Source organism: Diorhabda sublineata, chromosome 8 (assembly GCF_026230105.1).
Source record: "Diorhabda sublineata isolate icDioSubl1.1 chromosome 8, icDioSubl1.1, whole genome shotgun sequence".
NCBI lineage: Eukaryota > Metazoa > Arthropoda > Insecta > Coleoptera > Chrysomelidae > Diorhabda > Diorhabda sublineata.
This window is the reverse complement of record NC_079481.1, coordinates 29254014-29398192: the sequence shown is the minus strand read 5'-3', so window position 1 is coordinate 29398192 and position 144179 is coordinate 29254014. Positions and strand designations below refer to the sequence as shown.

The 144179-nt window shown below is 30.1% G+C and overlaps 7 protein-coding genes and 1 long non-coding RNA gene across 15 annotated transcripts in view; 5 read left to right on the top strand and 3 right to left on the bottom strand.

Annotated features, from left to right (window-relative positions):
* The first annotated feature begins 54444 nt into the window (after window positions 1-54444).
* Window positions 54445-119501, top strand: LOC130447608 (homeobox protein cut). Of its 6 annotated transcripts, none has more exons than XM_056784516.1 (10): window positions 54445-54998; window positions 86399-86542; window positions 104267-104448; window positions 104640-104761; window positions 107092-107502; window positions 107563-107799; window positions 113299-113647; window positions 113768-114603; window positions 114697-115112; window positions 115169-119501. In XM_056784516.1, the coding sequence occupies exons 1-10, from the start codon at window positions 54873-54875 to the stop codon at window positions 116432-116434; spliced, it is 4089 nt and encodes a 1362-aa protein (XP_056640494.1). In that variant the 5' UTR covers window positions 54445-54872; the 3' UTR covers window positions 116435-119501. The 6 variants fall into 6 exon arrangements, with proteins under 6 accessions (XP_056640494.1, XP_056640492.1, XP_056640490.1 ...); XM_056784514.1 differs by having other exon boundaries at window positions 113744-114603; XM_056784512.1 differs by having other exon boundaries at window positions 106912-107502; window positions 113317-113647; window positions 113744-114603.
* A 2007-nt stretch (window positions 119502-121508) lies between these two features.
* Window positions 121509-129017, bottom strand: LOC130447605 (phosphatidylinositol transfer protein alpha isoform). 2 transcript variants are annotated; one of them, XM_056784507.1, is made up of 7 exons: window positions 128702-129017; window positions 128384-128414; window positions 126416-126679; window positions 126055-126132; window positions 124959-125189; window positions 124683-124741; window positions 121509-124620 (listed from the first exon to the last, which is right to left on the bottom strand). In XM_056784507.1, the coding sequence occupies exons 1-7, from the start codon at window positions 128716-128718 to the stop codon at window positions 124482-124484; spliced, it is 819 nt and encodes a 272-aa protein (XP_056640485.1). In that variant the 5' UTR covers window positions 128719-129017; the 3' UTR covers window positions 121509-124481. The 2 variants fall into 2 exon arrangements, with proteins under 2 accessions (XP_056640485.1, XP_056640486.1); XM_056784508.1 differs by lacking the exon at window positions 126055-126132 and adding an exon at window positions 125825-125902 and having other exon boundaries at window positions 128702-128888.
* A 92-nt stretch (window positions 129018-129109) lies between these two features.
* Window positions 129110-130672, top strand: LOC130447602 (S-adenosylmethionine sensor upstream of mTORC1). Its single transcript, XM_056784503.1, has one exon. The coding sequence runs from the start codon at window positions 129440-129442 to the stop codon at window positions 130409-130411; it is 972 nt and encodes a 323-aa protein (XP_056640481.1). The 5' UTR covers window positions 129110-129439; the 3' UTR covers window positions 130412-130672.
* LOC130447606 (dnaJ homolog subfamily C member 30, mitochondrial-like) lies at window positions 130667-134349 on the bottom strand. The gene is made up of 2 exons (XM_056784509.1): window positions 131898-134349; window positions 130667-131786 (listed from the first exon to the last, which is right to left on the bottom strand). The coding sequence occupies exons 1-2, from the start codon at window positions 132166-132168 to the stop codon at window positions 131455-131457; spliced, it is 603 nt and encodes a 200-aa protein (XP_056640487.1). The 5' UTR covers window positions 132169-134349; the 3' UTR covers window positions 130667-131454.
* On the top strand, window positions 132578-135111 carry LOC130447603 (serine/threonine-protein phosphatase PGAM5, mitochondrial-like). Of its 2 annotated transcripts, none has more exons than XM_056784505.1 (7): window positions 132578-132705; window positions 133336-133493; window positions 133632-133810; window positions 133964-134091; window positions 134274-134360; window positions 134445-134575; window positions 134667-135111. In XM_056784505.1, the coding sequence occupies exons 2-7, from the start codon at window positions 133336-133338 to the stop codon at window positions 134815-134817; spliced, it is 834 nt and encodes a 277-aa protein (XP_056640483.1). In that variant the 5' UTR covers window positions 132578-132705; the 3' UTR covers window positions 134818-135111. The 2 variants fall into 2 exon arrangements, with proteins under 2 accessions (XP_056640483.1, XP_056640482.1); XM_056784504.1 differs by having other exon boundaries at window positions 134442-134575.
* A 777-nt stretch (window positions 135112-135888) lies between these two features.
* On the bottom strand, window positions 135889-136281 carry LOC130448298 (zinc finger protein 319-like). The gene has a single exon (XM_056785584.1). It carries the CDS (start codon window positions 136279-136281, stop codon window positions 135889-135891), a length of 393 nt encoding a protein of 130 aa, XP_056641562.1.
* A 2984-nt stretch (window positions 136282-139265) lies between these two features.
* Window positions 139266-139812, top strand: LOC130447607 (uncharacterized). The gene is made up of 2 exons (XM_056784510.1): window positions 139266-139414; window positions 139569-139812. Exons 1-2 carry the CDS (start codon window positions 139266-139268, stop codon window positions 139810-139812), a joined length of 393 nt encoding a protein of 130 aa, XP_056640488.1.
* Window positions 139813-142564: 2752 nt separating this feature from the next.
* The window catches only part of LOC130447601 (uncharacterized), a 2180-nt gene continuing 565 nt past the window's right edge, over window positions 142565-144179 (top strand). Inside the window, exons 1-3 of the long non-coding RNA XR_008910270.1 lie at window positions 142565-143079; window positions 143134-143312; window positions 143645-144179. The exon at window positions 143645-144179 is cut by the window's right edge and continues 565 nt beyond it. This is a non-coding gene — a long non-coding RNA (uncharacterized LOC130447601). The remainder of the gene's footprint in view (window positions 143080-143133; window positions 143313-143644) is intronic.

Below are 144179 nucleotides of genomic sequence, written 5' to 3'. Positions count from 1 at the left end.
CGGGGAATTAAAAAAAAAATATCTATTATGATTGTTGGAGTAGAACGTTACGAACATTAAAATAATAATAGAGAGTCGATTTCTTTTCTTTTCAAACAAAAAAGCGAAAAATTCGTTCGCCATTTTTCCGTATACAAAAGCAAATTTTTCCGTTTTCAAGTAGCTTCTCCACACAAACGATTTACTCATATGAATAGACGTATTATTAGATCTGACGAGATCTAATGTTATTCAAACTAATTTTCCTCCTGTCTCTGTGGAAATTTTAATTTTTTTGTCTTCCTTTTTTCGAATGTGATTACTGATGTTCTACGCAGTCAATTAATTTTTAATTTTAACTAAATAGACAAAACGTGGAAACGAACAGAAAAGGATAATAATTAGAACTGGAAAAACTCGTGTACTTAGTTGATTTTCCATAGTTTTCGTTAACAAAGTAAAATGTCAAACGACAACAACTCAATATCAACTCAACTCAATTGCGTAAACCAAAATTCGGATCAGTTTTGACTTACTGTCAATCTCTGAAGAGGATGAGAAGCAGCTATCGAAACGCACTATATAAGAAGCAGATTCTGTGTATGTTCGAGAAATTTCTAGAAGGTTCCAGAATGATTTAGAAAGATCTAAATTGAGTGCAATTCATTATAAGCGATTTAAAACATTTTCGAATCGATCTGAAAAGTTCTAAAATGTGTTATTGTTAATATAAAAGAACTAAATCGAATTGATGTGCATCTAGAGTATTCTAGAGTGTACTAATATTAGAAATTTGAGTATCTGATGGTCAATTTGCAGTCGAGTAAACACCATTTGGAATTGAAATTATAAAAAAAAAATTATGTGAAAAATAACAAACTATTTGAATTTTCTGTAGTTTTCCACGCACTTTAGCCCGGGTTTCGCTGTATATAAATTTCTTTTATAATGAGTTTTTTTCTCTAAGCTGCAAATTTAATATCCGAAAACAATTTGTCGTAAATATTTTTAGCGTAAGTTATAAATTATTGGTGGTACTCATAAGATGAGTTGTAATAATGAAAACTATCTTCTAAAACTACTCTAAAACTTTCACGAAACCTCCGAGAAACCGGAGTAGCTCGTTCGATAGAAGACACAAGAACATCTTAACGTCACCCATAACTTACTTCGCACCACCAGAAACCGCTATATATGTTTTGGTTAGTGTTCCTATTTAAAAAAAAAAACACACGAGATATATTGTTACAGCTGGAAATCGCACGCTCTATCTTCGTCGCTCCCCGTACTAGTCGAAATCGCTTTTCTTACTTCCACATCTACCACCTAGTCAATGATTTACAGTGTAGTGAAGTCGGTAGTCGGTACACAGAGACGGACTCATCAAATATCTTATATACGTCGAACATTCCTTTTCGAGTTTTCGTAGATATTTAGAAAATTGATTTGGAATTTTGTAGCAATTTAACGACGGGTTGGTTCCTTAGCTAACGTCACATTTTCATTTTAGGTCTATTTTCTATGAAAATCGGTTCAAATTGGCTACGGTTTTTAGCAAAATACATTGACAATTTGCGTACTTAATTATATTAATTAATAGATATAAAAAAAAGTACTTTCAATTATAAAGATTTAAAATTTCTTAGAGGAAAAATGTTCATTAGAAAATTGACCTAAAATCAATAGAAATCATAATAAAAAACATATGAAAATGGGTTAACTGAAAGTCCGGGACAAAAATATCTAATACGTCTCTGTGTTTGTGAAAGAGCTTCAAAGATGGATTTAACTCGCGAATGTACCGATTGTAACCTTGTGTGGTCTTGGCAAATCCTTAAGAAAAGCGACTTGAAAAAGCTCCGTCTTCTTCTAACACATATAAACGCTTCATGGTGATTTTCATGGGGATGGCGTTTTATTCCTAAAACGAATGAGGAGGTGTGAATTGTAAGTTACCTGCCGTTGATTTAGAAGTTTCGTATTTTACGGAATTGCGGATTAAAGTTAAATGAGAAACACGAGGGGTCGTCGAAAAATAATTAATATCCACGCATACATACAATATAAAAACGATGTATGAGTACGTATTTTTTAAACTACTATAATTATATGAGATTAGATCATATTTTACTTACTCTCTAAACACGTTAAATGACTAAATACTAAAATTATATTTTGGGTGAACGCGCGATCGTATAACACAGTCTAACCTAACCAAAAGCGTTTTTAAACGAGAAAATACACATGATATTGTGACGTGTTAATATTTTAGCTGCGAAAATTTGTGATGTAGGTTAAAAGAGATGATTTAATGCACGAATTACTATTAATCTTCCAATTTCGAATTATTCTAATTGAAACAAGTGTGAGTCACGTACTAGCTACCATTAAACTATTAATCGTCCACAGTATTTTGCAGCTTTTGAATTCGTATAATAAATTAATAGAATTGGGAAAAATTACCAGTTTCCGGTTAATAATAATTATTACTAATAATGTATATTGTATCTACGAAGTATATAAAAATTTTTTATCGTATAAAATTATTTTATTATCGCCAATTTTTAATTGAAAACTCTGTCAAATCTATTTGATTAGAGTTGTACAATTTATTTTTAATTATTATACTTTTCATTTGTTATTATTATGTTATTTTTATAATTAAAACTATCAAAAATAATGAAAATCGTCCAAAGTTAATATGAAAATATAATAATTCACACACGAAATCAAAAGCAAAAATTATTTGTATTGATGTTATTGGCAATCAAAACTTTTCAAAAATAAAATAGCACATCTCTAATCGTGAAAAAACTTTGTGTAGGTATTTGGTAACTTCCCGGATCTACATTTTTTTTTTTTTTTGTTTCCACTGTGTATTTTGTTGTTAAATATTCTATTCTTCAGTTTCTAGTATTTTTTTGTCAACATATAACTTTATAAATAGGTAGTTTCTATGCGTTCAAAGTTCCAGTTTAGATTTTTTTTTTTTTATTTTGGAATAGATCTTATCAAATATTTTTTTTTCTTTGTACCAAACCGTTCGTCATTATAAATCTCAGATATATCATCAACAACAACAAGTTCGCTTCTAATTTTTATTAATGCGGCTATAAAAACCGACTACCAGTAAAACCCACTACAAACCATAAATCTGTATCTTATGCAACTGTGTATTAATTTGACGTTTTTAAACATTGTAAAAATTTAATAACGATAATTGAGATACTAGTTTTTCGTCTTTATTCATCGGGAGAAGTTTAAACAAACAAAAATTTTACCTCGGATGATCTTCCGAACAAATATAGAGACTTTTGGTATCTCGTATATCAAAATATTTTCCAAAATTTAGCTCTAAGTTGATGTGGCTAGTTACTGACTACAATTATTAAGTTGTGGACGTTTTTTTTTTCGTGTAATTTTTTCCTTTATGAGTTTGCGAGATCCAGAATTAAAGCACCATTAGACCATATCACTTTGGGATAAAGATTAGTGATGTATAGTTAGTTCCAGTTTTACTACAAAGAGCTAAGGTATTTATCGAACATTACACTTAGCTCTAGTAGTCCCCGATGCGATTTTCGGGCGTAACTTAGATCGTAAACAGCGCTCAAAGAACAGTATTTCGATAAACACCGACTAGTCTAATTTCGGAAAATATGAAGATAGATCTGATATTTTGGGACAAACTTCGTATACGTTGTGATTACGATTATACTAACAACTTCTCGACTAACGTTTCCAAGAAATTACGATCGGAGATCATGCTAGAACAAAAGTCACAAAATGGTGAATCTCACGACGGGACGTCACATAATTACAAATTAAAATAATAACCAGAAGCTGTATAGTACCTAACTAAAATGATAGAAGTCAACAATTCCGAGAACGAGTTATTTTTTTGTACCTCCTTATCTCAAACGAGCATCTTAATTTGAACTTCGGATTCGAAGAATCGGAATATTATCAAGTTCTGATAAATATTAAAACGAAACAGATGTTTGCGTGTTTTATTTTAAATTGTTGAAATTATTTTGAATTTAATTTAGTTATATATGTTTGTCGAGGTAAAGGTAAACGGTACGACACGTAGAAACTATTAAAAGGTCAAACGAGAATCGTCAGTCTTCACATGGGAAATATCGTGAGAACCTTCTTCTTATCGGTATTTTTTTTTAAAAAAACTTGGATTTTTTTGATTTTAATTTCAATTAGACGAATATACACAGTGTTTTATTTAGTAACGTGCCAAACTAAATGATTAAATTTTGTAATAAATTCCTCGATAATAATAGAAAATTGTATGGTTTTTTTCATACATATAAATCTATTTTTGTTGTAGAGTTGACGTATTTTTACCCTTATCGCAAGTTCGACGAACTTTATATGACGTAGATACATGAAAAAAAACCATACAACACTCGACACACATATTCCGTATATATATATATATATATATATATATATATATATATATATATATATATATATATATATATATATATATATATATATATATACCCCGCCGTCGTTGTCGGCTTTTAGCTATCGAGAGTGGAGCAACAGCAGGTCTGCGACCCACATTTTTCTCCAACACGAACCCCTATTCTAGGTCAAGTGTAAATCTCCCCTTCGCACCCCTCCCCGCACTTGCAGTTTAATTGAAGTGCGGCCGACGCGATTTTCTACCATACACGTTGTATATAAATTAAATAAAAATTCGATGCTACTTTACAGAAAAAAAAAACAAAGTTTTGTTAATATTTTATGTAAAACTTCGACGGTTTAAAAAAATGATCGTAGCTGCGGTCGTAATTGTTCTAAAAACCGCTCATGAACGGAACAATTATCATTTCACGTGTTGGTAATCATAGAACAGAAAATGACGATATTATTCAGACTTTCCAGTTCGGTTTTGTCACAGAAGAAGGAACAAAAACGTGATGATAAAGTTTTAATTGTCCGAACGATAAAACTGTAGTAGAATAGAAAAAATAACATACCTGAACGTTCATTTTCTTTACATTTTTCACGCAACGGCGATTTTAATTTAGATGATGTTTGCCTAGGAATTATATATCATCGGCGCGCGCGCGACATCTCTCGAGACTGTTCTGCAGTCGGACAAAAAAAAATTTTTTTTTCATCGTCATTCGACATGTTATACTTCTTATTACACTATAATCCTTACGACTACATCTCTATTTTTCTTGTTTATATCTATTTTTAAATTAACATGAATGAAATTCGACGTTTCAACGTGGCCACTTATTATTTCATCCATTAACCCGCAAAACATATCCATAAAAAATAAATTTACATATTTACTTCTGCCACTTACCAATCGTGGCGCTAGTGTAATAAAAATATGTCATTACTAACTGACAATGTCAATGTCAATTGTCAAGATAAACAATCATTTGTCATAAACGCTTTCATAATGTGTCTTTCAAATGGGAAGAATTTTTTAAAATACGATGTTCAACGTCAAATTATCGTTTGTGTGAAAAATATTTTTTGATTAGTACAAATTTCAACATCAGCGGCAATTTATCTATAAAAGATTGTTACAGGGGAAATTAGTAGTTTTGATAAACAAAATTCGGGTTGTTTGCTGTAGCTGCAAAAACATTTTAACTACTAGGGAAAATAAATAATTAATTAATTCGCGGTTAAGAAAGATTCATATATTAAGGTACAGCGAAATAATGGACTATACAGGATAAATCTTTTGTTTTTTCTATGTATTTAGGTAGAAAAGAATCAATTGATACAGTTTAATCATTTTACCACTGAAGTTCTGTGATATTTAAATATTATTTTATAAATAAACGTGTCGCAGTCCAAAAACGTATTTTATCGAGAGTAAATTCAGAAAATTGCTAAATCAGAAATGGATGGAGTACGTTGTGTATTGTAAATTTAAATAAACCGCGAAAATAAATTAGTTATGCCACGTATCACCGATGGCACTGGCGTCGAAAATCCGCCATGCAGTTTCCACATTTAATAACAACTAAGTATTTAAAGGTTATGTTCTGTGTCGTAACCTCTTAAGTAAGACAATTTGCAATAAATTTTTAAATTTAAAAGTTAATGTACAAAAAGGTATCTGCGACAACAGTAGATTGACGAGAAGGTGCATTTCGACACAAATTCCGCATCGAAATAGTGTTTTTCCTTTTCTCAATTGATCAATAGAGATTACATGTGTAGTTATCATCTTATTGGCCGTAAAAACGATTTCTTAGGAGTATATTCTTGGTTATAAATCATTCCGAGGGATAATCAAATTCAATTGATTGCAATCCTAGGAGTTAACAACCCAAATGAATGTCATTCAGATGTTTTGTAAGACATACATAATATCAAATCTTTCACGCGATTTTGATTATCGTTTAACAGACGTAGGTATTGGAAAAAAAATGTCGTTTCTATAAGATTTTATCTCAATATTATAGATTCGACGTTTTGTTAAGCACCTAGAAGTGAAAAATGTTAGTGGGAACGTTGATACACATACACCTGATTTAGATCTTGCGAGAAATTAAAATCGTGTAAAACATAGATTATTATTGTTTAATTAGCTAGATAGGTACGCCTATGTTTGATGTTAAATAAGATAAAGGAGAAAGTCATGGTCTAGTGTGGACAGATAACTGTGAAAATAATGATAATTATATTTGAATGGATTTTATACGTTTTTGTTTAATAAATGTTAATGTTCTATATCGTTCCGCGCACGACGACATTTATCTCAAAAACAAAAAAAAACTCTCTGTGTTTTTTTACGTATTATTGTATTTTATAAAAACACCCCAAACCGAAGCGACAAAGAAATAATACTGACAATATATCTGGCTACAACATTACACAGAAATTAATTTTTATCTTAGAACCCTCCCCCGAAGGTTCAAAGTTGAAAAATACCGGGAATTTTTGTTGTGACACATGAAAAATTTTCAAACGATTTCAACAACAAAACAATTATTCAGACAATTTCGTTTGTCTATACGCGTATACACAAAGGTAATGTGTTTGAAAAGTCGTAGGTATATGAGAAATTTTTTGTTCAAAAGATTAACAGAAAAAAATCCGTCGCACTATGTAGAATATTCGTATATTCGAAAAGCTCTAGGGGACGATGGAAAGATATTTTTTAAGTATGTTACTTCACCAATTCGAAACTCCAACTAAACATCAATAAAAATTTGTAAAGAAAAAATTTCGTCCACGTTAAAAATCTTAGTCTAAAACGAATTATACAATTGTTTGTGTAAAGTTGTTTCTTTAGTGAAATAAACTACGAACTCGAAATAATAAAACAATTTTTACGAATTTCTCGGTATTTTATTAGAAAAACAAATTGTTGTGTAATAACAATGTAACAAATATTTCCTGTTATCGACCGTAATAAATAAAATGAGGAAAAAAAAAAACAAGAAAGGAAAGTAGGCCATACACATCCCGAACTTCAATCTCTCAATCCGGGGGTGAATTTCGCGAGATCGGGGACTCCTTATCCGTACGTCCCTCTCTGTCTCTCTCTCTCTCACTCCTTTTTTGGAGAGGACGTCGACCGCTTGTGGTGTGTGTGTTGTTTAGGTTTTCTCCGCTTTTATTGATCCAAGAGAGCTACAACTAGTGTTTGATCAGTCCGGGCCGTTCGTCGTCTGTGCTGTCCATCGTTTGCCGCCGCGATCCGCTGATGGAGGCGGCAGGAGGCGAAACGACAGGAAAGCGAGAGACGCGATGAGGAGGAAGGAGACTATGATGGGTGACAACCTTCGCCGGATCGCCGTGGATGTGGAAAAGTGCACGCGCTTCTTATATTCAAATTCGCAATTATAAATGCATCGACATTTATAACTTTTAAGTGACGATTTTTATAAAATATTCATTCATTCATAATAAATTACGAATAATTGGATATTTAATAAAAGAGTTTTGCGGTCGGGGGCGATGAGATATGTCATTAAAGTAAACTGACCTTCTGGGGCGAATCGAAATTACACCTGTAACGAAGATCGTCTAATCAATAATCGCTTTATGGGGTTATTCCGGGGGCGCAAACGTTTATGTTTACTATCATACCGATTATCTCTTGTGTGAACTTGATTAGAGACACTATAAGGAAGTTAGTAGATACTATTGCCGACCACAAACTTAGTTCGGTTAATGCTTACAATGGAAAATGAAAATCGAGAAAGGAATTTAATAATATGGTGGATTTCCCGAGTGCAGATTCGGATCAGTTTTCTCAAAAGCTTGTCTCTATTCATAATTTTTAATATATTTTAACAGTTTTTTCGTATTTTACTATAAATTAAATCAATTAGAAGGTATTTTCGTGGAAAATTTATTATCGTATAGCTTTTTAGAGGAAACGTATTAAAATTATAAAACGAAAGGTTTTGAAAGCGAAATATTCGCCGATAGATTTTGACTATTAATATTTTCTAAAGAAATATATATTGTAGGTATAATTCTAGAAATAACTAAAAGTTAAGATAAATTATCGAGATACACTGCGTCAAAGTTGAAATATAATAAACATATGATAAGTAGGTAGTTATAGATAAAGTTTTTGCACAAAAATACGTATCACAAAAAATAAAACCACGGAATTTCTACTCGAACCTAGTTCCTTCACAAAAATAAGCAAAATTATGAAAAAAAATTTGATAAACGTATAAAAACAATTATCGTTTAAACTTGACGTTTCCTTGTTAAAAAAATAATTTTAAAGATGTCGCGGAACTTTTATATTTAAGTATATAAACAGAGAGTGAGTGATTGGTCTATGCGAAGATTGTTTTCAAGTACCTATTTAACGTTGCGTGCGTATGGCGAACGTTTCTTTTTGGATTATTTCGATATAACCACCTATCCGAAGCATAAACTATCGAAAGATAACTCGTTATCACTATTGATTGGAGTGGGGATCGACCAATCGGATACCCATTACGTGAAAATCGTCATCGCAGGTATATAAGGCCAGTTATACATGCCCTATATACTACTCGATTGGTTCGATAGGTAGTCATCTATAGCAATAGAATAGCTATGTATCGATTCTGCGCTTAGCGTCGGCCAATAGCCGCTCGGGGAGTGGGAGGTAGTGATCGGAGATATCGGGTTATAGGCCGCAACCGATGCATCTCGGGCGTTTATTGAGAGATGGGATAGAGCGAGAAAGAACGATATGGGTGTGCGAACGATTGATTTCTCTCTTATATAATATGTGCAAGCCGGATCCTTGCAAACTCCACGTCCTAACCCGGGAAAATGTATATTAAATCTCGCTCAAAAGTTTTATTGACAAATTATAATTTATACTTAAGTATCTATCCGTATCATCCGATAATATTATATTCATTTATTTATTTTTTCTATACGAGGGATTGTCGAAAATATTCTTATTTTATAGAAAATCGAATATACTACTATTTGGATAGGTATAAGTGATTTTTTGGTAGAAAATCAACGGAACTTCTTCGCATAAATCTCGAAAAAAAAAAAAACAAAAGGAAAAAACAAGCGTCGAAAGACGCGAACTCGCGGCAATTGCCCGACAACCTTAAAAGAAATCTCATCCACAAATAGCGAATACAAAAAACAAAAGAATATTAAGAAACACGTGAAAATACAACGTATTTCAATTGTTCACACTCTTGCTATACGATTCAAAGCACTTGACTCTATTTTAGCTCTAAGGAAACTACTCGAGCAAGTTTGTTTAGTTTGGCGTTTGTCGTAGGTACGTTGACAGGAACGGACTACACACCTACCCTTAGTAGGTATCTCCGAATAAATAGACGAGGGTAGGTATCTTGTAATTTGTATTTAATTAATTGGACGTTTGTTATACATTTCATCCAATATTTTGACATAAACAATCTGTATAAATGAGCCTAAGCAAAGCTAAAAGCGAGGATTTGAAAATTTAGGTTATTCGCGAGATCGAAACGACGATATTTGAGAAACCACTTCGAGAAGACCTCCCAGTCGACGTTCCAAGAGATAGTACTAAAGCTGGATATCCGGATAAACTTTTTTCCTAATCCTAATCTAATGTAAGGGTTGTGGCGATATTGGGGGTAGAATTTTAATCAATTAAGGGTTCCGCATATTTTTAAAATTCATTTTTTTATTGTATATTGTTCATTAACAACCTAATGTTCAATTTAAACGATTTTCAATTTTAACAAAGTGTAAATTAGGTACTAAATTCCAAGTAATACTCTTGGCGAATCCGAGGCGTATTATATATACTCGGACTACCTTTTCGTTTACCTGAAATATCCCCGTCACGAGTTGTAGTGCCACTAAGACATCTACAAGAAACAATAATAAGAATATTAAAAAAAAAAAACAAACGTAACAAACGTTATTTCGTGCCAGAAAATTTCGAAATATAATCGCACTAGTGTCAAAATCGAAAAATAAAAAGAGAGTGTATTTTGGAACTAATATGAACAAATACTTTTAATTTAAGTTAAGTATCCGTAATTATATTTTACCTATTTTTTTTTTTTTTTTTTCGAATAATCTCGAGTCCAACCGTGTTTGTTTCTTTTCTTGTCCCCGTGTCATCGTAATCCTCTTGTCGTCGCTGTCGCAAAGAGCACCTTCGGAGACTATATGCCATATAACATTGTGCATATTCCGTTTGACATCAGTAAGTACTTAGTTGTTGTGCAATTAAAAAAATCCTCATTAGTTTTTGAAATGCCATTGTGTGCCACGAATGCATGTTACGACGCGTATTTCCAAGTTATAAGTAGGTTCCAATAAAAATTTTCAACGCACCAAAATTGCATCGAATTGAGTTATACGAGAGGCAGTTGGTAGGTATCTTATTTTACAAACTTCCAACAAATAGTACTTCGCAAATTATCTCAATTTTGAAATGTTTAAGATGTGTCCTACCGCATTGGAAACACAAAAACGGCTTTGGAAAGTGCTTGAATCGAGTTTTACAAAAACAAAGCAAAATTCTTGAAGCGTAGGCCTCACTCTTCATTTGGGACACAAAAAAACAATCAATGCAACGAACTGAAAAAGAAACTCTTTGGTTAAAAGAAAAAATCATCATATCGTGAATATTCAGATGTTTTGGCGTGAAATCAAGTAAAATACAGTAGCATTTTGATTAGAACAATTAGATGTTTTACCAAGACGATGTTCCAGATCATAATTGTCGGTATTGAAGTTTTAATCGCACTGTCACTTTTCCAAATTTGATCATATTTCTCATAGATTCCAAGCTATATCTGTAGTTAATGGCTGTCTCTATGTATTACCGAAAGAAAATTGTTGGGCGCGGAAATGCAAGTAAATGCAGTCACATTATTTCAATCTTCGTCTTTTTAGAATTTTCAAAATGTGTTAAAAATCGCGAATGTGGATTGGCTGCACCTTTTATTTCACTTTTGCGAATCGTTAAATCAAATTTATTACGACTTGAATTGTATCTATAATTAATTATTTCATCCAGTATCAATTTATTTTGTATAAGAATACGAATTTTACCAGACTAATACCGCTGGAATAATGACGTGGTATGGAAAGTGTCGAAAAAACGTTGAAGTACAAACTGTTAGATTTTTCATTAGAATTACGAACTTGGTCAATAATAATTGTAGCGGCAAATCATTTTCTCGTCCGAACGCGTATCGCCTCTCACTGGCACAAAATCTAACTCAGTTTGTCTGGATCAGATTCGAGATAATAAAAGGAAAATTGAGAAAACGATACGGAAAATATACAGACGGAGTATATGTAGGTATCTTTATAGAAGAGACGCATCACTCGTCATCGTTCGCAGCCTGGATTTGTCATCTGTAGTTTTGCTTTTTACATACGACCGACGTGACTGGAAAATATCGATTTTATATAGGTATGCGCTTTTCCAAGTTTTATTAATACGCTTTTACAATTGAAATTTCAACCTCATAAACTATCTAATAACTTTCTAGTTTCTATAGAATCGTGACGGTGTTTGAATTATTAAAAATTTAGTTTAGATTTTTCGAATGTTTCAAAATTAATTTGTGACAAAGACGTAGTGGAAACCACCGAGGAAAATTAAGTATCGAAATAGGGGGGATGTTATGATTAAAACAAAAGAAAATCAGCTAACCGAATACGGAAATGGAAGGAATTTGAATGGAAGAATCTATATAATATTTTAGCCAGGGCGAATTTGAATGCAAATGCACTTTTCCGGACTACGTTAATTTATAACAGGAAAAATCTAGCAAAATAATAAAAAAAAAAGCTTTGGAAATAACAATAGACACGTAACGTAGTCAATTTACATAATAATGTCTGTTAAATCGATTTGGTAATTTAAATGGAACCGTTCGATTTAATTATTTCGTATACACATAAACATACCTATAAGTTGGAATTTTTGGAAACGATGGCAATATTCATACTAGATCAGTTTCTGAAGACGGTAATTGGTTATCGAAACGCGCGTCAGATAGCCAGACACACATACCTAGGTGTAGGTACGCGAGATATCTTTCAAACAACGTGACGTCACATTGGAATCAAAATATAAAATATAATGTATACTATATACCTGTTTTATTTTATTTTAATTTCGAAAGTACCTATTATATATATATATATATATATATATATATATATATATATATATATATATATATAGTGAATTTCACGTGTAAGTGTGTTGGTTTTTCATAAAATGTATACCAGGTATATCGGAAAGGATTTAATTAATTGCGCTTGATAAGAAACAAGACTTGGACTTATCAAAAACAAATAGATAAATCGAGATTTCCTGGATCGGGTATCGGTCAGTCAGGGGTGGAAGTTTTAGGGTAATTGTGCACTTGTATTAACTATTTTTAAATGCGATAACACATTTATTTTTATGATGATGAACAGAAAATGAGAAATGAGAAAGAAAAAGCGTGCAATAACTTCGAGAACTGATAAAAATAAACAAAAATTACGAAATCATATAAAAAACAGTTAATTATCTCGACTTTTATATATATTTTTTTTTAATTATTTTACCTAATTCCATCAATATATTATGTTTAATTTCATAATCCAAGCGATGACACAGATTTTTAAATACATCAACGAGTGAATATGATCGTGCAGACAATCTCGACAATTTATTATTAACACCTCCTCTTAAATCTGTTAAATATGAAGATGTGTGTGTTCATTACGGCGCTAACGTTTAGTTATTATGTTACGGCAGTGATGGGATATACCGTCTTATAATGAGGTATCTTATTTCAAGGGGACCGAAGATATTTTCTTGATATAAATCCATACTAACCAGTGGTATAAATACCACCAAATAAGTATAAGAAAAATTGCATTCGTTGATAATATTTTAGGAGAAACGAAAATTTGATACTTTATACTGTTAGAACTTTGTATTGGTTAGAGTCTAGATGAATATCTGACGAAAAACTAGCTGGCGAATAGTTATTTCGACTTTAAAAAATGTTTCATTCACAATATTTTTAAATCGATAAACTGTTTTTGACTTTCTCATAGATATAATTTTATTTCAATATTTTTACATAAAAAAATAGTTGATTCTTGTGGAAAAAATAGATGTTTTGAAGTGATTTTTAATCACTCAACCAGAATTTTCGGACGACTACTACCAAATAATTAAAAAATAATGTTTATCTAATCCAAAATGCGATCCGTGGAGCTAAGGTTGCATCCGTGACTAGAAAAATGTCTGGTATCCTCCTTTTAAATGGCTGTTTCTTGATGGTGTCTTCAGGACTTTTTCGACAAGAACCAGAAGTTGTACTAAGAATGAAAGATATATTATTATGAAGGGGAAAGCGGTTTCTCCTTTAACGGATCTATTTAAAGTCAGTCGAATCACCTTTAAACACTCAATCATAGGTAAATAGTTTCCAAAGTTACGAGTTCAAATTTGGAAAGATATAAACAACACACATACAATTTCTGTTATAATAAGACAGCCATTCTGATTTTATTCAGTTTTTCTCTATTATATCTCTAAAAATGAACAACAATTAAACTAATCCTTGAATCCTTTAACGTTAAGATGAATGAATGAATATAATAAGCATGAATCTAATTAAATATGGATTGAATTAGACCTGTAGGATAGAAAAGAAGCGATTCATCTAAGTATAAAAAGAGTGTTTTCGATAAATATTAGTATAGAGCGAGAAAAAAAAAATGTTGTAGACGAAAAGAGCCACTCCTCTTTTCTCCAAACCGTCCCAATCACCTCCAAACTATCAATCGGATTTCAAAGCCCGCCCCGATACCCTTTTTCCTCGTAATATTGAAAACCGATCGAACCAATACGGACCTTATATACACACACCTTATATACCAAATCATCTATGTATATATATATATATATATATAAACATAGTCCCAAGAGCGCGGGCGAAGCGTCGCAGTAAAGCCAGCAGATTCGATATCGAACACCAGCCTCGGATGTTATATATATATATATATATATAGTTATATAAGAGTATCGTAAAAAAGTCCATCGGATCGGCGGACCGATGCTCCCTTCTCCTCCTACCGACCTCTGACCTCTCGACCTCACTTCTTGCGCATTCTAGTATAGATGTTCGATTTTTGTAGACGCCGACGCCGTGGAACATCCCGACGTGGCCTCATCGAGGCGACGGAGGTACGGGAGACGCCCTGAGAAGGCTCTCCATACTATCCTGTCGATGCTGTCACTAGATCTGATCGCCTCCAATGCGTTTACAATCGCGAACGAAACTAATACAACGCCGTTTGCGAAACGTACAAATTTATTATTAGAATCTAATTTATAATGATTTTTTTTCTTCGCAATACTTCAAACAGATTTCAATTAACAGGAAAATTAATTCCATCGAGGTAAAAAGTCTAGTAGATTGACTACTATTATGTAAAACGTTTATCACATTGTTGACTATCTCCTTAAGATGTTGTCTCTTATTTGGTTCATTCTGTATAGTGTCTTACGCCACGTCCAACATTTGTATCAATATTTGGTGAGAAAACGTTTCTTTCAAATCAAATTCATCATTGAGGGCTAGTGAGATTTTGGAGAGAGCTTGAACGATTTAAGAAATAGATTTGCTCCAGGAACAATTTAGAATCGAATTAAGTGACTACATAGAGCAAGAATTATGTTGTTTGACCAAATCGAGGTAAATGGAATTTATCATTTAAGATGTTACCAGTCAGATTACTAGGTCTTAATCCCATCGAACACGTTTTGAAGTGTCTCTAAACAGCTCTATGAGTTGCTACTCTCTCCCAAACGAAACTTTAAGTGTATATATCACTTTATTTTTGTGAAAAAGGTTATTTTTAAAACTGTTTACGCATTTTATTGAAAGAAATACCATGTCTGGTTATTAAATAACGAGACTGGTTACGAAATAGGATTTTATTACGAAAATTATTCTACATTCGAATGATCCCCTTCAATATACTTCCCTACCCTCGTCACACACCTTTCCATACGTTTTTTCCATCGATTTAAGCAGTGCTGGAAGTCTTCTTTGGTGTGTGCCTTTAGTAGCTTTGTTTTCCCGTTTCCATTAACTCAAATGGGGTCCCTTTCGAAGAAGATTTTTTTCTAACCATTCAAGGAAATCTGAGCAGACCAGTTGGTCATCGGCGTTTATAACCTCGGTTATCATCCGGATGGTCAATCTACGATGTGGACGCACAATTTGGTTGATTTTGGTCACTGTTTCTGGAATTGAAACCATCTCAGGGCGACCTGGGTGCTTCAATAATCTTTCGGCACTAACTAAAGTGTTTACACTACTCAAAAACACGCGCAAAGGATAGAGAATTGTCCCCATAAGCCGCTTGCAACAAGTTATATCGTTCAGTCGGAGTTTTTTCTCAATTTAACGAGAAATTTGAGATTGAAACGTTGGTTTTGATTCAAACCGCTACTGCACAAATACTATAAGAGTGACGGAAACGTGTTTTGGGACAAGATATCTGGATATCCAAAGCACTACTCGTTTTTTATCCCATCCATCTAGGGGTGCTCTCTAGAGGCGCAGTCTCGTTATTTAATAGCCAGACCTCGTATATCGATTCGACTCAATATTTTTTCGGAATTTCTAGTTAAAAATATCAACCGGGGCGTTTTTCAAAGAAGAAAAAGTGAAAAATATGACACCGATTCAGATATTTATAAACACATTTTCGTACTAAAACCAATATATATTCCTGTCTGTAGTTTACGAGAATTTCTACCTTTTTATCTTTCTGTTTTATTTTTTTTTTTTTTTTTTATTGAATTCCTTCGACACTGACGACGATTTTTTCGAATCATCAACAACGACTTAAACTGAAAAGATAAATGGTTAATGATATATTTATAGAATATGCGTGTAAATTTAGTTTTTACAGGGATGTATTTACAACATTCATGAAATTTTTCTTAAAAAAATCGATACTAATAAAATAATAAAATTTTTACGGAACGTTTCTGTCGAGTAGGTAGGTATCAAGTCCGCATCTGTTTCGCTTAGTGTCTCTTTTGAATTCCTATTGGATATATTTAAAGGTATTTTTAGCGGTTCGGTAGTATTTGTTTTGGCTATTTCAATTTCATCGGAATGCGTCAGGTCGTAATTTTTCGTGTGCGCCGTTCAGTACACTTTACGAACTGACAAACTCGGACAAATCTGAATTTTATTTGACATGTACATGTCATTTGCCGGTAATAAACATTTATTTACGTTGTAAACTCGAAAAAAGAAACAATGAGATAAAGATGAAGGAATCATCAACAATTCTATCAAATTTTAATTGTCTACTTTCCTTTTTAGTATATTTACGAAAACTCCTAAAAAAAAATAAAGTACTTATGTGATATATCATATCAATTTGGATTTGATCCAACACTTTCAAGGTTTAATTAATTAAATTAGCTAATTCGTACTACTACAAAAAACTCTTTCTAGTGCACCCGATAACCATACTAGCATAATAAAGACGATTTACTTTATTTTATATTTCAGCATACAAATTTGAGAACGTTGTTATAGAAGTTAAAAGCAGAAGTGATCAACAAACGTTGCAGTTTCCGAATTTTCCTTAATTTAAAATCTGCTCAATAACTTCAAGAAGTTATTTAAGTTTTTTAAACGTCTTCTTCTTGCTAACTGCTTTATAAAAAAACTTTGATACCATGTTAAAAAGGGGTAAATATATTAATGGAACTGAAGCTCAATACATCCGACGTTTCGGCATTTTTTCTTTAAATCCCTAATAAATTTCAAAGTTGCAATTGAATATAAACCTTGTAGGTATACCTGTTACATATTTCGAATATGTTGATGAATAAATTCGACGTGTTCTTCATATTTTATTAAACATCGAATTTTTGTTCTATTTCAGTTTGTGTCGACGATACACGCGGCCATTCATTGTCGATAATGTCGTTAAATTCTTCCTGAATTTTGAATAATATCCAAAGAATTTCTATGACGTAGTTTCGGATCGTTTTGAATACCCAGTAATTTACGCATCTCTTCTGTGTTTTTTTTTTCTTTTCAACTATTTACAACGAGATGTTCGAATTATTTAGTGAAAAAGGAAAGAAAAATAAATGTCAGCATTAGTTTCAAGACACCTAACAGTTAATTTAGATTTATAGGTTAGAAGTCACCTTGTTTTATGTCACAGGAAATGATAAACGTCTGAATATTTATATCATCTTTGACAAATAATAGAAATGTTTTCATAAATAGAATCTTACGTTATAATTTTGTTAAAAAGCGGATACAGATTCAAACCAGAAGTTGCGTACTATTGGATTCGAATTAAGGACACTGTCAATTACTTAAATGGGAATGTAATAAAAAAGTTTTTCAGAAGATAGTACAAAGAAAAATGGATAAACGATAATAGATACAGATAAACCTTTATAAAATATCAAAGCAGTACGAGGCATCGATTATCTGAGTACAATATAATATTGAGTATTAGTTTTGTTCCCATTTTAACCACGTATATTTCGATTAGATTACTTACACTCTAGTTCATATTGGCGACACGTTCAAAAACGATGAAATTTGTTGATTGATACTCCCTATTAAGTTTTAGAGGGGGCTTGATAACGAATGTTGTTTAATTATTATGTACAGGTGGTTGAAACAACTCAACGCTAATTGCTTTATCAAAATTCCTAGACAAACTCACTTTTCCTTCTAAAGTTAGGTACAAGTACAGTTTCGCAAGCTGTTTACGGATTTTACGGCGTCCTTACTTCCAAATTTATTATAAATATAACAATTTAGTCAATTTGTAATTACAACATCCCATAATAAACTGATAATTCCATATATAGGCTTGGAATTTATGACGATAGACTAGAAATTTTATCATTCGTATTTTTTCGAAATAGTTTCATTGAAACCTGTATTTGATTAAGAAATTAGCAGAATTCACAATGTTATATTAGACACCATATTTATGTTTAATAACGTTATCTAAAAATCATGGATTTTCAATCTTCTAATATACTGAAAAGCCTTCCTCAACATTTAGCAATCTGATGATGCGATAAGTCGTGTGTCTAACACACAGATGGAGCTACTATTGTAAAATTCGTATGACGTTTACGAAGTACCAACTGTCAAAAGGCTATGTGTCAAATTTCATGATATATCGATAAGTCAGAAAAAAATTATTTACAGTTATTTGAATGAAGCTACTTTTATTATTTAAAAAAAAAAAATGGTTGCAAAAAAATTTTATATGTTATCAATGTTTCTCTATGGAAAAAATACTGGTTTCAAAAGTGTTATGCGAACTCTGATCCATGCTAAATTTAAATGTGGCCGTACACACACCGATGATGGTGAAAGTTCTGGTAGTCCAATTGAGGTGGTTACTCCAGAAAATATCAAAAAAGTCCACAAATCCGTTATTTGACCTTTAGAAAGCTTTTTTCGAAGTGAGTGCCGCGTTTACTCACACTCGATCAAAAACAACAACGTGTTGATGATTCGGAGCCATTTTTAGCCATATTTACACGTAATAAACCAGTTTTTTGCGTCGAAATGTCACAATGGATTCATCATTGACGTGAACCACGTCCGAAGCGTCCGAAGGTACAACAAACAGCTGGGAAGTTTATAGCTTCAGTAGTTTGAAATATTGTTCATAGATTATCTCCAAAAGGGTGAAACAATCAATATCTAGTACTACATAGAGTTGTTGGATTGTTTGAATGAAAAAATCGAGGAAAAACGTCGAAGAAAAAACCACTGTTTCACCAAGACGATGCACCGATTAACATCGATGGCAATGATAGTTAAATTTAACGGATTACTTCCACATTCAGCTTAAATGAAGAAGAAAGCCTATTTTGACTCAAAAGATAATTCCTTTTACAAGTACGGCATCGAGAAGTTATGAATGATTGTATTGTTCTTGAAGTATATTACTTTGATGTGTTATAAAATGAAGGATATCTTACTCCGTAATAAGGTGATTTGCGAAAAGCAATGTACCTTATGTAGGTGACACGTATTATACTAAGAAGTGGTAATTAAAATTGTTTTGAAAAAAATGTGTTTCTAGAGGAAATTTGAGGTAATTTTGAGAGCTCAACAGCTACTAAATTATCATTAGTTATCCGCGCATTAGAAAGACACGCAATATTTCTCTTTGCGCCTTCACCTCATGTCTCTCTACTTCTGCACGCCGCCACCACCGAGCACTCTCACCCCCAAAAAATGTTCAAACCCTGAAATATGAATTATGCGCCTACTTAAGGTGATGGCTTTTCTTAAAAATCGTCGCCCGCCCGACCCGCTCAAATAAATTATGTGTGTATTTTTATTTTCGTGTATATGTGCAAATTTATCTATCTGTGCACACTCGAAAAATGCCGGCATCCAACACCGAGCTAGGATTTATTATTATGCGGATATTTTATTTTATTTTATTTATTTATTTTTTTTTTTTTTTTCGGTGCTTCCGCCGTGACAACCGATTCAACGCGGAATATGCTTAAGCCGTTGTAAAATATCAAAATCTTCGAATGGTTTTCTTAATACGCCAACTTATTATGCAACATCTGAAAATTTATTCACCAACTTACGAACATATTAGATATGATCGTAACTCCTTACAATGTACCACTCTCAACAGTCTCAACTTGGAAAGCAATTATGCAAAACATATAGCAATAATGTTGCTTATATAACCCATTAATGATAAGCCTAATGAAACAACATTTTAAACCCTAAATTCCACCCACAATTCCTATACCTATATAGTAACTTGAAGGTGATTTTTACGTATCCGTTCTTGTTATTTAAAAAAAAAAAACTGTTATCAGTTATTGAAGAGGAAATATGAGGTAGCTAACTCATATGATGTATCCAAAAAGTGGATACAACCAACTCCCCAACGATACCGAATACAATTAGAGTGCAATTAGATTTACCTACATAGTCTAACGCGGTAATAATAAAATAGATGGTTAGCACATTATATTTTTGGTAATAAAGTTGTTGAATACCATTCCATAATCGACGTACCTACCTGTATTCAGATTTAAATGCATTCCATTAAAATAACCTAAATCGGTATTCGGTAATATTCGTCGTGTGTATTGTTAGGAATTCGGGAAATTATATAAATAAATAGCAAACAGCTACGAAGAGAATGTAAAATGACACTTATAAATTGGCGACCAGATTCAATTGAAAACGCACTAATTAATGCGTCTGCCTGTTTTCCGGTATATTTGCTGACATGTTTCGTTACGAAATTACGTATTTTCATGCAAATACGCTATAAAGTTTGTTGTTGGTATCTACACGGAGAAACCGAATTCCTTAACGATCTTTCTAATAATTTAAAACTACCTTGTTATCGAAACACATTTTACGAATTCCTTTCGTTTGCTCGAAAGCGATATTCTAGATTTGTTGTTACCTATAAAGTTTTGCATAAAATCGTGTCTTATGAACCATCACGTTCCTTTATAGTCTTAAATACGACCGCCAACAATTAAATTTATAAAATTTAAATATCAAGATCTTTCGAACACAATATTATTTTATTTATTTATTATTTAAGATTTTTTTCCGTTTAAATTTTTTATTTTTTGATAAACGGTTACCGTCTAATCTTAAAAAGCAAGCACTTCTTCTTCTTCTTCCAAGTTTTTGGTCACATTTTTATGATATAAACAGTGTACTACGTTTCGAGTTTGAAAGATTCGTAATCAAATTAAATTATAATCATAATAACTGAAAGTTTACTTTAAATGTCCGTTACGTTGATGAAAGAAGCTTGTATCTTTAATGTCTTGGCGTCACTTTCGAATTGTAATGTTTAACCCTAAAAGTATTCAAAGTAACTTTCAAATGAAAAACGTTTTAAATTTAAATTGACAAATGTGAAACGCGTTAATGAATTAAAGTGACGAATCTTTGGTAACTAATTTTTTTATGTGAATATGATTCATATTTTCGCCATTTTGACAGTGGGTTCTTTTTTCTTAAATTATAAATAAATAATACTCGTTTTGATTAACAAAACTTCTCACTGTTGCTCGATACTTAAAAATTCTTAAAAATTATAAATTGTACCACGTTTACCTGTCACAATTTTGGTGTTACTTAAACTGCTGCGGATCAGCTATTAATTTGATCAATTATCAACAATTCTAAACAATTTTTCGCAATTTTATCTTTATAATGTTCTTCCTTATTGGTGCTTTCCATTAGATTTCTAATAATTACGTAAAAATAAGTCTGATAGGGTGAGATCTTGTGATTTAGCGGACCATTCGACTATAAAACGAATATAGGTAATCGTTATGAAACTATTTTCAAATTTTTATGCAACTTACGCTAATTAATTCATCGTATCGTACATTTTTCTCGTGAAACTGGAATTTTTATCAAATGATAAAAAAGACGTTGTAAATGATGACGATTTACCAATAAAAACAGCAAAATGCCTTAATCGCTTTTAAGGGCATCCGGACGTCATTCGAAAACACCTGCGTGTGCCATGTCGAAGAATTCGATTCATCAAAATTTATTTTTGATTAGTACTTATGATGTTCCAATGTTAATGACGGTACCTTATATGAACTTGAAGACTGATTACTTTTTATTTTTTTCCCCATACAACAAATACTGGATATAGTAGTAGTCATTAAGGATACGTCTTGATGTGCATTAATATATTTTTTTTTTCGAATTAATATTATATCAACGAACATGGAAATTGTTTATATATAATTATTGAAATTTCTATAGATAATTAGGTCGTTAAGTGCCGTTTTCAATTTGATGTTAAAATTTTATAGTGTGAAAACAAAAAAAAAACATTTTTCATTACGTCTAATCTGACCGATATAATCAAATAGTTTCACAATTTTGCAATTTCGGCGCCGAAATTAGTTTCCCCTAATTGCAGGGTGTACATATACCTAAACTGTTAATAGTGTTGATCAAAAGCATTAAAAAGGGCCTTATATCGTCATTTATTCAGACAGTGACCAGCGTACAACATTTTTGCAATAAAACTTGCTGGACTGGAAAATTAAATTTCGTAAATGTTCCACGCACATTAGTTTTTGTTCCTGTTTAGTGTTTGGTATTATCGCCATTTACGTTTAGTTTTGATACCGAATTATCTGGGATGCATCCCAGGAACTGTACGTTTCGAAATATAATCAAGAACAATTCTATTATACGGTCCTGTATAATATGTTCTAAATCGAAACTTGTATTGTCCCATAGATTTATAAGGTAATTAGTATGGTAACTTAGGGGCAATCGTAATGAAATGGTAGATATATCGATGTTAAACTTCTCTGCAATATCTTCTTAACCTAACAACATTTAAAGGTGATTGATGAAGATTAAAAGTTAATTAGAAACGCCGTTTGTTTGGGGAAAAGATCATCAATTCCACATTTCGAATTTATTCGATTAAATTTTTCTTTGATTAAGAAAACCTCTTATCAGTAAATGACAATAGCAAATGACGAAATTTATTACGAAACTTTGTTCGTAGTTGTCAACTACTCAAAATATTTCCGCGAGCGGCGACGGCGGCTCCGTCAAGAATCAATTCATCTTTGACAAAGTATGACCCTTATCTTTTTCAGATTGACGTAGTCATCCATCCACGGTTTCCAATTTTCCATTTTCCGTTCAAGTGTTTGTCATTACAAGTGTTTTCCCAGTCGAAAACAAATCAACCGTGGATAGAGAGAAAAGAGGTGTACAGAAAAATCAGTGTCGTAGTCGAGGGAATACCGACTTATTTTATAATAAATGGGTAGTCATAAATTACTTATATAAGTGGTACGAACGAAAATCTGTTGAAAATATAGTCCGTTCGTACCTATATATATATATATTTCATTTCATTTCTTATTTCTTTCGATATGTTTATGTTTCTAAATCGTCTTCGTTTTAGGTCTATTCTGTTTTAAAATTAGTTTTTTTTTTATATAATTTTCGACAATTTTGATCTGTATAAACAGACCTAAAATCGAGACGATTAAAAAACATATTCCATTAGTTGTACGATAATGATAATTTTGAATCGATTTTCAATTGAATTATATCTTACTTTTGTTTTGAAACATTATACAGAATGGCCGTCACCATTCGTTTACAAATCTCGTTACTTGTAGTTTCGAAATAATTTTTGAAACAAATATATTCAATAATGTATAGTCAGTAGAAAGATATTTCTATTTTGGTTACCGAATTTCAACTATTTTAATCATTTCTCATTCATCAGATCATTCAACACATTCCAAGAATCTCTAATGTATATTCAAGTGTCTACAGATTTCCTTTAGTGACTTCGGTTTTAATCAAGTTTAGATAATTCCTCCATTTTCGACTGACAGCTCGTAAGAATTTGCGTTATTAGTCGGGATCATCAGTTTCGTCGTTCGGATTAACACTATTACAAAAGATAAAAATAAACAAAGGACCTAAACTTTTGCATAAAATAAGTTTAAAACAAACCAAAGGAATTCTTTTTATTATTAAAACAAATAAAATAAATGCTCCGTGTGAATGGATTTGCGACAACACTATCAATCTACATATAGTTGGTTGTTAAATGTCAAATATTATGGGTGCGTTCAGATTTTCGATTTGTGACAGAGCTAAAACGTACAGTTGGTTGTCAAATGTCAAATATTATGGGTGCGTTCAGATTTTCGATTTGTGACAGAGCTAAGACGTATAGTTGGTTGTCAAATGTCAAATATTATGGGTGCGTTCAGATTTTCGATTTGTGACAGAGCTAAAACGTACGGTTGGTTGTCAAATGTCAAATATTATGGGTGCGTTCAGATTTTCGATTTGTGACAGAACATCAAGGTAAAACAAAATTGTTGTTTTGATTCAATTCCGAGCATTTTCATATGTAGGTAGGTATTCATCTTTTAAACCACAAATAATTCATGACCAAAATTAGTTTTAGCGAGACCAACGAACGGCAATTCATTTATATAAATATATACTTTGAAGAAAAAAAAAAAAGGGTCCTTTCGTAAAAATTTTAAATCGACATCACTGATAGGGAGAACACTTCTCGATTGTCGTAATGATATTGTTTTTATTGTGATTAGGAGAAGATCGCCCGTACGTACACTGTGTTCATCGGAGTAGAGGCTGGCCTGGAGCGTTGCTCATTAGAACGCACTTCATCCGAGTCGACCGAGAACTCTTCACTTGTCTGAACACTATGAACGACTCGAGTTTGAAGAGTTTTACGTTCTCTTCGCGTCATATCGTATCGTAGCCCTCTTCGACGACGTCTTCTTTTTTTTTTATTTCGTCAGTAATATGTTATATATGTAATTGTCACACATAAAAATTGTTCTCGACGAACATGTGCAACCTCTATTAGCTTTTTTTTTTTAAAAACGATTTCCGTCACCTGCAAAACAACAAATAGGTACCTAATAACAGATAGAGATATTGAGTCGATGTTGTCGCTGGCTAATATGTGCATTACGCGTATTTCTAGAAAATTATAAATATGTTTGTGATTTAAAGTTGTCGTATATTCGTGTTTTATTGCCAAACAGTTAATTTCGGTACACTTGGTGGATTGATATAGAGCGTAGTAAAGTGATTATAAATTTTATATAATTAAGCGTAAATCAGTTGTTATAACAGAACGAACGATCGTAGGTAAAATATCATCTTTTCGGTCTGGATGATTCACATTTTACAGGAAATTACGCAAATAACTTAAGAAAATAAACTATTCGCATATAGAATATAATAAATAGTTACACGTTATCACGTATATTCGATTAAAAAGGACCTGATAAGGACGTAACGCAAATCACTAATAAGTGCGATTTTTGTGATTACCTCGTACGGACGTACTTTACTCAGGATTCAGGATTGTTTCGAAAAAATTTCTGCTTAGGTTTTTTCTTGCTTGATATGGATTAGATTATCCTTATAAGTATGATTTTATTATAAGGATTGACGCATGTGATCTGTCATGGTATGTAAGAGGTAAAAGGTTAAAACAAAGCAAAACATTATTTAAAAAAATAGTTTTAATTATCATAGCAACTCCTCGGGTGATCTTGAGAGATTTCTTGCAAGCATACAATCAGGAAAACCAAAAGAAAAGTTAATCTGAGTGATCCTAGCGTGGACTTCGTCAGGATTATCCTAATAAGGAAAAAATTCTAATCGGAATGATTCCTTTTTAGTTACTGTTTTAGGCATCTTTCATTTTGATTTAAACTCATAGTTTCATTCATCAATAAAATTCCTTTTTGACTTTGTCATTTGTCGGGCTAATCCATAACGGAAATGTATATACGAGTAATTATCCTGAAAAACGATTACATACCGTGAATATAATTTAACGAAAAAATATTAAAAATGTATTTCTAAAGCGGTGTCTGTTAAATTGATCAAGAAAACTAGAATCTATAGGAGCTCCGCGCTGAATTATCTTTGAGGAATAAAGTAAAAAAAAAGCTAAAAAACACGAGTAATAAGTATGGATTATAGTAGAGAAAAGTGAACATAAGGTCTGTAAGGTCTGTAATTCCTATCGCCAACGTTAAAACGTAAGATTCTTTGTCTTTGTCTCTCTTTTCCTCTTTAACAAAGCGTAAAATCGGTAAAAGCCGAAGAGGAAAAACAGATCGTATCGCGGCGTATTTAAAAAACCAAAAGCGAAATGGAACATAAGGCAATTTCCTATAAAATGTATAAGAGATTCCATACACTGAGAAAAATTGTTCGTATCTACAACTATAATATGTAATTTTCGATCTATATTTCATTTTTAAAAAAGGAAAACTGATTCTAAATAATATTTTTAAATGTGATGAAATTTTTTGTTTCGTTTATATGTATATTTTTAATCGATTTAATAAAAAGAAAATTTGATCTCAACGTAATCGAGTGTAGATTTCTAAATTTATTTCCCTGCATTTTTTCGGAGATTTTTATAAACTTTTACCTCGTCAACTATTAATCTCCATGCCTATTTTATATTTTTATTTTGCTCTTTTCATTCTTTTTCTTTTTTTTTTTTTTAGATTATCTATCTACCTTCTAACCATGTTTTAACTTTCTCACGACTACATGCCGAATATATACCCCTACAATTTAATTATTTGTATAATGATGTTTTTGATGGTTCATGAGTAATTTCGATACTTATTTTTTGGAGGCAATCATAGATACAATCTTCATTTCATATCTAAACTCTGTAATTACTTTTTGTATTATCCTGTTTCCAGCCTAGAGATTCCTTTTTGTTTTCGGAAACAATGTATTTGATTTTTCTTCTTTTTTGTTAATCATATCTACAATTTGTGGTTTATAATTCTAATATTAATTATTCCTCGGTATAAATATCTTGAAATAAGGAGAATTGTTTGTTTACGAATCCAAAATACAAGTTATCACAAAGCGCTTGGAGGCTTTTTTGTAAAAAACAACTTTATGTGAAACAGTTAAGAAATAAGAAATGTATGTCGTCGTCGATGTTACGAATTCTTTTTTTTCGGTGTATAATAATTTCCTATAAAATATAAAGGATATATATGGCAGCAACTTTTCTCCTATCTGCTCATTTTTTAAATACATTTCTTAATTACTGGAGGGAAGGTTTTTACTGGCACTGTGGCCGTTACTTAAAGAAAAATAATGTTTTCTTGTGGAATATTTATAGGTTTGTGATTTTATCGTGTGTTTCTGAACGCAGACAAACAAAAACAGCGGTAATGGATTTTTGTTAGGGGGTGGAAACATCGGGATCAAATGGCGAAATGAAAAGGTTTTTAATGGGCTCGTTTTCTAAAGTTAAATCCTGATATTTGCGGTTTCTTCGACAACATTACCGAAAAAAAAAAAAAAAAAAAATACGGAATTACAGAAAATTGAAAAGACGTTAATAATCAGATTTCCTCTAACGATTTTTCATATAAAATATTCTCATAAAACCGTGTTTTGTCAACTTTATCATAATTTACTACACGGTAGAGCTCGAGAACAAATATGAATAGAATCTGATATAAAATTATTACCGTCATCAACAAGAGTTATATTCCGGACATATTTGCAGAAACCACGTCTGTTGTTTCTTGATAAATTCTCAAAGTAGCTATTAGAAAACACAAAACGGAACTCAAATATATAATCATCTCTTCACAAACAAAAAATAAATTCCACATACACAGTAAATGGAATAAAATTATTATATATACATTTATATGAATTTATAGATGCCATTCATTCTAAAACTCGCGATATTTAAGAAAAATAAACGTATAAAAAATGTGTCTAATTACTACAGAAATCGTTAACAATGCGATTGATGAATGTGACAATTTGTTGTCAAAAAGTCGATGCATTTTAAACGCGTTCACCGTGTATTAATACATAATTACATTTATAGACTAATAATAAGTATTCTTTTTTTTTAATAAAAAACTAATTTTTAATCCAAACTCTTTTAAATTATCATATTAACCAAAATGAGGTTTCACTTTATACCGCCGAGGAATAGTTGACGCGAACTTTATATAAATACAAAAAAAGTATTTTCCTTTGTGACTTTTCGACCGAATTTGAAAAAATAAATAAATAATTAAAAAGGAGAAGAAAATAAATTTTAATTGGTAGATATGTGGTAGAAGTGTACGCAACATAAATTGGTATGTAGGTATCTCAAACTTCAGACGATTTTCGTTTCGCTTGAAATGCATCCATAACCGATGAAACTTTAGAAAATAAGATATATTGTCACCTGCTCACATCATACTGGTACATAGACATATGTAGATACACGGATGCGATTAAATATAGAAATCTTTGATTAGAAGCAAGATGATTGGAGGGGACATAGATCGGGTTATATATCGCAACAGATGATACAGTGTTTGGCAGGTGTGCCGCGCTGTGTAATATGTGCCCCGAATAGATTTTCGAGTAAATTGCCTGTAAGTCACAATGAAAACGTTACTGAAAATGCTGACGCCGACGTATTAAAATCTCTATTCATAATTCGGGTTATAAATAGCTGATGGGTTGTCGCGTCTTATTCATTCTCGATGCTAACTAAATCAACATACTGAACACAAGATTGTTAACAGATTAGACAAAATTAGAGATGGAAATTTCAAATTAAAACATCCAAAAATGCAATTAAACGAATTAGAAAAATAATTGTATTTCAATTCTATAATCATCTTTAGAATAATTGGCTCTGTTTCTTTCAATAGAAACGTTGTTAAAAACGACACGAGCCAACCCTGCGATTACCCCCATTCATCCGGCAGATACAGTCCGGTAGGCACTACATATGAGGGTAACCACCTTCCTTTGTAGTCGTGTCAAGTTTTTTTTTTCTAGTGCTCCGTACAAATTGTAGCTATGGACCAAGCCAGAGCTGAGTTTCGTCTCTGGTCGAACCCCTAGGTACTTTACTACTTTAGAGAGCGAACAGTAGACGTTTTACTAAGACGTCGTCATCTGCAAAGTCGACCAGAGTATCTCCTTGTGGCATTTCTATTCTAAAGAGCCCATCATCCCCGTGGTACTTTACTTGGCGTTTTATATCATATACTATGTTAACAAGTTGTACGATATAAGTTACTAAGTAAAAATAAAACCCTTACCATTTTTTGTTCGTCTTACTCATCTATTCTAATGATCAAATCGTTATTTGAATTGGATTATATTTGGATATTTCATTAATTAGAGCTTTTATAGTTCTTGTTAATTGATTTTGTTTATTCCGACTAATTATAGTATTATTATTAAATTATTTATAGAGTTTCTCTGCAATATCGACCCCAATTCCACTAGCGTTTATATTTGATTCAACTAATAGATTATTATTGAAATATACCGCGTATACCTACGAACGGTTGCCAAAAATATTCTCAAACGATTTAGCATAATTAACACCTCTGCTCAACGTCGCGTATACACCAACCATTACCATTGTAGTTTATTTTAAGATTGAACTATCGCATATCCATAATTATATTTTACAGGGTAATACGTTGTTTCGTACAATCTATAATTAATTAACTAGATTCTAAAAGTTTTAATTTAATTGTGAAAACAATTTATGGTACCTCTTATGAAAAAATGCGGCAGTTCATTCCAATCCGAAGATTATTTTCCGGTACATTTGACTTTATATCAATCGCAATAATCTCGTAATTTTTTTTCTTTTATTTACCGTAAATTTTTCAACTCGATGTCAAAAAAAAAAGTTTTCGAGAAAAGATTAGCTAATCACAAATCGGGAAACGCGAACGAGTCAATTTCCGGCTTTAAAAAAAGAGATGGAAATTACAGAGACGTATCAAATCATTAATTGTCTGTGGCGAGCTAGTTTAAATTATATTAAAATGATTAGATGATCAAGATCTGAACACCAATTTGTTTTAGAAATAATAATCAAATTAATGTATAAATATCTACTCTTAATTATTTTTTGGTTCCTAAATTATTATTATTATTTTTTTTTTTAATAATAAAAGAAAGATAAATTTTTACGTTTCGACTAATTTCAAATCTTAATCAAAATATATTATTGACGCTGACAATTCGCTTATTTATATTGATCGATAGATCAACTTCATCATGAATATCAAAATAAGGATAAAATCAAAATAAAACTTTGGTCTTATAAGAAAAATTAATTTTTTACATCTCAAATATGTATCAGTAATCAATTAAATTATTTGTAGTTTTATTAAAATTTACAAAATTTTAATTTTTCTCATCATTTACAGCTTTATCGTTCCTATGAATATTTCTAAAAATTTTCTTTTTCCTATATTAGATTCCGTTTAAAGAATTTTTGAATCTGTATAATTGAATTTTTGCTTTTCCTATTTTTTTAACGTATTGATGACCATTTAATCTATTTTCTAAATACTGAGATGTCTGTCTGATGTAGACAGTAGACAATTAGTACAAAGCACTTGATATATAATATTATTTCTTTTGTTTTTTGGTGTTTTAGATTTCAATTTAGTGAAATGTTTGAATAATGTCTTTTATGACATAAACTAATATCATATTTATTGAAATAATTCGATAATTGTTGAGAAAGTCCTTGTACGTATGGTAAGGAAAATGTTTTGATGTTTCGTTTCGTTTTTTAAACGATTTAAACGATTTCGATTATGGTTATGGAGTAGGTTAAAAATAAAGAAAATAGCATGGAAATATTTGTCCGGAAAAATATGGAAACTCCTCCCACCGTCGATGCACCAATCCGCCCCTGATTGGAAGTTTTAAAGAGACTGAGAGAGCAAATCGGAACACCAAAAACGAACGAACGAACGAACGAAAAAAAAAATCGTTGGCAATTTTTAAACGAATCTAATTTCAGTCGACGGATACCGGAAAAACTCCAATTATATTCCGTTTCAAATTTGTCGCTGGTGGCCTTCTCGATTATTTATGTGTTTAGATTGAGATTTAAGTAATGTATGATAATGGAATATTGCGACTGGAAATGAAACGACTTGGAAATATCTCATCGTGTGCTGGTACAAAATTTTTGATTAAATTGCTTTAAAATTTATGGCCTAGATTCCTCTGATTGCGTCCAACCTAAAAATCTCTTTGGCGAATCGACAAGAGAGAGACACTTCTAGAAGAAAACGGAAATTCCGGGGATTAGTTTATTAAATTAGATTCTCCTACCGAATCTCTACACGGAGCATAATACTTCAATCTACGCTAATTCCTAAGATACTGATACAGTCAACGTATCCAATTCAAAAGGGAAACGAAAATTTCCGTTCTCGATAATATCATCGTCCACAAATTTACTTTAAAATAAGTTAGGTACATATCGATACTTCAAAATATACAATTAATAAAACATATAAATTGAAAAGGAAGAAATCAGCTAACTCCGAATCATGTTTGGATTGATCTTTCTAAAGATTAATTTTCTTAAGAAAACTATCAGGCGCTTTAATGCTGTTTTTCTTTCTTCCCGTTGTAAAATTAATCATCTCACAACAATTCCTCGAAATAAACTTGGTCTGTTATCAATAATTTGAGATACAAAACATTTTGAACTAGAACGAATCATATTTTGTATTATTTGATATAAAATTGTCCATAAAATCGTAAAATTTTTTTAATCGAAGATTTTATTTCTTTCTCAAGAATATTTTTTATCTAAATTTTCACGATGTCTTATCCCCCTTAGTTTCGAGCTTGATACGCTACTGATGGTGATTGTTTTTAACCGTTTATTTCATTGTAGATGTGTCCCAACTAATAAATTAATTATTTAACTAAATTTTTCCACTATTAATTTAGCGATTAAATAAATTTTCGCGGCTAAATAAAATTGAATGTTAATATAAATCAACTCAATAACGTATTTAATAGAGTACCTAAATTATAATTACCCTTGAAAAAATTATTGTCGCTTGTGTGAACGCAATGAATTATAGTCGTATCGAAAAAAATGTCATGGGACTATGCATATTCAATGTTAGTAATTAATTTTCACAATAACCCCTACGAGCTACTAAAAGTATTATATTGGTTGGGTAGATGACCGTTAGATTATCTTCGGTTCGATCTAAAAATGGTAAAAATTATTTGAAAAAGCCTCGGTAAGAACAACTGTCGGACATTAGCACTTCGATATCTGTCGAAGATAAGGGGGCACTAGTTACTTTATATTCGAATTGGTTTTTGACCTCGTTTTTCGTCTTGTTAGGTACTCCTATATAATAATAATAATAAATAATTGGTTGATTTCTTGCTTTTTGCGTCTCTTCCAAACTGTTCAAAGTTCAGTTTGGTTTAATATTGCTATTCGGTAATTTTAAAAGCCGCATCTGTCAGGTAATAAATCAAAATTATTAAATTATCCATTATAAGTATGCCTCAAACGACATCTTGTATGCAAATCTTGAAAAAGTGATCTCGAACTTTCAGAATTGAAATTAGCATAATGTATATACATCTCACAGGTATATGTTTGAGAGTTTGACAGTAAAAGACACCTGGTTATTCTTACACACTTTTTCCCCTTATTGCAACCGATATTCGTAGATGGTAGGAAAAATTTACGAACAAAATCGATAATTATGAATTTTTCCTTGTTATAATCAGTAATATTACTAGAAGAAGTAGGTACCTACGCCAAAAATGAGTCGGAAGTTTTAACGTACAACAATTTAGTAAAAACAAAATAATTCAATTCGTATTGAAAAAAATTACAAAACATTTAATAAAATGATTCAAATTGTATTTTAATTTGAATTCGTATGTTTCGCAAAACAACGGTAGTTTTACAAAAAAAAAAAAAAAATTTAACAGTGTAGGATTCCGTATGAAGTAGGTATTCGAAACATTAAATTAGAAAATATCTTATAAAGTACGAAATGTGATAAAAAATATTCGATACTGAAACGAATGTTTTTCACATAATATATTCATAAATTTTTTATCGTTTTTTTCTTGGAGTTTGATATTGTTTAGATTAATTTTAGTATAATTGAATAGCTTTATTCAATACCAATTAAAAATTTTGATATTTGTCGAAAAATATGATATGATACTTTACATTGTTTCGAACGTTATTTCTTTCGATTGTCGAACATACCAAACGTCAAAGTTTCCCTTAAAGTAAACTAGGGAGAATCTCTTGGAAGGTCGACTCGTTCCGAAAAGGGTAAGTAGACGAGGTGGCTGATCAAGAACGTTTTGCATTCCATCGCGTTCATTTGAACGGCAACGGTAGAGGAAATAATCCCTAATTTCGAGAGATGTGTCCAAGTTAGAAAAATTAAGCGAACAAACAGCTTCCGTGTTTGATATTGAAACTGTTCATCTCTTTAATGTCTGTAACACGAATAATTAACGTGATAACAACGGGATGGGAGACTGAATTAGATTTAGTTGTGATTAATTATCGTCACTAGTTAATTTGATGTACTTACTTACATTGTTTTAAAATATCTACTCCCGGCAGCTAGGAAACATTTCGCTTGTCAAGAATAATTATTTATACGAATATTCGATTGAGTACTGCCAACTTGGCACTTATTATATCTATTGTATATTATTTTATTTTTGGATTTTACCTGCAATATGCTATATGTCAATTAAATAGTTTGTTGTCATGGTTAGTAAGGTTCGGTATGTTGATTGCCGAAACAGACGACAGACTAAACAATAAAATCTATTTCAATCGCTATTACCAACTCCCATGTTATTGCTATCTAACATAAAACGACGTCCCTCTATCTTCTACATCGTTCATCCATCATAAAACTAATAATAAAAAAATCGACTTTCGAGAAATATTCTTCGTGTTCGTCGTTTTAGGAAAAAAATACCATAAAAGGTATATAAATGACGCAATCATCAATCGGATCAATTTTCGAAGCATCCCACACCGACTTACGATCTTCCAAAACAAATTCTTCTGATGCTGGAAATCTTCAACCACATATTCTATTTTTGATATATAATAATAATATCGAAAAATCTATTCTTCGATTTCATTTTCATTGTCTACGATATCTTCTGTTAGATTCAACTCGCCCTGGAAAACCAAATGATCACTCATTATTTGGGTGCTGCTAGTTATACCTAAATGTATCTCAATCAGTTTCATCGGATCAAGCAACGATATTTTCGGGGCTGGAACATCGGCCATTAAAAATTTCTTGCGATGGGGCTTCATCGCTATATAATAAAATTCATTGATCACTAATCAGTTCCATTCGTTACTAGTAATTGAGGTTATGGTTAAAAATGTCAAGTTTATATCGAAAATATCAGTGACTGTCAAAGTCAATGTTGATAAGGCTAAAAATATTCCTGAGATAATTCCAACGACAACAAATATATCGCGAGATAAGTATCGATACTTTTAAAAAAAAAAACAAATTTCTCCAATAGTATGTCTAAAGATATTTCAATAATTTGGAGTTTTGAAGAATTTTCATTGAAGATAAAACGGATTGTAGTTTGTGAATATCAAAATTTTCTTGTTGAAAGTCAAATAATTTTTGGAAATAGAAACCTAACATACGTTGAAAAATGTACGAGGTTTTTTCAATATAAATTAATGAAATCATTTTAATAAGAAATATGTTTTGATCGCACTTTTTCATATTTATAGAATAATATCAAGATATTAACAAACATTGATGATTTTCACGATTTTTTTATTAATTATTATTGCCGTTTGTCTACTTCTCGTTCGTTGCGAAAAATTTCCGTTTAAATGATAATTTTATTTCCGTTCTATTGTACGACGATGTGGATTCTAACAGAAATTGGCAATGTGCTTTAAAACAATTAAAACTGACTCGAATATAGAGGGTGGAAGAAAGGGTTGCATCGAAAAAATATCATGATTTGTAGAAACGGGGGAAGCACGCGGTGGATGCTTGGGAAGCAGCCATTCCGAAGGCAAGAGTTGATTTTATATATCTAGAACGATATTTGAACATTGAACATCCGCGTTCTGCTCCTCGAAATTTATCTAAAATCGATGAATACTTAATTAATTAAATTAAAATTACTCCAAATTTATGAACCAGTTGAAAATAAAATCGTATGGAAAAGTTTCGAAACTCGTTTTGAATTCCGAATTCGACTATAAATATGGAAGAAAGTTCTTCTAAATACGAGGTGCTTTCGTTATATCATATCAATTTTATTTCTAAGGAAAAACTAAATGTTAACTGGGAGGGAAAAAAATGAATGGCATATCGATAAAAAAATAGCGTTATCGATAATTTCCAGGGAAATGTAAAATACAACATTCACGAACATTTACATTCGGCCGATAGCGTATTAATTTATTAATTTCATTTGTTTTCATTGACCACATATTTTCCGTCGGTGATGAAAAGATAAAAAACTCGAACACGAGTCTATAAATAATTTGTATTTAGCTTATTCGTTTTTATAAAAATTAAAAATTATAGGTATAAATAGAGGATGTTATAAATTATGTAGAATGTGTCGAGGTGTGACAGATAATTGAATGAATAATATTGTACAACTCGGTAATTAATTATTAACGATTATTGAATTGTAATTCGATATAATTATCAAAGTAGAAAAACTTTACAATTTTCTTCTTCGGATTTAACATACTTGCGATTTCAAAAATTAGCACACGCGCGTTTGGAAAAAAATATAAATTTGTCGATGTTGTTTTTGAATATATTTTTTAATTGTTCGTAATAGCGTGTGTGTGTATGTGTGTACTCGACTTCTTATTCAATATTATAGTATATAATGCACAATTTAAAATAATGATAAAATAAAAATAAATTATTCAATAAGAAGAAAAGCCGAGAGTCCTATGTCAATAATGCCTGTTATATTAATTAACAAAATGTACACTCGAAGAAGTTGAACGTTTATTAAAAATTTATTTATGAATTGTACCTATGTTGACTGTACGTATTGTTCAATTTCTCAAAATGTACATTGTTACACAATGACCATCGGCCAATTTCTGCTCGTAGATGAAGGTAGTTGAGTTCGAGAGGGTCCATTATTTATTTACCCGGTTCACTCTATTCCTCGCCCGTTATTCGTATTTGTTTTACTTTACTTCATATTATTTCGTCAAAATTTGTTGTTTAACTTACCCCCAAACAAAGTATATCTTTTCTAATATAGACTAATCAGAAGACATTATTCAATTTGAAATTTTATTCTACTCGCTAGTCTGTCAGATTGAATTAAATTAAATCAAAAAACTAGTTATCAAAAATCTTTGAGGTTTATCACACTAGAGATCACTAGAATGTAATCTCCTTTTAGCTCCATACACTTTTTATAATAAGAATCAAGTACCACAAAAAAGCCATTGACTGCTGACATCATCTCTTCTTCGTTGGAAAATCTTTGACCAGCGAGAATAGAAAATAATCTGAGGAAGCTAAATCTGGCGAATAATAAGCTTAAAATTCAAACTTCAATTGTTTAATTTTGGTAATTATTCCTTCGATCAAACGTTGCAGTAATACTCATCGTTGATAATTTTTCCTTTTTCAAAATAATCAATGGAAATTATCCGATTCCATGGACGAAACGGTTTTTTTTCCACAGAATTTCGATTAATCCACGTACCGAGTATTTCTCTTTCAGTTTACCGTTGGTGATATTCTTATTATAGCTAAATGAAAATTTCTTTGGATTCTTTCAATCTACAGATTCGATTGTTGTTTGATTATTGAAACGTCCCATAAATAAATATAATTGTTTGTTGTAGTGGTAAGTTTCGATTTACAGAATCCTAGCATCAAATTAACGTATCCGGTCCACTTCCTCTCGAAGCTTGTCCTCTTTTTTGTTGTCATTTCCTCAACTATCACTGCATATGCAAAACCGTATTGTGCATCTTACCCGTTAAAAAAGTACCAACAATAAGTTTTCTACCTGTATTTAATATGCGATATCTCCCTATCGGATTCCCTATCATTTTAAAGAGCAATCGAAAACGGCCGTAAAATCCTTTATACGAGGTCAATTCAAAACCAAAATCCTCTTTTTATAGCCCGAAGGACATTACCTATTCATTCAAAGGTTTAATATATCATCGGGTACCATTGATGGTTGTATCCTTCTAATCCCACTTCTGAATATTTTGCATATCGTAGAGTGTGGGACCCACAAGAAAATATTTCTAGCGCATATTTTTATTTCTAATTTGTTTACTCTAGATATTTAAATGTATGTAAAGGTGGATGGAATAACGAAAGGGGTTTTTCACAAAGAGGTATTGATTTTTGATTTATTAATGGTCCTATTTAGAATATCTAATCCTTGTGGGATTTTTTTTATGTGCGGGAATATTCTTACTTGTGTGATTGTCGAAACGGAAATTTTACATAAGAACATATACACAGACGACAATAGAAAATACAGTAAACGAATTATAATTATTGATAATATTAATTATATGAATGATGAAAATACTAATTATAAGTTGTACATCGAAAGGAAAAGGGTTTCTACTAATAATATGGAACCTAAAAACGGAAACGCACCCGTGGTTAGTACCTAGTAGCTTCCTATCGGAACTTATAATCAATAAATGCATCAAACAGTTGAACCATCACGAACAGTTGAGTCGTCCGAGTCGAGTACTATCAGTTGAAAAGACGTTCAACATTCATTTCTAACCGAAAAACGAACCGATTCCCCGCCGAACCGGAAATGTCAGTAGTCATCAATAGAAGTTTTAAAACAGGTGCGTCTTGAAGAGGGATCGTCTTCGATTCGACACAGCACCGTACTTGTTGTAATTGATTCAAAGAAAATTCAATTATCGAATAATTATATTAATAATTTTCGTGTTTTTAATATTTTATGCGGTTGAAAAGAAAAAGTAACGCGCATAGAGACAAATACATCCATAAAGATAAACCCTCTGTTTCCCGTGGATGCGACCGCATGTTAAGTCGGTGCTGATATTAAACGTGAAATATTAAATCGTTCCAGTGAGTAGGTAGTAGAACAAAGCCAATTTTGATGGGTCACATAATGAAACTAAATAAATAATGTGTATGATACCATTCACGGGAATATACTGCGTATTCATTATCTATAAGAGTTTTGTTCAAGAGAAAATCGGTTTCGTCACCAAAAACATATGAAAAATCAAATTCTCGATTAATACGAATACTGATGTATTTAATCGACTAATGTATAAAATTTTTTTAAATGACATTACAAAATTTCAACTTCGGAAACGGATGATCAAACGTCACATGTCAGTTCTCTTAAGTATATGGTGTCGAAGCATATTTACCATTAATCGCTTTGAGGATTTTGCTAAAGATACAGTGGACAGCTATGCAAACAAACGATCCAGTCCTTAACGGTTCGTGAGTTGGTGGATACGTGGTTCAGTATTTCTCCAGTTGATTATGATGGGTAAAATAGAAGGAATTGGAAGGAAACAAACTTGTCGTTTGAAGAATACTAGAAAACGGATTGGAATAAGAGAAGCAGGACAGCTCAAGATATAGATAGTTTTGCCATGGTGATCGCCAAAGTCAAGGTGATAGGGTGCGCTAAGAAGAAGAAGAATTAAATAAAATGGAAAAGGAAGGTATTGAAAGAATTATTAACGTTCGACTAATAACGTGTTTCGAGGACTAGATGGATCAAAGGGAGCAATCGAATGGCCAACGGGGCTCTAATCTTTGATTTAATTTATATGGAAATATTTTACAAACGTAATTTGTGGAAAAAGAAGTACGACAATATAAAGCTACGTGGAATATATTGAAAAATTCTTTGCCTACTATAGAACCAAACAAAATTTCTACCCTTATCCAAAAAATCAATCATGGTAATCCCAAAAAACTAAAGCAAGAACTTTTCCAGCAGATTTTTGGACACGAAACTTCTTAGGTCTTAGAGAACCAGAGTGTCGCCATTCCATCGATCGTTGCTTTGTTTCTGGATCGTAGAAATGTACCCAAATATATCTATCCATAATAACAATTTGTTTTAAGAAGTCTACATCGTTTTCAAATCGAGCACAGATGGAACCTTGCAAGTTTTTGATCAACATAATAACTTTTAAGTTATTGTTAGTTGCTATGGTAACGCAATATTTTGTATATACATGGAACTGGTCTGGACTAACTAGATATTATTATATCCTTGTATATAACTTGCCTATTGTGTAGTAAAATAATTTTTACCTGCTACATTAGATATAATACTTTTCCCGCGCAAGGTTTTCAAGAGGATACGGGTCTTGGAAAATTATGAAAAGCTTTCGTAGTGTCGCGTCGGGGAATAGGGAAAGTCCCCGGTATTAACGCCATATTTTTGATACGATTCTTTTGAGAATATTTATTGTCACTTTAGGAGATTGAGATTAGACATTACGTACGAATTTTTCTTAGTGGTAGGCTTGATTTATTTCCGCAAATCTGTCAAAAATTTGTATTTATTTCAACGTTAGAGGGTTTACGGTTCCAGATTTATCGCTTGTTTACAACGACATTTAGATTAGTATTGATTTTTTGTTTCGGAAAGTAATTCAAAAAAATCATTGTTTCGAGGTGTTCTTAATATATTTGATGAATCATTACGTCGAAAACTATAGAAAATGTTTGGTAATATGGGTCGAAAGGAAACACTAATAGATGCCTTAACTCAAATTCAAAAAGCAGGTAGACAGGATTGGTTTTTGTCATGTGAATATCGACAAAAAAAAAGGTTATTTGTATAGTAAAAGGGTAAATTCGACATTATACAAATAAAACAAAATCCGGGTTATTTTTATGGTTCTAACTTTGTCTGTCGACTTTTATTGAGGAATGTTGTTGATTCGTATCAGATTTAACAGCTTCTTTCACAGGAAATGAAAAACTTTATAGGAGACTCTTTCAAAAAAAAAAAAAAATACAATATTTGAGTAAATTTCGGGAGTAGCTTTTAGGAAGATTTGTTTCGATTGAAATTCATCATTACAAATATATTGGAATTTTGTTTATAAAATCGATAGAATAAACATCGGAAATGTAAATTTATAAAAAAATTTCAATCAATCAAGGAACGTAAAAAAATACTTGGAAAGGCACGCGGGCTATCAACGACAGGACTGTAACACAATAAAGAGAAGTGGTGACTTCCGAAAATTTATTGTCCTAAATGCGATTCTCAATTAGAGCGGTAATAGGTCGGGTGTACGGTGCAATGCCGGCCCGGTGGCGGTCGAATGAACTATTGCCCGTTGGAATTTAGTTTTGTGACCGACCGGAGTGACTCCAACTCCGAGGGAGCCGTCACTTGTGGATTTATCACCGGCACGCGGTTTATTTATAGCGAACGAACGACCGGTCGCACTTTTGTTGACTGGATGATCGCTTATATATGTATATATAGTAACTACTAATAGAACTAATTTTTTATTCAGTTTGATGAGTTAGGTATCTCACAAACATTTTTTATTAATAACGCGTATCACACGACGCGATTATTTGTTGATAAGAAATATGGAATGTGAATATGTGAAATTTCCTTCTATTTACGTTGTAACCAACATTTAAAAGTAAAACAAACGTAGTGTGTTTGTACGTAGAACGAAAATGTAGATTAGAGGCGAGTTGAATAATTGGAAATCTAAAATGCGTCGCCTTTCTTGTCCGAGTCCTGTACGGGGTAGATAATTCTTCCAGAGTTTGTGAAATGTTAATTTCTGCACTCGTCCTCGTAATTAGTGACGTCCAATCTAATGAGTGGCCAAGGGTGGGAGCTACAGTACTAAGCAATTTACGGACCCGAAAAGGCGCTCGCACACACACATACACACACACACACACACACATCGCATTCTTGTGCCTCTGTTTGTTTAATTCCTATTTTAAAATCCACTAATGAATTTCAGCTAGACGTTATTATATTTTCATGGCGGAGAAACATTACGTAATTATTTAATTACTTTAGTAAATTCCAGAAGAAAATCTGGACGATGAAATGAATGTTATGGGAATTATGGAGAAAATTTCGAGGAATTTTTCAGCTCGGTTTGCCTTAATATAATTAAAATTTCCTATTTAGTTTCGCTATTTTCTAGCTTGAGTTACCTAAGGTGAAATTTAACCGATAGGAAGATTTTTACACTATTGGTAGGTAAATGTTTTTTTGATCAATTTAAATATAAAAAACTGGATAACTATATTCTTTAATTTTAAGAAAAATTTGCCTTTCCTACACTTCTTTTTTGTGTTCTGAAGAATAGTCTCAATTATTTCGAATAATACGTTTATTTTTGAAAAATTAGTGTGAATAGACTTTCATAATTTTATTTATGACTCATCAAATTTACCACACCCCGATAAGGGCGTTTTGAATACCTACTATTAGATAAATATATATACGTAATTACAATCAATTCTTTTGACAAAATATCAAAGACAAAGTCACCAACGCCCAACCGAGGGTAGGGCGGCTAAAGAAAAACATCAATATCAATATTAGTTAGTCAGATGATTAATAGAAAAAAATATAGAGAAATGTTTATTAATCGTGTTTTTAAATCAAACCCGATTTTCGGATTATTTTCATTTAATAAATTTCTGTACAATATTCTCGTAAGTAAATTTAATTAAGTGGAATATGTTCATTTCTTTTTTATAGGTTCTTTCTAATGTTATAACAAGCTTGATAACTGCGATAACAATAAGCGATTTCTGTCAAACGAGAACCCGGAGTTTCACCACTCGACTTCCCCAAAACAAACTTCCAGCAAGTTTGAATTGCCTCGATTATTGGTTTCTGACAATAATGTTATACACGCCACATGCTTCTTAATACATATCGTATGATGTCGAACAGAATTTGCAGCGTTTGTTACAGGAATTATCAAAATTTTATTAAAATATTGATAATTTTTTTTGTTTCGCTTAAACAGAAAAACAAACGATATTATAAGGTCATAAATTAATATTTCTTGAAAAGTTGAAACTTAAAAATACCTTACGTTTAATGAAGGGTTAGTTTTGAATGGCATTATGACTTGTTAATTGCTGTATAAATTTGAAAAAATGCAATTAAAAGTTTTTTGCCTTGCTTTGGTTTATTAATATAAGAATCGCTTACGTTTACAAATATTTTTCTTTGATGTTTTTTTCGCTATTTTTAATTATATCTACTAAAAAATTAGTAGTCAATTCAAACAACGTATGCACGTAAATACACTAAGAAAAGCTATTTGTTGATAAACAAATAATTATTTTAATGAATGTTTTTTTATGAGATTTTGATAAATGTCGAACGTAATTTCTCTGGAAGCCCACATATATAGAAATTTCAATAATTGCGGTGTTGTTAGTTTTATTCTAAATAATCATATGAAGTTGACAAAAATAATTTTTACTGGAAAAACAATCGATTGTTAGGTTCTAATTTCTATCAATAGAGAATCAAAAAATTTTCAAAAAAATATACGTATTATGATGAAGAATCTTAAAAAAACACAGTATTTTTGCTCTCCCGAAAAGGTGTCATTTTTGACTTATTATGACGTATGAAGATTCCGCTGTTGTCAATCTTGTCTACTTGTCTACGAAACCGATTGTTATTAAGCGGAAACGAAGCGGTAGGTACTTAATTAGATGAGAATGTTAATAAAAGATAAAAATGTTTTTTTTTCTCATTTTTCGGGGCAAGAGTACAAAAAAAAAACGACACACCTTTATAAGAATAAAATGATATAAGAGATTTCCGAGTGCACCCTCGATGATAGCAATTCCACTGAAACATCGCATGCAACCAATCACACTGACCTGACGTATATTGATGATAGTCACTACCCTGTATTCTTTTGGGGCCAATTTTTTTATGAAAGTGAGGGGTACTCTTTTGTGTTGTTGGAAATGACACGTAATGAGGATTAATTTCTTCTGGTAATGCGGTTCTTGTATAAAAATCACCGGCCTTTATTTCTAAAAGCGACAGACATCATCAAAAAAATATATAAGCGAAATGTCCCATCTAAATTAACGCTCCTATTATCGGTCTCATTCTAACTGATTAATGCTTGGATTTTACGAGGCTTGACCTCAAGGTCTTGCACCAGACATGCCTATCGGTTTATAAATATCTACTTTCGATGCGTCCCGACGCCTAGTGATTCGATTTCGAGTCTTTCTGTAGGATAAAGCGATTCATTACGATTGTTATTCGGACCACACACGTGAATACTGGGTGACTACGCACGACAGTTAATTTAGTTATTTTTTTGAAAATGTACACGAGTGATTTGAGAAATCGAGGAAATGCTTACTGTTATATGTCGTAAATCGGTGAAAAAAAGTAAAACCTTCAAAATTTGCAGATGACGCAGATTATTGATCAAATAATACAATTTTTTCATAGCTAAAACCATCATTGTATTCGAAAACTATAATATATATATATATATATATATATATATATATATATATATATATATATATATATATATATATATATATATATTATTTTGTAAGATTCTCTGCTTGTTTGTTTTAGATACAAGGGGTTAATTTGTTTGTTTGAACACCCACTTTATTTGTATCCTTATGCACCATACTGATTACTATTCTACGTACCGCCGCCACCACAACCACCACCGACGACGTCGACGACGACGTGGAGATATCAGGCGAAATTCTTGGCAATCGTCACCGAGATGCTATTATCGAAGACAATAACATACACACGCACCTCCACCAACATTATTATTAACGCGACGTTCGATATTTTTAGACACATCAAAATAAAGTTAATTACTATTCAAGCTTATTACTTTTTGTGTTGGACCTTTGGATTTTTTAAAAGCCTCCGACCCAAAACCTAATCTCATTCTTTTGAACTTAATCGAAAAATTAAATTATTACAAAGTTCATTTTTTCTCTCACATTGTAACAACTATTGTTGATAGTGCCCTTACTAAATCTTCCCAAACTCTAAAACGTCAATATTTCGATTTAATGTTGAGGCAATTTATGTAAAAAAATGTTCGTAGGTACTTGATAAATAAAATGTTAATTCGCAGGAAAATAAATTATTTTTTTTAATTAAAAAATGTATTTCTATTTTAAAAATACACCATTAGTACAAAATACTAAATTTATATCGTGTTTTGTTTAATAAAAAATAATGTTGTGCCCGTTTTAAAGAATTTCTTAACTGGCGGAATAAGCTCCGGCGTAAGCTAAACAGAAAAATGATTCCTAGTGGAATTGGTAATTGCTTTCGTAAATGAGGGTAGCAGCAAAGGAAAAATTGGGGTGGAATTATAACGAAACGAAATGGAATCAATATAAAAAAATTGTTTCAAAATTATATTCGCCGTTTAATGACCCCATAAGAATAATTCTTCAAAGAAAATTTTTTAAAAATTCATTGGAATTTCAAACACTGTCGGTTGTAGTTTGACTCCAAAAGTCTTTTGAATCGGTTGAAGAGGATCGTTTTGGATGAAACTAGTTTTATCCAATAAAAAAATTCAATTTGAAATCAATCATCTATCAGAATATGATTTTATTTTCGTCTCATATAAAAAGAAAACCAGTCGACATTGAGTGCAGATTTCATATTAGGTTGCCGCACCTTTAGTGGTAAACATCGAAAAAATGTGATTCTATACAACAACTCTATTGATTTAGGCCTGACGTTCGGAATTTAAACTTATTGGTTCCTATTAGCACGTAGTACCTAAAATAAACTATAGTGGTTCAAGCTAAACATTGGGGATGTGAAAAAAATTCCGAAGTTACCTTGTATTGAGCTATTTTAAGCGAACGAGATAATTAAAATTATATCGTCTATATTATACACCATAATTCGGAATAAATTCTTTAATGGAATCGTGAATCGGATAAAGTCTGAAATATGAATACAATAATTTTTCCTGCTTCGAGATAAATCCGTTAATTTTAGTTATCTTCTTAGATGCAGGTCCGAATGAAACTTAATAGAAAGATATATGCTTATCTAATAATTATTATGAGTTAATAGGAATTGGAAACCCGAAAATCATCGACTATTCAATTTAATAATAAGAATGTATACGGTAATGTACAGTTTTTTTTGTTTTTTTTCCTATTCTCAATAACGTCAACTAAGACTCAAAATTCGATCGTTCGTCTGTCGAAAAACTAATTAGATTATTATGTAATTTCCATAGAAGGGCTAAGAAGTTTTATATCATGATTATCATGAACCTTGGATATATTATTATACTAATTAGTAAATAATTTTCTCTAGAACTGGTCAACTAATATAATTAATTAAGCTATTATATTTTAAATAAAATAATGATAGTTATTATAGTAGCTTTAAAAGTACTACAGATCGACGTGAATATTAAAATAATTCGATATTTTATGTAAATTTTATGCTGCGAATATAATTTATGCAATAGCAGAAAAATGATGTCTTGAATAACTAACTAAGTTTTTTTTTCTCACAAAATATTTCATCTCTTAGCGTTTCAATATTTTCTAAAATAAACTAACCGTTGAATGGGCATTAATTTCTCGTATCAAGTTCCTCATCTCGGAGCATTCCTAATGAACAATTCTAGCAATTTTTTTTACGCGAATGCGCAGTATTTAGTTACAAATTGGTTGTGTCTACGACACCATCCAACGTTCTATTCTACATAGCTTACAACTCAAATTGATATACATAGAAAGTGAATAATATTTTTGTTTTAAATATTTTATTTTTTAAATAACAACCCTGTAAGTAACTATAACATCGTAAATAGCAGTTAAACCGATAATAACAGGTGTTGCTTTATTGGCGCCTGTTTTGTTTAATCCACTACGTAATTTCCCAAGTCAATAGAATTATAATTTTCCGGGTGTGCGTGCGCGTGTATATGTAGGTGTCTTTATATCACCACGATGTAATTAATTGGAGAGTATTATTATATTTTAGATTCCCCATTTGGTTAACTTAATTTTTAAGTGCGAGCTGTACGAGACATATATTAATAAATTTAAAATTCCATCAACACATGCTGGAAACATTCATAAAAATTTCAAATTTCCATCTAAAAGGTCCACACCAGAAATATATCCTCTATTTTTATACGAAAAGTTGAAAAACCAGAATATTATCTTAGTAAAATTAGGATAAAACACTGTTAGAATTGAAATGGATAAACAACATTATTTGATGTATAAATTGAAGGAGCTCAAAGACAAAGATAAGAAATAGAGCTCACGATTACCGAGTTCGTCTGCAGACGTCCAAAACTTCAATTTATCGAAATTTATTTCTTTGCAATTATCAAGGCACGTCTTTCTCGAGCATTAGAATCTGCAGAAGTTTACGACCAATAACCACAGGCATCTCCACACTCGAAGGATTCAAAAGAAGATTATAACTGAATGGGAAAGAAGCCGTCTAGTGGAAGAGATACAAAAATAAATTGATCAAATATTATGTGGAAAGAATGAAAACAAACGATAATATTGACGAAAATTAAGAACATAACAGTAAAAAATGAAATATAAAAATGCTTTTATCTAAGAGAGAAAATAGAAATGAATGATTAATAGAAACGTTAAAGCTGCGTTAAAATGACAACAAAAAGCTGATCCTTCGTTGTCAAACTGTCATATTCATTAAAAACACAGCATAGACCTTCATTCGATTGTTGTTTGTCGCCGATTCCAGTCGATATTTTTAAAAACTGTGTAGTGGTTTGATTTCGAGTTCTACCAATTTTTGTAGAGAAATATTTGTATATCTTAATAACACGACAAATTTGGTCATTATTTTCTATTGTTTTATATCGATCCCTACGACGTTTCGGTGGTTAATTTTAGTTACAGACGCACAACCAAGTAATATGAATAAATAAATAAATATATAGACAGTGTAAGTAATTACAGAAATTCTCTATAACGATTATCTTCGGCCGTTATCAGCAATTTTTACGGTTGGTCTGAAACAATATCAGAATAAATTAATAAATTAAACATTAATTATACAATTTAAACAACTGACATGTACGTGAATCAATTCAAATGTAATTAAAAAGGAAATGTCGGCAGATAGTCGATCCCCATACTGTTTTTTTTTTGTTCTAGTTGACTAACTTCGATGTGTTGGTATCATAGATGCGTTATTCAATCCACTATTTAAACTAGAATATATTTAATGCAATTTAAAAATCTATAAAGATATTCGAGTAGTTTGATAGTGGGTCGGTGACCTTTTAAATAACCGTGATATAGAATTTCAATCGGAGATAAATAAAACGCGCATAAGCTTTGGAGTGAATAATATGTTGTTACCGCAATTTATCAGTTTCGCAATAAAACAAATTATTCGTTTGTTGGGTAAAAAGCTTTTCTCATAACCCTCGTATATTTCTCACAAAATTTTGACACCTCATAACGTAGAGGAAATGCTGATGAATATCTTTTAGCAATTTTGCAATGAACAACGTTTAGCATCATTATTTATTTATATTGAATATTTTTAAGAATATTAGGTCTCAATTAGCATTTTCTACTTTGAATGCAAACTAACATTTCATGGTTAATAAATCTTCGACAATGGCGCAATAAAAATTTCGATTGAATTTTTTCAATCTTCCAAAATACAAACAAAGTAAAATAAAATTTAATGATAGTTGATAAAATGATTAGCTAGTGGTACTATTTTGAATAATAGTTTTTTATTTCGTGCATATATAATAAATTATAAATAAAATAATCGGTATTTTATACGAATTTATATATGCGATATTAAGGAGAAAATAATATTTAAATCGAATACAAATAATAATATTTTAGTCTAGTTGTAGTTTATTTTCGTATATACCAGAGGCAGTTGATAATTTTTTCCATAAACGCGAAAAAAAATCGTTATAAAATCAAAATTAACCCGCAGTTAGCACTCTATTTATATATATATATATATATATATATATATATATATATATATATATATATATATATATATATATATAAAACAGTGGAAGGGTATAAGAAACCATTATTAAATATTCCGCAGAGGCATTGAAGTGTTACAGGATACGACTGGTGCAGTCATAAGGTTATGGTAGAGTGGTCAAACGGAGAGAGAGATAGACAATTAATGGACTGAAAAAAACCCAACTATGATGAATTAATTTATGTGGATATTTCCATTTCATGACCTTTTCCGATGCCACTGAGGCGTGACAAATAAATTGTTGAAAAATGAAAGAAGATTACATTTTTGTCTGACTTTATTAGCTGACTCCGATTGCCTGCGAATATGAAACTAGCAAAAGGTGAAAATGTAATGTTCCGAATCATTATTACTTTGATATTTTTTCGCGTCCTTTTTTCGTAACGTATAGATATCCAATAAAGCACATTCTTATTATGGATTAGAAATAATAGATTTTTCAATTCGTTCATATCAATTAATAAGATCTTCACTCACATTTTTCTATTGATCAAATAGAAAGTTTCAATAATAAAATTCTTGATTCGAGCTGAAAATATCGTACACAAATGAAAAATTGTAGGCTCCGATACCCCAAACAGTTATTTACTTAGCAAGTCAAATTTTTTTTGGTTATTTTAAATATTTGTAAATACGTTTACAAAAATAATCAATATTAATATCACCAGCGACGCACGTATGTTAATAAAAAAAAATCAATAAGCACTTGTACAATAAAAAAAACATTTTAAAAATACTTAATCTCGACAATCACGTTTTGGCAACTTAATCATCTTGTTTAAAGCCAAATAGTTTATGAAAGCCGAAACGGCTAGAATTGTGAGCTATCGATATATTGCAATATGGGTTTATAATGCTAGCTAAATCTTCAAGATCGTTTTGCGTCTTTGATCTCTTATCAAAACGTCTACAACCATCACCATCAAAGGTTGCACTGGGAGGCAGAATATTGTATTTAAGGTCGAATATCATGTGCATAAGACGTAATGGTTATTTATGATAAACCATGTGTTTACATTCAATGCAGTTGAACAGTTGATGTCTTGCAAAGCAATTTAGTACTTGGGTGAATACAATTCCATTTTCGGCAAGTTTTGTTTGGTCGTGTCCGGTTACCAAATTTTAATTCATTTGAACATGGTATGCAATATGATAAAGAGGAGAGCGTCCAGAAATTCTGACTTAACGTTAATGTAGTTGATTAAGGTGCCTCAAGAAGACATCAATCCGTTTGTCTATGCTTACACATTACGGGGGTATATTAGCTACAAGATCGTATATTTTTTTTTTTCGATGTATAATTATTCTTAAAAATATTATTTTCTCTGCTTATTGACTTGTGACGCCGATGATAGTTTAAACTTTCAAAGTGATAGGCATTATCACCTTATATTATTTTAATAAACTTTTTCGAAATCATTATCAAACATATCGTTAGGTAGTTACTTCCTTGTTGATAAAAAATATTACATCGACGTCACTAGTTGAATATTCATTGTCTCCAATATTAATTTTAATTTTTTTACAAAAGAACTCAAGTCTGACGACGATTTTTAAAATACTGATTATACACTCGAGGTTATTGAATCGATATTAGGACAACGATAATCTTTTCGACGAAATTTCGTCGATCGATAAAATCGACAGTGGAATTTCTTCTCATTTTTATAACGTATCAAATTATAATTAAGTATATTAGAGATAATTTTAAGTATACGTGAGAATTGTAAAAATTTTTTGCTCTTTTCAAAACAACTCTCGAAAGAAATCTAAACAAATTGTCTTATCTAATACACTAAACAAAATTCTTTCGGTCGCGAGTGAAAAAACGACCGTACAGAGGCTTTCAACTCGTTACTTGGGGAAAATTGTCGACCCCTAAGGTGTTGTTGTTTCAGACGCCTCGCAAAAAAGAAGTCGCTAAATTTCGGCTGTTGTAAATATAAGTATCCATCTTAATCACAATATTTTTCAAAAGGGAACTATTTTTGCCGTACGAGATAATTTTTTCTTACATACTTATATATGAATGTTTTGTTAGAATACAAGCCAAACACTTTGTTTACAGATTAGAATAATATCAAAAGGCATCATCGTTTCTTGATAATTCCACGTCTAAATTCATATCAATTCCTTAAAATCTGTAGTTAGGATTTCTAGAATACAATTACTTAATGTTTATAAACAATTTTCAAGCAGAATCAGTTTTATTCACGTTTTACTTCGGTTATCTCTTAAGGAATATGCACATGGAAGCGAAAAAACATCTTGTGACATATTCATTACGATTTAATTGTAATTTTGCAACATAGTTGTCGTTAACCGTGTAACGGTCCGGGAAAATGTATGACGACGACGACGACGATGACGATAAAAAATTACAGGATTTCGGCTCGATTCGAATTTTAATCGTTTTATCTAGTATATCAAACAGCATCTTTTCGTAAATAATAAATAATTCAAGTTTTTATTTTGACATTCTTGATTGGTAGGTATATAAAATGACCATGAATTAACCTCAAAAATTTATGTTTTACCATTAAATTATTGAGCCATATTTTAAAATTTTCGTCGTAATATAAATAAATATGATTTTTTACCTTGAGCCAACTCTGAAATAAACATAATTCCCATTACCTAAACCACTAACAATTGAAAATAGCAATTTTCAAAGACTAATCTTTATCTATTTTTAATGTTTTAATTTGTGTGTTATTACTAAATATCCTCATGCCGATTTTCGTACGTCAAAGTCATTTATCTTTTGTGCAACACTTTTTAATTGTTTATTGTTTGAAAAAAAAAATAGAAATAATAATAATAATAATAAAAGACGGACCATTAAACAACACCGTTCATGAGATAATTCTTATTGAGCAATTTTAATAAATTGCTGAAGTTTATTTGTTTTAATATTATACGCGTTTGGAAATGTTTCTCAGATGTGGCAACTGATTCTGTGATCTGAATGGTTTATTTCAACAATACCTTTTCTCGATTACAAATTGTTTATATATTTTTCTCTGAATTGCGCATTGTTATATTGAGACATGAAATATATTTTTTTTTTTTTTTTCGGAATTAATTTCGAAATTTTTTCAATAGTAAAGTCAATTTAGGATGTTATTCCCCGTTATTTATTTTTTGTTTTCTCTGTATAGTTCGTTCCGATAAGAAATTGTTGTAACGTTCCATTCCCACGAAAACCTGTTTGGAAATGAGAAATCAATACCACGACGACGAAATAATTAAACATTAAAATATATTCCTCCGCCCTTATTATTAAAAGCATTCGCGCGATCTTCCCGTACAAAACACATGGCCTACTTTAAATAATTTTCATTTTATATATCTTGCGATCTAGTTACCACCGAACGAAGTGTTCCTTCCCATCAACCCTTCTTATTATTCTTATATTTTCCTGTGTATCCTATTGTATATCGACTGCGCCAGTTGATTAATTTATGCAAGTATGCAAATCGAACGTGTTCTTATTCGGTACGGACTCGGCACCAGTAAAATAAATAACATGCATAGTTAATTTACTAAATTTGACTATTGTTCATTGAGGTACGTGAAGGTAGCTTGATTGATATTCGTTTCTTGAACAGATGCTACCTACGGGATTTACCCCTATTTTTTTTTTTTTTTTTTTTAATTTCTAGTGTTTAAACGACGTTATATCGGTTCTTATAACAGACACTCGATATACGCGGTTAAAGCAGATGTTGCTGAAGGTATGAGAATATGCAAATTTGTAAAAATCAATTAGCTGGGGGAAAATTTTATTGAATTATTAACGATATCAGATATAAATCTTTCTCAGATTTTTTTTCGATGAATATTAATAGTTTCTATATTCTTTTAGATTCGAGATCATTGTCAGAAATTGCAGTTCAAAAAAATAAAAAAAAAAATTAAAAATAATCGTAGTTAATTGAGATATAAGACTTTTTAAAAATAAGCGACGAAAATGAAGTGGTGGATCTACCGGAATGCCGAGTAGGTTGTGACTTTGGACGGCAGATTTTATAAAAAAAATGTACCCTGTATTTAGAAATAGAATTAGTTCAACAACGTTGACTATAAATTGCTCAAGCTAGAGAAGTTTTACACGTTTGAAAATAATGAAGAACTATTCAAGAAAAGCTATACGGTTCGATTTTTTATGCATTCGGTCAGAACTAACCAGCTAGAGTTCATAGGATGATGAAATTAATGATTTCGCAAATTCAAATGACCGCAAAATTGATTGATTGAATTAAAAAATCGAGGATCTTACAAGAAACTTTGGTTCTCAGATTATAAGTTGAAATTTTATTGATAAAAAATGTAATTTTGATAATTGTATCGAATTTCGAAGGGCAAAAGATATAATAGTCTACAGACGGCGAATCTGGCTCAACTTTAAACAATTGTAATGATACAAGAAAATTGTGGAAATTCCTTTGAGAATAATATCATTAAAAGAGGATTAAAAAGTTTTTTATTCATTAATCGACATTAATACAACGATTAATTGAATATATGAATTCGCATGCGATTAAATATATTCAATTAGTTATTTTTTGGTATTGTTTTGGTTGGATTATTAGTTCATCATGAGAAAAAATTAATTAATAATAAATTATGGTGATTACCTAAAAGTTTTGAAATTGATTAATAACTTAGTTAAATGTATGGGTATATTTTAGATTAATTATGAGATTGCATATCTTAATTAGGAACGATTCACGTTATTAATATTTTAGAAGAATGCACAAAAAATTTAATAACCTAGTTTTTGTTCAAATTGTGATTCTGCAAATTATATATCCGAATACCTAATCACACTTATTCTTGGTTTCACATATGAAAATCTATAAAAAAATAATTTCGAAAGCAACAACTAAATTTAATAGTAATTATTAGTTTTTCCAAAAACTGGATGATCTTTTAGGATATTTCCGGTAATTCCATCAACTTTTTGAATCAACGGTAATAAAACTTTTATGAAAAAGAGTTAAATGAAGAAATGTTATAAAATTATTTTTTTTCAAAATCTCTCATTTAAAAATCAGAAAGAAAAACTTTAAAAAATCGAACAACATTTTTTATAAAATTGCTATGAAATCATTTTTGACATATTTATAATAGAAAATTAACTTAAATAGAATTGTATCTTTTTAAACAATTAAATTAATAAAAATAAAGCGTAAATTATTTAGTATAAATGATTAATATGAGAAATTCAGATTTTTCCATTTGTTTTTAAATATTTTTCTATATTTCTCGTCATGAATTCATTATCTATCTGTTTACATAACTAATGCATCAAACACATCAATTCCATATATTTACAAACTTGTAAAAATGAACTCTACTTTTAATATGGAAATTTGTCTTTAGTGATTAACGATTAACCTCAGATGAGGCTCGCCATTTGTTGTCTATTTGATGAATATCTGCCCATTAAGAACAAAAAACTTTTCGATTTTTAATGTACGACTGGATATATATTGAAATCTACGATTTTTCACCAGCTTTCGATATTATTTATGTAAAAGACAAATTGTAGTACACTTTTAGATATTTGGGGGGGGGCAAACATGGATTTTTTCCTTAATATTTCAAAATAACGCTGCGATTGATGAAATTTGGAGTTTTTATTCAAATTTAAATATTGCTTATACAAAATTTTTACGTAATTATTGAGAAAAATGCTTTATTATTGCATAAATTTCGATATTTATCGAAACAATTCTGATGTCCAGCAATCGGATTGAATGATCGAGAAACTTCTTAATGTAAGTTCTAGAAAAAAAAAGGAAAAAATACTGTTTGATTGAAAAGAAAATTTATTTATTGATAATTCTCCACAACCAATTACAATTGCAAGAATTGTTTGTAGAATTTTAGGTCTCTGTGAAAAATGGAATATTGGAATATATCTCGTAGAATATCGGGGGGGCTCGAGTGGAGCGTTAATACTGTATAACTTCTTACAACAGAATCTTAAAAAAAAACGAAGCTAAAAAATACCTATAGACACAAGCTCCTCGCCAAAAACACACAACACACTAGAAGTTAGCACATGCGCCCCAAAATCACCCCTTAACTCTCATCCATCACGAAAAAAAACCTTATAATATACGTAAAGGAAGGGGGTAGAGAAATGCGCACATAGATATCTTTCGATTTTCGTAAAAAGAAAATATCAGCCTTTACTTTACAGCGCTTGTATTGGCCGCGACGATTCCGCGCGTTGAACAAGAATAGAAGCACGCCGATTTATGTATTGGAGTAAGAGGCAAATACGCGGAGATCGCGAAAATCACCGTCAGATGGAGCCTGTTTCCAACACTATGGGCGGAGCGATAGGAAAACAGAAGACGCGCGAGCGAGAAGGAAGGAGTAGAGGCCGAATGCACCATGCAAGACTAAGTCGGTCGTCAGTCTTGGGGTAGTTATCCTAACGAGAGCACGTGTTCAACGATTTTGACGACTTATACGACCTGATCAGTTTCCAAAATAAAAAAGAAAAACCCCGTGCGACAAATTTTTCTATGTAAACTTCCGATATAGTGCTTCCGGTTTTCGATAAATCGAATCGAAGATTTGTGTTTATATATTATTGAAATTGTGCCTATTTGTTTTTATTTATTTATTTACTTTGTTGTTTTTTTTTTCTGGGATATTCCAATTTTGACAGTTCGAAATAAAAACGATACAAGTGATTGACAGTGAAAAAAAAAAACAAGTGGTACGAACGATGGCGAACTGTGACGTGTGGATTTTTCAAATTTTCGAAAGGTGAACGTATCGTTTTATAGGACAGATTGTAACAATTCTTTCGCAACCCTGGCGGAGCTGGAACATATGCAGCCGACAGCGGCAGCCAGTTTACCACCCCCTGGTGGAGATATGGACATGCAGACTATGCAGTCGATGGATTGGCTCTTCAAAAAAGAAAGAATCTACCTATTGGCACAATTCTGGCAACAGGTTAGCTATACATACCATACGCACTTATATGTATACAAAAATAAATCAAAACAATTGATTTCACTGTAATTAATAATTATATTGATGATGATGATGATGATGATGATGTTGATGTTAATAGACGGCTGCCCATCTATATATATATATATATATTGATGAAATATATACAAAATATAATGAATATAGATTTAGATCTTCATCGTAGTGATTCGTTACCAATCATCACCCTTTCATATACATAATTACCTCATTTTTAATAATTATTGTACGTTCGGGCACTTAACTTGACCAAATTTAAACTCGAAACAATAAACTCACTTATTGGATTGAGTTTAATTGTTTTAATTAAATTAGCACTCGATTAATATTGGTCATTCTTATTTATCTGGAAATCTGGAAACGATTTGAACAAAGATAAATCTATTTCCTATCAATTCTATAAATTCTATCAAAAACCTAAAAAAAATCGGTGCCTGCTACATTACAAGATAATCAAATTTCATTACTTTGTAATTTGAGTTTCATAATTTTTTAATATAATTAAAATCTTCACTTATAATTGTCCGATTTATGTGATTAAACAGATTTATATCTAGAATTCAATTAAATCAGAGTATATATTTGATTGATACGATCATTAAGACGAAATTCTCTTTGTTTATTGAGCATTTCTTCAAAAGATGTGTTTATAAACATTGACGTATAAATAAATAATATAATACTTAGAATATACACCTAAATTTATCGGTACTTAAAAGCATCGAAACACAAATTAAAACAATCATAAAATAAAAGTCATCAATTCGATCTTTATTACACTAATTTTATATCGAAACCTATAAAAGTTGAAGTAGAAATTGATGTTTTTGAAAGTTTTAATGTATCATTATTACCACTTTAAGAGGGGGACAGTTGTATATATAAAATTTTTATTTTTACGTTTAGTAATAATGCTCAACTTTCTCTATTTAATTGAATAAAAACTTATCCATTAAAATCTGTTTGTTCTACTTTGTTTAATTCAATTCGACGTTTATTACAAAAAAAAAATAAACTAAATAAAAAAATCCCAAGAATATTTATATAAAATAGACGATTTATTTCAAGAATGTATCCGCGTGTTGTATCCAAACACACATCGACCGAGTCCAGTGACCCGCGGGACATTTCGGATTTCGAATATACCTGCAAAGAACCCCAAAAAGAACGGCCGTAGTATGCGTTCCCTTTCAAGCTCGAAGCCGCACTGAGGTTTCTACAAATCGCCACCCTTCCAAGCGAGGGAGCCACCGCTTTAACACATTTCATCCGACGAAGTTTTATTTATGGTTTTCTTTTTTTTTTTATTGTAAACGTAAATAAATTAGACGAAAATATAGATTAATCATTATTTGTACTAGAGACGAAATTAAACGTTTAGTGACAAAAGGTACTAATGAAATCTATCAAAACGTCAAGTTTGTTTGTATCTTATATTAAGGACAAAATAGAAAAATTGTGTTTTGGTGGTGACGAACTTTTACAAATAATTGAGCGCTTTTTGTATGAGGCTTAAAGTTTCGAAGTTGTCGATTTCTTTAATAATAATAACAAAACTTTTTGTTGATACCAGGAACATTAAAATGTTTTTTGTACTAAAACGTAAAATATCTCTTCAAGGTGAAATATCAAGACCGAGGGTTAATTGTAGTTGAATGAATGGAGTTTCTATCAAAATTAAAGCATTAAATTTGTATTTATAACAAAATTACGAAATTTAATAATATCTAAGTTTCAACCCCGTGTTTCTCTTTTCAAATGTAAATCAATCTTAATTCCAAACTTTCAAAAGAAATATTCCACAGAAAAATAGTTTCGTTAGATTAACAATATTATCCATTCAACTTTTAATGTCAGATTTCTGTAATTTTCGATTTTCGTAATTAACGAAAACGAATAAATGAAAATATAAAAATTTTCCATTTTATCGGGCAACTCCCGAAAAATTCAGACCGTAAATAGGCGATTTGAACGAATAGAAGAGCGAGCGGGCTCATAAAGCAAGTTCTCCCAATTAGGTTCGAGTAAAACGTCCAGAAGAGGCAGAAAAAAAACGGATCCATAAGGGCCTAATGTGCACCTATACGAACATAAAATTTGATATCACTCCCTCGAAGTTCAATAAATCGCAGAGAACCCTTAAAAACTTCCCTCCAAAAAAAAAACGAAAGGGTGAAATTACTAATTCCTACACATATCTGAAAAACGTACTTCAAGTGTTTAAATTCGTGCAGAAACAAGACAAAGCAATGGGCATTTCGAAAAGAGAAGATTTCAGTGATTCGAATTATCCAGTATCGTATTCGCTTTAAATGTATTTCGTTAGAATTTTCAAGTATTAAAATATAAACATCTTATTCTAAATCGAAAAACAGCAATTGATATTTATTAAAACATAAATTTATTTAAACTGTTCAATTTGAGCCAGAGAAAATGTTTGATCTCTATATTTTCCAAATAAAACAAAGACGGCTCTGTGTAAATGTCTGAAATTAACCCTTACATACACAAAAATGAAATCCTGAAATTTATTAAGCCGTACTTCCTACGCGCATACGATGTACGAGGGAATCGACAATCAAAGGATTTTAAATAAGTGAAAGCTTTTTAAAAATCCTTCTCAATCGTCTCTGGCTCTTTCATATCGAGCAAAAATTAAAAAAAAAAAAAACAGGACTTATCCGATAGCTTTCAAATTCTAATAAAGATAAAAGTAGAACGTACAGTCCAATGGGTTATTAAGTTAATAATATTTTAAGTAATTAACTGACTTTTCAAATCTATAATGGAAAATGACTGGATTGTCTAAAGTGAAAATGAGAGAAAAGTCTTTTAATATTGGTTTTGTTCACCAACAACTAACATTCCAATAATTATAAGCAACGCCCAAAGCGAATTTTCGGTTTTAATGAAAGAAACTATATTTTTATAGTTTGTTTAATGAATTCAACACCTTGACGATCGATATTATGTGATAATATTTATAAATTCCATGTATATAATTATAAAACGAGGAGACACCGAACACAAAACCGGTATTTTTGAATTAAAAACCAGCTACCGGTCGAAAGAGAAATTTGATTGAATTAATTATTAATCATTAGGATACAAATAGGATCAGATGACACTAAATAAATTACGATACAAGGTGAACGAATCGAAAATAGTTTCGAGGAAACAATATTCAAAGTATAAATTCGAAATTAGCTAAATAAAATTGTCGATTGGGGTAAGATCTGATGATAAAGTAGGCTATTGCATCGATTTGACAATATCGTGTGTTCAAATACTAGGTCAAGTAAAAACTGATGATATCCTTCAGGATTTATTAATTTTATTACAAACGAATTAGTTGAAATAAAGAAAATTCACAAGATTCTGTTATTTTCGAATAACCTGATACCTTTGTTCGTTTTTCAAGTGCGTTCCTATAATTCAAAATACAAATTTCGATATACGAAAATCCGAAAATAGCATATCGAATTGTTATTGTAGAAATTCGTGTTTGGCACAAAAACAGTACAACCGCGACAACGATCAACACTTAAATTTAAGTCAACGTGTGACTCACCGAAAACGGTTGTCTGAAAGTCTAAAATCGCCGTGAGTAATAAATAATAAGTAAAACTGAACATATTGATAGCGCCTACGCCTTTACCGATTCCCATAAATCTAGTTGAAATTTTTAACGACTAAAATGATGTTGACAAATGATACGTTTATAATTTTTGTTTTAAAGAGATACGACGAAAAAAAAAACGTGTTCCTATTAGTCGAATTTGTTAGAAAGCTTTGTTTCATTTTTCTTAATGTTTTTCCTATCTCTATGAAAAATTAAACGTGCACTACTATATTATACACACAGAAAAAGTTTTACGTAAAACTATACTTGACCTTGATTCATTCATCTTATTTTCTATATATAAAAATTATAATAAAATTCGGGGTGAAACTAATTTTATCATCAATTTTATATTTTTAGGTACAAAATTTTTAGATATAATCGAAATATATTGTTTTCAATATTGAGTAGATATAAATTCGATAAATTACAAGAGAATTGACAAAATTTTAATGACGAAAAACTCATTCAGCTCGAAGAGTATTTTCATATTTATTTCATTATTAAAATCACCTTGTTTGTACAGATTGGTGCGATTATATTTTGCTAGAATGACTATCTCGGCATGTGGTAGGCAGCGGGGGGTGTTTTACGTGGAATCTTCTTCGAAACCGTATTTATACGAGGTGTGATCGATGAATTATTTCATTTAAAACAAATTAATAAGTTACTACTACTAATTACTGGCCCGCGACGTGACGTTCAATGTAAAATGGAATCATTCGTGGAAAGCTTTTCTTCTAGCACATTTTCAAAGACATTCTGACTAATCCTCGTTCATAACTTCATTTCCACTTTTAAATTTCTCGAATCACTTGTGAAAACTCACTACATTATCAACATAAACAAAACGTCATAGAATTTTGGAAATAATTTGTTTTTTATTAAATAAATGTTAATTATTGATGATACCCCATATATAAGGTCAAGGTAATTATTATCAAATGATATGAATAAATCTTACAATCGTAGAAATTGATTTAGTCGAAAGTGATGTAATAACACCCACATAAATTGTTACAACGAACAAGTGTTAATTGATATTTTTAATACGAGAAAAAAAATCTATTAATCACCAGGGTGCATCAGTTGAGTTTCAAAAATATATTCTACACAATCAATATATAGATTTATTTTAAATAAAACCGTCAAAAAATGATAAAATTCGCGCATTAAAAACCAATATTTTTTTATTTTAAACTTTATTTTTCTGAAACAATAACTAAATAATTAAAATCTTTTGATATAGCAGTTTCGGATATTGGAAACTATCAATTTTTGACTTGACTTTATTTGACTATATTTTATCGTTGCCTACGACCACTACGGAAGATTCCCAACCCCCATGTTTAAAACAATACACCGATCACTTCATTGGCAGTAATAATATTTATAAACAATAACTAGAGTAGTAGGTGATTTAATATTTAGCTAGGCAGATATTCAACTTTTTTTTGAACGATAAATGATAAAATTAACTGTCGGATAGCATATTTATGTAATAAAAAAAATTTAGGTACTATTATTGAATTGAATTGAATTGAATAGCAATCTGTGAGGTCTTTTGACCGAACCGATTCGTATAAAACAATTTGGTTTGTAGTTTTTGAAACGTATCAAACGAAAAAGAACATGTGTTTTCAATATCTCAAATATAACCCCCTTTAAACACATGTTTAAGAAGCTATTAAATTATTTTTCAAGCCGGAGGTTTTTTACGCAGCGAAATTTATTATATATGACGTTCATTAAGCTTGTTCATTAATATCGACTATCTTTATTGGAGAATCTTCACGAGAACAGATGTCATTTATATGTTTATAGTCTAAAAATACTTCTCACAAAGGAATTCGAATTTACCAAACGGCCTGACTCGCTAGATTTCATTTTTGAAATAGTTGTGGTTGCAATTAGTGACGGCGAAGATATTCTTTTTTAGTTTTTTTATTATCAGCATATGGAAATTTTGATTGAGCCTTTAAATCATTCTCGAAATAGAACTACCATTTCGTTCGGGATATATTATAATAAAACTGCCGAATCGCTATTAATTTAAACCTTTCAAATTTTTTTTTAGTCGAAAATTTGTATTTGATTATTTCTCATAATTTCGTTCCACTATTTTGTATCTTATTCTCATCAATTATTCGAACATAGAAACTTGGGAATTTTTTTTATTTTTAATTTAATGAAGAAATAATGGAATTGAAAGTTTTAGCTCAAACTCACACACAAAACGGCTCTCTTTTTATGAGGGTCTAATGTAAAAATCGTATCTTGACCATTTAGCACCTCAGTGATGATCTCTTATAATCTAATAAAATTTTACGAGGTCACCATAATAAAATTTCGATTTTACGCCTAGCAACTATGTATATACAAAAATCAATACGAGGGTTAGTTTAAAAATGGCTAATATACTTTACAAAATGAATCATTTGGTAAACAAAAAATTGTATTAAACCCACTAATTTAAGACATTCTCAATATTTTCGATTCGCACTTAGGCCGAAAAACCAAAACTGGTACAATATCTCCAAATATGATCGTTAGTTGACGACAACCTGTAAAAAAGTATGCGAAACCTCTTTTAAAATTTTACCCTTTTCTTTTTGTTAACGGATTTGATTGAAAATATAATAAATATTTTAACGTAAATTGGAATGAAAAAAATGGAGGCTTTCACTAGTTCGATGCAATTCGTATTTATTATGTTTATTTTATATCCGGTACGGCATATCATCAATCAATATGGATTTTATTATGATTTCTTTATATTGCGAAACGTTTCGTTGCGAATGGACTAACATGAATAACACCTGATGTAAATTTACGTAAAACTTTTACGATTTGATCTGATCGTTGCTTAATTAATTGCGGTATTCTTCTAAAAATCAAAGTTAAAACGAAATAACATTTCTAATATAATACGCTAAACACCGGGGGTGAAAAAACTTCATGAATACGTAAAATTTTAATTCAGCCTAAGCACTAGAAAAAAGTTTTTACGAGATAAACAACTTAAAAGCGCGAATTGCTTTGTTAAAAAGTTTTCGAGTACCTACAAGGAATGACCTTGCTTTTATTATTCCGAACAATAATAAAAAATAAAGGAGAGAAATTAATGGAATGAAATGAAGAAAAAAAAACTTTAATTTACTTTAGACAATCGCCTATTTAATTCAGTAATTCATATTCACTCATAATAATAATAATAATAATAAAGGAAGAGAATGAGAAATAATCTTAACATAGTGCTTTAATAAAAGCAACAGTCAAAATTACGCAAAAGCTCTCTTATTGTTTAATATAATTTTCGATTTCTTACATGATTGTTATTCGAAATGTAATTAATGTAGAAGATTGCCAAGAAAACGGGAGGAAAATCCCGTCCCGGTCGTCCCCCCGCTCTTCCACCGCCGCCACACCTCTAAATAGTTGCACATCGAGTTATAATTTAATTTACTGTCGCAGAATGTAAGAATTCCACTTGAATTATTTTCACTTGTCATATTGTGCGCGTTCTATAACGTTTAACCGTTTTACCCTATTTTACCCCCTTCGCTATTACCAGCTTACTTATGCACTGATGGATCTTACAATACACCCAGATTTATTGTTGCCTAACTTAACGATCTAGCAGAACTCTTCATCAACAGGAACGGATTCAGACACGTTTCTTCATCAAACTATTAAAAATAAAAAATACTGACATACTCGTTTATACACAATTATAGGTACGCATCAATGAGTCGCGTGACTAAAACACAGATGGCGCTGCCATTGTCAAATCCGTATGACGTATACGAAGTACCAACTTTCGAAAGACTACCTGTCAAATTTTATGACATTTCGTATGTCAGCAAAATGTGAAGATAACCAACGACGATGGAGAACGTTCTGGTCTTCTTGTACTCCAGAAAATTCCAATTATATCTAATCGTAAATTGAAATAGCTGAGGCAGTAAAGGTATCAAAAGATATTTACAATTTGAATATGAGAAACCTTTTTTCGAAATGGGTGCCGCGTTTACTCACACTCGATCAAAAACAACAGCATGTTTACAAGTAATAAATAAGATTTTTGGCATTGATATGTGACAATAGATGAAACATGGATCCATAACTTCACTCGGGAATCAAAACGATCATCATCTGAGTGAACTGCAGCCGGTGAATCAGCTGGGGAGGTTATTGCTTCACCGATTCACGAGTCGTAAAGTCCACATCTGACCCCCAGTTATTACTGGCTATTCGTTCATCTCATAAAAATGCTCACCCGTAAGAAATTCAGTTCGTATGAAGAAGCGATCGCTGAAACTTAAGCTTATTTAGAGGCAAAAGACAAATCCTTCTACAAGCACGGCATCGACAAGTTATGGTAACGTTGGAATGATTGAATAGAAACGATTTTGGTACAAAAAAATGTGTCAACACAACAGAGAAGAGAACAAAAAACCTATCTTCGATTACTTGTACTTTAAAACAAAATACTTTAATGAATATATGTTTCCACTTTTTTCCAACAAACTTTGAATATATTTTTTTAATGGAAAATATTTGTTTTTTCTCTAAACCGGAGCTGTGCGAGTTTTCTTTCTCTTTACTTATTTCCCTTAGTTTCGTTGAAAAAAGACGGACTCAACAAAACGGGAGATGGAAGATCGGAGAATGTTACTCGAAACTACTGAGTTAGAACTAAAGTATAGCAGATTTTAACTGAGGATTAATAAACAATACTCTACGTTTCTTGCTCTATGGTGGATTTCGAAGATTTTCGTATACTTCCTGCCAAATCAAATTACGTTAAGCCCTCGATTTAATTCCTGAAAATTAATGGGGATAAAAGTTTGCCAAACAATATTGTTATCGTTCACTGTAACTGTATACCCGTATTATTTTATTGACGATTCGGTTTATTAATATCCTATTTTGAATGATTTTTTTTTTTTCAAAATACTATATATTTTCGATAGATTATCTATTTAATCTATTGAAAATAACCTTCTCACTCACCTACAATCTTACCATTAACAGATTCACTATAATGGAAAATCGTAAAACCATATTAGAAGAAGATGTAAACTGATACAGCATTGCATTATTAGGTCATTGCAATTATTTATTTGAAAGAATATAAAACATGACAGGTTTCACATTTTTATGCAATATTATTGTGAAGTACGTCGTTTTCATAAATTAATGACATTAATTATGTATACAAAGCGATTCAACTAAAAACATATTCAAACAGTTCATTGAGTTATTTTCAATTCTCTAAATTCTCTAAAATATATGTGCGATATAAATCTCACTTATTTTTTTAGAGAAATATCATATAATATAACAGAATATCATTTTTTATATGGCGCAAACTGTAAAATCATACAAACGATTGCTGCATTACAAATTTTTTCGTATAAAAATATTTTCTGGAAAGTAGAATAAATAAATATCATCACCATCAAATACTGGATAGTTTTTTGGTGTTTATAGAGGAAAATAAAGAAAAGTTTCAAATGCCACATTTGATTAGTCAATCAACCTCGTCAAAAATTAACATTACAACAAGAAATTTTGGAATTATAACGAGATAAAAGATTGTCAAATTAGATCGTTTAGTTGTGGTGCACAAATATTTGCAAATATTAGGAAGATTGTTATCAGAGATTCAGTTTTAACTTCGCGCTTAAATAATTATAAATGTTGATATTATGTATAAAATGAAATGCAACACTTCTTTAAAATATTAACTGGAAAATACGGAAAAAGATTCTATCAAGTCAAAAAACCATATAAAGACAATTGGATTACAATACTGGCATATCTTTATTCGAATGTTAATTAGAAAAACCCCAATTGAAAGTTAGGTTTTTTCTTAATGACTCGTGAAGTTCGAAAAATTGAAATTTTGTTGACCAGTGTAATAAATTGTAGCGATTATTTTCACTAGAAATTGATATTTTGATAAGAAACGCCTTACTTACTCGAAGCATGTCTCAATTAGACGTAATTGTCATCCAATCAAATGAAATGACTGAAAAAAAAAACGTACAAATGAATAAATAATTATAGTTTATTAGTAGTCGTTGAGAAAATTGCAGAAGATCGTCGATTTGTGATAAATTAAAATATATTATGATTTCTTCTTCAACAATATATTAAAATTCTTATAGGTACGTACCACAATCAATGTCGAAGCTTTCCACCTGGTTAAATCGAGTGAAAAATATTTAAAAGGAAGTTTCAACTTTTTTTATGCACGTCTGAAAAATTTCCGGTATCGTTCCAATAAAATTGGGGCGAGAAGTGACTCGATTGAGATACTTCTAAGGGTTTTGCGGAGGAGAGAAGTTTTTCACGTTCCTGCCATTCAGTATCGGTAAGTGATCGGTAGCAAATTGGGGTCGGAATTCCCTCTTCGAAAAACCAGACAGAAAAATCTTTTTCTTAAGTTCTTCGGCCGTCTACAAACTTGGAATTCCTTTAGAGATTTTTTACTCTCGTGAATGCAAAGTTTAACCTACTTTTTTCGTGGGAAATAACTCTACCTTACTTAAATAAATTTATATTAGATATTTCGTAAATATTTGCTTCATATATAAATATATATAAACGAATTTATCTTTGAATATAACTACGGAGCACATGAAAATTACCGTTCATCACCGGATATGACGTGTAAAACAATTTACTAATCATCAATCATATATTTATGAATATAAGTGAATAATTCGTTTATTGGGACCAATTGATTCTCGTTCAGTGCCATTGTATTTTGTTCTCTTTCTATTAAACGTAATTACATCAACATCAATGCGTTTTGTTGTTCTGTGTTCGAAGCAGAGGAGTCGTCGTCGAAATAGAGCAGGAAACATCATCTATAAAGGGTAACATCAATATTGGTCATATCCTCATCGTTCGATAATTTGTTGTTTATTCATTTTTATTTATGGTTATTTAAGTTCGGTCATTATATACTTACGTAAGTACCTACGCGTACACAGCAGCGTCGAATGAATTAAATACCTACTAATTTCGCATTATAATTTTCGATATTTTATTTAAAAGTAGGTACCTAGTGTGACGATATTTAACTTTTCGATTACAATTATTTCAATTACTGTGTTTTTTTTTTGTTTTTATAACAATTTACTTAACAGCGGAAAAAGACGATCTGAACTTAAACAATGAAATTGTTGTTACTGTTACGAACATATAGAACAATTACGGTTAAATATTAAAAACAAATAATACTTACGACCATAGTTAAATTACTTTTTAATTTGTCGACAATAATAATTTTATTTTTAAACAAAAGAGACAAATACCATCTTAAATACTTAAGAAAAAAGAAATCTTTATTCGATCTTCATAGCAACTCGGTTTTATCTACTAATTTTCAATTATTTCCTATCAGTTGGTACCAAGAATCTATTACTTTTTATATCAAGTGCTGTACACCTGCATTTTACTTCGATTGTTGTACAAGTCCTTTAGCACATGCTTGCACTAGTCTTTCTTTATCATTGACGTAGAAATCGTCACTAAAAAATATAATTTAGACGGTAGCATCATTAAATGTTTAGATTTAGATTATAATTTTTTTATTATTAATTTTACGAAAAAAGTTATTCTTTTTAAAAAAGTTGTGCATGGTCCAAAACCTAAAATTCAATCATCGGATGTTAAATTTTTTCAGTCGTATACGAGGTTTGCCAAAAAAATTGATTTTTGCTCTCTTTTTGACAATATCGAAAATTGTTATAAAGAAAAGATGTTTAGAATTAAAGATAGCTTTAGAAACGCGGTTCACGACCGTTTTATCTACCTACTCCACGTTCAAAATTAGTTAAGCTCAATATTTTACAATGCAAAAAAATGCACAATCACTTGCCAATGGAAATTACATCGATATCATATTTTCCCGTATTCTGCATTAATTTGAGGGCATATTTACTGGAAAATACCTTCTATTTTGTAAACGACTGTTTGTTTTTTAGTTTTTACAAGCTTTTATCTACAAATTGTAACAAATTTTTTAACTATAAAGCTCTCTGTATGTTTAAGAACTATTTTCATTATATTGATACGCTCATGGATATATATGAGTGATGCGTTTCAAAGGATAGGCATTAACTGTGATTGAAGATAAACTTCACCGATTTTTTTTCATGATTCTAGTAATCTAACTTGTGCACGTGTGAATAACCAAGAAAAATAGAAAATATCTGAAAGGGTATCACGTACGAGGTAATGTAGATATTTTTTTACGAATAGAAAAAGTATTTTATTTAGTTTTTCTTTTTTAATAAATCATCTAGTGTAGTAACTTTGTAGTAGATATTTCTTTCGTTAAAATATTAAACAATACTGTTGATGTATAAAAAAGTTGACTGGAACTAAAAAAGCAGAAAATTCATTCAAAAAATTCGTCTCTTACCGATTAAGGCAAAGACATAATAAAACAATAAAATTTAATGATTTGCTCATAAAATTCAATCAAACAACAAAACCATCTGCAGATATATTCAATTACTGTTAGTTTCTGTCTTTTTTTAATTTCGTATGTATCAGAACATAGAAACGAAACAGAAAATGTACTAAGCTCTGACCGATTCGATCAATTTTTGGCGGATCCCCTTTCAAACATTCCATTCTAACTATTAAAATCGTTATAGTTTTTTCTGTTAGATTGTGAACAACACAGGCACCTCCGCCAAAATCGTTATATTTTACTGAAAAAAAAAACATTTTATCGGATAATAGGGTTTTCATCGAAAAACTATAATGGCCGTTGGCAATAAACGAAATTTGCGTGAGAAAAACCAGCATATGTTTCTGTTAGTTTTTCCCTTGGCATGTCTATTATCAATATTTTTAGGATTGGCAGAATGGATACCTACCGATATAATTCAAATTAATTAATGGAATTTATTTCGAATATTATTATTTCCCGAAGAAAATCAATGGCTAAACTGTATATTAATGTTTAAAAACGCGTACGATTTCGGGAAAATTATCAATACGAAGAAAATGAAATACAAAATATATTCGCAAAAATCCATATAGAAAACCGAGAAAAATAAATTAAAACTTGATTCGTCTAGTACCTATTCTGTTGGTCAAGTGAAAAACCAAACTATTTTGTTGTGGAATGCGTGTTAGACTGGATGCATTATTCGATTAGTGAATGTTAATTTTGCAAATTATCGCTTGTTTTAATCGATGAGTCATACCAATTAAGCTATTAGCTCATCGATACATTTGAATTGTTTAACTTCACTTAATCTGAACATAAAATGATTAATCGTCAATTCAAATATATATATATATATATATATATATATATATATATATATATATATATATATATATATATATATATATATCGATATTCGGGTTAATGATCACCACAACTCGTGTATTGGAAACAAACATGTCATCGAAATAATCATTAAATCACTTTATTAGGATCCTACATTCAATAGAAATTATAAAAAATATATATTGAAATAGTATATTAATTACATATATATATATATATATATATATATATATATATATATATATATATATATATATATATATATATATGTTGGAAAATATTTTTTTTTATTTCGCGTCAATGATAAATTTGAAACAAAATACAATAACGTAGGTATTTGGAGCGAAAGCGATGTTTTATGAAGCCAAAATGTATTATAACATTGGAGTTTTGGGTAAAATTAAATTAACAAGTGATTAATTCCGAAGCGAACGTCTAAAAGTTTAGAAATTAAAATCTATCGACTCCCGATGCTCTCCAATGAGATATCGAATTATAAATATCAGCTAAATATGTTTTGGAAGCCTTATGATGATATATTTCATTAATTTCCGTTAGGGAATTATCGATTTATATAACTTTGCCGGCCAATTAGAGCAATCAATTCTACTTATTTATCATTTATTCGATCACTTGGTTTTGACATCTTAAATATCGATATTCAACGCAAATTATATTCGAAAGAAATTTTCCGAATCTATTAAATTTATTTACTTTTATTGTCTCTGCTATAATAATTCATTCATCTCTCTTTAAAGGTGATTCTTGCCCACTTTTATTAAATTGTATATTATCTTTGTATACATTTTTCATTCAACCCTGTATATCATTGACTCCATAATTATTATTGAACGAAAATGATATTATTTTTTGGTCTTTTTGACATCGTTACAACTCTTGTTTCATTGAGCCACGAATATTTTTGAAAGATCCCACGTAAAGTACGTGTCTATTTTATCGACGTGTATATTTACAGATTTATTCTTGTCAAATATAAAATGATGGTGATACCTACATCTCCAAGAAGTTAATTCGCTTCATCTCACAATGAGACGGGTTTTAAATCGAGTGCAGAGCTCGCGTCAAGACAAAACATCGTGAGAGACAACAACACGCACATTATTTCGCGTTTATGTACGTCGGATACATCGGACTAACTATAACTTAGATACGGGGGCTCCTCCAAAAATATGCCTATCAAAGAGAATGTATGTGAAATTGATTCAATGACCTACGGTAAGCAGCGAAGTAGTGAGACGTATTCTAGATACGAAACCAGCTTATTTCACGGTATATATATATATATATATATATATATATATATATATAACGTATTTGAAATAGAATCGATAAAAAAAATGGTGGAATATCGTATGAATGGAATTTTCGTATTGTCGAGTAACGAAATATTACTCGAGTAGTCCCTCGTATATGAAGTAGCCAGATTGATAATAGCGGCGGCGGTGTGTGGTGGCTACTACGATGGTTATGTTTCGTCGCAAGGCCAACTTGATGTTATTGTACGCTACTATTATCTCGGCGGTGTTTCCTCTCTCGCTACATCGAGTATTATTCGATCGAATTCGCGCCAGTGCGAAGATAGTAATATTTAAAAAAAAAAAAAAAGAACAATAAAAGACGATTCGCCACTGTGCGGAGAGTTTTAGAAACGGACACGGCGGACCGGACAATTGCGCAGACTAGCGGCACGAGACAAAACTATAATAAAATTGGAAATCGCGCGGGCGGCAGCGGCGGTCGAGAAGAGAGAGAGAGGGGAAATCGTGTCCTGTGTCGACGGTAGAAAAAGAGTTGAAAATATTGAAGGAGGAGGTTCCGATATCGAGACCCACCTCCTTTCTCCCCTCCCGCATACTTTTTATTTCTCTCCACGATGATCAAGCTCTTGCCTTGCCCAGTCAGCCTCCGCTTACTTTTTGTTTGTATCTATTTATTTTATATATATAATACATTATTTTTATTTACGGCGGCACGATTTTTTGCAATTTAACATTCTCGTCGTTATCCCTCCACATCTCGTCCATCTATTTACCGAGAATTATATTATTTTATTAGACAATGAACATGACATGACATAGGTAAACCTCTTTTATACATTAACACACACAACCAAAGTTAATCTAATTTTATCGATATCATCTTATTCATATCTAGACATAACAAGGTTATTCGCATTTACGAAATTGTTTATTATCAATCTTTGTTTTTTTTTTGTTAAAGGTTAAAGATTTTCCGCAATGTACCAATCAAAAATCTGAATATGTTCAAGTTCAAATAAATCTAAGTCTACGTAGATTGTATCGATCGGAGGTAGAAACTTATAGAAGCAAATTATATATGTCACTGCGACAATTGGAGAAACGTGCGGGTCTTGGTAATAGACATAGAACAACACTGGTTTTAATTTCTAGCCCTTCATAAGAATAATAAGGCTGTTATCTACGCTAAGATCATCTCAACAGATAGGAAAAGTGTTTACAAAACAAAACTGTTTGGATAAAAATTTTTGGCTCGGTATCTTGTCTCTTATAATCGAGGCATCAAAAGAAGAAGAGTTTCGATTGAATCATTTCAATTTTAAAAGTATATTTTGTATCATATCATCATAATTTTATTTTCGAAAATTATTCTCTCAGATATCTACTACCTACTGTATATATTGAAATATCAATGTCAAAATGATACACAAAAGATACTTATTTCCTGAGCGCATTGTGTATATTGCTGGTATTATAATATAGAAAATATTAAATAAAGCGAGTCCTTGATTTTTTATGATTACTCATCGAAAAAATAAAATTATGCATTCCATATCGATTGGCGTAGGAGTTATTTAGTCGTTGTCGATAATTTTACAATAATTTGCTCTACATTCGATCGTGACTGGCAAATCACATCACGCAAACTAAACTAACAATTAATCTGTGCATACACAATAAGTCCCTTATTCTTTTTATCGTTAGCTAAGTAATCAATAAACACAATAAAGCCGTTATATAATAGAAATTATCTAAACTTAGTGGTTATATTTTAAATATAGTCTTTTTCTGTTTCGTGGATTTGATTGCATTGACAAAGCTCGCGCAATATAAATACTAGATTAATTCGATAAGAAAGCTTTATATCAATTTTTATGTGTTAATGTCAAATTGGACTGAAATTTGGGCAAAAATATTTGGGCGTATATATCATGGTCCTGCTTTAGGATGTTCCGCTTTGGTGGGTCGAGAACCAATTCTTTAAAAGGTAGCACTTTATTACTAGTAAATTTCACTTCCCCTATAGCTTCTGGATTCAATAGAAAAAAAATTAGCAAATTCCATCTTTATATTTATTCGTATCAAGTGTTTTATTCCATACAACAGAAGAAATATCACATAATCTTTGTGTTGTGATATTGCGATCTTTGTTCGGCATATTAGTTTACCTGATTATCGCCATACAAATCTATCTCATAGTCCAGGTGGCAAGTACAAAATGTGATCATGTTCTTGCTACCTTCAGACTTGCTACCTTGCTACAGACTTTCTCATCGATATTAATAATTTATGACAATTCCATAAAGGCTTCTTTCATTTTTGCGAAATAGTTTTCCAATAGAAATCTGTTTAATCTTTGAGAACGCACCGTGTTCGTACATTGTGCTTTTCTTTGCCTCATTTCAGTATTTTGAGACAAAAATTTATTGGTAGGTATAACGCAACGAAGATAAGTGGATAAGCTTGTACCAATCGAACAAATCTTGGCGCAAGTTCTCTTTCTCGATCTATGCTCAGTACCTACTACGCTCTATATTTGATCGATTACTATGAACAAATCTAGATGAAGTCGTTCGTTGTATCAAAAGTGTTTTTGAAGCATTCGATCTTTCATATCTCGTTCCGGAATCACGATTTATCACATCACCAGTAATATTTGTTATGATTTATATTTTCAATGTTATCGATTTCTTCTATAAGCTCTAGACGAATTTTGAAATTTGTTTTCTCGCCGTTAAATATATAATATAAATTATTAAGGAATTTATATTGAAATATCCAACTCCATTAATTGCAACTTCAGACAGTAGTTTATTATTAGATTTTCATGTTCCGTGCCTATCTCTCGACGTTAATTTAATAAAATTAGTGATAATTCCGCCGATTCCCAGATTCGGATGTGAAATTTTCTTCCGATACCTCTACCTTCGTTTTAATTCATTTTCATCTCGGGGACCCCGGTTCTTCCGTCGAATATTCTACATATCTTATTTTAATTGAGAATTTCCCGATGGATATTCTTCTTCCTTATTCTCGCTACGAACTCGAAACACCTTATTTCACAAGCAAATAACAGGATGCACATTTTTCTCAAGTATACGGAATTTATCAAACACTGATTTATAAATTCCTCAGGGACTTCGAGACATTATTGCTAAAATGCTTTTAACTAAATATCTTGTTCGAAACTGCTTTTTATATTACGTATCTTATTTCAATTAATATAAAAATTGAGATAATGGAATAATTTTTACTTTAAAAGCGCGTCTTTTTATAATAATTAAAAGATAAATTATTTTAAGATGTCGCATCTCTTTGCTATATGAAAATTGGAAACTAACTTGTAGCAGAAGATAAGAAAACATTTCAAAATGTTTTGTTATATATAACATTGGACTGATCAATTTATACAAATAATCATAAATTAATAACTTCCTTCTTTATTATATGAGAGATTTTTATTTGTATTTTGCATTCTAAATTTAAAAAATCGATTTGAACGGAGGTTTTTTTTTTAAAGTATCACTTCGTTTTAAAAAGTTTCCAAATCAAGTAGAGAGTTGATTACGAAATTAAACCGATTTCTTTCACATAAATTTCGCGGTTTTTAAAAGTAATCTACTTTTAATTTCAATGATGGCAAAGTTAAAGGAAAATCTGCTGTCGATTTCCGAATACTTTCCTCTCGGATTCTCTTAATTACTATAACCAACTTTTGTAAGGGAAAAGCCGATCCTTCTTATTCAGAGAAAAACCTATAACTTAATTAGATATCTTCTAATTAACTAAGTGCCCTGTATAGTCGGCCCGTTACGCCCTGTCTCCTTCTAAGATATTGATGAATTACTAAACGAGGTGACACTTGATTCCGATTCAACGAAACGATCAGAATAATTTCAACCCTTTTATGTCAAAATTGAAAGTTATACGATGACGATTTTTAATTAATTAATAAAGATAAAATAATTAATAGAGCCAATTTTTTCTAAACCTTTGAATATATGATAGTATAAAAAAAATCAATTGTAGATCCGCCCATATCGGATGTACATAAAGGAGCTCATTGAGTAGAGATATTCTACTCCTCTTTAGCTCCATCATCATCCTTTTGCCAATTCTAGCGTGAGATTAACCGTATTTTTTAGCGATTTGTCAAGTGAAAAGGGTTGGCAGAATCAAAGATCTTAATAAATACCTGAACCGTACATATAATTGGAAGGAATTTATATTGAAATATATCTTCTCTTCTGTCTCTGTTCCTACTTCATTAATTGCAATTTCAGATGGGATAGTTTAGTCTCTGCCGATTTCGTTCGTCAATTATTCGAATTCAATTTTATTACCCCGTTTTTTCTTTTTCACTTAACAACATATTTCCTTTATATTTTCAATTATATTTCCATATTGATGATACACAATTGAACGATATTGAAAATAATTTTAATAGTGTTTCACGTGTTATATATATAAAAACAGTTTAGAATGAATTTTAACGTACCTACCGATCAATAATTCATTCTAAATCACCGAGTATAAATGAAAGCATACATGGGTCCATTATACGTATAACTTAAGCATACAAAGCGTACTTCAGCCTACATTTGAAAAAAAAAATAACCCACCAGACCCTACAAAAGACACATTATTGTAGTCTGGTATTAATACGTTCACGAGATTTATACAAGAAGTACCTACGTCACAGTACACCATCCAGTATATTAAACGGAGATAGAGTAAAAGAAACGGGGGTTGATAGGCAGACATCGTGTGTAGGCGTAGATGAATGAAATTATAGTATATGAATCAGTGTCGAGGTGTGGTAGTACACAGAAAACCATAAGTTTGATAGTTAATTCTTTTTAGAACATTACGCTGGGTCATTAGTACCCATCAAGGGAAAAGTAAATACCCGACGAATGGATCGTTTATCACACACACACACACAATATGCAATTGGATTTAAAAGATATTTATCTGGAGTAGTTAACATAAACAAAGAAAAATAATTTCTGAAAAATATAAATTTAATCACATACTTGATGCTCGAAAAATTAATATGATGTCGGCAAAAAAATTTAGTTAGAACCGCTCTTTGTGTCTAAATTTTTATTATGGTAAATTATAGTCTTTGTTCGAAGAATACCTACCATTGGGAATTACTACGAAATCTCAATATACCCCGTATCAAAAAGTGTTCGTCATCGAACACTGAATCACCCTTCATTCCCGGTCAATATGCAAAATAAGTACAGATATAGATCACCCATTATGACATGTATATATATAGCGAGAACACGGGGGTGCTCGTGCACCCCCACATCATATAACACAAATATCAAAGACAAAACAATGTTCTTGTAGAGCCTTTATTGTTTGAGTTTTGATAGGAATTTATTACTTGGCTGTCAGGGAATAAATCCTAAGAGTAATGTTTTTAAATATTGGCTACACCGCGTACGATGTACGATACTTTTTAGGGGTTCCGGATTCTGAATATTTTATGATATCGCAGATATGAATATGCAACGTAGCAACTCTACGAATAAATCGAATATAAATTGTAGTAAAATCATTTTTTAGATAATTCCAAAAGTAGAATAATATTATGTTGATATGAAAATTTATAAGTACGAGGATGTATCGATATCTAGTTAGCCCATGTATATACAAAATATAGCGTTACCGTAGCAACCAACAATAACTTATTAGAAGTTACGCAATAAATTATCGAGTACATAATCAAGTACTTGTATTTAAAAGGGTTAATAGGTAAGAAGATTTACGGAGGTATGCTTAATACTTTTGATGATCAATGTCCTTCGTATGCTACCGTGAAAAATTCGACTAGAAGCTTCAAAAGAGCTTTCAATTTTCAATTGAAGATGATGACCGATCGGGAAGGTCGGTTTGCAATTCATGACGTGATTTTATCCTACCGTCGAATTGGGCTGAAACGGATCTGATCTGAAGCACCGAATATTTCATACGAACGCGTTCTTCATATAGTTCACGTCAATTTGGACATGAGAAAAATTGCTTCAAAACCGATCCCCGATCCAGAAACAAAGCAACAATCGATGGAATGGCGACACTCTGGTTCTCCAAGACCTAAGAAGTGTCCAAAAATCGGTTGGAAAAGTTCTTGCTTCAGTTTTTTGAGATTGCCATGGAGTAATCATGTTCGATTTTTTAGATAAGGTTTAGAACAATAACTGGAGATTACCATTCTACATTACTGACCACTCTATGGGAAACAATTAAAGAGAAAAGTCGCTGAAAGCTATCCGAAGGTGTTTTTTTTATGCAGGAAAACACCTCTACACACAAATCTCATGTTGCCGTGCAAAAAATTCGTGATTTAGGGTTTGAATTACTAGAACACCCCCCATATTCACCAGATTCGGCTCCGTGCGACTATCATCTCTTTCCTCAACTCAAAAAAAAAGTTTAAAAGGACGTAACTTTTCTTCCAACAAGGAGGTAATAAAATCTGTGGAAGTCTGATTTGCACAGCAAGAAGAAACATTTTTTTTAAAGGTTTAGACACGTTGCAGTTTCGCTGTAATAAACGTATCCAATTAAGAGGAGAATTTGTTGAGATGTGAAATATTTTGACATTGAAATTTTGTTTGGTTCTATAGTAGTCTAAGAATTAAATAGAAGGAACGGAAAACATCGTCATTACAAACACTGATATATTAAGTGAAGATAGTAATTCAAATATTATTTAATTTATTAAATCAAATTAAATTAAATTTATTTTGATTCTACAATATCCCAATAACAGTTGATTTTATTCTAAAAAATGATGTTAAATGGAGCAATTCAAACAATAAGTTATATGATTTCGATACAAAATATATATTCAAAAATTATTGCTTAGCAATTTCCTCAATCAAATCGAAATATTTCAATGGTTTTACGATAAGTTAATCGCTGTTGATGGTTATTACACGTTTCAAATATCCGATTATCATAAAAAATTGAGAATTATTCATTGTACGATCTGTTTTATGTTTGACCTACATATTGCAATAATCAAAAGCATTTTTTTAGGAGAATGTATTATTATTTCTAAATGTTTGTGCAACAAAGTTTATACGTGATCAGTATACGAAATATATCATTTTTATTATAATTGTAATTTCGAATGGATTTTATTATGGGTTGTTATAAATTTTTTCACGACAATTGTCCGATCAAAAAGATTTTTATGATAAAAATAACATAACAAGTTGTTCCTAAAACGAAATTTAAGTGGTTATAATTCGAAAATAAAATCGTTGTTAATAAAAATAAGATTATTTTTGAAAATAGCTATCAATATTCGTCCAACATCGACTGTTGTGCCACATGCAATGCAAACGAATCGCAGAAGACGAATCATTCAAATTAGTTCAAACTAAAACGTTTCTGATACGTTTAAACATCGAATTGATAGGTCACCTGCCTTTTGGCACCCGATGATTTCTTCTTAATCCAGTAGATCAAAAATAAACTGCTGGTGAACGTTTTCGTAGACCTGAAATAATGCTTCGACGATTGGTTCAAATATGAATATAATATTTATAGTTTTTTTTTTCAAAACTTAAATAGTAACGTATTACTTAGACTGGTCAAAAAATGAACAAATTTCCCGAATATAAACGTCCCTAATTCCAATACGTATAAATATTTCGATTTATATAGAATATGACGAAAATAACCAACCATTTGCCAGTAATTCGATCTTGCTGTTTAAGCAATCAAAAACGTTGTTCTTTTTTCTATTAAGAAACCTTCACAGACAGTCGTTCATAATGATTTAAATACAATTTCCTGTATACCAATATAAGTGAGTCTAGAGTAGAGAGTAGTCTGAAACTCTTTTACACATTATATTTCCAGATGTGTCATCGCAAAAAAGCTCATAATAATATATTGATGACTGAGAGTCCAATATACAATTACTTCGGAGAAACATATGTATTTTTTTCAGTGGCGTACCTAATCACTATGTATCGGAGATACAAGCTCCTGTACTAATTACAATAGTGTCCACTTTTATAATTGATATTTCATAACTTAATTTATTCAGTTTTTCAACATAAGTGATATATTATTACGTATGATATTTCCATTAGCTCGGCGACTACATAGGTACCTACTTAGTTAAATCAAGATATCATTTATTTTATATTTATCTTTTTTATGCGTTTAGTTATTGTACAATTTTCGCTCAACAGACATTTATATCAGCAGTTAATCTTTTCTAATATTATTTTCCAAGAATAGAAATGTACCATCATATCAATAACGAGAAAAAAATATATACAAACGTCACAGAACCGTGTACTAATTTCAATATAATGTGACCTGAATACTCAAACAATAATTCAATATTTCTGCAATAAAACATATACGCGGCATATTTTCTAAGAAACTTTATGTTTAGTTTATTATAAATGCTTGTTGAATTTAAATTTTATTTGATTTAAACAAAAGCATACAAGGCTAAATTCTAGAGTTCTAAACGAGAATAATAACCAAGTAACAAAAGTTAAATAATGTAGCCAAAAAATTATTCTAATTTGCATTTGGATTACAATGTTGTTTATTTATTCTTAGTCAAAACAAAAATTAATTTAGTAAAACAATTTTCTCAGTGTACGAATAATTTTTTAATTTACAAATATCTATTATATAAATTAGTTTTATAATCAATAGTACGAGTGTCGGATAATAAATAAGAATTTATTTAATAATACTAATACGAGGAGAGACTGCAGGTTTCTTTTACCCGATGGCTATTCGAACAATTCAGTTACAATAATTAGATTACAGAGTTTTGTGTGTGTGTGTGTGTGTGTGTGTGTGTGTGTGTGTCAACACACGAATGATAAGAAGTATCCAACAAATTGATTAAGACGAAGGGAAACTCATTACTGTATAATTCTGTAATAAATTTTACAACTACATCATTTTTCTGGATATATAAAACTATAAATATACATATAGATTCGTGTATAAAGCCTGTGAATGACCTGTAGTAATCCAAAAGGTAAAAATAAAATGTATTTGGATGAAAAAAAATTGGTAAAAAATACCCCATACGTGGTATAGACATATACAGAGACAAAAAGAAGCTATAAACATATCATTTCTTAATACGAGCCATGTGGTTCCGATCACTTCAACGGGAACAGACGACAAACTCCTAAAGACTTATTGGTTATTTATTAATAAAAAAAAACCACCCTCCTTATATGCGCGTCTCTGAATACAAGCCATGTGGTAGACAAGCGGTTTCCAAGGAAAAGAATCCGACTGATCATTTAGTGCAAGTGACATTTATAGATTGAAAATAGTTTTTAGTTATATTATTATCGAGGGGAAATAATAAAAAAAACGTATAATTACTGTAAAAAAATGATGAATTTTCGATACATTATCAAAAATATGCATGGTGTGATAAGTTTTGAATATTATTGCCAATGTGAGAAATGCGAGAAATTTGTCCAAGTTCCATGTATAGGAAAATTGACACGTTATTAAGGTTAAAGGAAAAAAAAATAGAGCTTACAAAGGATTACAGTATCGAATGTATACAAGGGAACGCGATTATATTAAACTTCTCGGTAATTATAAATTCGCCTAGCCAAACAGAAAATTATCAAGTAATATAAGAAATTGTTTTGGTCTCATTTACTAATATTATGAATTGTATTTTTTTTGTGGGAACGTTTTTACATAGTTGTGTGTATTAAGTAATCACAATGTTGCTGTCACTACAAATATTCTAATATTTCAATTTAGATTTTAAAAGTTTAAATTAAATGTTAACTTATAGAATGAATATTAATCTATCCTGAGCTATGAAAAATCTACTCCTTAGAAAAAATTAGTCAAGAGGGCATTTAAGATAACTATTGAAAATATATTGTATTAAAAATTCAATCAGAAAGATTGAAAAACGCATAATTTAGATCCTTAGTCTTACGTGTTGTTGGAACAGAAGAAAATTACGAAAAATTATACACTAACCATTATACTAGGATGGTAGCATCTGGGAGGTTAGCGGGGCATTAAATCAAATGGGAGCGATTAGACTAGGGATGCCAGCATCGGATGCCAAAACAGTCACCCGGAAGCTCGATCTTGTGCATCCCGGCTCTATTTGACATATGCGTGCCCACGCAGTTTGATCAGAGTTATGACTAGTTTCTCTTCGGTTGAAATTGGTCTGAGGAATCTCGTTTAGAGATGTTGCTTTAGATGTAGCCTAAAAGCTCTTTAAAAGAAGGAAGTGACATTCTAAAGTAATTAAAAAATCTTGTTTCGCTATTGCACAGCGACGCACAGCTAAAAAGGGGTCCGCACTAAATTTCCTTTTTGCACGACGCCTTCTTTTCTTAATTGGTAACATCAGCGACAACATATCTTCATTCGTTGTGGCCATATTGACGACTGGCAAAAAATTAAAATAAAATAGCAGTCCGGGATGCTATCATCCCAAGACAAATTCGACTCAGAGTGGGATGCTAGCATCCTAGTATAACGGTAGCTTAAAAGGTACGACCTTTCGGAACTTTCACGCACAAATAAATTACTTACAAAACGAAAACAAAAGTCGTAGAAAAAAATTTTTGTTGAATTGCAGCTACACTTTTTCATTTCCTTAGACGAATAGATGGAAATACTTTTTTTTTCACTAATTTTTCGTTTTTCGAGCTTAATTTTATAACTGCAGTTGCGGTCCGTTCGCAATGCTGTTGTAGTTACATTTTTTGTTTTGTCGAAGTTAGCAGCTGAAAAATAATTTTTTCGATACGTCGATATGGTAGATGTCAATTGATAACGAATATACGTTTTGTTTCATAAACAGGTGTTCGTCAATTGTTTCGAACGTCAGCTGCCACGGTTGATTTGATCAGATGCCATCTATATAAATTTCATCACCAGCACAGGTCTGTTTTTATTCACGTCGGTCGAGGAATGTTTGGAATACCGGGACAATATTGATCGTAAAATATTTTATAACTTTTTTTTTTATTATTTTAATATATGTTATTGTCGTGGATAACGGGCAATAAGTAATTTTTGTTTACTTTAGAGTCACTACAATGGAATTACACAAATTTTAATTCAACCAAAGACAAAAATATTCTCTTTTATATTTATAGTTTTCGGGAACTAGTTTCGATAGACGAGTAGTGATGTACGTTATAAACAAGATAGATAAATTCTTTTTTTTTTTCCACGTCGTAATTGATATTTTAGATGATTTAAAATTTTCAAAATCAAAACTGCGGGGCAATATATAAGATTTACATACATCTACGGTTAATTTTCTCAGATATAAAATATTCAAATTTCCACCTTTAATGAGTATTTTTCAAATTACATGGAGATGGGCTTTATAAGGCTCTATTATGTAAGATGTTTACAAAAAATGAACGGAAAAGATGAGCCGTTGCTTTGTCCGACATTTTAAGAGTATTAAAAGTGTCAAATTAAATATTCCGTCAAAAGCAAAAATGTTTCTCGTCCCGTTTCAAAGGGTTGCCTTAATATTTATTGACATTTGATAATTGCAAATCGATAATCGCGTATTTCACTATTGAGGACTCGGGGGAAAGTATAACCCCGCAGACGCCTTGGCTTTCGAAAGTTGGAGATATTAATAATCTTTGACAGCCTTTAAAGACAAAGACGAAATATTCAATACATGTACGTTTTCGTTTTAATCCGATTCCGGGGTTTCAGTGTTATTATTAATTGAAATGATTTTCGAGAATTTCCATAACCGTATTCACGTTTATTGAAATTTGTATATTTTGAAGGAAATTTGAATCTCAATAAAACAGGATTCGACGATAACGAATATTTTGATTTTAGATCATTTCCATTTAAGAATATGTAGATAAAAAATTTCGTAAACTTATTTTTGTTTTCATATGTTCACCCTATTTAATTACGACCTCATAGAAAAAAAAATGACAGAATATTTTTCACGAATATTATTTAGAAAAAACAATCATTCAAAATTAACGCTCAACATTCATAATATAGCAACAAAAATAGGCAATCTACTGTGGATCTAGATGACAGCTCAAAATAAAAAATAATTGGTATTGTTTCAATCTGTGGTCTTATTATGGCAAAATTGGAACAAATTTACTTTATAACGTTGGGCTTTCATTCATTTCTATAATATATTTTTTAATTGAATGTTTTAATATTCAGCTTATGCTGTTGTCTGCTCTAAATTTCTTTTTATACAAATTACTGAAAAAAGGAAAACAAAAGACAATGACATAATTCAACTATAAATAAATGTGACTTTTCGAATTTTCTGAGTGTCACCAAAAAAAAGCAGCACTGCTTTTGTCAACAGAAATCTTTTTTTAGATTCTTGACAAAATTTGAACAAGTTACGTGGTTTAGTTTCTTTATAGCACTGATAAATACTATAGAAGCTCTCCGCCATCTATTCCAATGGTGATAATATGATTACTGACCAAGGCCACACATCTTGTGGAAGTCATAGGCATATCACGAGATTTATTTTTCCGTCATTTCGTAGACGTAGACACGTAGACATAACATACCAAAACAGCAGTCACAACATTGAGAAGTCAATCGGTGCCAAAAAAAATTTCCGAAATAACAAAGAGAATGGCTTCCCTTATACGATCTATTATCCGGATTTAATCTCTAGTGACTTATGATCAAATTTTATAAAGAGCAAAAAAGACTAGATAGTTGGAGCGGCGATGAAACTCGATAGAAAACGTTTTACTTAAAATGCGTTTGTTTTCCATACAACTTTTCGCGAAAATTTATAGCCAGTCTTGTCTGTAATACAGGTAACTTCGAGTATATAATCTGCATTGAAGAGATGGCGATGAGCACCGCCCACTGCGAGAAAAAATCATAAATAAAACGATTCACAAGTTATTTACGACTTCGAAAGACATTCGAATGTAAAAAGGCGCAATAATAAGGCAGCGTTATTCGACTGCTACGTACCTACATTTCCATGGCCATCTCATTATTCGAGAAAGAAGAAGAAGAGAGCGATGTTCAATTTTTCGCGCACGCCGACTTCACCCCAACGCCTTATTATGTGAAATATGTTCATAGCCACCTTTCTATACCGCATAGGGTAATATCTCAATGTTATTATAAAAACAATAGCGTCGGAGTTTCATCCACACCAACCGAGGTGGTTTAAAGATTCCAAGGGCGTAGATATTCAATTTGCTATCGGAACAAAGTTTTAATATCAAATAATTAGAAAGAAGTAGGACAAAATTAGTCGGCATTGAAATTATATAAATTCAGTAAAATGAAAATCGTTATTACGAATAAAAAATCGGAGAAGAACTTGGACCGTATAAATTATATTTTGAAGCTAATTTTCACATTTTCTAAATTGAATTATATTGGAATGTTAAGATTAGATAAAAAAAAAACAACACCCATATTTAACACGGGTGTCATTTTTTAACAAAATTAGATAGCTGACGAATCTGGTACATTATCAGGATTTGAAAAAGGGATAATAATGTTACGCCACTGCCGATGAGTTTATTATTAAACTGGGAAGCTAAGGGATATATGTTGGAGCAATATATTTTGATTTTTAATTCAAACTCAGACATTGTTTTACGGATCTGATACTCCCGTAATAATAATGATCTTATATATTCGCGGCGCGGTGTCAGAGAGAAAGAGAGAGAGAGGGAGAGAGAACGGGAATGGGGGAACGGGGGTAATCAGTTATTCAAATTTTCATGACTTTCCGACAACCCCTATACGTCTTTCTTCCTATTTATTACGATGTATCGTAAAAAATAATAACACTATTGGATATTAAAAAGTTTTTCGGTTATCTGCACTCCGGAAATGCGAACCGACGTATTAGGAAGGCAATTTGAAAAATAAAGTGTCGAAGTTTCTCGTTATGATTGTGTGAAGCAAAAATCGAGAGACGGCACCGATGGAATTCATTAAATTTTATAGTTTTGACGGTTTCTCTCGTTGTACGAAACAACATTTAGATCCTAATAAAATATAGATAAAAATTTAATAACTAAAATAAACAAAAATTGGGATCGCTTATAACATTATTCGTTCAAATTTCAGATTCTCCACCATCGTTTCTTTCCTGACCTTTTTCTACATTCAACTTTCATAAAAAAACTCAATTCCGATCATTTTAACTATTATATCTCAATTGTTTCGTTGTATGCAATAATTTTCTTGTACTATTTATAATTACTATTACATATTATAATTTCTAAAAAAGAAAATTATTGTAAATTCGTTCTTTTTGTCATTCTTATGCAGTTATTAGAAAGGCACTTTGTAGGTACGATCGCAAATTCCACAATATTGGTTAATTTCACCCTATCGCTTGTGATTGTTTCTGCCCTGTCCACATTTGAAAAGTTAAAATTAAAACTTCTGATGGTTTAGTTACTTCTTCTTCCTCTAATCCCAAATGCTATGGAAATTCGCCGTAAGCTTAACATCCGATGAGACATTTGTGCAAAGAACCAGACCATGCAAATCAAAAACAACTGAGAATCACGGAGCCGTATTTCAATGGCAATAACACAGGATCGTAATAAGTTTATAGGAAATAAATACGACGTTGTATTATACGCAAAGTTTTGATACATTTTTTATTACCTTTATTAATTCAATTTATACATAAATAATCCTTTGGAATAAATAAAAATTTGCGGAAGGGGGGGTGGTGGGGAATAGTGGAGTTTTCTACTTTGTTACCTCAACACGTTTTCATTTAATCCGGTTCTGTTGGGGATTAATAAAATTAACAGATAGAGTAACTCTCCAGTCAGATGCCGTACGAGAATGTGTGCGTACTTTTGGCGTTATCCTTTATCCGTTATCCTTTATCTCGCATTGCAAAACGAATGAAATAAGAGAGACGGAGAATATAATTTTGTTATAGCTTTAAAGGAAAAGCCTGCCTAATAGAATGAATCGCTAAACTAAAACTTACAGTTTTGTCCCGAATATCCAATTTTCAATAGGGTTTTAACTATTAACTGCATTATCTCGAATTCAATTGTTTTAATGGACGTTTGCTATACGGTAATTGCGTTAAGTTATATCAAAGTAGGAGGGGAGAAGTTGACTAAAAATCGATGTAATTTTGCGTACAGGTTCAATTTTTTCTTTTCCCTGTTTTTACATTAGATCTACGAAAATCGTCGATAGCAAATTTAATTTTGAACTTTAATTATTGTCACGTAAATTTATCAAAACTCTCAAACTATATTCTAGTCATTAAAACACTTAAATACTTAGTACTTAATCTATTTTTTCTTTATTCAAACAATTCGGTTCCCTCGAGTTTTATTATAAGAAATTATTGTCGAAGGACTCATGTAGATAAATATGTTGTAAATATAAGCACGGGGTATTAAAACGATAAGATAATGATTTTTTTTTTTTTTTGTAAATCAAAATTTTCATATTTTGTCTCAGTCATATTTATTTCGATCTTCGATTTAACGCTCGTTATATTTGATTGATTATTGTAAAATAGTCTTTTAAACGTTAAATTTGAATATATGTTAAATCGTTATTCCAAACGCGGCCATTACACGCTCGTTGACCTCATTCGCGAGTCACTTTTGACGTTTTATACTTAACACGAACATTTTCTTAAACAAAGTTTTCTCTATAACACAATTAAATAGTTTGAATATTTTTTTATATGTGTTTAAATCAGACGCTAGAATTATTTCGAATTAAAACATTATGTTTTTTTTTAAATAACCGTATAAATTTGTTAAATATTTTTAATTATATTCGATTTACAGGAAAGTCCTTTTCCTTGTAATAGGAATTTTTATGCATAACAGTGTAGAATCAAAAGTTGTGCCAATTTCAATATGAATACATAGAGAGAGGACGACAGAACAGACGTAGTGAAGTTGATTCGAAATAAAGCTAAAGGGTTGAGATGACGAAGCCGAAAGGACTGTTTTAAAGGGTTGAAATTGGTAAAATAAGGGAGAACCACCCCTAGAAGACTAATTAGTAATCAAAGTGTGACAAAATTTTCGATGAGGAAAAGCTCAAAGTAGAGAAATTCCCTTCATTATTAATCTTTATCTTTGAATGGTGAAATTTGACATTTTCCCGAAATGAAAAATTGTAGCTATTTCTGGAAAAGTCGATACCTCTTGATTTTCTACCGCGTTACCAATGAAATGTAAATTCATTTTAGGCATCGAAAAGGGTAAACGCAACCACTTTACAGATAAAGACACGTTTCAAAAAAAAACTGCTATATAAGCAAGAAACGTTAGAAATTTCAATTTTGATAGTTGCGAACAAAAAAAAAACGTTTGATATTGTCGAGGAAATCATCATATTCAAATACCATTTAAACTGTCTTTTAATTTATATATACAGGAAATCGGACAATACCTAGGAATTTCTTTTCAAAAAACAAATTCGCGCGTTTTTTTACACGTCAAGCGTGTCGAGCTGACATCCAAATAATTTATTGAAAAGCAATCTGAATGTACCCACTTTTCAATTGAAATTTCGTTAAATAGTCCTATAATGTTGTGGGAGCTCTTTTGTTTTTAACTCTTTTTTATTGTCAATCGTTTGCTCGGAGCATTCGATGTGACATTTAATACTTTTTCGTTAGGGTAGGCCTTATTTTGAATTTCATTATTTTATTCGGTAATTAGACGTAAATGCAAATAAATAATAATGAAACGAGCGGATATCCTTCGTTATTATGCTAAATATCGTCCCACAACGTAAAAATACAATACACTCGGTGGTACTAAACAATCTAAATCGATTTGGCTCTACTGTTTCCTTGTTAATTTTTATTAGAACTAATTATCTATGTACAAAGACCCTAGATCTTATGACCTATATCGAATCTTTTTTTTTCCATTGTACCCGCATATTTTTTTTTCGAAACTTATTGTCGATATTTCATGTTTTCCGTATTACATTTTCCTCAAAATTTTCATCATTAAGACACAAAAAAAAATCTAGGCAATTATTTTCTTTTCTATATTACTTTTGTTAATCTATCTCGACCCTTAATTTTGTGTTTTAATAAACATTATTTTTGTTATAGAGGGCGACACTGGCGGAGAAAGAAGTGACGACGTTGAAAGAACAACTTTCCGGAACAAATACATCGAATAATTGCGAAAACAAAGATACGTTAAATATGGATAGGCAAAGCTTTGAGAACGAAATGGCAACCAAAGACAAAGAAGTAAGTTTTATTTGTTTTTTTCTGTGTGTGTGTACCAGGTTTCGAATAGTTTCGTGACATGTTGTAAATAGCTACAGATAACCTTAGTCATTGACTATTCTATTTTAGTATCAATGTTTGAGGAGAGACATTTATAAATGGAACAGGTGAAGTTATTTTCCAACATATCACAAATATTTCCCGTACAATGTGTTTTCTTTACAAAATCTACCGATTTACACCTGTTTGGATTAATATCAGGTATTTTCCATTAAAATTCTTCATAATATTTGATGATCTTTCATTTTTTTTTTTTGATTATTTTACCTTCCAATTCGTTTCCTCCTTCACTTTATATTATAAATTATAAAACAGTTACATTTAAATACTACCAAAAACGAAAAATTGATTTAATCATGTTGATTGGGGCGCATTTATCACTTTTAAAACTTGTTTATCGCATCTAAAATCTGAAGGATATAAAAAAAATAATTGAAAACCGAGTTGGTAATTAATATCGGAGCTGTTTCTTTGTATTTCTTGGTATCATGACATATATTCGATACTGCACCGTTCTTATCTAAGACCTACGAGACGATAAAACGTCGGGAATAAGGCATTCGCGTGATTTTGGAACCCTCATTGTTATTCTTTTGTTTTTAAAGGTACGGATTCGGTCGATGATAGAGGTTGATTTTGAAATATTTATTACATTGCTGATATACACACACACACATTCATATAAATAAATAACGAATAAAAACATGATAACCAATAAAATTTAGCCGCGATTATTTAAACATTATTTATATTTTTGATTGTCTACTACTCGCCTAAAAAACCGAAGAATAATATGGTATGGTGTGAAATATATAAACGACGACATAAAAATTTTTTAACAATTTCATTTACTATTTAAATTCAACGCACTGTATAATTTTTTCGAATACTACGAAGTAGTATCTTATCTCTAGATAAAAAAAAACAATTCGATGTATGACCTCAGTCGAATTGATCAGATTATTTTTTTTATTTTCCGAAATAGACCGCTGTCATTTCCGGTTGGGCCATTTTTTTTTTCAATACTATTTGATGTTTATGTAAATTCTTCAACGTCTATATTATCATCTATCGACTAAATTACATGGTTATTCGTAATTAGCAATGGAATATTCATGATTTTTAATGGACTTGGCAACACTACATTTAAATATATCACCAGAGACGTACCTCATTATTACCGTCATTTATTGAATAAATAATAATTTTTGACAATGATTTATAAAATCCAAAATAGATGTATTCAGACCTCAAAATTATTTTCTTTGTAATAAAAACTTGCGAACATCTAATTAGATCTGTTTTTATCATATACAAAGAATAAGTGAATAAATATTAGTGAAGCAATTATTTTAAAAGGGGATATTGATGGGGTCAGATATTTCTTTCTAGTATTGGAGTTCCGAAAACGAGAATCCACCGACTTGGTTAGGTTAGGAAACATTTTTTTTTCATCCCCTTTCCTTGCGAGACGCCAAAAATCCTTTTAGTTACAAACATCTAGTGTGTGATACAGTAGTAGCTGGTAACAATTTGAAGCTTCTCGTTTACGGAATTCCAATCCAAAAAAGACAAAAGATAATTTAATTTGTATACATATATATATATATATATATATATATATATATATATATATATATATATATATATATATATATTACGTTTGTTGATAACATTTTATCTGATCGGTAGGTAGTTCGTATTCGTATTCGGGAATAATATATCAGGTACTACACCACTGACCTCATCAATACCTTCGCTATAAACCATATAAACTATAATACGCCATTAGAAACTTCCTGTGTTAACTCATTTGTTATTGCAGAATTTATTTGTTTCACGCATGTGTGAATACATATTTGTCAAAAAAAAAGAGTTATATGTTTATGTGTATATATACACCAACAAAGACAAAAACTGATAACGCTTTTTGATAAGTCTTCGGACTTCCGTTTCCGACTGTATTTCTACAAATAAATTGATGATAAAATTGAATAATCTAAGTTCAATGGCTGAATATTGATTATAAAAATAGTCATTAAAGAGCTTTTGTGATTTTTATTTTTTTAATTTTTAGTTACGGATGAAATATTCTCGGTTTAAATTATACAGCTTCGTATAGGAGGCGTACAAATGATTTTGCTCCAGCTCTATGACGAGTTTAATTACATTTTAGTAATAAAAAAGATTGAAAATACTTGTTAGTACATAGAAATTATTTTATAATATATAGTTACAACTATCCGAATTTATTTCTTTTAAAAATATATCATCGTATATAACATTTTATTTACATTATTCGATCCTAGAAACCCTACTATCGATTTTGCAAAAACATTAGTATTCATATGCAATAATTATAAGAATAAATCTTCCGGCTTATCTGCGCTATTCCAATAAATCAAGAACGCGTTAGCTGTTTGCCCTTTACTTTATAATTTATAACAATCCTGAAGAATTCAGTTTATTCCTACGAATATTTCTCTTCGTCTGCGGGTTATACCTTATCCGGGGATCTTTTAACGTAACACGGTAAATTATATGATATATATATATATAACTGTAGTCTTTAACTTGAATTTTATAATATTGCATGAGCAAATGTGTTTCCCTGCCATGACCGATAAAAAATAATTATGAACGAATTGCCAACAAATAAAGTTCTTTCACGAGCGATCACTAAATCTTTACGGTATTTTATAATTAATAAATCGAAATCTGGGAAATTCGTCAGCTGCTCTTCTAGATCTTCTGAAAAAGATAAAACGGTATACAAGAGATAAATATTGATAGCATAATACAAAACATCCAATACAGATTGATGTTGTGGAAACGTTATAGATTGGGGATGTTTTTTGTGTTCTTCTAACTATTTAGTAAAGAAGATTACAAGAAAATTTCCCGACGAAAATTCCCTCTCGACGTCTTTCTCAATTTAACCAGAATTATATAATTTGAAAGTTGATTTATTAAATTAAAAAAAAAAAAGAAATCATCACTAATCGCTTAACGAACAGACCATATTGATGTCGATTTTTTTCTCTCAAAATTTTAAAGTAGCATGAGAATTGCTTCGTATGGAATCTTAAGATGCTATCGAGTGAGAAAAGCTGCGTTCACGTGACTACGTGCAGCAAAAGAGATCGGTTATAGAGGCGCGCACTTGTTTCTCCTAAACCGATTACAAGAAAATAAGTTTATTTACCGGGATTTTTAACGGGTTTTAACGGCACTGCAAAGAGGGATGGATATTCGCAGCGTTCGAATACCAGATATCGACACCAAGGAATTCGGTAATTAGATACGATGTTTTTTGTTGTTTTAATACAGCGCCGGACTAAATTTGGTCATAGAAAATTTTAAAGTGTTTATTCGACTTCGTTTACGTGAATATTTTATGAACGCTATTAATTTATTTCTTTTTTATTTTTTATCATTACGAATCCCCCTTCTGAAAATAAATCTCTCTTATTTAAACCACCCGCCAATCTTGCTTTCCGAATACGTTGGACGTGTGGAGACCAATATGCACAATAGAATATCGAATTTCGTTTCGTAAAATATTCATTAATTTATCATTCAGTATTGAGAACCCTTTGCAACCCTTTTAAAATATACCGAAAAAGGATAGCCTCGTCCTTTCTATACCATATATACACGAATTTTCCACTCGGCGTCTTTATTATCTAATATTTCTCCTGCCCATCATATTCTCTTATTACCTTTATTATCTTTTCATTTTGGAGAGACCAGAGGCGGTGTTGAAATACGTTTTATTTATTATATACATTTAAAACAAGAAATTTATTTCTATATTCAGTTGTAACACGAATCGATCATTTCTATAAATTAAAAAGAAAAACAAAGACCGCATTCCGAAATATATATATATATATATATATATATATATATATATATATATAGCTAATGTGTAACGTATGACATTCTGGACAAAAATAGTTGTGTCTGTCGGCTACTTATCATTTTCTGGTGATTATTCACTTTGAGAATCGACTTGTTTTCGATATTTATATATCAACGTGAATAGCTTTACTTCGAGACGTCACCGGTTCTTTTTTTGAAGAAAAAATCAATTAAAAAATACACGACTGGGCGTTCTGTTAATTCCCCAAACGAAAATAGAACCGAAAATAAAGCCGTACCGTACCGTCTCATTTAGATATTAATTCTAGCGATTCCCGACCCAAAAACGCTCGCGAGATATTTATTGGAAAACGAAAATAAACAAAATGCCTTAATAAATACCAATAGAGTCGTTGTATCTGATAAACAGGTACGGACTAGGAACTAATTTCAACATTCTTGCAATTTAACAAGAACTCCCTCGCTTCGACCGATGATCGATCCCTTCTTTCCTACTTCTTTTTTATTAGATATTAATACGAATTATAATCCCTTTTCGCTTTATTATTCATAAAATAATACGTCGTGTATTTTTTTGATATTACGTAATGGACATAAATATTTACTAACAGTTGCGTTTCTTTAACCTAAAGTACCTGGATAAAATTGATGTAATAAACATTCTACTATTTGAATAAAACACATTAGAAATATTTTTACAATAACTTTTACAATTCTTGGAATGATTATTGAAACTTTTATAACTTGATTGAATTATCCATGTATTGGAATTAGTGTAAGAACCTCGGGCCAACTCTGTTTTGACGCGTGAAAATTTTTGTCACGGCCCGTTTCATTGTCTCCTTCTAACATCTAGCGGATATTCGGGTGAAAACAGAGATAAACAAACCATACAAAAGCGATGTTTTCCGATAAAATTTATGTGTATAATGGTGCCAACTCTGTTTCACGGTATCGTATATAGTTATCGAAAAAGAAATAAAGATTTTTTACCGTACCACGTGATTTATAAATTAGAAATGGTATAAAAAATTACAATAATATCGAAGAGCCATTCAATGAAACGAAATGGAAACGTCTTAGTCTCCGTATTCGAAGCATACGTATCTAAAATCAAAACTCGCGTTACAAGTTGAAACAAGTAATAAAGCAATTGAAGCGAACAAACACGCGAAGCAAAAGGGGCTCATCACCAGATCCTCCTTATAATACTACCGTAGACAGAAACAGAACCATACAGTTTTATAATAACCGAACGTTTTAGGAAAAGGGTAGAAAAGAACACGAATAAAGAGCAAAATCGGTAATAACTTTCGCCACACACATACATACCATACAAACGCCCAAGTTTCTCTTTTTTATACCTTTCCAGACGCTGCAGCGAGAAAGAGAAAAAAGTTCATACCATAGGCGTATCAATTTAGTTGTAGTAAATTAAACTTCTAAATTATATACAATGCGAGCTATAAATATAAAGATTCATTTCTGAATAGGATGTTTGTACAATTGACTAAGTTTTATTTCAATAGGAAATACATTGTGGAGTTTAATACGATTGATTATTGCAATCAGTACTGCGTAAAATTTTGAATTTAACTGTAATTCTAACATTTGATCGCTGTTTTTCCCGGGGTTACGCCTATGATTTACGTGAAAGGAAAAACGATCCAGACGGCTACGGCTTTACTATATACATACGGGAACGTAAAATCTCGATTCTCTTTTGTTTTAATGTGTAAGATAATATATGCGCGTACTTCAAATGAAACGTACTCATTAGACTATGAAGATTTCATTTTTATATTTGAAAATCCGGAGTAATTCATTAATAGTAATGTATCGGATGTGAAGATTATAAAATTATATTTGTATTCTCTCTTTCTTAATATGAATTAAGACCAAACCGTTCGAGTTTATACTGTTAAATCGATTTTCTATCGAAATATTGTTTTGTTCTCAATTATTTATTCAAGATACTTTAGTGAAATAAAAAAATGTATTTAGAAACCGTTATTTAATAGATAAAGTCACAAAACCGTCCTCGAAAATAAATCTAATATCAATAATAAACTTGTAACTGTATACTTCCTACTTTTCGAATGTTTTTTTTTTTTCGTGATTTCAATGTAGTTATATGGATTACGATTTTGTAAACAACGATTGACATACTTTTTTGTTTCGATTTGCAACAAAACAATATTTATGCGAAAACTCTAAACCTTTATCAATATTTAGAACAGAAATAGGATAAACATTTGATATCCTGGAAGGTTATCAAATATGTTCGATTTGTATTAAAAAAAATTGATTTTTATTATACATTTGTTCGACAGATTGAGACCAAACAGCTGCACATTTTTATTTATAGTATTATTAACAATGAATTAGTTATTTTTCGCGTGAAAACTGTGTCTCGAAGTAAAAATCCGAAATTGACTTGTGTGGTTCTAAAATTGATGGGATTGATGGTTTATTTTATTAGCAGGTAAAAATATATATTTCTATAAAAAGTCTCGAGATACATACATACATACACATAATAACGAAAAATTCATTCTACAAATAACTTTTTATTGTAGAAACTTCTTTTTATGAAAAATAAACAGTAATAGTAATAATCATGCCTCCCTTGATAAATCGGATTATCATCTTGTTTTTCATCATCTTCTTTTTTTTTTAGCCAACAAAGGCACCTCCGATATCTCATCTAATTATGACGAATACATCTGTAGGGTCGAGAGAAAAACAAAAGAAGATCCGTTCTCTCTTACGTAGGGCATTAAAACAAATTAAGATCTGGTTGCATACTCCCAAGAGTGTCATCCCTATAGATTGAATCAAAATGGCAGATATTGCCGATTCCTTCGCATAATTGGTTCGCGGAGCTTTAAATTTGAAATTAGAAGCGGGATTTTGTTACTAAAGGTACAGATATTATATGGTTGAATGGAAATTGGTTATGTATCGCAGAATATAATAAGATATAAACTTACATTAGTGTATAATCTGGAATGAGGCGTTTAGAAGTTGAGTTACGTAGTAGATGATCGGCTGCTAGCATTTATGATAGCTTGCGTATTATTAAACGAATCAAATACCTAAAAGTTGCGTAAAATTAAATGATCGACCAATCATATCAACCACAAATCGTGCGACTACACAATTAAATTTTTTTTTATTCAATCTATTGTTAGAATTTAGCAAAGCGGAACGCAAACGATGCTCATGTGAATTTAAAAAAGTCCAGTATTCAAAACAAAGAAGAAGTTAATAATTTTATTTGGGACGCAGGATTAAAAATTAAGTTTATTGTCATCGTTTCCTGTGTTTACTTAATTGAAACAATTCTCGAGATAAAAATTACTCGTTCTACTGAATTTTGTACGATACGTTTTATATTTCTTATGTTGATATTATTATTGAATTAAGCTCATCGACTAATCAATTATGATAAAAAAATATCGGAATAGATTGCAAACGGACGTCCTTGATCGTTAATTACTGTATTTTAGGTTGTCGAGTGTGAATATTTATAAAAAAACATCAATTATTTCAGTAAATACTCCAATTTTCTCAAGGCATCAAAGTATAATCAAGACGTAATATCTTGAAGAGAAACAGTTTATAATAGATTTACAATTTTTTTCTTTCGCCACTTTTTCGAATACCTTTTTTTCATTTAATCATAATTCCTGTGAACAAGTGAAAAATGTAGAATTGGAAAGAGTTTTGATGTTCTAATCGTTTATAATCGTCAATCAAAAATAAAACCTCATATTGGAAATTTCATTACACCTTCAATCCGAGATTGATGGTCACCTAATTAATTTTCAGTCCATTAAAAAAAAAACTTTCGAAATCGAATGGCAACTTTATAAGCTCGGTTTTAGATTTCGGTCAATGTCGAAATTAATAGGAATGAAGATCGTTCGGAAAACGATACAGAGGGACGACGATGACAATGAAAACTTTCCGTGGTATTTCTCGCAAAAACTGGAATTATCGGTTTGGCGAATGTCAATCGTTCGCTAATAAGCGAGAGGTTTCGAAATAAATCGAATTATGGATTTCATTTATAACAGTACTTGAAAATACTTTTCCAAAAGATAAATATCTAATACCTAATAATAGACGAAGTTGATTGTATAAGAAAACATTCCCGATCAAACAGACAATTTCCTTCGGTAATAACTCTTCAACAATGACATTTTTATGATGGTCTTTTAGTAGCGAATAACAAAAGCAAACGTTAATTTAGGCACTATATATACAGGTTGTGCATCTTTAGAGTGATTAACAATGTTTGTGTGATGCATCGTTACCCTTCACTGATTCACTGAGTGCTTCATTTTTTTTTTATACTGAACCATTGTTCACATATGAATGATGAAGTGTATATATATATATATATACAATATACATACGTATATATGTATAAAGAAAACCGAACGCATTACTCTGTGCATAACCTTGAAACATTGAAAAGTATTCCTTCGGTATTAATTAATTCCTTAGAAACAAAATCCTCGATCGTAATTTCTCCTCTATATAGTCTCGTTTGATACATATCTAGAATAATTTTTTTATTTTTATAAACATTATTCACATTTACTAGTTATATTGTGTAAATGGTTTATATTATTTTTATGCATAATAAATTTAATTTTGCTCAAAAATAGTTAATGTATAAGATCAGGAAATAACTATAATTCATAGACAATTATCACGCATACATAGAATAATTATTAAGAGAATCATTTCCCACAAATAAATGCATTAAAATCTAACAATAATAACATTAGGAAAAGCTCATTTATCAAAAATGGAATATTAATACTCAAAGAAAAGAAATTTTTTTTGAGTAATTACAATGTAAAAAATTGTATACCTACTGATGTTAATAACCATCGATTTTTAAGAAAAAATAATAATTTAAATCCATAAAAATTAATTAATAACTACAATATCTCTTAATTTAAACTCCCCCTATATCATTTATTTATTCAGACGACAATCTACAAAGTGTATTAGAATCCGTTTTAATATATCGTATCGCTCGTAGATTTTTAATCGCTCTATATCAGATGAGAAAAAAGCATTCGTATAATAATGGCACGTTTGGGAGCAATTCTAATTAGTAAAATGGCATCCTATTCTCTTTTCTGATGTGCCATTTGCCCCCTTAATGCAAAATCCAATCGTGGGATATGTTACTTGAAAGTATAAGGGGAAGCGACGATGTCTTGAAATCGTGGAACGGTTATTGTGCGAGAAAATAGGCACAGGTAGATAGATACATATATTAAATTACCTACGGTTCATTTTCATTAAAAAAGATAAACTAATTCTCAAACATTTTTTAATATATCGAACAATATATTTTTTATTAAAAACGAAAACCGTCTGAAATGTATCAACATCGATATTAATTTCTTCGTTCGCTTTATGTGCATATTAATTTTTCTTTCTTTTTTTTTTGGGTTATATTTCAAAGGGCTTGAGAGACGCTTTGTCGGGCTATAACGTCAGGTGAATTTTCAATAATGTTCCAGCAAAAGTGACAAAACAGCGGCGCCTAATTAAATCAAAAGTGGGATGAATAAATCAGCAGTGGGATTTTTTCCGAATAAAAGAAAAAAATCCATTCGTCATTCTGTTTGACCATACGATACGGAGAATATAAGGGTTAAGGGAAACTAAGGCACACACACACACTCACACACATATATATATATATATATATATATATATATATATATATATATATATATACACGAGGAGAGAAAGAGAAAACGTATCTAATTTAAATATTAGATCTCGCCCGTATTTTATCCCCAATCAGTCAGACATCCCCGAAAGGGGTGAGTTTCCATATAGCTTAATCACCTTCCCCCTTTCCCCCTTACGTACATCTAAGCTCGATAATCAATAATTATACTCTCAAATATAAAGAGAAAAGAGCCAAGTGAAATGCCGATTTCAGAGTGGCGTAGAGAAAAGGACAGAAACAAAAATTGATAAACCGATTGGACAAGGATGAGACTAATACTTACTCGATACATATACAATATCATGAACGCGCATGATATGTACCTAATAGGACAAATATTCCAAATAATATTCTAAAAATTAATAATATATACTAGTAATTTCTTGGCGCACTCTGCGGGATTAATTACATTATATGCTTATACATATCATTTTGGTTTGAATTAATAATCGTCACGTTACGATATTCGAAAACGAGGATTACCTTCGCTTTTAAAATTAAAAAATGAATGATACATTACTAAAATTAAATATTCAAATAGGGGGTTACGTGATCCGAACTTGCAATTTTACCACACTTTATATTCTCCAAAAGACTAATCCGTAGCTTATAATATTACATTGTGTATTTCTGTTTTAATTCTTTGCATCGTACATCTTTATTTCGAATATTCTTTCAGCTTATATTCACTCCATTGTTCACGATACTATAGGTATACAGTCCCACCATTTTTATAGCTCTACATTATACCTTTCCCTGTTAATTCTTTAATTACTTAATACACAATCAAAAGTCATACGATTGAGGAAATTTTCGTTATTTAAAAGATTTTCAAAGTATTTTTTCGTACTTTATAAAATTGGGGATTTTGTTTAACAATCGATATACATCAATGAATGATATTAATGAAATTAATTACAAGGAGAAAAACGAGAGCGAAGATCATCCCTTGAAAAAACCTTTGGGGCGTCCCTGAAACCATCAGTTATATGTTTTGATCTGTGAAGCCGAATTCGAAGCATGCGAACCAGTTATTATTCATTATTACAAACATCGATTGTTTCGACCGACACAGCTCCCACCTTAAAACGATTTACAATCGCAAAAATTACTTGGAACAACTTCGACATCGTGTTACGAAACGATAGAAAATGTTTTTCCGAATCGAAAGTACGAAAAGAGCTTCGAAAACAATAGGAAGTAGGGCGCGATTAACCGGCCCGAAAAACGAAATTTCTTCCGTCGATAATAGGTATTTGATTCGTATTTTCATATCGAAATATGCCTTTTCGAAGATATTTATTTTGATTTTTCGTTCTATTTTGGACCGATATACGAATACCGTTATTCGGGAAAGGCATCGAATTTTGACATTATAATAAGATTATAATTATAAAGCTACTTATTTGATGCTAAACCTCAACCAGAATGTAAAATTTTGTAATAAAGAAAATGATAAATTTCATTCCACAAAGGATTGAATATCACTTTATGAAATATTCACCAAACTAAAGTTACCAATTAGAATTAGAATTAATACTAAAAATTGTTAACGATTGACGCAATAATGTATCATATAAAATATATACCTAATTATTTTATGATATGATAAGTGGAGGTTTAAAAATAGCCTTATATATTTAATTATATTTAAAGATCTTTAATTTTATTATCGCTATCAATCTTATGGCATCTATTTAATTACGTTAAAAGTGATTTACCATTTTGAAATATTACCGAATGGAAAATTCGTTCTATATATATATATATATATATATATATATATATATATATATATATATATATATATATATATATATATATATGAAAATTGATTAAAACATTCTGCTGGATTTCTTCGAGACTTCTTATTTTGTGTTACAGATTAAAATATGATAACGAAATTTCACTTCCCTCAGATAAGATCTCGTAAATCACGACCAATTAAAGACGTTCGTTTATTTTTTCCCTTCTCCCCAATCTGTCGTAAATCAATTTTTAAATTTTTATTTTCATTACGTTTCTAAAATGCGTGATTAGAAACGACATCGCTTTGGGGGTGCCATCAAATGAGAAATAAGGGAGACCGTTGGAAAAGTAACTGATATATAAAATTGTTAAAAAGATATTCACGGTTTTTCTTATTAATCAAAATTTATGTATGAAATGCCAAATATATGTTTTGAGTATTGTATTTTAAACCTGAATCAATGGAATAATTCGATTTTCCTTCTCAATATTCCGGAGCCCCCGTTCTCTTATCCTCTCGCCCTTCATCTGACAATTAGTGTGATACCAACTAAGTCTGAAGCAAATATCGATTGATTATTCACTGTCTCTTTTCATCCGATAATTGACATTTGTTCATCTTTCTCGTACGTTCAGATTATTCATTTCTACCTATTCTAAATATCTCCCTTCAAGATAATGTGTATCTCTGTGCCGCCGGCGTCACCCGCTATGCAACGCTTTTTCATCGCCCTTCTACCCAGAATCGAACTGGCGTGCTACCATCTTTTCTTACGTACCAATTTCGGATTTGTAATCAAACAACAATCGAAAATTTACTTACTAACGTTTTTATGATACTTTCATATAAAAATGACAAAAAAAACGAAACAACGAAATAAAATTAAATCTATACATCTATAATCAAGATAGTTGTTTATTATGTATATATATATAAATATATATATGTACAGAAAATTTGCTCCTATACATAAATTTTATTTTAGAATATAATAACGAGTGTTATCAAAAAATCGTAGTACCGCTACTGGATTTTCCTCTCGTTCCCCACCTTTTTCTCTCTCTCCGCGATTCTGGCCCTACGGGGTACGGAAGGGAAAAGGGTTTTTAAATGCGGCCACATATCTATAATCAATTATTCAAATGACTCATTCGGTTTGGCATTGATTAAAAAGGTTTAAGATAGGATTGCCGCACTCTTCTGATATTAGGAATATCTCTTCTAATTTATGATCACAACGAATAATAATATGGTGAAATTAGAACTGACTAGCTTCGATACGATACGAGATTAGGTTGCATTATTTAATCCATGTTTATTTGAAAATAAAATTGAAATAGTATCAAAACGAGAAAGAAAATTAAAAAAAAAAATACTGCGCCTCCCTTCTTTTGTTATCTGATCGTAATAATTTTGCTACCGTTTGTAGTAGACATATAAATTTTTTAAAAATCCAAATAAAAATGCCTTATTGCTTGTTTTACAAATGAATACGTTATAAAAACGGGGGAATATAAAGTGTATATGAACGATAAACATCAGAATGGGCATAAATTCAAGACTCACCCATCTTATGACTCGTTCAAACTCACTCGATAAACCTGTAATCTTTTTCGGCAGTGGTGTAACATATTTAATGTACTTAACAGTTAGCAAATTATCTCGATTTTTACAATTTTAATATAATTTATTCAAGATTCGAATCCCTCGAAATTTATATCTAATATTTAATAACTCAATTGTAACATTTCGAATATGAATATTCTTCGTATTCTATTTCCGAATTATTTATTGTATTTATATTGTCGTTTTCAGTACGCCTCTGTTTCGAAAATATGACTGTAATGAAATGTATTTTATTTTCTTCAAGTCGAGTATGAAAGTTATTGGACGAGCACTTTTCGTTTTATTTGTTTACGATATAGTAGTGTTGTTTTATTGGCCGCCAATATTGTGTACACTTTCGACTCGTACCAATCCAATTATGTACGTACACGTTCACTGTAGATATCATCGGCCGTATTACCCTATAAAATTTCATAAAATAATCGTGTTATCTATCATATTGATATAAAATACAAACGTTATCGCCAATAACAACGGCCAAGTTGTTTCCAGACAGATAAAAACATTAAAATTCTTCGTTGTAGATGTAATCTCGATGTCGAGACATATATTCTTCGCCAAATTCAATTTATTTTATCGTATTTTTGAAATTTTTCTCATATATCGGATTTAAATTAAAAACAATCATAAATAATTGATCACTACAGATAAATATGAATATTACAAAATCGACTACTTTGTATATCGAAATTTTTTCATTATTTAAACAAATAGGTAGCAAAAATTATACCAGTACCTATTTTCTCGCTTCTCGAGAATCAAAAGTAAAGAAAGATAAAATTACGAATTTGGGTTAACAAATAAACCTTATCGTAAAAATTATTATATGTATATATTAATTGCGATCTTTTCAAATCGTATGATAAGATCTCGAAATTTTATATATATTCAATGATTTCATCACGTTGGTAGATATTTTAAGATTTCCTATCATTAAATTTTAAATACGGGCGCTCACATTTATTTAAAAAAAAGGGTGTAAATATTAAGATATAAAAAAGGAACGATATATCGGTAGATATCGTTTTGTTTTATTTATTCGATAAGTTTAATACTAGAGCTATACCCCTAGTATAGCATAAACAAGAATTGTTTGATCAGATTCACTTGTAATGAACGCCCATGATCTTATTATCAGGTAACTATTTGCTTAGAATGTTTAATTGCGACTTAGGCGCCATTGGTCGTTATCTCTAACCTTATAAAACCCTTATCTGTTAATTATTATTCTCGATTTTTTTAATGATTTATTTTACAATACATTAACAGGTTATTATAATATTTACTGATGTTTCTTCTTTATTTTTCTGTAAAATATCAGATATGGAGATGATAGTGTTGACAATATTTATCACGATTTTGTTTGCTTTATTATAAATTATAATTTAAGGCATCATTTATTTGTAATATTATGTCGTACTGAGGGAATTTGATTTCAGTTATCTCAACATTGTTAAAGATGATGATACATTCTGATAGGTTAATACAGTTTTTACCAAGTGTTGCAATGTTCTAAATACACAACAATGTCGCAGAAGCAACAAGTGAGTTCACTAAACATATCATCCTCATCCAATAAATAGTTGTTAACAATATCAATAATCATCTTACATATATATTATGTAGAAAATACGGATTTTCTTATTTATATAGGTACTTACAAAGCTTCATAGTCTCAATTCATACGTATGCTTTCGATAGGAACCGGAAACGAACGAAACGCGATTTTCGTATGGTTTATATTAAATTCCGTGTCTTTTCGCGCTAAGGTGATTTGTGGTACTTATAATAATCGTGACAAGTAATGATTTGTTCTGTATTAATAAAAAACGTGAAAGATATAAAATAATTCATTGGATGCATCTTCTCGTCAAGAATTTGGAGCATTTTTACTATTTTTTCGAAGCTAAGAGATAACGAAAACAAAATTTTAAAGTACTTTAGGCTGTCAACTGAATCATTTGTTGAATTGCATGTGAACTAATTTATATATTCAAACGATTAGAAATCTATTCGTGTCGAGGAAATATTCGATGTAACAAAACGAAAACAAACCGAACCGAATGGAACCGTTTACGTATAAAACAGGCATTAATAACAAAAACCTTTAATTATTAGATACTAATTTCTATAAATATATCAAATCCATTAAATAATAGAAGGTTAATCATTACTTCTAATTCCTAAAAGAATACGTAGCAAAAAAGTTTATCATAATCGCGATTGAAAGTGTGATGTGTTGTATTTTCAAAATTGGCAATAATAAAACGTATATTTAATGATATTCTTATATAAAACCCTTTCAACCCCGAAAAAAAAAACAAAGCAAAACATTAATAAACTTTGAAATTTTAAAAGTATTGATAGTAATTTTATGTAAGTATATTATAGTTTATCGCTCCTAAAAATATCAACGAAAATATATAGTTTCCGGTATATTATCACCTTTAAAGCTCATACAAGTTAAACAGATATATTCAGTGGTTAATTGTACATTTGTCTCATGCATGTAAGTTTATTTACCAGTTGACACGGTGATAGTGAAGTCTATGTTTAATTACGAATATTTTTACAAACAACCAACAACGGGTTAGTGACTCATGACAGAATTTACGGTTAAAATATTCTTGGAAACTCGTTATTTAATTAGGTAACAATGAAAATATAAAACGGTAAGCATCTAACAGTGAATAAATAATAACGAAATTGAATCGCATCGCAAATTTTCTTGACAATTTCCGACGTCCTGTAAATATCCTAACATCCAATTGTGTAACCAAAAAAAAGGGATTATTTCTCTTTTATTTCATTTAAAATACGAGAAACGATTGATTAAAATGCAAATAAAAACTAGAGAGATATTGGAAAAAAATTTATTTTAAGCACATACCAAATAATTTCGAGAGTTGGTAGGGTATCAGAAAAATGTGACCAATTCCCCTTTCTAAATATTCCTCTGATACATATATCGGGGAATTTAAAAGTCCTAGCTCTCACTTCATATCACACATTTCGTGATAACACGCCGAATTTATTGCCGATCAAAACAAAAATAACGTACCTCCAGTAGTCCCCATTAAAATCTCGTCGTCAAAAATGTTCCGGGACGTGGAATAATACCGTTGGTCTATAGAATTTTAGGGAGAGTCAAAGGCGATTTCATAAGTTATTGCTGCCAACCGAAGCCGCTCACTTTTTTTTTTATTATTGTTTTAATCATTTGGCACTTTGGTGTTGCGAATTATTCGATTAAAAATGTCGAGTGTGGACTTGTGGAGAGCTTACGGATTTTATAGGTGTCCCACATAAATATTGACGTTGTTGTTTACATTCAAGTAGCAACTATACACTTTTTCTTAGGTATATTCGCAAAAATTATTTGAACCCCATATGAGGTTGTTAAAACACGTATGTGAAAAAATTTGATTGGAAAAAGTTATGCCTTGCCAGAAATATCCGGTTTGTGAAGTTGAAAGTAAATAGGGGAGTTTGTTGCTGGGAATCGAAGAAGAGTTCTTTTGTGAATGGATGGATGAATAAATAACGAGGCAATATTTCAATGAATACGTTGTGAACGAAAATTAGTGAAAAAAAAAATACAAAAAGTATCTCTGAGTTTCATTATTAAACATGCAGTTAATTTTATATCTTTATTATCATTTTAATTTAGAAGAAGATAACAATACCTTCAAAATGAAAAATTGTCTTCTTCGTTTCCACTTTTAAGACATAATTCATGCGGGGCTTTTTTGGGTCGGAAACCCTTAGTTTTATAATCCGACAGAGGGCTATTAAAAGTAAAAAATAAAATCGAACAGAAGGGAAATTCAAGGGTGATATATTTAAAACAATAATTCAAACCGATACCTTACAAGGGTAGAGGTTTTTTTGGCCTATCGTGCTTTTTGTCGGAACTTGCTGCAGCCGATTCAATTGGCGAAATACGAGGGAATGACTATGTGTAAAGAGATAAGAAAATGTCCACAGATAAATTTATATCCCCCATATTTATCTATTTCGTGTATTTCAACTAGGTATATGAACGATTTTTAAGAATTTATCTCCGACTCTTTCATTTATAATTAATAGCTCCATTTTCCGATTAGAATAATGTTTTCTATACAGATACTCATTTCCAATTTTCGACTTATCGTTTAGTAATTAAATTGTATTTCCGATGACAGTAATCACCGGAAAACACTGATTCTTTTATCTAGTATAAAAATGTATTTCTATAACATGATACCTAATCGTATTTGAAAAGTTGAATTCTACCAAGTAATTATCTCGTATAAATCGATAGGTTTCCCTTTCACTTCCTAAAATCCAATATCCGAAGGAACTTACTACACAAACTTACAATTAGTGATGACGTAGCATCGAAATCAATCAATCGCTACAGAAAATGAAGACATTATATTAATCCAACCCCCCTATAAGGTGATTTCCAAATGCATTGATTAATTTTCGTGGGGTGGATATATAGGCACCCCTTCTGCTCGATTAATTGAGAAATGTTTCTCAGAATGTATAATATTCGGTTCGCTTTTAATGAACGGAAATAAATCTATAATAAATACAATCGGCGAATGTATTTATTTTTTCAAAAATACCCGTACCAACAAGCTTATTATTTGTTATCATTTTGTTACAGATCAATCATTTAGTAGAGGAAATACAAAGGCTGCAGGGATGTCTGTCGAAATTACAAGAGTCATCTATGTCACAGATAAGCTTATTAGAAGATCAATTGGAACAGAAAAGACAACACGTTTTACGATTAGAAAACAAATTGGACTCACAAAAAGACTATGACGAACTGAAAAGAGAAGTCAGGTAAGTTAATTTGAACGTATCAAACTTTTATTTTTTCAATCTGTAATAAAATATTAGTTTGTAGTAATTTACTTGAAAATATTATTAATAATAATAATAATAATAATAATAATAATAATATGACCAATTCGTAGTAACTGTCTGTCAATTTTATTATTAAACCGTTAAAACGTTGAATTCTTTCTTTGTAGTATATTACGCTCAGACTTAGCCAATAATCCCGATGGAAAAAATATAGAATTATTGTTAGAAAAATCGAAAAATCTCAGCGTTCATGACCCGAACGATAAATCGCCGAAGAGAGAAATTGAAGGTAATTATGTTTCATTTTTTTTCAATCTCAAAATGTTTTAAATAAGCGACCGTTCGCGTCACACTAGACATATCGCTTAATTTCTTTAAAATTGTTCGAAATTTTTACTCCCCTCATTAAATTGAATGTAGTCTATTTTTATAAGAACAATTAGAAAAGAAAGTAGAGGGAAACAATACGTATATCCATAACTACGAAAACAATTAATATAATTACTCGTTGTCGAAATCATGAACAACCTGTCTATATTATAATTCATTACAGAGTTGGACTTGGAAATTTTATCCAAAAATATTTTATGGAATCGGTTCTAATACTTTCGACAAGTTTAATTCGAAAACCTTAACAACGTTCAATATTATATACGACTAATTAATAAAATAGGTGATAAAACTTTAAGAAACAATTTCTTTTTCGAGTATAAATACTTAATATTTAAAAATTATGAAAATTTATATCAATAATTCTTATTGATATTATTAATAACTCCGGTTCTGTCTATAATTTAATAATAATTCGGTAGAAATCAAAGAAGCTTAACAAAGCTAAAAAGATAACATCTCATTGTTTGATACAGTTAGTCTCATAGCACAAATTTCCCAAAAAAGAGAGACATAATTCATGAACACAACGGGGTAATTAATTCGAATTTCGTATTTTTAATTAGATCGAGATGCTCTCAAGCGTAAAAGAGGAAATCATGAATCAAAATCAAAAAGTAGATCTTTATTTCGTTTGGATTTTATTGAGGTTATTTCATATTTTTTATAACAAATATTCCGATTATAATTAAATAATAAAATCAGTGATAATTTGGAAAATATTATCTAATAAATCGAGTTTTTTTCTTTGTTTAATAATATCAATAATAAATATAATTCGGATAAAAAAATGATTGTACTAAATAATTAAATACACGACTCGATTTTCCTTTCTAAAATGTCATGTAACCTTTTTATTGCTTTAACTGATATTTTAAAATGTGTGTACTGCCTTAGGAAACCTAATTTATTATTACAAGTTCTTGAGAAACGCCGTTTTTATTGTTTTTATGAACAATTGTAAAGACAATTTCGTCATCGTGAGAACCAGTTGATTCTTATAGTTTTTTTTTACGAAATTTGAACTAGTTTCTTTTTTCGAGTGCGCTATAATTGAGATTTTACTACTTCTGAAGGTCCTTAATACTTTTATTGTTTAGTACATATATATGTTGAAATTTACTATGTTGTACAGAGTCGAACGAAAATGTTTATTTTTAAAAAATAATTTAACTTCTACTTGAATCCTCTTCTGTTCCGAGACTGTTTTTTGATTATCGATTAAAAACATAAGCAACAAAATTCGTAATTTGATATGAATAAGAGATTCTTGACATCCAAACAACCATATGAACTTGCGAATAACAATTTTTTTTTTCAAGTTTGTTGAATTCATCTTAATTATTAATCAAATGCAAATAATCTCGAAAGATATACGTTTGTCGTTGTTCTCGGAAAATTTATTAGTCCGACTGAAGCTTTACTGTCGTTATAAAAGTCTTTTAAATTTGATGTTAACTCGTAACTCTTCGGTTAAAATTATTTTGTTACGTTATAGAAAATGGAATCCACATAAAATAAATCAAATGTCAGTACCTACCATCAAAATTATATTTTCCTTCCGACATGACATATTTTTTTTCTAGAAAAAATTTAGACTATGTTATACAATCCTCGAACATATTTGAACACATTGAATAGAAACTTTTCTAAATATTTAAAGAAAAATACGTTCGGCAACACCGGAAACCTATAGACGAGTATCAAACCTCGACGGGATTTATGTCGATTTTTAAAATGAAAATCAAAGTCATTTGTGTTTCTAAATCTTCTTGATTTTAGATCTTTTCTGTTTCAAAATTTAATCTATCTTTCGAAAACTATTTAAAAAAAACTAATTTTGAAACAGAAGAGAGATCTAAAATAAAGAAGGTTTAGAAACATAAACATATCAAGAGGTCTAAGAAATTATAGAAATTTAAACATATAGATATGGCAGCGCTGCCAAACGTAATTTTTCCTCAGACCTAAGGGAGATTTTCTACGAAAGTCTAATGTACTATTCCCCTTCAAACACCTTTAATGTGACATTATTTCCATTTTTTCTAGGGGTTGATCAGCATCCGTCGCAAACCCCTTCCCTTTCTACAACCCCTCCGAATATCCTCCCGCCACTTTTTCAAAATGTTGACGCGTTCGGTAGTTTATTAGGTGAAGAAATAGTTTCTTCTTGGAGAAGAAACATTGAACAAAATCGTATAACACCCAAATCACCGTCTGCTTCTTTAGATATATCGCTCAAGTGTTCGACGCCGGTTAATGCTGATTCTACGGCGGACAAAAGTACGGCTTCCACTCCCCAACTTTCGGATCAAGTCTGTCAATCCTCACCTAACGAAAACCTCATAAACGGTAATCCGAAAAGTCCGCAAGAAGACAACAACAACCATCACGTTAGCAATAACAATCTCCCTTTATCGGCGATGTGTACATTTTTAAAAAATGAAGATAGTTTAAAGAGCCCTTACCGATTCGATGATCACAGACCTCCGTTTAAGTTCGCCGAAGATTTAGGTATGGCACCAGGATCTATGGTAGGAAGACTTGGAGAAAGCCTTATACCTAAGGGAGATCCGATGGAAGCTAGACTCCAAGAAATGTTGAGATACAACATCGATAAATACGCAACACAAAATTTGGGTGAGTCGACGATAATAAAGTAAAATTTAGAAATTTAAAATTTTTGATTGAAATTTTCAGATACTCTTCAGATCGCAAGAAGGGTACGCGAACTACTTTCGATTCACAATATTGGCCAAAGATTATTCGCAAAATACGTACTAGGATTGTCGCAAGGAACGGTTTCGGAGTTACTTTCGAAACCGAAACCGTGGGATAAATTAACGGAAAAAGGAAGAGACAGTTATAGGAAAATGCACGCGTGGGCATGTGACGAAAATGCCATACTCCTACTGAAATCGTTAATACCAAAGAAAGGTAAGGCGATTTTTTAAAAATTCATCATTTCTCATCTAAGGTGTGCCCTTTTTTTGTTCTATTTCGTTATACAGATATTGAAAAGTCTAATAATTGATAATCGTTTTTACGACGTATATACATAGAAAATCGTTTCTCTATTCTATTATTAAACAAGAATTAGTCGAGAGATTAGAAAACTTGTTCTTTTACAATCGTGAGACAATAATATTTTCTTCCGAGAGATGACATTTTAATATTTGTGTTTATCTTTCGAATAGTAGTAGATGTAGACCGTTTTCTATAATAATCTGCATTTACTGCTTTTACTTCAACAATCGTTGATTCACAATGTAATTACTTTTTCATGGGAGCGCGCACCCAACATAGGTATATTGTCAACATAGGACGGATCAAAATATGTGATTATTTAATATCTCGAAATACTAGCACGCTATTAGCTTACCACTCTATTTTTACCTATCAATTTCAGTACAACTACAAAATAATAACATTGAAACGAATCTAATAATATCTACCGACAAAAAAAAATCGAAAATAATAGAAAATAGAATTTGAGAATATTGTTTTGAACAAATATATTCCCGGTATAATAATTATATCAGTGACACGATTAATTTTAGTTATACTATAGTTGAAATATTAACGTACAATATTTCATCCCGAACGCAAGTCTGCAGGCATTTATAACCGAAATTTATGTTTATTTAATTGACATTGACGCTTTATTTTAAGAACGTACGTAGAACAAACTGATTTGAAACATCAAAAAGGATCTTAAGGAACAACCATTGCATCCCAGTGAGTAGAAGCGATGGGATCCAAAATATTAAAATGAGAAGAAATTATAAAATTTGAAAAACGCGTAATATATTTTATGTATTGGCACTGTTTTGAATTAATAAAAAGCAACACTATATTGATCATCGAAAAAAAAACGAAAAGAAATACTTCATATCTAATCGTTTCGTCTTATTATCGAACCCCTTTACGTTTTTTTTGTATGTACACCAATGGAAAACAATGATACGAACGTTGAAGTTTTGCCAAAGAATTTTCTTCATTAAAATTTTTGCGGCCATGGCTTTTGTTGCTCTAAAGACTTTTCCAATGTGCCTCATTAATTTCAAACTATAAATTTTAAAGAATGACACTTGTAGTTAGACAAAAAGTTTAGATATTACCTACATTCATTGTAGAAACAATAAACACAAATTAAATTAGACCTTATTATTATACCTACCTGCATACAATTCTTTATCTCGAAACGAAATATTATCAATCGATATTATTTTTTTGCCGTATAACTTTCGATTAGTATCATATGTAGCTACCGATTAAAAATACCGGAAATGCCTTGGAAGTACCTTTTGTTGTTTTTTATCTAATAACTGTCGTTTTATGGGAAATGTTTCATCTTTTTTAAACAATTATATCCATTATATGTGTGCTATACAATATCTCTTCTAAAGGGCAATGAAAAATAAAATCGAATCGATGATAACGTGAATTTGCCGAAGAAAAACGTTTCACTGAAAACAATATTCAAATGAGACAGACTTCCTCGGCTATGCAAATCTTTAACAAACGTCACGCGGCAAAGAAAAGAGACGCCCTCAAACCCTTACAATTAACCTTCGTTTAATGGAAAAAGGCGCCCTGACGAAAGCGTATATGGAAAAACAATCGAAACGAAGGGATTAGTTCGCGTGCTGAGTGTTGCATGTGTAAAAACTGAAAATGCCGTAAAAAACTTTTTTATAATACGCCGATACAATCGAAGGTGCCATGAAAACGCTACAAAGTTTATATTCATCGGTAGAATAACGATTTTCCATAGATTTATTTATGCTGTGTATACACAACATTGGATATATAATATATATATAAATGTTTATGAGGTTGAAAAACTGAATCGGTTTATTACTTTATTTCGCTTCGCGATTTTTCTTTGTACGTTTCCTCGCTAACTTACATTAGTTCGATTCTTCGATAAAAAAGGTGGGAATGTATTACATCATGTTAACGGAAAAAAAAGAACATCGCCGACATTAAAGCGTCAGAAAATATATCGAGAGATGTGTCAATTAAAAAACGATAAAGTTTGAATTTTGATTGCCCTTCAATGGCGCGAATCAACGCGAGAGGTAACGAGCTTATAATTGCGTTTAAAAATCATCAAAGGAAAATTACCTATAATCAATTTCATAAATGATCGCCGGCCCTAAAAAAACGGCTGTCGATCCCGATGGGATGTAATTTAAATCTCATCATTATTACCTAACTATTGGTTGTTCTTTGTAATATATAATGGTATTAAACAAATGAGAACTTGACGAACGTACGTGAGAGAGATCTTCAATTTGAAAATTAGTCTTCAAATATTTCGGAAGTCTATATAGTTTTTACTGTCATTATTCGTTAATATATATATATATATATATATATATATATATATATATATATATATATATATATATATATATATATATATATATATATATATATATATATATATACTTATATTTATTATTTAGAAGCCTTCCAATTGACAAAACATACATTAATATACTATATTATAAATATATATCATGTGAAGCATTCTTTTTCGAAAAATAAAGAAAGAAATTATCTCCTATAGACATGAAAAATGTGACGCTGTAACAGCTGCAGTGAAGCTACGGCTAGATATATTTTTCATATATATGATTATATTAGAAATAAAAATGCTTTTATATAATCGATTCCCGTCGTGTTATAGAGATCGCATTCGTAAAAAAAATGAAATTTTCATATTTCTTTATTGTATCCGTAATATTTTTATATATGAGACTATTATATTAATCTTGATAGTCCAATGTAAAAGAATATTTTATTAATTAAGATTTCTCAAGTGGCAAAAAGAAAATAAAGATTCCGATAATTATTCGAAAAATTTAACCCACATTTGTCCTTGATAAATAACTTTAAATATATTGAGTACATCTGCGATCTATCTTTTTTATATCATATTATTATAATGATATATTATTTAGAAAAATACTTTTAACAAGGCAATAATTTCGAAGACATAAATTCATAGTTTGAAATCTTGTGATTTGGTCGATCAATTTTTTTTCTTAATTCCGTGTATTAAGTATGCTCATTAAAAAACGATTGCGTGTACCTATTTGTATGTCTGTCTTATAAACGATACTTCTTTTCTTTCTGTATTATTTTGAAACATCATGTCTTTCGGGTATAATTACAGTCATATTAGAAATTATCAAAAATGTTTCAGGTTCTTGCACGATATCATTACGTTCCGTTTTTTTCTTTTTCGAGAAATCACACTGAACGATCTTTTTTTTTGTTATATTAATAATTATTGGTAACATAAACATATTAAATCTTTCTCAATAAATTGGTCAAGTCGATAAAGGATACAAACAAATTTTTCCTCATGTACTAAGTTCGGTGTCGGTCGGTTTAATTTTTCGAAATAAAAAAAAATAACCGTAGTTTGAACTAAACGATTATACGTTTGGTCTTCTTGAAACCAATTTAGAAATGTGATTGAATGACAGGAAATGATTCACAACATAACTAATCTCGAATTATGTTTTTAATATGAATAAATACCACGGTCTAAAGAAATATAATTGCTGGTTTTATGAATTATGTATTATTAAATATTTTTATAATTAGAGCCGTATTTTCGTTCAAAAATTACAATAAATCAATTCGTTTTGTTCTCAGAAATTATACTTTTCTTGAATAGAGTGATTATTTTTATGTTTTTATTGATCGTCTATTATTTTATTAGTGATTTTAAATTGTTTGAGAAAAATATGGTAATTTTATTTCAAATATAAAAATTGTCCCTCTAAAAAAATTAAAAATGCATTCAAATTAAATCGTATGCATATCGTAGAGCACTTTACATATACAATAAACGTTTGAATTTTGCCATTCGTGAGAAAAATTAAACAATTGCTATGAAATTAGTGTTTATTCTGATTGCATATTCGTTTATAAACTAGAAATAGAACAATAATGTCATTATTTTACCAGGGTCATAGAAGAGATAAATTAATTGAATGAAATGGTAATGAAAAACTTAATTTTGAGAATTTCTTTAGAATCGCAAGTACTCACTTATTTCTCAAATCCGCAACTAATATTTCTCCTTCAACAGTCAACAAAATCGCTTTTCTCATCAATATACAGTCTCTAGTTCATCTTTCAGTAAAATACTCATTCCAATTTTTTAAATAATATTTTCCTGAATTTGTATGTAAAAAGTATGTATGTAAAAGCGTTTATTGAAAACTCAAAATTCTACTTCTTTGGCTTCATTTTCACATTTCACATCTGATGATTCGAAACTCGGTAGATAATTTTTCAAGGGTATTATATCTACCTATTACGTTCCTGATTAAAACGCGTCTAGATTTTTTTTATTTCGTTTATTTCATATGTTTTGAATATGACTGTTTTGATGTCGAATAATAAAAATTTGAAATTGACAGTTAACATGGAGCAATTTCGTAATTAGTGTTGGAAATACAGAAAGAAATCTAAATGGAAACTAGATTGACAAATATCGAAAAACGTGATCGGGAAGCTTTTATGAAATTGTGAGTAAAATTACTATAGAAAAATATATTTATTTCCACATATTTTAACCTTATTAAAGACGAATTTATTTCAAAATCAAAAAAACTTTTACATAAAAATGAAATATTTCAACTTTTACTGATTACTCAAAAGCGTTTATGTCGTTAATTCATATTTTGAATATCAATGTTGGATTTTTCTTTCTAAAGATGATTAATGGTTCGAAAAATATGTAAAATAAAGTTCAAAAACAAACTGTATATATTTAAAAAAAAATTACCGCAACTTTTACCTCTCGTGTGACGCTGCTGGAGTGCAACAAACAGATTGTTATTTTAAGGATTTGTCCGATGCCCTCGCCAATTTTTTTTTGTCTATTTTTTAACGTGTTTGATATAAAACATTCAATCGGTGATAGGATATGTGAATGACAAGTCGAATGGATTTTAAAACGTGTGCAGTAGGTCTTGGATAATCCGATTATTGTTCGGTGACATAAATGTGTTCAATTGTTTTTGCGGTTTAACTGTAAACGGATGAGGATTTTTCTTTATTTGTAAATATCACTGATTAATGTCGATGGATAAATATATATATATACACACATTTCTTTAACCGCAGGCAGGCGATTACAACGAGCTTATCGAATCATTATTATTATTAACTTATTAAAACGAAGGAAATTATATAAGTTTAATAATTTTATTTGTGATTAATAATATCTGAATAACGAAGTATTTCTAAATATAATATAATAACATGACAGTGATGTGGTATGAGCCAAAAAATAAAATGCACAACATAACATAACAAAAATAATAAAAACGGGACACACACTTTATACATTTTAATGTTAAAAACAATCGAATAAATTAACTGATTTAATAATTATCCTTACAGACCATTTTTCATCAACAGGCAAATCGGATGCCGGTATGCCACCTTACGGTCGTCCCGAAAATGATCATCCCGACGACAGATTCGTACACATTTTAAATAATCCCACCTTTCAACAACATATAAAACAACAACCTCTAGAAGACAGTCACAGCAATGAAGATTCCAAATCACCTCAAGGATGTAGTAGTCCTTTTTCGAGAGATTCCAGTATGAATAAGAGACTAAAAAAATACGAAAATGACGATATATCTCAAGATAAAGTCGTTCGAATTTATCAAGAAGAATTAGCTAAACTTATGGGTAGACGGTTGGATGATCTCAGAGGTCAAAGGGATGGACCTTTTCCTGGGTAAGGATTAAATTCGATTAGAAAATAGATACGCGTATTTAAGTTATGTTAATTTAATATAATTGAAATTTAGAACAGTGCTAAACTAATATGAAGTTTATTTCTTCCCCATATCTATAGCGGCAGCACTCTAGAACGAACGCCCGAAGAACTACGTTTAGTTCTCGACGCATATCACAGAGAATTCGCCAAATTAAATCACGGCCAAAATTCCACACAGATGCCGTTAAGTCTATTGGCTATCCAACAGCAAGCACTCGCTCATCACCAGCAACAGCAATACTCCAATGGAGGGGTTCAGGATCTTTCCATTCCAAAAGACAAAATGAAAATGGCGAACGGCAGCATGGATGAAAAAGATGAAAAAGACGATCCAATGTCACGGCATTCGGGATCTGCATTTAGTTTAGTAAAACCAAAAATTGAACCCGGCACTCAACCGAGTACAGGATCGACGGCGTCCAGTCCGTTAGGAAATAATTCAATTCTGCCACCTATGACTCCGAACGACGATTTTTCCGGATCGGCAGTAGCATCGCCTCTACAACGAATGGCAAGCATCACAAATTCCCTCATATCACAACCACCATCCCAACCGCATCCGTCTAATAATAATAGACCTCTAAAAGCAGTATTACCACCAATAACTCAACAACAGTTTGACCTATACAATAACTTGAATACAGAAGATATTGTTAAAAAAGTCAAAGAACAATTAAGCCAATATTCGATAAGCCAGAGACTATTCGGAGAAAGTGTATTGGGATTATCGCAAGGTTCTGTTAGTGATCTTTTAGCGAGACCCAAGCCATGGCATATGTTGACGCAAAAAGGCAGGGAACCCTTTATTAGAATGAAAATGTTCTTAGAAGACGAGAACGCCGTCCACAAATTGGTAGCCAGCCAATATAAAATTGCCCCGGAGAAATTGATGAGGACGGGAGGATACGGAGGAGGTATGTTATTTTTTCCTTTTTTTGTTTTTAATTAACCCGGTAAAATCGTATAAAACGTTTAATCGAACAAAAATAATGTATTATTATTTACAGCTTGTTCGTCGATAGGAAAGTCTATGCCACCAACAAACAAAATGCTATCGGAAGCGGCAGGTCTCCTTAATAAAATGCAAGAATCTCAAAACATTTTACCTCCGTCTCTTCAGCTTGGACCTCCGCAAGGAATCAATCCGCAACCTCCTCCACCTCCGATGTTATTAACGCCGCCCGGTTTGCCACCACATCATGCGATCAATATTCAAAATCAAGATCTCATTAAAAAAACCAATCACAGTCCGCACGGCGTTCCACATTCTCCCATGGGTCAGCAACACACACCTCTCAGAAATATGCACCAACATATTTCGCCTAGCGTTTATGAAATGGCAGCTCTTACGCAAGACCTCGATACTCAAATCATTACTACGAAAATCAAAGAAGCATTACTCGCTAATAATATTGGACAAAAGGTAATAAGTTATATAGTGAGTGAAAAATTCAAACGATTCAAATATTCGTTTTTCAGATATTCGGCGAAGCTGTTCTTGGTTTATCACAAGGCTCCGTTAGTGAACTTCTATCGAAACCGAAGCCTTGGCATATGCTTAGTATAAAAGGCCGAGAACCCTTCATAAGAATGCAACTTTGGCTGAACGACGCTCACAACGTTGATCGACTGCAAGCTTTAAAAAATGAAAGGAGAGAAGCGAACAAAAGGAGGAGATCATCTGGAGCTGGTGCTCACGATAATAGTAGTGATACTTCTTCGAACGATACCTCAGAATTTTACCATTCGAATTCCCCCGGTCCTGGACCACCGTCCGCTAAAAAACAACGAGTTCTATTTAGCGAAGAACAAAAAGAAGCACTGAGGCTAGCCTTTCATTTAGATCCATATCCGAACGTTAATACAATTGAATTTCTAGCGACCGAACTGGTTTTGTCATCTAGAACTATCACGAATTGGTTTCACAATCACAGAATGCGTTTAAAACAGCAAGTACCGCATGGATTCCCTTCCGATTTACCTCCAAGAGATCAAACGGGCAACCAACAAACCTTCGATCCAGTACAATTCAAAGTACTGTTAAACCAAAGATTAATTGAACTTTCGAAGGAAAGAATGGGCTTAAGCGGTGTTCCGTTACCTTATCCCCCTTATTTAGCAACGAACGCCAATTTAGCCGCTTTAATAAGTCGAGGACTATTGCCTACGGGCGATATGGACTTGGCGGCTTTAAATAACGCAGTTAAAGAACAAATGAGCGGTTTGGATCTATCTATGACGGCATTGAAAAGGGAACCCGGTGATTTCGATGACGATGACGACGTCGAAAGTAACGCATCAGAAGATTCAAATATATCGGGCGGAAGTTTGCGCGGAGTAGTAAAGTCGGAACCCAAAGAAATACCCTCGAGCCAGAGCAGGTCGTCGAGACGAAAACCTGCTGCACCTCAATGGGTAAATCCGAATTGGGAGGAAGAAAAAGAAAAACCGAATACTGGAGACGAAGTCATCATTAACGGCGTCTGTGTGATGCAGACCGGCGATGACTACGCCAGGAGGAATGCGGAGGAAACCGTACGAGTGGAACCTCAAGCGGTATTGGACAGGTACGAAGACGAACAAAGCGAAACGTCTTCAATCAGCAACGATAACGAACAAAATGAAAAAATGGAAGACAAAGAAATCGATCGGGAAGAACAGACTGCGAGGAGTGACGTTAAGATAGACGACAGTGAAATTAAAAACCTTAATCAAGAAAACGAAGAAGAACGGTGGGAGTACTAAAATGAACAATGTCAATATTTCTTGTTTTTTTTTTCTTGTTTTTTTTTTTAGTTGTTGATAGTGTGTTATGCGGACGACCTAAAAAACTTCATAGTGAATCTAAATACAGGTTGATAATTTGTTGTAAGATATTACAAAAAGTGCAATCACGAAAACGAAAATTTATCCCCAAGGTTATAATAAAAAATATTTATTGAATTGTGATTGAAGTAGGTTTGTTGAAAATACTCGATATAATTTTATGTGTAAATATATATATATATATATATATATATATATATATATATATATATATATATATATATATATCCAGTTTTTATAACGATCCTACGTTTTATAACGGAATACATTGTAGAATGTTTGTTGGAATTTAATACTGAACACACTGATAACTAACATCAACGCACAGAATTGCACGGGTAAACAGTTTGGTCTCTGAAGATAATAACTTGGTTTGTCGAAAAGCGCGACTTATAGTGTAGGTGTTGTTTTGGTAGTATGTTCGGTACGAATATTACTTCGCCGGCAATTTACATTACAAATACGACGATATTTTTTAGACAGTTATATAATTCAATGTTATATGGAATAATAGCAAAATTTTTTGTGAGAAACCGTACATTGTGGAGGTGTTGGTTTTCTCGATAATCCATTTTTAATTTTAATTTAATTTGATGTCGAAAAACGAAATTTCTTGCTGACCGGTGTAATAATTTGAAACAAGTAAATGGCACGTTATTTGAAATTCAAACAAATATTCTGCATTTCCAAAAATCTTGCCAATTTTAACTATTTCACTTATTGGCATTATTTTTCATTCATTTTATTTCGATTTGTATTTAATTAGTTATTATTAAATAAGACTGTTACCGTTATTATTATATATAGTAAGCTCTCGAGCTAAAAAAAGCAAAGAAAATGTTTTGAACATTTTGTGATATACACTTTTACGTTTTATTTCCCATTATGGAGAATATATTGTGCTTTCCAATTGTTTTTAAAAGTACCACGACGGCCAAAAAATGCAATATTCTAAGTATATAAGTTTCGTATTAGCTTAAAAAGTCTCTAAATTAGTTATTTTTTAATCTTACAACGAAGATTTCAATAGCTAATAATTACAACTGATTAGATATAAATATATTTTCAAAAACGGCGAATATAATTCATCAAAAATTTGGTACGATTTTTATAAATTGAAGAGTATCTACAATCTTTTATTATATACCGAATCGTATTATTTTAATATCTCACTAATATCTCACTAGGACAAAGTAACAGAAGAAAATAATCCAACTTATAAAATATTAATATTTTCCGTTTGCTTCAAGAGTTTAATTTTAGGGGATATATCGGTTATAACATAAAATTGAAAAATACTTGTCTAAAAAAGAATTAAAGCTATGCACGGCGAGGAAAAATCTAAAACTTCCTTATGATCTCTTATACGGGTATAGAACAATATAAAATTAGATATTTTCCTTTCAAACGATAAATGTATCATTTGCAATGTAGTAGCCAGATATGCCCATTTTATGAACTTTAATTATTTTGAAAGAAATTCAAAAACGTATCTAAAGTTTTCTAAACCAGTTTTAATTAGTGATATTGAAATTTTCTAAACGTATACTTAGTGTGGTAATTTTTCTATTTGCGTTCAAAATAATTTCCAGCATCTTCCAAAGTTTTTTGTACATAATTTTAATTAAAATAAATTTTTTCTTACAGTATAACAACATAATTTTAATTTCGAAATTTTTATATCCCGCGTTATTTTATCTAGTCTAATTACTTAACAGGGGCGTCAATATCAAAAACCATTTTTTACAAAAAGGCCAGTAAGTACTGAATATATTTTCTTTATAAATAAATTCAATAGTTCAATGTAATAGATTCGAAAGCCTTAATTCCACGCGCGTTATCGCGTGTTGTCGCTTAATCAAAATTTTATTATTAGTATCTACATATTATTATCCCGAGTGTACGAATCCAAAATTTGTGGGATATATATGATTTTTATAATTTATATCCGATAGATAACTAATTACCCTTCAAAGACATATTTAAAGAATCTATTTCGCTTTATTTAAACATTGATTACAATAATTTTTATATGTGGAAAATACTAAACAAATATAAGATGGTTCCAATTGAAGACGATTATACCGTGAAATGATAGATGAAAACAACTATTTCGGAATGAATCGAAAGAGGCACTTTTTGGGTTCGTGACTTTGGACTAGATGTCATATATATGTTTTGTTTATAATAATCTGACATTATCAGTTATTAGATCTCAGCATTTTTATTAAACAAAAAAAAATTCAAATAGCTTTAATTTCCAAATATAATTAGAAATAATGTTACAAAATGCATATCGTTAATATTAAGTATTTAAAACAAATGAAATCCACCCATAAAAATAATTTAAGCAACAAAATAAAACCATAGTTTGTTTTTGTGTTCCGTTTCATGTTTTCGCGATAAAATATAGCATATGAAAAATAGATTAAGAGAAACATATGTTCAAAGTGCAATATTTTAACGTTCAAAAGATAGGGTATATTTTTGCGATATACAAAAATATGTTTCTTCCAAAATGTAATCAATGTAATAACATTGTAAAAAAATACGTAAAATTCTGTCTTTAAATTGAAGCGATTGAGACATTAAAATTAGCAAAAAATGTAATATAAATGCACATTTTTAAATAAAAAAAAAACTGCATGTAGTTATATAGCATAGATTTTTTTGCCGTAGAAAAACTATTTGAAAACCTATTTTCATTTTTGTTATTTGATAAATTTTCTGTACCCAAAAATGTTATACAAAATAAAAACACAAAATACGTAAGCATGTTTTTGTTAGTACTGATAATAATATATTAGCTGATATGGTAAATATGGTACAAGAAGATTTGTTTTATTTTTTATTATATTTTATAATATAGAAACATCCAAGAACAATGCTTAGGAAGATCATAGATCTATTTTATTCTTTTTTTACTGTAAATATTTATATCATATCATCCCTTGAAAATTTCTAAATTAAAATTTTCTCTGTATTTAAAAAAGACTTTTATTTTTAAACACCTACCTATCCGCATATCACCTAATTCATACACAGTTCGGGAAGGATGAATAAAAGATAAATTAATTTGAGGCGAAATGTAGAAATCTGTGTTGCCTACTTTACCTTTACCTTTACCTAGCTTTTGTAATATAGATGTCTCTTGAACTGTTTTCAATGTAGAAATTTATGTTACCTAGTTTACCGTGTGCTAGAGATCTTGTAATATAGATGTCACCTCTGATGGTACAATGAACTACTTTAAACTTTAATTGTGTAAATAAGTCCGATTATAAACTAGTACAAGTAGAAAAGTCTCGTATTCCAAAATAATTATTTATGATAACATTACAAATTTGTATTTTCTACAAAAACATTTCAAATTCCCAGTAAATTGCGACGTACATTCGCTGTTGAAGTTTAGATCGCTAGATGGCGCTAAATTCGGAAGAGCAAACTGTAGAAATCTGTGCTGCCTACTTTGCCTTTATTTTTTAGCTTTTGTAATATAGATGTCTCTTGAACTGTTTTCAATGTAGAAATTTATGTTACCTGCCTTACCGTGTGCTAGAGATCTTGTAATATAGATGTCACCTCTAATGGTATAATGAACTAATTTAAAGTTTAATTATGTATATAAGTCCGATTATAAACGAATACGAATAAAAAAGTCTAATATTCCAAAATAATTATTTATAATAACATCACAAATATATAGTTGTTATAAAAACATTTGAATTTCACAGTAAAATGGGACGGATAGTTAGATTGTTGAATTTTACACAGCTAGATGGCGCCAAATTCGGATGAGCGAACTGTTGAAATCTGTATTGCCTACTCTTTTATTTTAGAGCTTTTGCGATATAGATGTCACTTTAACTATTTTCAATTGTTACCTACCTCACCGTGTGCAAGAGGTCTTGTAATATAGATGTTAATTCTAGTGATTTAATGAATTAATTTAAAACATCAGGTAAGCAAATGAGTTCGGTTATGAACTAACACACGTATTCAAAAATTTCATATCTCGAACAGTAATTACCTATTCACGATGTGAATCTATACGTGAAAATAAACTTTCAACATTTTCATCTACTTTTATTAACATTTTTTTCGTGTACAATTCTTTTTTACAATATTACATACATATCCTTGAACTATTAGAGAATGTCATTTAAAATTATTCTAAGTACTGTATTTTTAATAATTGTTCACACGAATAGTTCCAACATTGAAAAGTTTTAAGTTTAAAAATTCCACAATAACAATTAGATTGTTATAAGTAATGTTCTGAATGAAATGTTGTTTTCAGCGTATTCCGCTATATCTATTAATAAATATATAACGAATATAAATTTAATAATCAGTGATTTTACAGGATGTGCTAGATAATTGAATATTACAAATAAAACGTTGGGTTTCATTTTTTAATTAGAAATAAGTACATTCATAAAGTGTTGAAGTTTCATATAATATGTAACAATTGTCACATGCACGTATTATATGTTGCCTACCGAATTGTTGTGGAAAATATTTGCCAGAAAGAATAAAATACAATATTTCTTGCAATTTGACATAATTTTTTTAGTTTATATTATTTATAAAAATGAGTTGATTGACTTCCGATTGAAATTAGAAGCTTATAATTGAGAAAACAAAAACAGACATAAATATAACTGAATATAATGAATACTAGTTTTATTATTTAGCTCACCTTGTATATAAATATCTTTCAATGAGGTCTTTTGTTTTTAGTCAAGTTTGTAATAAATTAATTTCATATTGAGATGTAGCAAAACATACAGAGGGTATTTCAATTAAGGTTTCTTTTATCACATATTTATGATGAACCAAAAATGGAGTGATTTATTTTTTAAATAAGGAATATAGGATTAATTGAAAATTTTTGTAGATTTCCATCATCTTTAAAAACGACCCTTTAGTTAGATGTACCATAATTAATTCAATTCGAAATATTAAAAATATCGATAAACAAAAAAAAATATTAAACAAAAAAGAATTCCAATTTAATCCGAATATAACTTACATGTTAATTTTTATAAGTCAATTTCTACAATATTATATTACGTGTATTATATATTTATATAAAAAAGGGGATATTAAGAACCATCTTATCAAGTACAAATCGCTATCTTCAATAGGTTCCATTTGTTAAATATAAATGTTTGTACCTCACTGATTATATGTAGCGATTAATCTACGAAATACGCGACTAGAGACACACTTTTAAAAATTTATTCTTAATTTAACCATATTGTCAAAGATGATCCCAACATCTAAAGATGACTATAAAAACGACTACGATAAAAACATTTAATTAGTATCTTAAAAATATTTCTAAGACTTGACAAAAATGGTTCTTGTAATATATAATTATATAAAAAAAGAAACTGAAGTATCAAAGTGGAATTTGGAAGAAATAACACCTCACACGATTGTACATCAACAATATTTTATTTATTAGTGAAAGTGTTCAAAAAAATTGGTGAAGAGTAAATGTGTACAAAAAAGTTTCCCTTGATATAGTTTTTGAAGTAATCATTGCAAAAAATATGAAATTCTTTCTTAAATTAAAGCAACTTTATACCTTTAAGTAGAAAATGTTAGAAATAGAAAAATTCTAGACGTTAAAACGTATTTTTTAATTTTTCTTACTTTTTGTAAATATTTGTTATCATTTTAAAATAATATATGAATGGTTTATACTTACTAATTGCACATGTAACTTGTGACGATTTTATTCCTTCCTAGTCATTTCTTTTGTGTATAATAAAAAATAATTTACAGTACAAAAATCGTATAGAAAATATGTTAAAAAAATCACTTTTCAACTAATATTTATATGAATTTGAATTTTACTGAATGTTACAATAATAAGAAAAATAATGAAAACCCCCATATCAATATATAAATAAAAAAAATTCAATTCAAAAAGTAGTTTATTAACAGGATACAAAACAAATTCATTATTTTTCTCTATGGGTAATTTGCGTTAAATTTGGTTATATTAACTAAGACCTTAAAAAAATAAAACTCCCAAAAATAAAAAGTGAAATAAATTGGTAACTACTGATTAGAAGAAAAATAAAAAGGTGTCCCAAACATTCGGTATAATTGCGAAACTAACTTTCTCGTTATTTTTATAACATTTAAACCTGTATCTCATATTACAGAAAACCTTAAATGGAGAGTATTAAATTTCAATACATTGAGTCCTTTTTAAAACTTATTACTCTGTAATCCAAAAATCCCAATTCTATATTGTAGTGGCCACGATACGTTTGGAGGAACTTGGATAATGGTCTTCACATAACTCCAATTTCTAAATCAATTACAACTAGCAACGCAATGTCCTTGTTTTCATTCACATTTTGGAAAGTTGATTGAGATTTGATAATATTAGGTGATTGACAAAAGCATTTAATTTTCTTAGGTAAATAGGTATCCATAAAAGCATAAAAGCACGAGATGTATTTTAATGCGCTTTAGAATACTGATAAGAAATATTGACAAAATTAAATATATCAGCATAGAAGCTCTGATACACTTTCAAAGGGAAAAGAAGATAGATAGTATTAAAACTACAAAGAGCGATACAGTCAGTGGGAAACTATAAACTGAAAATATCTGCTGAATGTATCATTGGGGCTTTTAAAATACAGAAGTGGAATGGTTACAATGTATAATAATTTACAAAAACAAATAATACCAACAATTAATATATAAAAAATTATAATTTCGGTATATTTTTTGATCTCACAAAATGATATCAAGATACTTCCTTACTATTGGGACGCCATAATATTCAGGGTATGCCGTATAGTTTATCCATAAAACAATGACAATTTATTATATAACAGTGTGTTTTTCAATATGGTGATTAAGTTTTATGAAAAACCAATAAATATTTTGATGAACATTTCGTCTGGAAGTGGAAAAAGTCTGAAATAGTACTTAATTACTTTTATTAATTTTATATGCTTTTTTACCAAACTTTGACTAAGACTGTGAATGTTCAATTTCAAGGAATTTGAAGGAAATTTAACTCTAACTACATGACACACCACGTGGATACATAAATTAATAAATACAAGCCAGAATGCCACATATCTTTTTGTGAATAGTTATATGTACGATTTTTTCATTGTTTTATGAGTTATAGTGAGATTATAATAAAAAAATCTGTGGTTGAATGAAACTAACCACTTTTGCTTCCTTTCTTCATCACTCATAAAATGTGTTCATGTCAAAAATCGAACATTTATAAATGCACCATTTTTATTAAAAAAAATCATTTTTTATACTTAAAATACTGAAATTCAAGACTAGACATTCTGTATTTGGAAAAAAGAAAAGTTACATTTAATACTCGTTAATATTAACATTTCTAGTTACTGAATGTCAAGGTTCTGATAATTATTATAGTTATAGGATAAACTCTGTACTTTTAATCAACATTTCCAATAAAAAAAGAATCTTATGGTTATTGAAAAAAAAATATTCACAAGCGCATTATAAGCAGCTGCCTTTTTTTAATACTTTTAATAAACTTTTTTAATTTCATAAAGGTTGAATTTTCATTTTCAAACATAAAAAAATTGCTAATCACTAATAGTTTTATGAAAAATTTACTATACATATCTCAACAAATGTGATGATTATACAAAGAAACACATAAATTTTCGACGAAATTAATATATAAAAAGATAAATAAATATGGAGAGCAAGATGTATCATTTGGAAAGGCAAATTATCTAATTTTTAATTTTTTTAATGAAAAATAATTGACCGCTATACAGAACTATCCATTTTATATCGAATTTTATTATAACTATAGCACAGTATTATGGAAACTTAATTAGAAATTCATCTAAATCATGGTTGCGTTTTTTAGTTGGATTTGTTTTTAAACTTATTTATATTTCTCTTTCTTAATTTGCTTTTTCTATTCATTAATTTATTCTGTATCTGCTTTCATACCACGAACTTCGCCTTTTTGACGAAGAGCTTCTAATTCTTCTTTCGTTTTATCTTCTATCGCACGGATATCTTCCATGGTCAGACCGTGCCAGCGGTCCATCCAACAGAAAACTTGTCTGAGAATAGAAACAAAAATTATTTTAAACACTTTATATTATACAATAATGTATATACTCACCTATGGAAATTTGTGAATAACCGCCTTTCGGATTTTTGAATAAAACTTTCTATCCTTGTCTAAAAAAAATTAGTACAGAGATAAAGAAATTTATAGTTTTTATTGATATTTCAATTTTCCATTGTTTCATCATATAATATATATATATATATATATATATATATATATATATATATATATATATATATATATATATATATATATATATATTATATATAGGTCAAAGAAATATTTATAAAACTAAATACAATTACAAATACATAACGAAAAGCTTACTTGTAATCCAAACCATTTGAACTCTACTGTAACTAACTTATAGCAGGTCATAACAGGACTAACTTTATCTTTCCAATCAGGTCCTATCAGTGGACCTCTGCCTGTTTTAACAGATTTAAATTTCGTTGGATCTTCGTCTTCTTTATAATCTCCAGATGCCACTGCATCATTGGCAATGTCAATATGTACAACATCTCTTTGTTTCAGTTTGTCGTTTGGCAAGTCGTGAACCTTTTGACAAGTATAAAAAAATTCATGATAGTAACTTCAAAATTAGATCCGTTGTGAATAAATTCAATTACTAACAAGACATCCACATTGTGATACATGAAATATGAAAACATGCACAAATTTTTAATAGGAAAAAAGTAAATCATTTATTAATGCCCCACAAAAATTGATTCCTGTATCTAATAATTACTATGAGACATACCATACCTATAAATGAAATTGAAGTTACTTAATATCCACAGGTATATTATAGTTGAAAAATAAACATTTAGGTTAAAAGGATACAAACAAAAAATGAATTTATTGTACATACATAATCGAAAATATTATAAACTCTTATCTATTTTTAGTTTAATCACTGATAAAAATATCCGTGTATTATAAATATATTTTCATAGATTGTTAATATTTAAATCATTATGGTATCAACAAACACAATAAATTATGTATCCTAAAATCAATTTTTATGTTACCTTTAGACTAAAAAAATAATGTAATAAAACAGTTCAACTTATCAAACATTCTATAACAGAATATCAAGATTTTCAATTGTTTCAATAATCGACCATGACAATAATTGAAAAAAAAAATAATATTCAAGGTGTTAAAATTTCTCGAAAAACTATGGTACTTACATTATCTTGAAGACCATTATCGGCTATGTGCATACTTTCAATACAAATCACAAAATTTTCCTTCATGTAGCCGGGATTCTTTTTCAGCCCAGTTCATATACAAACACAAAATGGTAGACAGAGAAATATACCGTGTTGATGAATGAAATGTCGACCACAACCATTATTGTTAGTACACATACCGATGATCCCAAAGCATAGAAAAGAAATAAAAATAAATTATTACTTACATTTACTTGATTACCTTTGTCTGCTACATGTAAAGTTTCAATTACTAATTTGAATTTCTCTTTCATATATCCTGGATTCTGAAAAACAATTTCAATCTTTTTTACTTTTTTCCCTGTAGTTTTTGTTACAAACATAACAGAAACGTGTGTGTGCTCAACATTAACCGTACATTTACAATAATTTATTATCTTCCAGTTTTGTATTGAATGTGAACTCTACACAAAAAAAATTGCTTTGATGAACCAGTAGACTTATTTAGCCAAGTTTTTAAATATTTTATTGTAACATTCTAATAAGAGTAGAGTTGAGAAAATTGGTTCAGTTAAAATGAGTACCATTTATATTAAAAAGTAGATTTACCGTAATAACAGTCCTACAATAAGGATAAGCATTCCAAGCCTCTTCATGAATTTCCAAACTACCCTTTGGTGCCAAAAGTCTTATAAAAGAAGGTACTTTACTAGCCAAATGGTAAATTTTGTAAGTATACTGGCCACTGTTATATTTACCACCGAGAAGGGGAAAATTTGTGAATGGTTCATTTTTCAATACTTCTATACCTTCTCCACCACCTGTATTGTCTTTGGAGGCCTCTGCCACACTAAACAACTGAGCAACTTGATACTGTAAAATAACAAAATAGATCTTTTCAATTAATATTCATTCCTATTATACTCAATTTGATTTAATCATATCAATAATTTATTATCAATAAGGTGTATCTTAGAAATAATTGATTGGTTTTTTACATTGATAGATAGAAGATTTATCTTTATACTCTATTATAACAACTTATTTTTACATACATTTGTCGCATAAAAGAGAATGAAAATATAATTTATATCAAAAAGTTTTTATAGAATTTAATTGCATATAAATTATATTCATTAAAAAGATTCATATATAATCATGTTAATTAATCAAATCACTGCCTACATTTTACATTAACAATGGCTGTCCATGAAATGTACCTTTGAAATTAAACTACTAGCTTTTCCACCTTGAAAAATTTTATAGTATGCTTTCTACTAAATAAAATTTTCAATGTAAATTTAATGATAAAATAAAAGTCCAGTCATGTTATCTATGAAAATTAAGAGCCTATTTTTGAAATTCATGCTTTCTGGCAATAGACTAGACTTTTCAGAGTCATAATTTTTGATGTAATACAAAGGAATTAACATATACAAAGTGATTAATACTAATACATAGACAAAGGAATCTTCAATTAATAGTATCAAACTCTATTTATTATACACTAAATGTGAAAGCCAATTATAATATTTGGGAATAATTTTAAACCTTTGTTACTATTAATTTAAAGAAATGTAATGGTTAAGTAATTTAACATGTAATAGCAATAATGCACATTATATAAAAACATAACCTAGCTACTTTGTAATAAACTCATTATTATTTAAAATATTCACTTTATTTATATTTATACAAAAATCTGCCTAACCTTGAACTATTTTAGTATAATTAATGAATAAACTACATTAAATTTCGCTGATATATTTATTCCATTATATTGAGTTTTAATCATTTATTTTATAACTTTTTATGTTAAAAATAAAAAGTGTCTTGGATAAACAATACATTAGACTAATATTGAATCAAAACTTTTAGACAAAAATAATTGACTAAGCAATATACATTGCTGATCATTGTAGAAGAGAAAAACATGCCTATTGAATTAATTTTATTATGATAATTTGCATTCATTATTTCTCACATTTTATGTAAATACACTATCTCAAATTGTTCTTTCAGTTCCTTTTTATTATTTAAATTTAGGAATGATTGGGTTAGGAAGTAGGTGATGCACCTATCTTGAGATCAAAAGGTTTGATTATAAATTATTTGAAAATTGATTAGTATTCAAGCTGAGGTCCAATGTTGTGCTTTAGCAGAACAGAAACAGTCAAATCATTGTTGAATTATGTCGATAAATAAGAAAAGATCTGTACTTAAAATTCCACATCCAAACATATTTGATGTAATTCTGGACTTTAATATAAATCACTGATGATGACTATGTCTATATACAATTATATCATTCTAATTGCAGACTATTTCATATTATGTAGATATCCATTAAATAGGAATGTAATTCTACTTTTCATATTGATAATTGAAATGTAGTTTTGACGAAGGTTTAAAATAATTATACACTAATAACATATGCTTCTAAAGGCAAAGGTTGAGTTCAATTTTCAATATTACAAGTATGAACACATTGTACTAAATTGGGAAAATAAGTATGTAGATATATTTTATTTTTGAAAAATTTATTTAGCCATATTATGTTAAATTTATGAAACTTACCTCTTCTACAGTAAGCGGTAGGGTTACTCGGCTAAAAAATAAAATAATATAAATGTCACAAAAATCAAAGTCTTTGATAAGTACTGTTTCACTCAACAAAAAAAATAGAAACCTTTAAATCTTCAATTTTTACAAAAAAGTAAAGCATTAGTTTTAAGATTACAAAGTGTGCAGAAATCCGACACCCAAAAAATTGATAAAATTGACACTTGTGTGTAGGGTTAACATACAATCTACAACTTCATGATTTATCACTTAAAATTTTGTGTCTAAAAAAAATAATATATACGGTAGGTACATACAATGCATTATACTTACTATTCTTTGATAAGCATGTTTTTTCTTTGCAAATTTAACTATTTAGACATGCAATAATTCCTGACACACTAACTAATGAATCACTAATTCATGGATTGACCAGCGCAAGCTCGGTGACGCAATATTCTGACGTCAATTTGTTTCTTGATCAAAATTCATATCAATCATAATCCATATTGATCAAAATCACACTAAATTGTGGTAATATTGAATAGATCAAAAATTCGAATGTTAAAATACTTGTTAGGAAAATTTTCAACGAAAATGCTAATTAACCAATTAATCATGCGGAATGTCTTTAGAGTGGTTGCTCTGTGGAGTGAACTACAAAATCCTTAAAACCGGAGCACATTGGAAACTAGAGATGGGTTTATTGGTCATTTTTGATAAACTAATTCAAATAACTAAACAAAATATCTATAAAATAGTGATATATAATTGGATATAGAAGATTTTGTACAAGAAAATCCACATACAAACATAAAACTTTAGAAAGTCATTTCCAACATTTTTTTCTAAACGCTAGTAGGTATACTTATATTTTTACCCAAAAGTTTTGTTATTTAGTTAATCCAATAAATTTTACATATTAATAGTTCATTATTGAAACAAATTCACTTACTGAATGATTCTCTCATTTGATTACGGCTCCCACCTCTAGCATATAATTTTTGGATAGGAACATGTGAAAGAGAAAAATTGACAATGGCATATATATAAGTATTACATATATGGACAATGGCACTGCCGCGACACTTAGAACTATCAAGTTTTATTAAAAGTGTTCATCAAGAATTGAGAGAAAATTCGAGATTGCTAGGACCAGAAATTGCATGGAAGAAACATTGTGAAAATAAGGAAAGATTAGAAGAATATGCTACGGCAATGAAAGAACTGGCTTCAAATTATTGGAAACTATCATTAGACAATGAAGAAAATCAACAGATATCCCGCATCGCATGGATACATAAAAATTCCGAAGAATATTTTTCTAGGGATATTTTTTATATTCGTATAAAAGAATCCCATATAATGGATAAAATTAATCAAAGTAGGACTAGTGTGTCTACTGAAAGTTTTAATAGAAAATTGCGGGTATTAGATGTTGGTAGTTGTTATAATCCATTTCAACAGTTCAGTAATTTCGATATAACTGCAATTGATATTGCACCCGCTACAAAAAGTGTTACTAAGTGTGATTTTCTCAAAGTTAAAACAGGTAAAATTTTGATATTAAAAGATGAAGAGATCATTCAACTACCTAATAACTATTTTGATATTATCATATTCAGTTTATTCTTGGAATATCTACCTTGTCATAAGCAAAGGAAAATATGCTGCACTAAAGCATATGAGTTATTAAAACCAGAAGGCATTTTAATGATAATAACACCAGATTCAAATCATATAGGATCAAATGCTAAATATATAAAATCTTGGAGATTTGTTTTGGCTAAAATAGGATTTTCAAGAATTAAGTATGAAAAATTGCAGCATGTTCATTGTATGATATTTCGAAAAGTACCTTATACAGAAATTACACTTAGATGGGCAGAAATTCATAAAAATGATCAAACTTTTGATGAACTCTATATACCACAGGATTTCAAAATGGTAGTCCAAAAAGAATGTGATAATAAAATCAAACTTTCTGCACAAGACATTGCAAATTTCAATAATGAAATGCCTTTTAAAGATACTTCAGATTGAATATTGCATTTTCATATTTTAGGATTTTTTAAAAGCACATCTTTGCATTAAGAATTTTACAGTTTACAGGTAGTATAATGAAATCTAAGAAAGAATCTAAATTTCTTTGAAATAAATCAAGAAACTAGTATTTTCAAATTGTGAGTATAGGAGAAGGGACTATTCCAAAAATTCATTGGCATATTTGTTATTCCTACTTTCTGATGCTATTGAGATTAGTTTTTAATCAGGATAGGATTGGCATTAAAATTGCAGTCATGTGCAAATGATATATTTTCACTTTTAAGACACATCTCTATGTAATTTTGGAGAAATAGAAAGTCTTACTTACAAAAAAGCATAAAGTTATTTACTCAAGATAATCACCTCCAAGAAGTTAACACCACACTTTCCAGTTAGAAATATTTTGACAATTTTTCTGTTGTTCCAAAATATGAAGTTCGAAAAAAAATTTTTTTTTCACACAATTTGCGTAAAATCATTTTATAGCGTGCACCAAAATTTTTGAGCTATCGTTCTAGATTGCGCTAAAAAAAAATTTTGAGAAATTTGATTATTCAACGATAATCTAATTCAAAATATTTTTTTTTTCGGGGTAACGTTATACTAGGATCCTAGCACAACACAGAACTTTTATTTTTGCAATAAAAAATTGCAATCTTTATTGAGAAGCCCACAAACAATGTTGCCCTACAAAATCCGAGATTATTCCATGTTCTAATTGCAATTCATAAAAATATTCTGATTTACTTCGTCTTTATGAAAGTTTAGCAAAATTTGTAAAAATAATGTAACTCATCATTAGCTGTATTAATTAGAAAAGCCAAAATAAAATGTACTCAAAACTAAAATTTTATATTAAATAGGAATAAACATTGTAGAGTGTTAATTTTTTTTCTTATTTTCCTTGATTTCTAATTTTTGAAATTCATTTCTCAATATAAACCAAATGGCAATGTCGTAACCTAAAATTCAATTGAGGACTAATTTAAATAAACAGAAATAATTTAATAAACATTTAAACAAATTGTATCACAGTAACATTAATCTGTACTCTGTTTTCTCATTACAACTTGATCATAATTTTTTCTATTTATGTAAACCGTACATATTAGAATCATTGCCATTAGGAAGAAAACTACTCGTTCCAGCTTTTGATCATTTAAGGTTTTTTGTCGAAAGTGTTGATATTCATGTCTACGTCGTCGGTTTTCCATTTGGCGATGAAAAGTTGCACCATAATGACTCTTGGACCATTCATCAAAGTCATAAATTGGGGTACGTCCATCAGGAGGTGGTGGTTTATTTCTAGGTCCTTCTCTAGGTTTATAAAAGCTATTATAATCACTTACTGGTGAGCTTCCAAAGTGGAGACCTTGAAATTAGTAACAAAAATATAAAGTGAAATAACTTCATATAGCACAAATATATATTTAAGCAACTCGAATTATGAGAATGAGTTAAAATTTTATTTGTTATATATTACCTTTATCATACATTTTCCTAGTAGTTACATTTCCTAGAACTTCATAAGCTTCAGTGATATTCCTAAATTTTTGTAAAGAAGCTTCGTCCTTATTCTTGTCAGGATGATATATCATGGACAATTTGTAATAAGCTGTTTTAATCTCGTTTTGAGTTGATTTTGGAGAAATACCTAATGAATTATAATGATTTGGTTTTGTTGAATAAGCCTTGGTAAATTTTAAACGGCATCTGTTAGTAATTTTATTTAATAAAGATATTGTGAAACTCATACTACCTTATTATTTGGAAAAGGTATATCTACAATTATTTAAACATTTTTTTTTTGAATTTAAATGGTGGTAAATTTAAATTTGTTATTTTTTGAATTATTACCAAATTACATCATTGAATCGTAAACTTCGTTAACCTCAGGAAGAAATGTGACTTTTGACATTGAAATTTATTATTCTCTCATCTGTCGAAATACTATGAAATATACTTGATTTTTTGCTTCTATGATCGTGTCTTCAAAGTTTATATTCGCGTAATATCTTTATTACCATTTTCTTTAAACTGACTAATTTCACATTTAACGAATGAGCTACTGTAATGTAAATTAATAATTTTTTCACCTTATGGTAACACAACTACAGTAGCATTCTAAAAATAATATACTTTCTTATTACACTGAACACATTAATAGAACGGAGCTTAATAAACAGTCTTTGGTCACATGTTTATATTCATAATTTATTTACTATAAAATATATAATAATTATCTGGAAGAATTTTAAATTTAAATCGTTTAGTTTTATAACTGCCAAAAGGTTAAGTAAAAATAAATTTTAATTATCACTATTTATTTCGTGGTTTTCAGAAACGAAATCGTACAAATTTCAATTATTAATGATTGGTTTATGCAGCCATAATTAAAAATTACTATTAAACTAACAAATTAAATTACTAGTTGTAAGACACTGAAATAGTACTTATAGTTCTTGCAGAAAATGAACAGTAAATTGAAATTAAACTAAAAGTTCGCTAACTTTTAACTTAGTTTAATTTCTTAATTTTGTAAGGTTATGATCATAGAAAACGTTAGGTCAGTCTGTATTTGTGGTATTACTTTGTTTACAACATCCTTCTTCCTTGATTATGGAAGTATTATTCACGCTATTGCGCCGATTTCCGCCGTGGTGTTTATTTTTCAAACTGATATAACAAAAATAGGAAAAAGCAATGTCTTTTAGATGATGGAACACTGATAGACAGTGTCAGAAGCATTCCACATTCGTATGATAAAAAGGACCCATACAGGGAATTTCTATAGGTTAACCAATTATCCTTAATTTACTGCATAAACCAAAAAAATATCACCATCAGAGTCTAGTTTAATGAAAATTTTAATTTTGGGTGCATAAACCAAGCTTTAATCCTGAAATCTAAATTTTTTTCAGATGTCTCTGAGTAAATCTAAAAAGTTAATATTGGGTTTAACTGCAGTCTCGGGTGTTGTTACATTCTATTACTTAAATAACACTTGCAAGGTTCAAAATTCATGGACAACAAATTATAATCCATCTCCATTTGCTAAGTGGGATGAAAATTGGGATCAGTGAGTATAATTTTTGTTAGATATTGAAATATTTCTTATTGCCTAATCTCAAGTACTCTGAAATTAACAAACTATTTTATTATTATAATGATATATCAATGTATCATATTTCTAGTTGATGCTATATCTCATTTTTAGCCGATGTCCAAAATATATGAATCGTATAAAAGGAAGGAGGCTTTCCGAAACTGAAGAAAATACTCTCAATGAACAAACAGAAAAAAAACCTACAGCTGTAAGGCACATAATACTTATCAGACATGGGCAATATAATTTGAATGGTACTACTGATGGAGAACGAGTTTTAACCAAATTGGGTATGTTGTTATATTATTTAAAATAATTAGAATCTTTCATATATTGTTTATTATTGATTGCAAAATTGTAGGAACTCAAAAATGTCATTAAGAAAGGCGGATGTGTTTTTATTTCTATCATATAATAAACATATTTATTTATAATTTTTTAAGGGCGAATGCAAGCAGAATATACAGGTAAAAGATTAAAGGAATTAGATCTACCCTATACACAAATGGTTAAATCTACAATGACTAGAGCACAAGAGACCGGAACAATTATATCAGAATATATTCCAGAGGTAACTAAACTTATTTTATCCCCAAAGCAACAGTTAGTTTTTTTATTGAATCCAAAAAAATAAATTGTGACTAATAATTAAAGTTTGGGAGAAATAATTTGTAATTGCAGATGAAAATGTTGCATTGTTATATGTGGTATTTCTTACTCCTGGTTTTATTTATTTATTTTTATCATTTCTAGATTCCTGTGCTCCATTGTGATCTTTTAAGAGAAGGTGCGCCTATACCTCCTGAACCACCTGTAGGAACTTGGAAACCTGAAAATTATGTAAGTTTGATTACACGGTATTTCTCATTTTATTATCGAATTTGATATATAGTTGCTTCTAAGTAATAAGTTTTTTTCAAGAAGTTTTATCAAGATGGATCAAGAATTGAAGCAGCCTTTAGAAAATATTTTCACCGTGCAGATTGTTCTCAAGAAAAAGATTCTTACACTGTTTTAGTATGTCACGCCAATGTTATTCGATATTTCGTTTGCAGGTTAGTGTCAATTTAATAAAACAATATTGTTTTTTAATGATCATCCGATATTGTGTAGTGTGTTTGTAATAATAGTATGATATATTTTTAGGGCTCTTCAATTTCCTGCCGAAGCATGGTTGAGACTTTCTATAAATCATGCCAGTATAACATGGATCAGCATCACACCAAGTGGACGGTGTATACTTAGAGTGTTAGGAGATACAGGTCATATGCCTCCCAACGTCATTACAAGTACATGATTAGATTATTAAGGAAGAGCATTGATATATATATATATATATATATATATATATATATATATATATATATATATATATATATATATATATATATATATATATATATATATATATAGCGAGAGAGAGAGAGGAGCGAGGTGAAATGCGTTGAGAATTTTTACTGGACAGTATTTCATGGGAAAACCATATAATAAATCAAGTTTTTCTTAAGATGCACTATTCTCTATGGTTTTTCTTGAAATTGTATAACTTAGGAAAAAAAATGTATTGTAAGATTATTGTGAATATATATACTTTGACAATTGATTCTCTTATTATTACATCCTTCCTAATTCATGAGTTTTTGAGGTACGATAAAAACATAATTCAATTTGATCATTTGTCTGTCTTGATGGGATTTTACAATTAATTAACTAATATCCAATTAACTTATTACTTGAATTTTGCACATTTACTTAATTGATATGAGAAACAACTGTTTTCACTTACAAATCTTCAAAATAATAAAGTACAAGTGACTAATTCACTGAAAAACAATAAAAATGAAATGAGCTAATTTACACTTTTCTACCTGTATAAATTATAGGAAGTAGAAAATGAAATATCTCTAATATATATTTTTAAACTCGTTAGATGAAAAGAAATATAATAATAAAATTATGTTAAGAGAATAAACATTTATTAGATAGATATGGTAGGAGCTACAATAAGAACAAAATCATTTTGATAAAAACACCAATGAATGGAAATCAACAAAAAAAAATATCTATATATGTAAGGATTCAAAATAATAAAATTGAAACCACAACATCAGAACAGTAATTAAAATTATATGTAGGCACAATTTATTAGTGAGCTTAAAACAAGAGTAGTAATTTTAAAACAGTCACCTAACTATAACCTTCTTATACAAATGAATATTATAAATGTAACATATTCTTTGATAACCATTTTTCTATTTGGTGTAACAATAATAATCATATTAAATAATTTTTTTAACACTGTTAATGTTAACTTTGATGTTACCATCTGTAACAATAATTGTAAATAATTTAGTGGAATAAGATATATTCATGTAGGCAAAATAACAGGTAACTGCACTGGACTATTGTCAACAGTATCCTCTATAGCCTTCAGTTCTGCATAGCTTAGAACATGGCGCTTTTCATGACTCCTCATGTGATCACGTCTTCTAAATTTCTTCTTGCATATCCTACATTCATAAGTTAACTCAGCAGAATGTATCAATAAATGCTTGATGAAAGTGGATCTGAAATTTCGAGATTTAATAGGTTGTTCACATATAGGACAAAATGTTCTATCTGGATAATCAAAGTATTTCAAAATTTCATGTGAAGGCAAAAATTTCCTTTCTACTTTATGAGCATCTCTCTTATGTTTTAATAAATCAATAGGAGTTTCTGCAATAAATGTACAAATTTTACATTTGATAGGAGCATTCATTTTTTGCAATTCTTCTGAAGAATCTTCATCATAATCATAAATAGAAAGATCATATTTTGCTTTCTTGGCTGTTGATACATCAACATTTTCTTGGGTAAGGTTTTCTGATACTTCGCCTGATTCTCTACTTGTAGACAAAACCTCGTGTGAGTTTTTAACTCTACTTTTTAATGTTTTTGGAACCTTCAAACTATCTCCTTCTATAATACAAAAGGAATCTATGTTAGTATTTGTAGATTGTTCTAAATTTTTATTACTTATTTTTGTAACACTAGCATTATTGTTATTAAAATGAATCAGTGATTTAGCACAAACAGTTTGGTCCGAGTTTTGTTCCTTGAAATTAACAGCAGAGGTTGATTGTCTGGAACAAGTTGTTTCTTCACATATTGGAATACTTGGCAGGTCTTCGCAATCATCTACGTTATTCTCAATAGAAATTGACTCATTTTTATTTATTTTCTCGACAATTTCTTTTTGTTGTATATTTGTAACAGTAACATTTTCTTTCTTGTTTAGATTTTCAGGATTTTTCAGTTTTTTAGATCGCCTATTTTTCTTAAGTGGCATATCGATAATTTTCTTGGTAGATTTTTAATTTTACAAAATTGTTCTACATTTTTTAGAAAACAATACTTGAACAAAAAAAACTAAAATGTAAACTTCAACTAAAAATGACAATCTGTCAAACTTTTCTACTCTCTAGAGTAGAATTTCATCATAGAACTAAAAAATAGAAAATTCGTAGAAATGTAACTCAACAACTTAATTTGTCTATGGTATGTGACGTAAGTCAGTTATGAATTAATAGCAGAAGAATTAATGGATAATTTATACAATATCAAATTTTCATTTAATTTGGAAAAGCATTCGGCATCATTATCAAACAATGAGCTGACATTTTTAAAAAATTAAAACACATTCCCTAAAAGTTAACGTTGTTATTTTGTAAAATCAACTAAGCAGAATAAACAAAAAGATGTATATATTATAATTGCCATATAAAATGGCTACCACTAATTTAGGATATTTTAATTCATTCTATATCAAAAAAATATACCTAAGTTGTACCTACTCCGACACTTGTAATTATGGTGCCTGTAAAGTACAACTAAAATTAAATATGCCCCATCATAAAGAATTCTAGATTAGGTATAGGTATTTGTTTGTATTAACGGAATACAAGTAGTATCCAAGGAAATTAGATATTATGCACCTTGATAGAAAAAGTTTCAAATACTAAATACATCCATCATAAAGACGTCAGTTCATAAAGAATATAGTTTTTTTATATTCCATTAAGGCTAATTTTTTATAATGAGAAAGTTGATTCCATCAAAACATTTCACAAATAGTTGTTGTGATAGGAGGTGAGCACGTATTGACATGATAATATATTGATACAGTCAGAATTTCCTGTGAATATTAACATTCAACAAAGTTGAAAATTTATTTATATTTTTCCGTAATAAATTTTTCAGCATAACTCAAGACGGTCCCAAACAACTTCTTTTTTCCAATAACTGGGCTACTAGGAATGATTCAGCAAACGTTGCATTAGCACTACAACCAGAATATTTATTGAATTCTCGAAGAAAATGTTTCAAAAATGTTCCCTTCAAGCCAAGTAATACAAATAACGTATATCGCAAAAGTTGCTTGGGTTCAAATAATTGTTATTGCAAAGAAACTTCGATAAAGCCACCAGGGCTATTATTGAGAAGGCCTAATAAATGTTTATCATTGGAAGAATTCGAAGATAGATTTCACAATAAATTAAATACAAAAGGACGTAGTTCTTTCCACTGTTTCTGCAAAGGTTTATTTCTTTCAAATATAAAGTTCCATTACATGAAATTAATTTAAAAAAGTAAAAAAGTTTCCTGGAACATTTACTTTATTGATTGAATTTTTTCAGCCAATTCTGAATTAACAGACCATATCAATAGAGTACAATCAATTCAGAATGAATTTGAAAATGAAAATCTAAAAATTACGGATCAAAGAAAGGAGTATGAAAAATTTCGAGACAATGAATATGATGAATATCTAAAAGATATTGATCAATATAGAACATTAACTATTATGAGTACGTATTTCGTTTCAATATTAAATGGCATTCCAAAATTTTATATTTCGAGTATTTAGTGGACTTGAGAATAATAATTTTATTGAAGGTACTCGAAATCCAAATACAATAGCAACCGGTTCCAGCGAATATGTTACAGAAGGGTTAAATTCGGACGATTTAAATTTGTTTGCAAAAAGTACAGACGAAGTAGCAAGTGAAAGAGAATGCGACATCGACAAAATAAATGGAAATACCACCAAATATATACCAAGATGCACATATTCATCGTTTAAAGAGGATTATTTAAAAAGCAAATTGTGTGGAGACAAATCATTTTCCAGAAAAACCCGTCCAGAATTTGCCTCTACTAAAAATTCATCATCTGAAAAATCTGTGAAAAATTTGATAACAGATGGCGAACAATTGTTTGATAATCGATATACCCAGAACAAATTAACTTCAACTAAATGTGTATGTAAATGTAATAACCATATCCCATACGAACCTAACGCAGGTAAAATATTTTTTAATCAACATTGTAAATTTGGAATTCAACTACTCTTATTTGAGTAAAAACCGAACTACTATGCCGTATCTCCCACGTTTTTTTTATCCATTACTCCTTAATTTCCGTTTTTCATTTAGAGTTTAGAACAGATTAGCAATAATTTGTTTATATTATAGTGATGAAGTGTTTTCATTATAATGTTTATATTTTTTATTAGTGCAGTGATCTAGTCACTTGTGTAGGATATATCAAGGACATTATGGGTTGTAATTAAGTTGAAACACCATCACAACTTGAGCCGCCAGCCAGACTTACATCGTATTATTCTATTCATAACATGTTTTAGGAAACCAAAAAGACGAGAGCTACTTAAATGTAAATGAACGCGACAAAAATTCAACGGAAATGTCCCAAACAAATTTATCTGGTGATGGTAGTATGAATATATCGGATATAAGAAAATTTAGGGATAAAAATTATTTTGAAACACATCATTTGGATAATTTTGAATTTGATAGAAATGATGTGACCGCAACAGAATTAGATACAAACAGGTACGAATACCAAAAGGTCAACAAGTTACACACTATTTTCAAAATTTTGCTGTTATAAAAATGCATTTGTATATTCATGATTTGGTATTTAAAATTAATTATTATCTTTTGGTGAGCGTCTTTTGTAATAAGAACTATTGGAATCTATTTTCAGACATTCCAAGTCGACTGAACAATTTTCTGATGGCGTAACGTTTCAAAAATTGAGTAATATCACGAAATGCTATAAATTGGGATTGGCACCAAATACGGTGATCAAAACAGACTCCTCTATTAAAATTGATGTTAACGAAAAGGATGTTTATAATTACCCCAAATTTATAGGTCGATATGAAAAACCTCGTTATGTGAATACCTTCGCTTTGAGGCAACAAAAAATGACAACTTATCGACATTGAAGATCACCCCAAAACTAGCTAAAAAATTGAAACACAAATAAATTTTTTATTTCTACAACTTTTGAATGTTTTTTTTAAACTATGTACATTTTATAATACTTATTTAGTAAATAAATTTTCTTAATTTTAAATCTGTTTTATTTGTACTTTGTGTTCATGAAGGAACGTAATTTGCTAATCTTTTGATTTCTGTTAGGTTTCATGAAAAGTTGAATAAAAGTTTTTTCGAATTATTCAGGTTATGTACCTACATAAAACGATAAGAAGTGAAAGGTATTCATTTTAATTGAAATGCGTACTGAACTGGAATAAGTAATGATTCTTATAGCGAAAAGTAAAGGAACTTGAGATTAGGTAACTTACCTTATTCAATGAAATGTATTCAAATCGCAAACAGCAATTTGCAGGATCACCGTAATCATTTCTGTAAGGTTTACAAAAATTTTTTTTTCTAAGGTTGGTATTAAGAAGGAGATTTTTATAATCTGAATGAATTCTTTCTTACTGATTAGTAATTTTAGCCATCATATGTTCAGAAAAACAATGGTTATTCTATAAGAGATTTTTATAGTAAAGGTAGAGTGTTTAGAATTCAATATTTTTAATGGTTTACGAAGGAGTCTGGTGTGTTTATTTTAGAAATCTTTCGTTTATATTATATTCTGTTACTGACCATTATTAGACCCTTTTTTTGTTGAAAGTATCCTAGGGTTGATATTCACTATATTTGAAAAACAACACGTGCAGTGCAGTTGTGGAACCTTTTTTTATTTTTAGTATACTGGTAGGTGCTATCGATTTCGGTATTTAGTTGAAAGAATTTAATATTTTATGATGGACTTCCTTTTTCTTATTTTGAGGGATTGCAACTTTATTATATGTACTTTTATTGGTGCCGAAATGTAAATTTATTTATTTTCTAGAAATATCAAGTTCAATGGAACCTTTTTGATCCTTTCATGTTTATTATTTTACAAAATTTTATATCCTCTCAATCGTTATTTAAGAACATAACTGCCCGATACTTTTATGATCATAGGGAAATTTCAAATTCATAGTATCAACATTACATTGTCTTTTTTCTATTTTCTAATATTATCCATAAACATTCAAAATTAGCACAAAAAATTTTTGCATTGTCATATATGTTTTAAAATTGCCTAAAATTAGGCACTTGATTCAGTTTTTCACAACATCATTTTTAGTTCTTTTCATAAATTCCCAGCTATATTTGTTCGAACTTTTCGATAAATTCAAGTGTATTGTGACTAAATTCTACATTCACCAAGCAAATAATATCTTTGTTTGAAATTACTTGTAATCATTAATTGAAAATAAGGCTTTAAAACAAAGTAGTAGGAAAAACTAAGATATGTAAGTACAAACAATACTGATAAAGTTTGATATAAAGCGGGATTTTCTCAAATTTCCCTAATCATTATACCTTTATATGGAAAATAACCATTTTCTTCTCTATAATTTGAATGTAAATACGGGGTAGCGTGAAAAACAAATTTGGTGTAATCTTAGTAGTAATCAACTAAAACGAGCTTCACGGAAAATTCCCATTCATGAATTTTCCGAAAATTGTTACAGATAGTTTCCAATATACGTGTCGACCCAATAAATGTCTTTTGAACAATTTTACCATATTTTCGTAAGTTTTTGAAAGAAAAATGATACGAAAACTTTTTTTGTGATACTAAGATAGGAACGAGGACCACATGATATTTTTGAAAAATTTTCAAATCACAGCATAAATATTATACTGTCATTCTTTTACTATTATGTTTTGAAATATAATTGCTAATCATCCTGTATATACGGCAACACCAATGTTACTCTTCGTGCTCCATACTCTCAATTTTTTCAAAAAATCACTCAAGATGTATTATAATATGAAATCCTATTCACTGATTAGTAATTTTAGCCAATAGGTATATGTTCAGAAAAATAATGGTTATTCTATGAGAAATTTTTATAGTGAAGTTAAATTATTTTAAATATTCAAGATTCCTTCGGACAATTTCATATATCAATTAATTCTATATCTCTATTTGGATTGCAACAACACTCTTTTATGTAAAACTTTCATATGAACTTTCTGCAGTAGCTTTCATAGTTTCAATGTTACTGCAAAGTGTTATCATTTGAAAAATACAGTAAAAAAATTTCATTTGCAATAGAATACCAAGAAAGGATTTGAATATTTATAATCTCTACACCAAATTAAATTGTTATATACAATTATAAAGGCAATATAAAAATTTGAGATACCCATCCTATCAACAGTTTGACAAAAGTTAAATTTTGGGAAATGAAAGTTCAGTTAGTTTCGTAGTTTTCATTGAAATGATTTCATTTGTGTTACTTATTAGGTGTATATTGAGAATGCTTATTATTTTCTAATGATTATGATGTTTATATTGTATCCAGGATTTTCTTATTGTAATAACCAAGCATGATAAGCATTTTTGTCTTCAGATTAGTGTTTCCTCCCTCGTTTACTTGTTGTTTGATATCCAACTTTCTATCCTTACCTTGTTTCTTTTCGTTTAGTTGGACTGAAATTCTCTTGACTTTAATTTGATAATCGGTGTTATTAAATCAGCTATACTTCCTACAGTATAATCCATCACAAAATATGTAATTATTTTACACAAGAGAAAATATAAACAGAGAGAAGTTAACTTTTTGAACTATGCGATTCTTCTTTTTTCTTCATTATTAAATTCTACTTTTTCGGTCGAATATATAGTCTTCTTTTTTAAATAAAATAATGGTTAGATGTTTATCTGTCAAATATTAATTAACCCCAATGGAATAATAAACTAAGTATAAATGAAATTATTTCAAATATTAAGATTTGCAAGTGAGAATTCAATATTTTGGAGCTATCTCCATTAAATATGTTTAATTTTCGAATAGAACAAGATTATATTAAGGTTAGGTTCATTTTTGGAATTAGGGTTTGTTATTGGGCTATAACAATAACTCTGTTCTATTTATCACTTATAACTATAATTTTAATTCTTGTATTATTCATCATTAACACTAAATTCGTAGTAGTAAACATAATTTGATTATATTTTCATGATATTTTAACGGGAAGGAAAAGCAATGCTGAAATCAGACTAAGATTTTTTATATGGGAAATTTGAAGGTTTGCACTCAAAACGTGTCTACAAATTTGTCATTATTATTCGATAGAATGTATAATAAAAAACGTTGATGGGGCAGTTGCAAGTTAAACATTAAATTTACCAGGTATTAAATAAATTATTTAATTAAATTCAAATTAGGATAACCATCATTCTGCAGGTTAAAGTTTATTCTGGAACAGCACATCTAAAGGACCTAGAGCAACTGTTTCAGGCAAATTAAAGTTATTGATCAAGTTATATGAAGACACTTCAATGTTAACATCGATGAACATGAAGTCTGAGAAGTCTTGAAAACAAATATGAAACTTGAGCTGACAACTCTTAAATTGAAAAAAGGTGAGTATGTATCTGAATGTCTCAAATTTTATCAATATATTATTTTTCTAATTTATTCGATGTTGCATTGAACTTTGAAAAATTCTTTTTGTAAATTCATATATTTGGCAATCGTTTCATGATAGTTAGAATAATAAATCTTCATGTATTTGGTACAAATAAAAACAGAACTTGATTTGTTATATTCTTTTTTCAATAATGCTTAAAGCAAAGATGTATTATAGTTTTGCTTTTTTTATCAATAAATTTCAACTGCTGTCATTAATGATTTGAACTCTTAAAAGTTGATTATATATCTGCCTGTTTAAATTTTTGTCTTTTATCAATTTCAGATTTAAAGAGTACCTGATGCTTCCAATCCAATGTAAAAACAGCCAATGTTTCCATATGAAAGTGTTATCAAAGATAAGGATGGAAAGTGTCAATTCCATTACTATTCAATCCTGATGTTTCTTTTGTTGAAAAAATAAATAAAGTATTAAAAATGAATACACCAAACCAAGTGACATTTATATTAGTTGGAATATCATTTTAATATGGAATAAAAGTTCCAAAACTGTAGCATCTTATTAGTAGTTTTACATAAATGAAAGTATGTGTGTTAATAATTCAAAAATTATACCAACAGTTTAATCAACTATTAAATTATCAGGAGATAAAGCATGGTGGAATGTGAGTATGGATTAGATTTTCTGATTCATTTAGTATCAAACTGAAAACAAAATTTCGAAATGGAAGATGCCGTTTGTGCAATTTATGGGAGTTACATCTTTGTGCATTGCTTACTTGTGATGGACTGTTATGGATTTCACTTGAGTAGAATTATTTTGCAAAACTACTAGGAAACGTATAAATGATTGGTATTTT

Excerpts from the sequence above, each read along its gene's own strand:
- LOC130447602 (XM_056784503.1), top strand. The coding sequence starts at position 129,440 with ATGGCACTGCCGCGACACTTAGAACTATCAAGTTTTATTAAAAGTGTT.
- LOC130447607 (XM_056784510.1), top strand. The coding sequence starts at position 139,266 with ATGTCCCAAACAAATTTATCTGGTGATGGTAGTATGAATATATCGGAT. Across the intron at positions 139,415-139,568 it reads ACAGAATTAGATACAAACAG|ACATTCCAAGTCGACTGAAC; the intron begins GTACGAATACCA and ends ATCTATTTTCAG.
- LOC130447605 (XM_056784507.1), bottom strand. Across the intron at positions 126,680-128,383 it reads TACCGCTTACTGTAGAAGAG|TATCAAGTTGCTCAGTTGTT; the intron begins GTAAGTTTCATA and ends GTTATTTTACAG. Across the intron at positions 126,133-126,415 it reads ATTGTAGGACTGTTATTACG|AATCCAGGATATATGAAAGA; the intron begins GTAAATCTACTT and ends ATTGTTTTTCAG.
- LOC130447608 (XM_056784511.1), top strand. The coding sequence starts at position 54,873 with ATGCAGCCGACAGCGGCAGCCAGTTTACCACCCCCTGGTGGAGATATG. Across the intron at positions 113,648-113,743 it reads AGGGATGGACCTTTTCCTGG|TTTATTTCTTCCCCATATCT; the intron begins GTAAGGATTAAA and ends ACTAATATGAAG. Across the intron at positions 115,113-115,168 it reads CTAATAATATTGGACAAAAG|ATATTCGGCGAAGCTGTTCT; the intron begins GTAATAAGTTAT and ends TTCGTTTTTCAG.
- LOC130447606 (XM_056784509.1), bottom strand. The coding sequence starts at position 132,168 with ATGAGTTTCACAATATCTTTATTAAATAAAATTACTAACAGATGCCGT. Across the intron at positions 131,787-131,897 it reads TAGGAAAATGTATGATAAAG|GTCTCCACTTTGGAAGCTCA; the intron begins GTAATATATAAC and ends ACTAATTTCAAG.
- LOC130447603 (XM_056784504.1), top strand. The coding sequence starts at position 133,336 with ATGTCTCTGAGTAAATCTAAAAAGTTAATATTGGGTTTAACTGCAGTC. Across the intron at positions 133,811-133,963 it reads ACGAGTTTTAACCAAATTGG|GGCGAATGCAAGCAGAATAT; the intron begins GTATGTTGTTAT and ends TAATTTTTTAAG. Across the intron at positions 134,576-134,666 it reads ATTCGATATTTCGTTTGCAG|GGCTCTTCAATTTCCTGCCG; the intron begins GTTAGTGTCAAT and ends ATATATTTTTAG.
- LOC130448298 (XM_056785584.1), bottom strand. The coding sequence starts at position 136,281 with ATGAATGCTCCTATCAAATGTAAAATTTGTACATTTATTGCAGAAACT.